The following is a 144,179-nucleotide window of genomic DNA, read 5'->3' as shown; positions in this document are numbered from 1 at the left end:
GACAGGTACCTGTTGTGGTTCCTGCCCACTGAAGGCAATGTGCCCCCAACACTCTTCTCCAGCCCAGGGAAGCCAGACGCTCACCAGCTCCCAGGTAAAGCTGCCCTCATTGTTATGAGCAGGTCTTGATGGGGAGGCTCTGGCCAAGGAGCCTGTTGTGCCAGTCCAAACAGGCTGAGCCTGATGCCGGACTGCACAGGTGGGGAGTGTGAACCAAGGGCTCCCATGTCTGGCTGTGCTGGGGCCTCAGTGGGCCCTAATCCAGGGCCTCCTGGCTGACTTCCCAGGAGAACCTCTTGCTCCAGCAGCAGCTGCCTGTGCACCTCTGACCCTCCTCAATCTCTCTGGCCTATCGGCTTCCCAGGGAAGCTGCATGCAGGTCCCTTCCTGCAGATGCTGGCCCATCCCAAATCTGCTGGCATGTGCAAACCAGGCCGAACCTCTACCTATAATTCACACATGTGAACAGTTACCCCAGAGAGTGGCAGGGAGAAAGGGAGTGGCAGGGAGGAGACGCTGCCCAGGTGGCGGCAGTGATCAGTGACCCTGAAATGTTGCTGATCCTGTGGAGGACTTGGAGGTGAGGCGGATTCACATCCTCTCAGATGCACAATTCAGCTGCCAAGTGGTTTTTTTAATGCCTGTTTTTTTTTTTTTTTTTTTTTTTTTTTTTTGCCTATTTTAACATTTTGGGTCTTTTTACTTTTTTCTTTTAGAAATTGTATCTATAATATAAATTAAATATAATAAGTATATTTTATATATATATATATTTTGAGATGGAGTCTCACTCTGTCGCCTAGCCTGGAGTGCGATGGCACGATCTTGGCTCACTGCAACCTCAGTCTCCCAGGTTCAAGCAATTCTCCCACCTCAGCCTCCTGAGTAGCTGAGATTACAGGCATGTGCCACCACCCTCAGCTAATTTTTGTATTTTTAGTAGAGACAGGGTTTCACCATGTTGGCCAGGCTGGTCTTGAACTCCTGACCTCAACTGATCTGCCCGCCTCGGCCTCCTGAAGTGCTGGGATTATAGGTGTGAGCCAGTGAGCCACTGCGCCCTGGCCTTTTTTTTTTTTTTTCTGAGACAGGATCTAGCTTGGTCACCTTGATCTAGTTTGGCTGAATGAAGTGCAGTACAATGTCGACCTCCTGAGCTCAAGCGATCCTTCTACTTCAGCATCCCAAGTAGCTGATACTATAGGCATGCTGCACCCCCACACCCAGCTTTTACTTTTTGTAAGATGTGTCTAGTTAAGTTGCCCAGGCTGGTCTAGAACTGATGTGCTCAAGTGATCCTCCTGCCTCAGCCTCCCAAAATGCAGGGGTTACGGGCATGAGCCACCACACTCAGCCATTATGTTTGTTTTTTGGTATATTTTGGAGACAGGGTCTCGCTCTCTTTCCCAGGCTGGAGTGCAGGGGCAAAATCTCAGCTCACTGCAACCTCCGCCTCAGGTTCAAGTGATTCTCCTGGCTCAGCCTCCTGAGTAGCTGGGACTACAGGCACCTGTCACCACCCCCAGCTAATTTTTGTATTTTTAATGGAGATGGGGTTTCACCATGTTGGCCAGGCTGGTCTTGAACTCCTGACCTCAAGTGATCTGCCCACTTCAGCCTCCCAAAGTGCTGGAATTATAGGCTTGAGCCACTGCGCCTGGCCTAGCCATTAATTTTTTTAAAGACAGGATCTTACTTTGTCACACACAACAGGAGTGCAGTGGCACAATCATCACTGAAGCCATTCTCTCACCTCAGTGACAACGGGCTATCACCACAGCCAGCTAACTTAAAAAAAAATTTTTTTTTTTTCTGTAGAGATGTAGGAGGGGGCCTCACTGTGTTGCCTAAGCTGGTCTTGAACTCCTGGCCTCAGCAATTCTCCTGCCTCAGCTTCCCAAGTAGCTGGGATTACAGGTGCAAGCCACCACACCTAGCTAACTTTTTATTTTGAAATAATTTCAGGCTTACAGAAAAGTTTCCACAGATAATAAAAAGAAATTTCAGATGAAGCATGATGGCTCATGCCTGTAATCTCAACACTTTGGGAGGCCAAGGCGGGAAGATTGCTTGAGACCAAGAATTCGAGATCAGCATGGGCAACATAGGGAGACCTTGTTCCTACAAAAAATAAAATTAGCCAAGCGTGGTGATGCACAATTATGCTCCCAGCTACTCAGGAGACTGAGGTGGGAGGATCACTTGTGCCCAGGAGTTCAAGGTTACAGTGAGCTATGACTGTGCCACTGTACTCTAGCCTGCGTTAACAGAATAAGACCTTGTCTCAGGGAAAAAACAAAAAACAAAAAACACTTTCATAGACCCTTCACCCAGATTTCCAAATTGCTAACACTTTGCTGCATCTGTTTTATCCCATCTCTATTGTATGTGTTTTTCTTCCCTAAGCCAATATGAGTAAGCTACAGGATATGACACCCCTTGACCTCTTAATATTTCAGTGTATTTCCTAGAAGTGAATGCATTATCCTATATATTCACAGTGCTTATAACCACACCAGGAAGTTAGTATTGCTGCTACGCCACACCTAGTCATCAGAGCCCACTCCGGGTTCATTATCAGCTACCCGATTCATGCCCATTACCCAGCTAGGGTCCAACACAGCCTCACCAACTGTGTGCAGTGATGTTTCTAGTCCCCTTCAGTCAGAATGGTCCCTCGGCCTTTCTGTCTTCCCTGATCTTGATCCCTCCAAAGCATGTGGCTGCCCTTTGGGCTGTCTGATATTTGCTGGGGCTGGCCTGGGGCCGCCCCTTGGGCTGTCTGATATCAGCTTGGGCTTTGTTGGCAGTAGCACTGCAGTGGGACATCTGGTCCTTGCCAAGTATCTCATCAAGAGGGCTGCAGTGCCCCTTTGCCCCATGCTGGTGATGTTAGCTTTATCACTGGGCAGAAAGGGTGTCGGGCAAGGTTTGCCCCCTATAGAATAAGTACTTTGTGCCCAGATTAAATAGTAATGAAGCCAGGCATGATGGCTTATGCCTGTAATCCCAGCACTTTGGGAGGCCAAGGTAGGGGATCACTGGAGTTCAGGAGTCAGAGACCAGCCCGGACAACATAGCAAAACCCCATCTCTACCCAAAATTTACATCAGGCATGGTGGCATGCACCCATAATCCCAGTTACTTGGAAGGCTGAGGTGGGAGGATCACTTTCACCCTGGAGGCAAAGGTGGCAGTGAGTCAAGATCGTGCCACCGTACTCCAGCCTGGGCTACAGAGCAAGACCTTATCTCAAAAAAAAAAAAAAATTAGTAATGAGTGTCTGGACAACATAACAAGGCTTTGTTTCTATTAAAAAGAAAAACATTAGTCAGGCATGGTGGTGTGCACCTGTGGTCCCAGCTACTTGGGAGGCCTAAGTCTAGGCAGTTGAGGTTGCAGTGAGCTGTGATTGCATCATTGCACTCCAGCCTGGGCAGCAGAATGAGGCCCTGTCTCAAAAAAAAAAAAAAAAAAAAAAAAACATTTTATTTTGAGACAGGGTCTCATTCTCTCACCCAGGCTGGTCTCAAATGCCTGGTCTCAAGAAATCCTCCTGCCTTGGTCTCCCAAAGTGCTGAGATTACAGGTGTGAGCCCCCATGCCTGACCTCAGTGTTGATTCTGGACCAAATCAGCTCTTAATAGGGCGGTTGCCAAATGGTGGTTCTCTAACTTCATACCTCCTACATTGATTAGTGGATCTGTGGTCACTCTGTGGTAAGGAAGACTTCTCTCTTTGCTATTTATTTATTCAGGGATATCAGTGTGGATCATGGGGTTGGGGGGAGCATTGTGCTACTGAACAAATTGTAATGGGTCCCTACTGCCATTGATTTTGATGTCCAGATTGCCCCTAGCTAGGCCAGTGGGAGCCTGCAACTTGGACCTGTTTCTGTGTCTCCCTCAGGACACCAGCCATGCCCTTTGCTTCCTACAGCCTCCACCACACTAGCCTCCTGCAGCAAAACATCTCTCATCAGACCTCTGTGAATGCAGACCCCACCTCTCACGAGATCTGGAGGTCAGAAAGTCTGCTCCAGGTGAGAGCTGAGCTGGTCTCAGCTTCTGTTTCAAAAGAAACTGTTCAGCCAGTGGGCGCAGTGGCTCACACCTGTAATCCCAGCACTTTGGGAGGCTGAGGCGGGTGGATCAGCTGAGGTCAGGAGTTTGAGACCAGCCTGTCCAACATGGGAAAACCCTATCTCTACTAAAAATACAAAAATTAGCCAGGTTTGCTGGCAGCCGCCTGTAGTCCCAGCTACTCAGGAGGCTGAGACAGGAGAATTGCTTGAACCGGGAGACAGAGGCTGCAGTGAGCTGAGATTGCACCACTGCACTCTAGCTTGGGTGACAGAGCTAGACTCCATCTCAAAAAAAAAAAAAAAAGAAAAAAAAAAAAAGAAAAGAAACTGTTCAGCCACTTTCTGCTATGTGCAGGAGCATCTGAGGCGGCCTCTCAGCCCGGGGCTGATTCTAAATTGGTGGTATTTTCCTGCTATGACATTTAGAAAACATGAAAATAAATCTGCCCACCCATCTAGCCCCACCCGTCTAGCTTATATGTCACTGGCGTTTTTCATCCCAGGATCCCCTGTCCATAGGAGTTGTTTCATCTTGCCCGTGGTGGATGTAATTGTTGCAGAGTGTTTTGGTTTCCATCTCCCTTGTTGCTGATGTTTCCTGTGATTACCACCATGTGGGTATTAAGCCCTGTCCCACTAGCATTTTTATGACACTGCATGGTGAGTGTCTGTGCAGCCTCCACAAGCCTTCAACTGATTCAGAGGATGCGAGTAGTGGGTGACAGAGTCCCCTGTCTGCCCAGAGGGGCTCCAGCCTCTCAGGATGGTATGGGCTGGCTTGCTTCCTGAGTGCTGGCCGTCTCTCAGGTCCTGGCTGTGTCTTCTCGGCACACCTCAGAGATTCAGCAGGTGCTGCTTCTGACACTGGATCCTAGGGCTGACCTGGTAGTCTCAGCCTCACTGTTCACAGCCTGGCATGTAGATAACATAGGATTCTTTCTCCCACCTTGTACATAACTCCTAGTATGTGGGGTGCTGTGTTTTTTGAAGCCTCCATGCCGTTTCACAGCTTCCTCCAGGGGTGGAATGGTAGGAACCATCACTCCTGTTCAGAGGGGACCATGGTGCCCAGATGGCTCTTGGGTGTGTGGACTGTGGGCTGTGCTGGCCGTGAAGTGGGCAGGAGACCATGACACAAGCTTACAGGACAGAACTGGAGGGTTCTGTTGTTTTCCAGACCAAAGCATTATTATTATTATTATTTTAGATGGAGTCTCTGTCACCCAGGCTGGAGTGCAATGGTGAGATCTTGGCTCACTGCAACCTCCACCTGGGTTCAAGTAATTCTCCTGCCTCAGCCTCCTGAGTAGCTGGGATTATAGGCACCCGCTGCTGTTGTGGGAAGTCAGCGACCCCGAACGGAGGGACCGGCTGAAGACATGGCAGAAAAACATAAATTGTGAAGATTTCATGGACATTTATTAGTTCCCCAAATTAATACTTTTATAATTTCTTACGCCTGTCTTTACTGCAGTCTCTGAACACAAATTGTGAAGATATCATGGACATTTATCACTTCCCCAATCAATACTCTTATAATTTCCTATGCCTGTCTTTAATCTGTTAATCCTATCATCTTCGTAAGCTGAGGATGTATGTCGCCGCAGGATCCTGCGATGATTGCATTATCTGCACAAATTGTTTGTAGAGCATGTGTGTTTGAACAATATGAAATCTGGGCATCTAAAATGAACAGGATGGCTGTGATTTTCAGGGAACAAGGGAGATAACCATTGGGCATGACTGCCTGAGGGGCCGGACAGAACAGTCATATTTCTCTTCTTACAAAAGCAAATAGGAGAAATATCGCTGGATGCTTTTTCTCAGCAAGCAACAGCCCTGAGAAAGAGAATGCATTCCTAGGCGGAGGTCGCTAAAATGGCCGCTCTGGGAGTGTCTATCTTATACTGTTGTAGATAAGGGATGAAATAGGCCCCAGTCTCCTGTAGCGCCCCCAGGCTTATTAGGATTAGGAAATTCCTGCCTAGTAAATTTTAGTCAGACCGGTTGTCTGCTCTCAAACCCTGTCTCCTGATAAGATGTTATCAATGACAATGCGTGCCCAGTGGGACATGAAACTTCATCAGCAATTCTAATTTCACTCTGGTCCTGTGATCTCACTCTGCCCCCATCTGCCTTGTGATATTTTATTGCCCTTGAAGCATGTGATCTCTGTGACCCACACCCTATTTGTACACTCCCTCCCCTTTTGAAATCCGTAATAAAAACTTGCTGGTTTTGCAGCTGAGGGGGCACTTCATGGAACCTGCTGACATATGATGTCTCCCCCAGACACCCAGCTTTAAAATTTCTCTTTTGTACTCTTTCCCTTTATTTCTCAGACCGTCCAACACTTAGGGAAAATAGAAAAGAACCTATGTTGAAATATTGGGGGCTGTTTCCCCCAATACGCTGCCATGCCCAGCTAATTTTTGCATTTTTAGTAGAGATAGGGTTTCACCATGTTGCTCCAGGCTGATCTCGAACTCCTAACCTCAGGCAATCCACCTGCCTCAGCCTCTCAAAGTGCTGGGATTATAGGTGTGAGCCACCACACCTGGTTTTTTTTGCTTTTTAAGAAAAAAATTTAATTTTAAAATATACATAACATAAAATGTACTGTCTTACCCATTTCCAAGTGTACAGTCAGTAGTGTTAAGTATATTCACGTTGCTGTGCAACCCATCTCCAGAATGCTTTTCACCTTGCAAAACTGAAACTGAATCGGCCCGGCCATGGGGACCTCACATCTGTAATCCTAGCACTTTGGGAGGCCAAGGAGGGAAGGATTGCTCAAGGCCAGAAGTTTGAGTCCAGCCTGGCCAACATAGTGAGACCCCATCTCTTTTAACAACAAAAAAGAAACCGAACCATTAAACTATTCCCCACCCAGCCCCTGGCAACCACTATTCTGCTTTCTGTTTCTATGGATTTGACTCCTAGATCTCATATCTAGAGTATTTACGTACAGCAACACAGTACTTATTTGTGTGACTAGCATGCTTCACTCAGCGTAATGGACTCAAGATTAATCCATGTTACAGATTATGTCAGAATGTCCTTCCTTTTTAAGGTGGAATAGTGTTCCATTGTGTGGATGTACCACTTTACGTGTATCCATTCATCTCCCAGTGGACACTTGACTTGCTTCTGTTTTTCTTTTTTTGTTTGAGACAGGGTCTCACTCTGTTGCCCAGGCCAGGGTGCAGTGGCACAATCTCAGCTCAAACTACTGGGAACAAGTGATCCTCCCACCTCAGACTCCCAAGTAGCTGGGACAATAGGTGTGTCCTACCACACCCAGTTCAGTTTTGTGTTTTTTGTAGAGACAGGTTTTCACTATGTTGGCCACGCTGATCTTGAACTCCTGGCCTCAAGTGATCTACCTGCCGCAGCCTCTCAAAGTGCTGGGATGACAGGCGTCAGCCACCACATCTGCTGGTTGCCTTTCTACTCTATCAGTAGTATCTTTTGACACTCAAGAGTGATTTTGATGAAGCCTGCTTGTCTATTTTTCTTCTTTTGTTGCCTGTGCTTTGGGCATCATATCTAATTAATCATTGCCAAATCCAGTGTCATGAAGCTTTCTCCCATGTTTTCTTCTCAGAGTTTATGGTTTTAGTTCTTATCCTTGGGCTGCTTACTGACTTTTAGTTTTTGGTGATGGTGTGAAGGAAGGGCCCAGCTTTACTGTTCTGCATGTGGCTATTCTGTGCTCCCAGCTCTCTTGTTGGAGACACTGTCCTTTCCCCACTGAATGGTCTTGGCACCATTGTTGAGAATAATTTGACTAGTGAATGCTTTTTTGCAGGTTTTTGTTGAAATGTGGCTTCACCAGTATTCCTTGGGGATGTGACAAAAAATGCAGTCCCCTCACGACAAGGTATGTTTCCACTGTTTTTCTTCCCACCTCCTGCTTCTGACCCTGCTCAGCCTGCTGCTTCCTATCCTGAGTGAGATTGCACAGGCTGGATGGTGGGAATAGAGACTCACCACCCACCCCTCACTCAGAAGCCAAACAAGAGGTGGGCATAGTTCTCTCATACCTGGTGGGGGGCAGGGGGCGTTGCACCCTGACGTGTAGACACTTGAGGCCTGGACTCTCCAGAGCCCCCTCCCTGGCAGGGGAACAGATAAGGCTGTGGTGCTCTTGTTCTGGGTGTGGGGGAGCTGTGATGTCTCTGGGAGCCATGTTCTCATCTGCCTCCTTGACCATCAGCAGTGACTTTGTGTTTTCCCATGAAGTGGTTGCCTGGGGCATATGCCTGACCACCATGGTGACCTGGAGCCTCCTTTTCCTGTTCCCCCCTACTCCCCCACCTCCTCCAGAGCATGAACAAGCAGTCTTTCTCATGGTGGGTGGGGCCTGGCACCTGCCTGCATGCGGCCTGGCCTGCCTTCTCTCCCTCTGCCTCACCTCTCCCTCTTCCCTCTCTGGGGAGCATGCTACTCACAGATGCATGGAGGTGGCGGAGGCCCTGGGTCGCTCCTGCTGTGGCTGTCCATGGAGCTAACATCCCCCTGGACTGGTCAGAGTGAGAATGCGGTAGATCCCCAGTCGGTCACCCTCCATGGAGCAGCTTGACTCATGCACATCTGCGACCCTGCCTGAGGTGGCATCAGCCACATAGTCTGGTGCCCACAGTGTCTGCATCAGTGTGCTTTGGAGACTTTGGCTTTGTCACTGACAAAATTCTTGAGGGCTTCCTCCAGAATAAAGGCTCTGTGGGTGACAGAGTTAAACTTCAGAACAGCATCCTGTGACTTTTCCTCTGGGAAAGCTCAGGGAAGAGCTGTGGATCTGCTTCTGCCACGGTCTCTGCAGCCAGTTCTACGGCCCCAGGCTTTGCAGTGTGGAGGCTGTCTCAGAGCATAGGGTCCCCCAAATCCTCACCCTCAGCATCACATGGGAGAATGGAGAAAAGCTGAGGACCCCATCTTGGGCCTCCTGAGTCACAAAGAGCCTACAGTGCCCTTTGTGCTTCCAGAGTCAACTAGCTGCATGTGCCTGGCCAGTGCCTGGTGGCCTGGTTGCTCCCACGGCCCGTTCCTCCCATGGGGCTCTGGGATGCTCACTTAGTGCTCCTGCATGTGGTTCTGGCCTAGCAGAGGCAGGAGCTGCTACATTGCATTGTGTTCCTGTTGCTCCTTCTGCCTTCTGAGTGAGTGGAAACACACCTACTTTCAAAGGCCAGCCAGAAAGGCTCCTCTGGGCTGTCACCTGTGAAGATTGTGTCCTCACGGGCCAGAGGGAAAAGCAAGTGCCTTTCCCTTCTTCCCCACATTCACTTACTCTTGGCCAGACCTTGGGATGGGTGTGCCCTGCTCAGAATGACTTGCAGTGGCGGGACCAAGTACTCAGAGATGATCCACTCTTTGCCTCTTCCAATTGAGGTGAAAAAACATGAGAAAACTCAGTGGGTGGGAGCCAGAGAAAGGCAACTATGGACGTCTGTGTCCTCTAAGTCCCCTTGCCACTTGCCCAGGCCTGTGCTGCACCTGCCATACAGAAATCCCTGCCCATCCCTACTAGCCCTTATTTCCAGATGCAGGAAGTGAGGCTCCTGGGGTCATTCTCCTCACCCTGGTTGTGTCCAGGGTGTGTGCTTACTCCCCGGTGGTCCCGTGGGCAGTAAGGATGGCCACAGTGCTGCAGGCCACTGTGTTCCTGCAAGCAAGGAGACACCACACTGGGGAACTGTATGTCAGATTCCTGCCCAAGCCCCAGGTGTGGCACAGAGGAAGACTGTGGAGAGCAACACCTCCCTGCCCTGCTCTTTCCCACCCTGCTCTGCATGTCTTGATGTCTAGCAGGTGTGTTCTGATCTCTCCTGATGTGGACCCCAGTGGAGGCACTGCTTCGACAGGAAGCATGGTGCTGCCAGGGCAGGATGTGCGCCAGGCTGCCTCTGGCTGCGCTAGGCTGAAAGGGTGCTTTGGAAGGCCACGGTGCTGCGGGGCGTGTAGGTTGGAGGGTCCTGGCTGGGAGCCAGCTAAGCCTCAGGTTCCTGCTACCTCTGGGTTTGTGTGGTTCTGGCCAGATCCTCGGGGGCTCCTGCCCTTGGAAACCCACCATTATCTGGAGAGTGAGAGTTCCTGGTGCTGTAGGAGAGGATGCTTCTAGAGTCAGAACTGATGTGCACACCACCTCAGCTGACCTCCAGACTGTAAGGGTGGAGGGCAGAGCCTGGTGCCCTGAGGGACATGTGCTCGTCCTTAGTTCTCAGAGAGCCACTCACGGAGGGGACATTGGGTTTTAGACACATAGGAATTGATCATGTCTTATACCAGTTTGGTAAATTTCTCAAGACAACCCAGGGAAATCGTCAATTACACGTGTCTTTTCTGGGCAGAGTCCACCTCCTGGACATGCTCCACTGGTTCTTTTCTGAGCCTCAGGATCTTGAGGTCTTGGTGGCTGGCAGCATGTCCCACTGAGGGCCCTAGGCTCTTGAGGAGCTCTGATGTGCACGTGACACGGTGTGGCCTGAGTCACAGGGGAGAGTGGTCCCATCTGGAAGGGCAGTGAGTTGGGCCCTTCCAATGAGCTGGAGAGGTCTTTAGGCCCCAGCAACATTGAGTGGCCACCCAGGTGACCTGGAGGGTCTGTCTGCCCAGGCCTCCAAGGCTGATGAGTGTGTGGCCACAGCCCTGGCCTGACTGTGGAGGGTGGGTGCTGCAACTGACCCGTGGCTGCTGGGACTGTTTGGATTGTCACTGACTGTGGTGTTTTCTCCTCCTCACTTCTGGCCTCATTCTCATTGTGCTCTCTCTCCACTTTGCCCTCCCATGTCTGGTCCCATCTCTCCCCTTCCCCACCCCAACCTCTTGTTCTCTGCTGTTCTGTCTCTTCCAGCTTCTGTTGGTTGTCTCAGCTGGAGATTCTGCACTACTGTCTCCAGCACCCTCCACAGCCCCACCCAACTTAGCCTCCAGGCTCTTCACAGCCTACCAAGTACTGGCTGTGGTCCTTAGTTCCTTTCCCCCACCCAGAGTGCATGTCCACATCTGGCAAAGCAAGGGGTCAGCCGCAGGTGACTGAAGAGTTTAGTTCCAGGCAGAATGAAACCCCTGTTGTTGGTGAGGTGGGGGTCAGCCTCCAGCCTGGCCTGGCCCCTGGCGTTGCAGAGTAGCCTGGTGTGGGCGGGGGTGTGACTATGAGGCAGAATGAGGTGTATGGCCCGGCTGGCCAGGCTCCCAGCCAGTGGAAGTGTCACAAGCTCTCTGGTGTTGGGGGCCCCGTGCCTGGCCCTGGTTTGAAGAGCTGGAGTTGTCAGGCCTCTGCAGTGACCAGGTTCACCCCCACTCTGCAGGGTTTGGCACTTGGGAAGATACAGAGGCCTGGGACTCCCGGGTGGTGTGGTTTCTGTCTTCTTCAGAAGTGTCTTGTCACGCAGCCTGGAGGTGCTGTGACCCAGAGCCTGTGAGGCAGGGGGATAGGAAGAACCTGGGGCTTGACCCTATAGCCCACAGAAGCTGTCAGTCCTTGACAGCCCAGCCATGGCCCGGCCTTCACCTGGGGAGCTCTGGCCACTCATACAACCTCCAGAGATGGATGAGTGTAAGCGGTGACCTCATAGAGGTTGTGGCTGTCTAGACAGAAATGACAAGTGTGTGGAGGGATTTGGGGTCAGTGGAGTTCAGACCTGTAGGGGACTTCAAGGATGGCAGAGTTAATGAATCTGTGACAGTGGGGGGAGATGAGCTGTGCTCGCAGCCAGGGGTCTGTCCCGTTCACCTGGAAAGGAGCACATGAGTGAACGGGAATTTGAGCACAAGATGAGAAAACGTGTTGGGCCCCGAGTGCTGGTGGGCTGGGATGGCAGTCACAGCACATGGGGGTGCCCCATTCTGCAGGAGCCACTGCAGAGCAGGGACTAGAGGGCTTGGGCCAGGTGGGGAGGGCAGTGTCCAGGAACCATCTGGCAAACCCTATGATGAGAGGGGAGACTAGTGAGGCCCACACGGAGTGAGGTGAGGTACTATAAGGCTGGGCCCAGTGGGAAACATGTGGCTTTGAGGACACATCCTTAAGAAGCAAGCAGGTGCAACTGTCACCAGGGACTCCATGTGGGAACATGGCCCAGGAGGGCTGCAAAGCTGGGGGAGAAGTTTGGCTCAGCAAACCTGTTGGAAAATAGTGAGAGGGTTCCATGTGACTGCTGGGGGCAGGGGCAGTGAGCCCTCCAGACTCTTTGGAAGGGCCAGGTGAGATGGGGTGAGTGCACCAGTGGGGGAAGGTGGGTTTCCAGTTCCCATGTGGAGGTCATCCGCTCCCCTGAGCCGTAAGGAGGATGTCATGACTCAGGATCCCAGGTCAGGATCAGAGGGAGGGCTGGGGCTGAGACTGGAGGAGAAGGACCCTGGACCCCCCCTGCTGGTGCCCTTCTAGTCGGGCAGTATAGGTACAGGTATTATATCTCATACTTTTCTCCTTTCTTGTTTTTTGAGATGGAGTCACCCTCTGTTGTCCAGGCTGGAGTGCAGTGACATGATCTTGGCTTACTGCAGCCTCCACCTCCTGGGTTCAAGCAGTTAACCTGCCTTAGCCTCCTTAGTAGCTGGGATCACATGTGCATGCCAGCATGCCTGGCTAATTTTTGTATTTTTAGTAGAGATGGGGTTTCACCATGTTGGCCAGACTGGTCTCAAACTCCTGACCTCAAGTGATCTGCCTGCCTCAGCCTCCAAAAGTGCTGGGATTACAGGCATGAGCCACCATGCCTAGGCCTTCCTTCCAAAACAACTCAAATTTATTGCCCAAAGGCCTAACAGTACAGATAAATACAAGTAAATAGCTGGGCACGGTGGCCCACGCCTGTAATCCCAGCACTTTGGGAGGGGGAGGCAGGCAGATTGCTTGAGCTCAGGAGTTTGAGACCAGCCTGGGCAACATGACAAGACCCCCGTGTCTCCAAAAAATAATACAAAAATTAACCAGGTGTGGTGGTGTGTACCTGTGGTCCCAGGTACTCAGAAGGCTGAGGTGGAAGGATCCCTTGAGCCCAGGAGGCAGAGGCTATGGTGAGCTGAGATCACGCTACTGCGTTCCAGCCTGGGAGACAGAGTGAGAGCTTGTCTCAAGAAAGAAAAAAATAGCCCTCACCCCATAACTCGATCCTCAGACTCAGCCACTATCTGTGGGGTGTCACCTGGACCTGTGGGACATTTTCCTGATGGATACTTGAGTGGATTTTGATATGGGCAGTGGCCCCTGTGGGGTCTGCAGCATCCCAGGATATACCTGGAGGCCATGCCCTGCACCAACCTCAGCAGCACAGATGTGTGGAGGCCCAAAGGGCTGGGGGGCAAGCATGGAGAGGCGAGCATGTCCACTCAGACTCGGGGTCCTGCCCTCAGTGCCCCCATTCCCATGCCCTCATCCACTTGATGCTTCGACCTGTCCTCCCAATGCTGAGCAACCAGAGGAAGCCCACAGCCAGCAGAAAGACTTTCCTCTCAGGTTAGGTCTCCAGGATCCTGCTTGTGTTGCAAATCAAAAGTCTGGCTTAACTTGACCGTGCTCTTGTCTTGGGGGCCTTCCTGACCACAGGTCCATGGGCAACAGAGGAAGTGATGCCTGGAGCTTCTCCTGGGCTGAGCCCTCATCTGGCTGTGTCCAGGATGTAGAGGAGGTGGAAGGAATTAGGGAGGAAAGCAAAGCCATGGGGTTCTTACTTTCTGAACAGGGTTTTACTGTGTCACCCAGGCTGGAGTGCAGTGACATGATCCCAGCTTACCACACCCTTGAACTCCTGGGCTCAAGTGATCCTCCCACCCCTGCCTCCCGAGTCACTACGGCTATAGGTGTGCACCACCACACCCAGCTGACTTTTAAAAATCTTTCATGGAGACGGGGTCTCCCTGTGTTGCCCAGGCTAATCTCAAACTCCCGGCCTTAGGGATCTTCCTGCCTCAGCCTCCCAAAGTGCTGGAATTCCAGGTCTGAGGCACCACACCTGGGTTCCATGTGCTTTCTGTACACACTTGGGAGGCCGGTGGGAGACTCTAGATCCAGAGTTTGGGGGTGACACGGGCCTTCTCCTGCCCTGAGGATCAAGCAGTGCCCAAGGGCACAGTCTGGTAAGCCCTATCCTGCGCCACTCACTGTGGGTGCACAGCAGTAGGCAGGTGAGGGGTCAGGGCTGGGAGTCCCCCTGCAGATGTGTCTGTCCTAGAGAGCCCTGCCCAGCGTGGGCTGTGTGGTTGCTGGGCCAAGTGCTTCCCTACCACGAGCTGGTTGCAGTTTAGACCAAGCAGTGCAAGGTAGATGTGCTGGGTGCCAGGCACAGTGGTGTCCCAGGACACAGTGGCCCCACTCCCGGCCTGGCTCGTGCCTCTGGTGGGGAAGTAAAGCAAATGGCCCAGGGCAGGATGTGGTCAGACCTGGAGGCCAAGTGCTGTGGTTGCCACAGCCCTTCCCATCCCTGACCCTTCCTCCTCCACCTAGCAGTGGTTCAGGCCCACTGGGGAGCACGTGCTGGTGGTATGCCTGCTGCGGAAGCACCTGCAGGCATTTGCCAACAGCCTGAAGCCTGAAGCCAGAGCAGGCCTCGCTCTCCTCCCACTCCCACTCCACCAGCCGCCTGGAGGAGTTGAAATGGTGGCCCTTGCAGCTTCCGCAGCTGCTGTCTCCTTCTCTTACCCCTCCTCAGGTGTCGCCCACAGGGACCTCACCCCAGGGCATGGTGGGGGGCAGGGTTAGGGGAGTCCCTTCCTGCTCACAGAGCATGTGAGGCCTCTGGAGAGCTAGACAGGTGCTTTTACACCCTGTCCAGGTGGCCCAGCGAGGCTGCCAGCTGATCTCTGGCTCCCAGAGCCTGTCTCCAGACTGGCCAGAGAGGCCCCACCGTGCTGCCATCTCTTGTTCCCCGCCCACCCCTGTCTGGAGAAGGGCTGGGACGACCCTGACTCCCAGGCCCACCAGGGCCAGCAGAGTGGGCTATTTGCGTGGGACTGAGGTGAGGTGTGTGCAGGAGATGCACTGGCTCGCCCGCCTGCGTGCTGTGTGTTCTTGGGATGTTCCCTGACCTCTCTGAACCTTGGTTTCTTCCTCTGAGGAATTGGGCTAAGGCCAGCTCTTACCTCTCGGAGGTGCATGGTGCTCTCCCCCAGCAGATCCAACCCTTGTTGATGAGCTCTGGACTCATCTATGAGCAGGGCCTCCTTACCGGGTAAGCAGCAGGTGACCCACCCTATTCCCTGCAGGGCCGCTGTCCCAAGATTCGTCCAGCAGAAACTCTACCTCTTCCTGCAGCATTGCTTTGGCCACTGCCCACTGGCTGCATCATTCAGAGCTGTACTGGCTCCGTCACACGTGTGCCTGTGTCTTGTGTACCCTAATGAGGGAGGTCCGCTGGGGTGGATGAGGAGGAGAACAAGTGTAGTCGTGAGGCCTTGGAGAGGAGGGGGCCCTTGGAGAGGAGGGAGCTCGTGGAAAGGAGGGGACCCTTGGAGGGCCACATGGTTCTGTTTAAGTTTCCAAAGCCAACCCTCAGGTACAGGAAAGCCCTGCCCTGTCCCACCTGTGTGGTGCAGCCCTGCCCTGTCCCACCTGTGTGGTGCCAGGCAGGTTCCTACCCTTACCCGACCAGGGAGCACTGGGCCCCCTGGGCTGGGAAAGCCCACCCATGGCCCTGGCTTCTGAAGGGCCAGCAAGAGAGCCAAACCTCACAGGGCTGTGTGAGTCTCTCTTGCGCCCTCTGGGGGACGTGGGAAGAGCCACTCCCACCCAGCTGCTGCCTGGGACCTGGACTCCAGAGTAATGAAGGATTTGGCCCCCAGCCACTGGGCCCTCAGCTCACATCTCCTCCCACAGGTCCTGGAAATGTGGCTGAGCTACCTGCAGCCATGGCGGTATGTGCCTGACAAGCAGGCTCCAGGCAGCGACTCCCAGTCCCGGTGTGCACTGGAGAAATGGTGAGCCTCGGCCCCTCTCCTCACAGCCATGCCACTGGCTCCCCAAAATTGATGTTGCTCCAGTGGTTGGAGGCCAAGCCAGCGGCCTGTGCTGGAGTCAGCCTGGCCCTGGCCCCGGTGGCCTCCTGGGTTCCTCTCCCAGGCCCTGCTTTGTGGAGCACAGACCAGCCCTTCCTAGGCTCCACTTTGCCAGACCTAGAATTGGTATCTTATGGAAGCAGTGGGTGACCCATCCTGCCCTGTCCCCTCTCCCTTCTGGCCCAGACATATGTTCAGTGACTCCCAAACTATCCCTTGAGCCTCACCAGCACAGAGCAGAGCAGTGGCTGCCTTCCCCTCATCCCCTGCTTGATCCTTATGTCCATCTCAGACCAGTGTGTGGAGAGCCCCCTGGCTGCTCCTTCCTGTTGTGGCTGGGCTTTGGCCCCCACGAACACCAACGGCTCCTACCCAGCCAACGACCTGGACAAGATGGGGCGGGACAGTGTCCAGAAGACAGACAAGTACCTGGAGGCGGCCCTGGAGTACCTGCACCAGATATTCCCGGTACAAACTATGGGGCCTGCCCCACAGCCATCAGCGTCCCCTTCTTCAAAGGATCCACTCCCCCTCACTCAGCCTGTGGTCAGCCCAAGTACCAGTTCCAGGCCCCATGAGATGGAGCCAGTGTTGTGGGAGGCAGGCCCAGACTGAGTGTCAAGTCTGTGTCCCCTTGTTGCCACTGTTAAGAGGCCGGCGGGGTGAAGACCAGTCCCCACCCTTCTCCTTGATGCTGAGGGCAGAGGCGCTTCTTTCTGGCAACTCAGTGAAGCACAGCTCACAAAATTCACACTTGCCTTGGGCACCACCCAGGATGAGAATGAAAAGCAGCAGCTCCTCGACTGCACCGTGGGTGAGGATGGACTCATCCTCATGCCGCTGGGTCAGTACCAGGTGAGAGGCCCCTGTCCCAGAGGTGCGTGGGCTGGGTCCTGACCTATCCCCAGCTCCTTCCTCCCCCATGAGCATATGCAGCTCCGCTCCTCTGAGTTGTGTACAGGCCATTTTCTGACCTGTCCCTGCGGCCTGGGTTTCTAGATCATCAATGCACTGTGAAGGTTTGACATTGAGTACCAGGGGACCCAGAGCTGCAGTCCATCTGGAGCTACAAGATTACCAGCTTGATCTGTGTGCTCTTCCAGTGGTCGTCTGCCATCAACCACAGAGTGAGTGGGCAGGAGGGTCAAAGGGGGGTCAACCTGGCCTCTTCAGAGAGGGTTCTCCATGCTCCTGCCCAAGGTGGCCTGTGGGGGTGGGGCGCTGCTGTCCTGAGGCCTGTGGTGCCACCACCCCATGCCGCCCTACCTCTGTCTGTGCATCATTTTGCAGGCCAGATGGCAGTCAGCTCTGTGTTCCTGGGACGACTTCCTTGGCAGCTTCTGTCTCTTATCATTTCATGAGCCTGTGCTGGCCAGCAGGCACCTGCTAAGCCTCATGGGCAGAGGCAGGCAGCCGGCCATGCCCATGGCCCCAGGCTCAGCCTGTGCCTCCTGGGTAGCTACCAGATTCCGCTTTGGCTGCTGCTGGCCTTCTTTGAGGCCTCTCTGTTCTGAGTTGGGCCCTCCCTGCCACTGCTGCTTGCCCTGGTCTATGTCCTCTATGCTTCAGCTGTGAGGCTGCTGAGTGGAGAAGCTGCAGCAGCCCTGATGGTGTTGGCCACTGTCTTCAGAGAAGGCTGGGGGGATCTGCTATACAGCCCCACCCTTGGGCTTGGGAGGTGATGGGAGCACACCCCCCAATGACCCTGCCCCCACACCTGCAAAAGCCCACCACACTTCAGCACTGTGTGCTCATCTGCCAGCTGTGAAATGTCAGAGTGAAATGTCAACATCTTGCAGGCCCAAGAGGTGAGGCCCTGGGTGGTGGGGATGGCCCTGGGCAGCCTGGCGCTGCCATGGGCCCCACCATGCTGATGTCCCTGTCTTTCAGCTGCAGTAACTCAAGTCCCTCCTGCAAAAGGGCCAGAGGCCCCGGTGGCCCCAGAGGTGGCTGGGTCTAGCTCTCCCAGGTGAGTGTCTGGTCACCCCCACCTCATCCCTGGGGCGTGTTTGGGGCTCACTGCTGACTATTCCTTCACCGAGGGACCAGGAAACCATGCAGTTCCCCAAGGTCTCCACCAAGAGTCTCTCCAAGAAATGGCGAGTCCCACTGGCATGGGGACAGGGGCAGCCCTGCAGCCTGGGCCCCAGGGAGGGAGTGGGGAAGGAGGGGTGGCAGCGCAGAAGCAGAGCAGGCCGTGGCCTCACTGGGTCCCGGTGAGGGCCATACAGGCCCTACTCCCAGCACACTCCAGTCCTGGGGATGCTCAAGGTGACAGTCCCTCTACCCGCCTCCAGCCTACTTCTGAGCCCCACGCCTGTGGCAGCACGTGCCACCCTGCCTGCACTGAAGCGGACCCTGAAGAACAACTTTGCCAAGCAGCAGAAGAGGCTGCAGGCACTGCAGAACTGGCACCTGCCCCGCTCGGTGCTTTGAGCCACCTGCATCTGTGTCTGCAACCGGTCAGTGCCAAGCACACGTACCTGCAGCTGGAGACTGGCTCTCTACAGCATTTCCTAATAATTACACTACTTTTCAACCCAGCTAAATTCCAAGATAAATGACACTCAATATAGAAAAAGTACTTGATCTCCAAACTGACAAACTATTTATGTTCTAGTATTTTGCTATTTGGTATTTACACAAAAGCACATGATGAAGTTAAGTATTGCCCTACCTTTTGAAGACTGAAAATAAAGCTTTTCCTTTCCTAGTCGTGTGCCTTGTTCCTCACTGGCTATCAGGCGTTTCTTCCCAGCCCCTGGCCCCTAGCCCAGCCCCTGCTGCCTTCAGGGACAGGGGAGGGCTTTCCTGGTCCCCTAGCTGGGCTGGAGCTGCCGTCCAAACACACGATCACCCTGGGTCTCCTGCTCAGACTGCATGCTCCTGGCCGCAAGACGCTGTCCTCTCCCGCCGTGACACAATACCGCTGACAGGCCTCAGAAGTCCATCTCCAGAGTGCCATGGCCACACCTGCACCACCCCTCCCACCACAGCACAGCTGTGTCCATTGTCTGGAAGTGGCCAGCTCAGTGCCACCCTCACCCGGCAGCACAGTCCTCCCAGGCCCATAGCCCCACTTCCTTGGCATTAATCTCAGCCTCTTCCTGCTTCAGGAAGCAGGAAGTTTGCCAGGAAGCTGGAGAAGGAACCAGGCCAAGGAATGGGACATTATGTCAGAAAAGGAGAGCTGAGGTCAGGGCTGACCAGGGCCAGACTGCACAGTGCTGGCCCCAAGACTGATAGCATCCTGACAGGACGGCAGGCCCAGGTTCATGGAGAAGGGTACACAGTGACAACTCCTGATGAACACAGGAATAATGAAGTTATGATAACAATCACAAATGATGGGGTAGTGCACATAAAAAGGGGGGGACCGCTTATCACCAGAGGGCTGCAGGCCGTTGCCCAAGAGTGGCAGGCAGCATAGGGAGGCGCTCACTGCATGGCCCCGCCAGCCCTCAGGTCCCCTCTCAATGGGTGGTGCCGTGCATGGTATTCTGAGGATGCAGGTCCTGAGGGCCTTGCTCTTCATCTTTCACAATGCGAACATGGTCCTCATGCAAGCAGTACAGGTGTGCCTGCAGTAGGATCCTTGATGCCCCTGTGCCCTGGGTGCCCCACAGTGCTCAGCAGGAATGCTGCGAGGGCTGAGGCCCAGCTGGTGGTGGGAAGCCGGCAGCGCCCACAAGCCAGCCCTCCCTCTGACGCAGCCTGTGTCCTGGACTGGGGCTTCCCTGGGGGGTGCCCCACTTGGCCAAAGCAGCTCAGCTTGAACCCAAAACTGTGACTAGAGAATCACATGTGTTTTAAGGGTTTCCTATCCTCTGTGTTCTCCTATAGAAATGAGTAGGGGTGTGTCGAGCACACACACGACACTCTAACACCCCCCTGAGTGCACCCTCACGCAGCTGAGATGGACTGGGACCATGGATAGGCTGCAGCAAGAGCAGCCCAAGGATCTGGATTCCTGGAAGAAGTCACAGGGAGGGCCTTGTCTAAGAAGATGGCCAATGCCCCCCAGACAGCCTGTCCCGCTGCTTCTGTCCCAGTTCCGTACAAGTGTGGGATTTTGTTAATCAGGAACTGGGCAGCCTCAGCAGTGCCCCCTACTCAAGGAAATCATGCTGTCCTGACCTGGCCATCAAGGAAGGACAGACCTGTCATCCATCACTTTTACTGGTTCCATTAAAAATATGTATGTAATAGGTTGGCTGAGATACAATTCACCCATTTAAAGCATGCCATTCAGTGGTTGTTGGTACTACATTGAGTTGTGCAGAGTTATCAAAATCAATTTCAGAACAATTTCTTTTCTTTTTCTTTTTTTATTTTTGAGATGGAGTCTCCCTCTGTCACCCAGGCTAGAGGGCAGTGGCATATCTCAGCTCACTGCAAACTCTGCCTCCCAGGTTCAAGCGATTCTCCTGCCTCAGCCTCCTGAGTAGCTGGACTACAGATGTGCACCATGACACCTAATTTTTATACTTTTAGTAGAGGTGGAGTTTCACTACATTGTCCAGACTGGTCTCAAACTCCTGACCTCAAGCAATCCACCCGCCTAGGCCTCCCAAAGTGCTGGGATTACAGACGTGAGCCACCATGCTGAGTCCGATTTTAGAACATTTTCATCACTCCAAATGAAAACTCCATTTCCCCCCACAGCACCCTTGGCCCTTGACAATCACTCATCAACTTTCTATCAGTAGTAGGCTAAATAACAGTCCATAAAGACATCAGGTCCTATTCCCTGAAACCTGTAAATGTTACCTTATTTGGGAAAAGGTTCTTTGCAGATGTGAAGTTACAGATCTTGAGATGGAGGATTATCCTGGGTAATGCAGGTGGGCCCTAAGTGCAGTTGCATGTATCCTCATAAGAGGGAGGCAGAAATTCACACACACAGAGAAGACGATGTGAAGATGGAACACAGAGAGAATTTATTTACTCTGTGATGCTGGCCTTGAAGACTGGAGTGATACAGCCACAAGCCAAGGAGTACCAGCAGTGACCAGAAGCTGAAAGATGTGAGGAACAGGTTCCTCTCCTATAGCCTCCCTGCTGCCACTGTGATTTTTGCCCATGGTACTGACTTTGACCTTCTGGTCTTCAGAATTGTGAGAAATTAAATTTCTGTTCTTTTAACTACCACCAAGTTTGTAGTAACTTGTTATAGCAGTCACAGGAAACATATAAATTTTGTTACCAGGAGTGGGGTGCCTAAAAACGTGGCAGTGGTTTTGCAATTGGATGATGAGGGCAAAGGTAGAATTGTGAGAAGATGATAGAAAAGGCGTTGCCTTCAACAGGCTGTTAGTAGAAATGTGGATGTTTAAGACTCTGTCACCCCAGACTCTGCTTTAAGGAAATGAGGAACTTGATGCAGAAAGTCTGTGTTATCTTCAAGAATACATACACTATCATAAACAGAATGCTGGTAAACACATGAACATTAAAGGTGATGCTAAGGGCACAGAGCAAACATGGAATACGTTACTGGAAACTAGACCAAAGATGATTTTTTTAATATAACGGCAAAAATTTAGTTAGAATGTGTCCTATAGCTGTTTGGAAGGCAGAATCATAAGCAATGAGCTTGCACATTTAGCTGAGCAGACTTCCAGTCAAAGCATTCAAGATTCAGCTTGGTTTCTTTTTCCTGCTTACAGTAAATGCAAGAGGAAAGAGATAAATTGAGGGTATAATAAAAAATATAAAGAATTTAAAAGTACAAAAAATAGATAAACTGAGGGAAGAACTGTTGTGCTAAAAGGAACCTAGACTTGATGATTTGGGAAATTCTCAGACTATTTAGATTGGAAAAAATCAAAATGCTAAAACCAGGAGATTCACTTTTAGGAAAGCGTGTTCTGTAGAGAATGCCAAGGGTGTGGCATGTCTTGCAAATTTCCCTACTGCCAAAGAGATTACACATGGGACTCATGAATCTCCTCAATCATCTCACAGAAGTGAGGAAGAGAGAAGAAATTACCTAGGAAAGATCTGTGGAGAAACCTCATCTAATGCCATGAATTGCATCATACATGCAGAAATTCCACAAAGATTTTAGAATGTTCCACCAGCATAAACACTGCCAGCTTGGACTAGAAAGTTTAGGGACTAGAAAAAATCAAAGGCCTCCCAAAATTTTAGAACCAGGAAATAGGCTGATAAAACTACTCAACCTCAAACATGTGCTGCCCTTTAAGAAAAGGAAAGATGACTATGAGGGCAGAACCATGGGATCAGAAGCCAAAGCCATGGATCCAGAGATAGAGCCTCCAACTTTATGATTTTATGGCAGCCATGGGAAACTAATACTCTCTCTCTACAGATCTACCTATTCTTTGGACTTTTTTTGTTTTTGTTTTTAGATGGAGTCTTGCTCTGTTTCCAGGCAAGTGATCTCAGTGCAGTGGTGTGATCTTAACTCACTGCAACCTCTGCCTCCGGAGTTCCAGTGATTATTTTGCCTCAGCCTGCCGAGTAGCTGGGACTACAGCCACGTGCCAACACGCTGGGCTAATTTTTGTATTTTTAGTAGAGATGGAGTTTCACCACATGGCCAGTCTGGTCTCGAACTCCTGACCTTGTGATCTGCCCACCTCAGCCTCCCAAAGTGCTGGGATTACAGGTATGAGCCACTGCACCTGGCCACTTTGGACATTTTATAAAAAGGCAACATGTGGTCTTTTGTGACTGCTTCATTTCATTTATGTAATGCTTTTAAGCTTCATCCATGTTGTATCATTTATCAGCCCTTCATTCCTTCGTGTGGCCATATATTCCATTGCATATTCCACGTTCAGTTCATCCATTCATCAGCTGGTAGACATTTGGGTTGTTTCCACTTTTGGCTATTATGAATGTTATGATGCTACAACAATCTGTGTATATGTTTTTGTGTGGACATGTTTTCTTTTCTTTAGAGTATATACCTATGAGTGGAACTTCTGGGTCATATGGTAACTCAACATTTAATTTTTTGAAGAATTGTCAGACTGTTTTCCACAGCAGCTGTACCATTTCACATTCTCTCCAGCAATGTATGAGAATTCCAGCTTCTCTGCCAGATGTGGTGGTTCACACCTGTACTCTCAACACTTTGGATCACCCAAGGTCAGGAGTTCCAAACCAGCCTGGTCAACGCGATGAGACCCCAGTCTCTATGAAAAATACAAAATTAGCCAGGCATGGTGCTGTGTGCCTGTAGTCCCAGGTACTCGGGAGGCTGAGGCAGGAGGAATCACTTGAAGCTGGGAGGTGGAGGCTGCAGTGAGCCAAGATTGTGCCACTGCACTCCAGCCTGGGCAACACAGGAGGCTCCACTGCAAGCAAAAAAAGAATTCCAATTTCTCTACATCTTTGTCAACACTTATTTTTTTCTATCTTCTTTTTAATCACAGCCATTATAATAGGTATGAAGTGGCATCTCATTGTGGTTATTGGCAATCCCCTAAAGACTAGTGATGCTGAGCATCTTTTCATGTGCTTCTCGGTCATTTGTATCTCTTCTTTGGAGATGTTTATTCAAGTACTTTGCCCATTTTGGTGTTGCATTTTTTTTTTTGGTGTTGTTGAATTGTAGTTCTTTATGTATTTTGGATTTTAAACCCTTATCTGATATGTAATTTGCAAATATATTCTTGTTTCTCCCTCTTTTGACAATGTCCTATGATGTACAAGTTTTTAATTTTGATGAAGTCAAAGTTATCTATGTTTTTGTTGCTTGTGCTTTTTTGACATCATATCTAAGAAACTGTTGTTGCTTAATCCAAGGTAATGAAGATGTACGCCTCTGCTTTCTTCTAACATATTTATAGTTTTAGTTTGTAAATTTAGATTTTGACCCATTTTGAGTTAATTTTACAAAAAAAAAGTTAAAAATAATTAACATGCAGTTTATGGATTTTCCATATACAAGCCTAGTGAGAACTCATGATGTCAACAGAAGATCAGAGTGGTTCACTTAGAAAGCTGTCAGGCTATAAAATATAACTTAATGTCAGGGCGTGGTGGCTCATGCCTGTAATCCCAGCACTTTGGGAAGCTGAGGCGGGCGGATCATGAGATCAGGAGTTTGAGACCAGTCTGGCCAACATGGCGAAACCCCATCTCTATTAAAAATACAAAAATTAGCCGGCTGTGGTGGCGCATGCCTGTAATCCCAGCTACTCGGGAGCTTGAGGCAGGAGAATCACCTGAACCCAGGAGACGGAGTTTGCAGTGAGCCGATATCGAGATGATGCCACTGCACTCCAGCCTGAGTGACAGAGTGAGATTCCGTCTTGAGAAGAAAAACAAATAGCCCAGATAGATGAAAATTCATTTTTAAATGGTTTAGATTAGAAAAGTAAGTAACAATAAATCTGTCTGGTATTTGCTTTGAATGCCTATGCTAAAAAGCTTCATTTTTTTAAAGCTGCAAGCCCCAAGAAGTATATTCTTCATTCAGGACATAAATCCAAGAGGATAAATTTCCACTGGTAAGAAACCCAAAAAGGGGAATAACTGAAAAATCAGGAATTTGTCAGCAAAACATTTTCACCAAGCTGTTTTTAACAGATGTACTCTTATTAACATGGTAGTACATAGTAATTTATAATGGAATAAAAAATAACAGACCTCCTGAATGTTCACCTAATTTTCAAAACTTTACTCAGTTCATAACTGGTGAATTTCAATGTAGTGACATCACGTTAAATGAATACACAGAGAATGCATATAAAAGTACAATCCTTACTTGGGCCCTGGAGTTCAGGACCAGCCTGGGTAACATAGCAAGACCTGGTCTCTCAAAAACAAAACAAAACAAAACAAAAAACAAAAAAACACTGAAATCACATGTTTAAAATATGCAAACCAACTTCTACCAAGTTCTAAATATACCTTTGCCTTCTGAAGGCTTTTTAAAATACTGCACACATTTTCAACAAGCATTCCTTTAGTATTTCCATTGTTTAGGGTAAGATTTAGTTTTCTCCCATGGGACAAGCCCAGATCAAGCCCTCAACTTGTCATGACAATGTTTATTCAGGTAAAACAAACAAATTGCCCTCTAAAAAGTATTTTCTACAGCTCGAATTATCCACTTACACAAGTTATAACAACTATTAACAATTTTATCATTTATATTTGAAGTCACTTGCTTTGGGGGTTTTCACTGAGTGGGAGTAGATAACTGAGATATCCTCAAAGTCAGAGAAATTCTGTGATTCAACTGCTAGAGGTCATTTGATATTAATAATAGTTGAAGTTAGTGAAGCATGATAATCTCCACATTCCATTTATTTACATCATGCTCCTGAATATATTTCTTTTCCTTTCTTTTGGAGACAGGGTCTCACTGTGTGGCCCAGGATAGAGTGAAGTGACACAATCATGGCTCATTGCAACCTCAAGCGCTCAGGCGATCCTCCTGCCTCAGGCTCCTTAGGAGCTGGGACTACAGGCATGCACCACCATGCCAGTCTAATTTTTAAAAATCTTTTTGTAGAGACAGGGTCTCACTATGCTGCCCAGGCTGGCCTAAATATATTTCTATAAACTACATTTTATAACAAGTAGTTATCTAATTCCATGCTTAGTTAATAAAATATCATTTTGAGAGCTAAGCACAGGTAGTTATACTTTGCTCTGTGACCTTAGTCATTTCAATCCATTAGTCTTCCCTGAGTCTTAGGTACCAGGATACCTATTTTGTAGATTAAACTCAGCTGATTGTTGTATGACCGATGACATAATGGAGGAATACAGATGGCATTCCAAGGAGTTTTTTAATGTTTAGGGTTTTTTTTTTCCTAATGATAAAACTATGGTTACTCTTGAAAATCTGGGGCAATAAAACTATAAATACTAAAAAGCCATCATCTTTTTTTTTTTTTGAGACAGTCTTGCTCTGTCGCCCAGGTTGGAGTGCAGTGGCACGATCTCGGCTCACTGCAAGCTCCGCCTCCCGGGTTCACGCCATTCTCCTGCCTCAGCCTCCCGAGTAGCTGGGACTACAGGCACCTGCCAACACGCCCGGCTAATTTTTTTTGTATTTTTAGTAGAGACGGGGTTTCACCGTGTTAGCCAGGATGGTCTCGATCTCCTGACCTTGTGATCCGCCTGCCTCAGCCTCCCAAACTGCTGGGATTACAGGCGTAAGCCACCGTGCCTGGCCGTCATTCCATCTTTTTAAAAGAGATAATCAGTTAACATTTTAAGTTACAGCATTTAAATAAATTAGGTCAGGCATGGTGGCTCCCGCCTGCAATCCCAGCACTTTGGGAGGCTGAGGCGGGTAGATCACTTGAGCTCAGGAGTCTGAGACCAAACTGGACAATATGGTGAAACCCCAACTCTACCAAAAAAAAAAAAAAAAAATTAGCCCAGCAAGGTGGTGTGTGCCTGCAGTCCCAGCTGCTCAGCAGGCTGAGGTGGGATCACTTGAGCCCAGGAGGTCGAGGCTATAGTGACCCGTGATCACGCCACTGCACTCCAGCCTGAATGACAGAGTGAGACCTGGTCTCAAAAAAGTCAATCAATCAATCATAGGCTGGGCATTACAGGCTCACGCCTATAATCCTAGCTTTGGGAGGCTGAGGCAGGAGGACTGCTTGAGCCCAGGAGTTCAAGACTAGCCTGAGCAACATGGCGAGACCCCAACTCCAGAAAAAAACATTTTAAATTAACCAGGCATGGTGGCCAGTGCCTGTGATCCCAGCTACTAGGGAGGCAGAGGTGTGAGGATCACTTGAGCCTGGGAAGTTTCAGGCTGCAGTGAGCTGTGATCACACCACTCCACTCCAGCCTGGGTGAAAGAACAATACCCCATCTCAAAAAAAAATAATAATAAAATATAATTTAAAAAATCACAGATAGTTTTGGATGCTGCATGTTACCACTGGGGTTAATAAAAGGATGTGTCACCAATTTTTGCAATATATCCTGAATCTGCTCACTTAGGCCATGCTAATCTTTTCGGTATCATTCCAATTTTGAAATCTGTGCTGCTGAAGCAAGCACTTATCAGTATGCCTAAGTACTGGAGTGAAATCATAATTCCCAACGAATGAAATCCTTTCCAATAATTATTATTAACCACATCTATGTAACAAGTATCTGTACTACTTAGAAATCAGCATTAATCATCACTCAGTAGAGAATTTCAGGGGTAGAAGTCCATTAATCATTTCATCTAAAGCATTATTTCATACAGTTTTTTGCCTGGTTTGGCCCAGGCAATTCACAAGAGGTCTATGGCTAAGGCCTTATAATTTCTGAATTTGGAAATATGTGATTTTATTATCTACTCCTTAACTTTAATTTTAAAAAATAAAATTAAAATATTTCAATGTCCCCACAGTCCACTCCATCAGGCCCCTCCAATTCCTCTCCTGCTTTCGCATCAAACCCCTGGAGAGAAAGATCTGTTCTTCATCTTATCCTGCCCACCTTACCCTCAGCTAACTTCATCTGGCTGCCACTCCTATTACTCTCCCAAAACAGCTCTTGTTAACGCTGCAGTGGCCTCCATATTACACGTTAAACATACATCTTTCGGTCTGAAACTTGACTTCCCCAGCTGAATTCAATGCTGTTAAACAAGTTCTCCTCTCCTTTTCATAAAAAATTACTTTTTTAAAAGTTAATTTTTCTAAAAATCCCGTTATTAAAGATTAATGGTGGAAAGTAAGTCTTGCCCCAACCAGTTCCCTTCCCCAGGGGAACCAATGCTTCTGGTTTCTTGTGATGTTTCATTCATTCCTTTATTTAGCAAATATTCACTAAGCACCTACTGTGCACTGGGTACTGTTCTAGCATTGGCAGGGCACGGTGGCTCACATCTATAATCCCAGATCTTTGGGAAGCCAATGCAGGAGACTACTTGAGCCCAGGATTTCGAGGTTAGCCTGGACAACACGGCAACATCTCATCTCAAATTAAAAAAAAAGAAAAAAAAAAGAAAGAGAAAGAGACAAAAATCCCTGTCCTGCTGCAGCTGACATTCTAAGCAGGGGATACAGTCAATAAGTAAGCAAATAAATGGGTAGTAAGAAGAAAGCTAAAGCAGAGCAAAGAGGATAAGGAGGAACAGGATTTTATTTTATAAAAAATATTTTATATAGAATGGTCAGAAAAGTCTTTCTTGTAAGGTGATTTTTCTTTTTTTAAGAGACAGAGTCTTGCTCTGTTGCCCAGGCCGGAATGCAGTGGTGCAATCCTAGCTTACCAGCCTTGGACTCCTGGACTGAAGTAACCCTTCTACCTTAGCATCTGGCTAATTTTAATTTTTTTTTTAGTAGAGATAGGGTTTCCCTTTGTCACCTAGGCTGGTCTTGAACTCCTGGCTTCAAGTGATCCTCCTGCTTCGGCCTCCTGAAGTACTGGTATTACAGGCATGAACCACTGTACCTGACCCTTTTTTTCTCGTTTTTGAGACAGGGTCTGTCTCACTCTGTTGCCCAGGCTGGAGTACAAGTGGTGTGATTGCAGTTCACTGCAGCCTTAAACTCCTGGGCTCAAGCAATCCTCCCATCTTACCCCCCCAAATATCTGGGACTACAGATGTGCACCACTATGCGTGGCTAATTTTTTTAAAACAAATTTTGTAGCAGTAGGGTCTCACTATGTTGCCCAGGCAGGCCTCAAACCCTTGGCCTCAAGCTATCCTCCCACCTTGTCCTCCCAAAGTGCTGGGATTACAGTGTGAGCCATTGCACCTGGCCTGATAAGGTGATATTTGAGCAGAGATATTTAAAAAGTGAGAGAGACAGCCATGTGGTTATCTACAGTCCAATATACTCCAGCATAAGGGACTAAGGGGGAACATGCCTGGTGTGTGTAACATGGAGGAAGCCAGCTGTGGCTAAGTGGCATGAACAAGAAGGTGTGGTAGGTGCAGAGGGTGTAGGTGCAGCAGGTAGTAGGTGCAGATGATGTAGGTGCAGCGGATGTAGGTTCAGAGGGTGTAGATGCGGAGGATATAGGTGCGGAGGGTGTAGGTGCAGATGGTGCAGGTGCAGCAGGTAGTAGGCGCAGATAGTGTAGGTGCAGACAGTGTAGGTGCAGCAGATGTAGATGCAGAAAGTATAGGTGCAGGGGGTGTAGGTGCAGTGGATGTAAGTAGTGCAGAGGGTGCAGGTACAGAGGGTGTAGGTGCAGAGGGTGTAGGTGCAGTGGATGTAAGTAGTGCAGAGGGTGCAGGTGTAAAGGGTGTAGGTGCAGAGGGTGTAGGTGCAGTGGATGTAAGTAGTGCAGAGGGTGTAGGTGCAGTGGATATAAGTAGTGCAGAGGGTGCAGGTACAAAGGGTGTAGGTGCAGAGGGTGTAGGCACAGAGGGTGTAGGTGCGGTGGGGACCCAATCATTCAGCACCTTTACAGAAGTAATGGGACATGGGATACATTTGGAAGATAGAGCAGACAGCATTTGCTGAGTAAATACGGAATTCAGCAGGCAGGGGTAGGGGGAGAAGGCAGAGCCCAAAGTGACGCCAAAAGCCTCTAGACAGCACTGGAAAGACATAGATGCCATTACCTGAAATGGGAAAGATTTTGGAAGGAGCAAATCGGAGATAACCTCAGGAGTTTGGTCGGGGGCATATTTAGCTTGAAGTGACCATCTGTTTTCCAACTGGAAAAGTCTAATATTCTCTGCACATACAAGCAAACAGTCACATCAATAAAAAAAAAATCCGACCCCCTGGCTTATGATTATCAATATTTTTTTAACCTATTTGCCTCTAAACAAATGCATAACACAAGACAACTAGGTATTAGTAGAGAGAGGAAGTTGGGAAAAGCAAGACTATAATGGACACTTCGTGGATAATATTAACTTCGTGTAAAAGTAATTGCAGTTTTTGCCATCGAACACAATAGCAAAAAACACAATTACTTTTGCACCAACCTGTAGTTCTGTCCAGGTCATATACTATAAAACAATAAAAGGGTACTAGGTACCAAGAGAAGTAAGGCAGTTGAAGGGTAGAAATGGAGATCTGAAGAAACAACAAGGTATTTTTGGTGGCTGCCAGGGGTTGGGAATGGGAAGAACAAAAAATAATGCTAACAACAGACTTCTGCCTAGCTCCAGTATTAACACAATTCAATACAGTGGTACCTGGACCTGAAAAAAATGATTTGTTTGTTCATTTGGTTTACAAAAGTTAGTTACTCTGTATTGAGAAAATAATCACAAACTTGAAAATGTGAGGTTATTTTAATGATGCTAATAAGGTCATAGCCCACCTTAATGTTTGCACAGAGAATTTAAATAGTAAGCCAATAAGGTGGACAGCTTTCACAAAAATCCAAATGGGGAAAATGTAATGTGTACGAGCTTCTCATAGAAATCCAACATACAGTGCATCAAGAAAGTACTGTTGCTCTCCAAGCACACTGCAGTAGTGGATAGCCACCCTACACAGTGGAGCAGTTTAGACACAGAGTTCATGGATCCACCCAAGGCTGTCTCTCTGCAATAAGAAACCATAACATTCAGATACAGAGTAGCAAAAGTGTTCACAATTTCCAAGCTAAAGCTGAATATAAAGGAAAAAGTTGGTGAAGGTTATAAAACTATCAGTGCTCCAATGTATAATTCACTTTTTAAAAAATCACAGTGATTAATCATAAAACGACATTTATCCTTCCAGGGAACCATTAAAATGAATTCATAGAACATTCTAACCAACCAGACTCTACTAGTAAATACCAGATAAATAAAGTATTAAGCTCCAAGCAGATATGAAAATTCTCAAGTGAGAGATATAAAAACCACTAGAAAAATAGGTATTCCATTAACAGTTAAGGGGGGAAAAAGTTCACATAAAAGTGACATGAAAATTTCAGGACCCGGCACAGTGCCTCACACCGGTAATTCCAGCACTTAGGGAGGCCAAGGCAGGCAGATCTCTCGAATCCAGGAGTTTGGGACCAGCCTGGGCAACATGGAAAAAGCTCATCTTCACCAAAAATACAAAAATTAGCTGGCGTGGTGGCGCATGCCTGTAGTTCCAGCTACTCAAGAGGCTGAGGTGGGAGGATCGCTTGAGCCCGGGAGGCAAAGGTTGCAGTGAGTGAGATTGCACCACCTCATTCTAGACTGAGTGACAGAGCAAGACTGTTTCAAAAAAAAAAAAAAAAATTCAGGCCAGGTGCAGTGGCTCACACCGGTTAATTCCAGCACTTTGGGAGGCCGAGGTGGGCAGATCACTTGAAGTCAGGAGTTTGAGACCAGCCTGGCCTACATGGTGAAATCCCGTCTCTACTAAAAATACAAAAATTAGCCAGGTGTGGTGGTGGGTACCTGTAATCCCAGCTACTCGGGAGGCTGAGGCAGGAGAATCGCTTCAGGAGGTGGAGGCTGCAGTGAGCCAAGATCATGCCACTGCACTCCAGCCTGGGCAATATAAGCAATACCCTGTCTCAAAAAAAATTAAAAATAAAATGTGAAAATGGACAAAATGGTACAGTAAAATAGAAAAAAAAAAGAGAACTAATTTATCCCAACCAAATCAAAAGTGGTTTAAAGGAATAAATGTTAAAATGACTTTAGGAATCATTTCCTATACTGTCAGTAACACCACAACAAAGAAGGAAATCTACAGTACACAAATCAAAACTCAGTTTTGCCTGAATTCCTGAGCTAAAATGCTGTTAAACGTATTTTCCCTTGAATTTGGCCAGGCACAGCGGCGCACGCCTGTAATCCCAGCACTTTGGGAGGCTGAGGCAGGCAGATCACCTGAGGTCGGGAGTTTAAGACCAGCCTGGACAACATGGTGAAAACCCATCTCTACTAAAAATAAAAAAATTAGCCAGGCATGGTGGTGCACGCCTGTAACCCCAGCTACTTGAGAGACTGAGGCAGGAGAATCCCTTGAACTCGGGAGGCAGAGATTGCAGTGAGCCAAGATTATCCCACAGCACTCCAGCCTGGCCTGGGTGACAGAATGAGACTCCGTCTCAAAAAAAAAAAAAAAATATATATATATATATATACATGTATTATAAAAGTAAATATATTTATATAATATGTAAATATATATTATATATAATATATTATGTAAACATAAGTATAAAACAGATATATTCATGTATTATATAAATTTATGAATATATATCTATATATATAATTTTTCACTTCAATTCAATCCTAAAAGGGAATTAGCAAAATTTTGGGCTTCATTCTTCTAGTAAAAAACAGATCTGGCTATCCAGCTATTTGGTATTCTCCCCAGATCAATGGATGGAGTCTCTTAGAGTACATATCGGTATTAGTTCAATCCATCCATCTACTCACCCGTCCTTCAATCCAATGATAAATGGATTAGGAAAAGACTTACAAATTTGAATTCATAGCTTTACCCTCCTATCTAGGTACTCAACAATGGTTATGCACAAGGAAAAGAACATGTATAATCTTAAGAGTTTCAGAGATGACTCTACTACTGCCCACCACCATGATAGTTCAGTGCCAGGGCAATCAAGGAACAATCAGGAGACCATTCATATAGGCGAGCATCTATACATATCCAGCTATTTGCAAAACTGTATCTTTTTTTTTTTTTTGAGATGGAGTCTCACTCTGTCACCCAGGCTAGAGTACAGTGGCACAATCTCAACTCATTGCAACCTCCTTCTCCTGGGTTCAAGCAATTCTCATGCCTCAGGCTCCTGAGTAGCTGGGACTACAGGCATGCGCTACCACACCCAGCTAATTTTTGTATTTTTACTAGAGACAAGGTTTCACCATGTTGGCCAGGCTGGTCTCAAGCTCCAGACCTCAAGTGATCTGCTGGCCTCGGCGTCCCAAAGTGCTGGGATTACAGGTGTAACTGTATCTTAACTTTTTGGCAGCATTTCACAACTTCGTCTGAAACAATTTGAAACAATGACGATTGCTCAGAGCAGCCTCTTTGGCATTTGGATGAAACAATTCAGTGTTCAGGACTGCCTCTTATTACCCACCCACTGGAGCATATTGAACAACCCCATCTCCCACATACTAAACGATGGTTGCGACCTCTTCCTAGTCACTGTGACACCAGAAATGCCCCCCCTTCGAGAACCACTGTGGAGAAGTTTTCTACCCTTCTCTTCTTATGATATATAACTACATGGCATATGGTCACATGATAGAAATACGGCATTACACCTATATTTATTAAATAAAAAGAATTAGTGAAAACTTGAGCTATACTATATAATGCCAAGTATTGATATGACGAGCAAAATTATCCACGTGTCCATTTATTTAAGAATTTTAGAAAGCAGAATTCCTTTCTAAATTGTCTCCCTTAACTTATGACACTAATACAAATGGAATCCTAAGATTTTTGGAAAGAGAATACAGAAATTGTAAGGCAGCTATTTCAGGGGTACCAGAGACTTACATTGCAAGTTGGCCGAAGACTGTAGATGCAAACATACTATTTTGTTAAATCTCTTGCTCATCTGGGGAATAGAGAATGAATAAATACGCGTCCAGGCTCAGCAGCCCACAGAGGGGAATGCAGGTTAGGGAGAACCACAAGTCAAAGAGAGGAATTTCGGGCTGGATGTGGTGGCTCACGCCTGTGATCCCAATACTTTGGGAGGCCAAGGCAGGATAGCTTGAGCCGAGGAGTTCAAGACCAATCTGGACAACACAGTGAGACCCTGTCTCTACAAAAATAAAAAAATTAGCCAGGTGTGGTGGTGCACGCTTGTGGTCACAGCTACTCAGGGGCTGAGGTGGGAGGATCGCTTGAGCCTAGGTGGTCGAGGCTGCAGTGAGCTAAGACTGCATTGCTGTACTCCTGGGAGACAGAGAAAGACCCTGTCTCCAAAAAAGCAGGGGTTGGGGGTAATTTCAAACCCACAATTCTTGATGTAATTTAGGCAGAAGAGATTAAACACTTGAGTTTCTTTATAACAGTGGTTCTCGAACTTCAGCTTGCACCAGAATTATGGTAGTGTTAAAACAGATTACTGAGCCCCAACTCCAGAGTTTAATTCAGTAGGTCTGGAGCAAGACCTGAGATTTGCGTCTCTAACAAGTTTCCAGGTTATGCTGATGATCCAAGGACCCTATTTTGGGAAGCACAGCTTTACAAGATGTTTACTACCCACTAACGCTCCATTTCCTTCTAAAAGTGATCAGCTGTATATGGAAACAGTGTAATAATGAATATGAAGAATTAAAAACAATTTTCGGGCCTTAAGAAGCTTCTGTTCTCTATTCTCCTACCAACGCAGGAGATTGCTATAGGGATAAGAAAATATAGAAAAATGAGTCTGGCCTCATCTTTTAATTAAGCTAACCACCAGCTATTTATAACTGAAGCTAAGGGGAATTTGAACATTGGTTAGATATTTGAAGATATTAAGAACTACTGGCTGGCACGGTGGCTCACGCCTGTAATCCCAGCACTTTGAGAGGCCAAGGTGGGTGGATCATTGGAGGTCACGAGTTCAAGACCAGCCTGGCCAACATGGTGAAACCCTGTCTCTAATAAAAACACAAAAATTAGCTGGGCGTGGAGGCATGTGCCTGTAGTCCCAGCTACTCAGAAGCCTGAGACAGAAGAATTGTTTGAACCCGTGAGGTAAAGGTTGCAGTGAACTATTATCACTCCACTGCATTCCAGCCTGGGCAAGGGTGAGACTCTGCTTTTTTTTTTTTTTTTATAAAAAAGTACCATTAATTTTTTAGTTGTCATAATGGTATCATTTTTTGCAGTTGAAATGGGAGCTGAGTTTTGCTTAAAAATAATCGGAAAAAAAGGTGAAAGGTCTTATAGATGAAAAAAGGTTAACAAAAATTAGCCGGGTGTGGTGGTGCGCACCTGTAATCCCAGGCTCCTCCTGCTGAGGCAGGAGAATCACTGGAACCCGGGAGGTGGAGGTTGCAGTGAGTTGAGACGGCACCGCTACACTCCAACCCGGGTGACGGAGTGAGACTCTATCTCAAAAAAAAAAAAAAAAAAGAAGAAGAAAGAAAAAAATCTTCCCCAGGCACAGTGGCTCATGCCTGTAATCCCAGCACTTTGCAAGGATGAGGTGGGCAGATCCCTTGAATCCAGAAGTTTGGGACCAACTTGGGCTACATGGCGAAACCCTGTCTCTACTAAAAATAACAAAATTAGCCAAGCATAGTGGCACATGCCTGTTGTCCCAGCTACCCAGAAGGCTAAGCTGGGAGGATCCCTTGAGCTCAGAAACCAGAGGTTGCAGTGAGCCCAGACCATACCACTGCACACTAGCCTCAGCAATGGAATGAGATCCCATCTAAAAAAAAAAAAATCTTTAATTCCCACCTACCTTACCCTTATCGCCATATTAAAGAAATGTATGAGGGGCTGGGCACGGTGGCTTATGCTTGTGATACCAGCAGTTTGAGAGGCCTAGGCAGGCTAATCACTTGAGGCCAGGAGTTCGAGGCCAGCCTGGCCAACATGGTGAAACCCCCGTCTCTACTAAAAATACAAAAATTAGCCAGGTGTGGTGGCAGACACCTGTAATCCCAGCTACTTGGGAGGCTGACGCGGAAGAATCGCTGAACCCAGGAGGCAGAGGTTGCAGTTAGCGGAGATTGTGCCATTGCATTCCAGCTGGGCGACGAGCAAAACTTTGTCTCAAAAAAAGAAAGGTATGAGGTTTTAATATTCACGACCATAAGGGGACATAGGATTTTACTTTTTTTTTTTCTTTTTTAGACACGATCTCGCTCCGTCACCCAAACTGGGTTGCAGTGGCATGATCTCAGCTCACTGCAACCTCTGCCTCTCGGGCTCAAGCAAGTCTCTGGCCTCAGCCTCCCGAGTAGCTGAGATTACAGGTGTGTGCTACTACCGCCTGGCTAATTTTTCTATTTTTATTAGACATGTGGTTTCACCATGTTGGCCAGGCTGGTCTCAAACTCCTGATCTCAAATGATCCACCCACCTTGGCCTCCCAAAGTGCTGGGATTACAGATGTGAGCCATCATGCCCAGCTGGTTTGCATGCATTACCAGCTTTATCAATATAGTTCTCAAATACCAAAAAAACTTCATCAATTGGAAAGAAGGTTAAAAGTTACAGAATTTTTAAAATAAAATTTATTATCTTGGGGTACATGCAGTAATTTGAACAGTCAAAATGTGTACAATGTTATGTAATAGGGCTAGAATTTCATTAGGGCATTAGGCCAAATCCCAACTCTGAGCAGCTCCATCTTTAGAGGCTCAAATGTCTAGGTTGCTTATATTTCCACCAGAGTGAAGATCTGGGGCTTCCCTTTTTTCCTTTATCACCCAAGCCTTATATAGTGACATGCACCAGGACTCTGTCCTAAGACCTGCTTTCATGATATGAATCCTCTGGACAATCTCATCCACATCATAGCTAAAACCACCCACATCATAGCTAAAACCACCGCTTTTAACATGAGGGATCCTAAATCTTTATCTCTAGCCCAAATCTCATTCTTGAGCTTTACACTCATTATTTTACTGCGTACTGGGTATGACCGCTTTGATGTCCCATAGGCATCTCTTAAGTGAAACATCTTTCCTTCCAAGCCTGCTCCTCCTGTATTTCTTTTCTCAGTGAATGCCATCCATCTTCCCAAGTAGGAAACATAAACGTCAACCTAAATTGTTATCCTCACTACCATCGTCTGCACCCAAGCTTCCAATTAAATGGTTTCACACAAAATCCCTAAAACTTGGGCTGAGTGTGGTGGCTCACGCCTGTAATCTCGGCACTTTTGGGAGGCCAAGGCAGAAGGAATGCTGAAGCCCAGGAGTATGAGACCAGCCTGGGCAACATGGTAAACCCCAAGTTTTACAAAAAAAAAAAAGAAAAAAAAAAACAGACAAAAAAGACTAGCCAGGAGTGGTGGTGCACACCTGTAGTCCTAGCTACTAGATTGATGGGGGAGATCAATTGAGCCCAGGTGGTCAACGCTGCAGTAAGCCATGATTGTGCCAGTGCACTCCAGCCTGGGCAACAGAGCGAGACCTTGTCTCAGAAAAAAAAAAAAAAAAAGGAATTACTCCACAAACATTTATCAATCAAATTGAACATCTATACATGAAGAGGAGTTAGATATGGTTTCTGCCTGCTGGGAGCTCATCATGTGTGCAGAAATGGATGCTAGAAGTGTCACAATAGAGGTAAGCACAGGGAGCCATGGGATCACATAGAACAAGGAGCTAACCCACACTGGGCAGTAAGTGAAGGCTTCTTGATGGTACTGATACCTAAGCTGCAGCTTAAAATACAACTCGGGGTTACCCAGACCAATCAGTCCATTGGCTGGAATATATCTGATGCTCAAATAATGTTTGTTGATTATAAGCACAAAAGTAGTAACCCTATGAAATTTACATTACTGGCTAATCCAATTAACTGAATACATTTAATTACATCTTCAGTTTGTTCTCTTAAATTACAGGCTTTTCTCTTTTATTTGCATAACGTAACATATTCTTCAAATCCAACAGTGCTCTATTTCAAGTCCAACTCAACTCTCCCCAACTCTATTTATAATGAGTTTCAAATTCAACAAATATTATTTACAAAAGGTGTCAGGTACTAAAAAAAATGTTTTTTTCTTTGTTTTTGAGACAGGATCTCACTGTCACCCAGGCTGCAGTGCAGTGGCACAATTACAGGTCACTGTACCCTCGACCTCCTGAGCTCAAGTGATCCTACCTCATCCTCCTGAGTAACTGGGACTACATATGCATGCCACCATGCCTGGCTAATTTTTGTATTCCTTGTAGAGATGGGGTTTTGCTATGTTGCCCAAGCTGGTCTTCAACTCCTGGGCTCAAGCCATCCACCCGCCTTGGCCTCCAAAGTGCTGAGATTACAGGTGTGAACTACCACACCTGGCCAAGAAAAAGGTTTTCAATGGATATCTAAATAAATGTTAGTAAAGAGTGGTGAAGTGCGGAAGCAGCAAGTGAAATCTTACTTGTAAGAAGGACTCTGCCCTGATGACAGTATCCAGAAAGTTGGTAAATTCTTTTCCATGTTCATAATTATTCACCTTGTACCAAATACATTCTAGAGCAGAAACAGTAAATACAAGCATCCAGCTGTACCAGAATAAAAAAGTGCACAGAATATAATTATCACTAAGTGACAAATAAGTGAGAAAGTAAAAAAGCCATTAGTCTCATACATCCTAGCTAACTCATGAGGTAGACTACAACAGGTATGTTCAACAACTTGGTAATATAGGGAAAAGCTTATAGTCAAAACATAAATGGAGAGAATTCACATATAATGAATAAGGCAAGCTTCATATCACATAGTAATCCAAGAAAGTATAAACATCTGAATTGAAAGTTTTAGAATACCCTAAACTTCAATTAGGGTAGGCTGGGTATAATGTAAGAATGACAGAAACTTAGTAAGTGGAAATCTAATAACCTATCATATTCTGTTTAAAAGATTCAGAGTAGAAGGAGGAGAATTGGCCTGGAACCAACTAAAATAAACTTTAATCACTAGAAGAATCAGGAGTAGCTTATCCAGTAATGAAACACTCAGTTTGGTCAAAAGAAATATGATCTCCCCACCGCCCCCCACCAGTGGAGGAATGAAATGCTCAGGCTTTACTATGGCCTGGATGAAAGGCTTCTCACTGCCCTTTCCTTTAATTCTATAAGTGAGAAATCTTCTAACGACAAATTTGGTTCCCATATTTGTTGATAGCAGAGAGGGGATATTCTAGTTGGCAGAGATGAGCATTTTGCTTACCAGAAATAATTAATTTTATAATTAGCTGACAATCTGGCTTTTACATTAGTCTCCTCTGAGTTTCATTACCATTAACGGGATGACTCTGGGGGCCTAATACCAAGTTTCTGGACATACAAAGATGAAGAATCCTTGGATTGTGATAGTCGTCAAAGTAGAGGCACCCAGTGAGTCTTGGTGGCATCCAGCAGTGTTTCCATCCATCAGTGTTTCCATCCAGCAGCATTTCCTCAACAAAATCCCCCTCCCTTCCTACTGCCTTGAAATTACAGCAGAAACATTCATGCTCTAAATATATGATTACCACAGACATAATCACAGCATATGAAGGCTCTTCTTCTCTAGAATTTGGCACCCTTACAAAAGAAACCCATTTGTAAACTATCTTGTCTCAGCCTCACTCAATTCTTACCTTCTTGTAATGTTTGACTCAACCACTAATAAGACCTTAGCAAGACTGGCTCATCTCTGACACAGTTAATGTAGTGAAGCAGCAGAGAGTTGTTGAGCACGGAGCCCATCTGAGAAGGCAGCTGCCAACAGCAGAACAACTGATCAACAGTTAAGCATCTGAAAAGTGGATAAGGGAATCATCATAAATAAAATATGTAACAAAAATAGGCTGGGCATAGTGGCTCATGCCTATACTTCCAACACTTTGGGAGGGTGAGGCAGGAGGATCACTTGAGCCCAGAAGTGTGAGACCAGCCTGGGTTGGTAACACACACGTTACGTATTTTTAACATGTATACACACACACACACACATATATATACACACACACATATATATATATACACATATACATATATATATATTTATTTTTGAGAGAGAGTCTCACTCTGTCAACCATGCTGGAGAGCACTGGCTAGATCTTGGCTCACTGCAACCTCTGCCTCCAAGGTTCAGGCAATTCTCGTGCCTCAGTCTCCTGAGTAGCTGGGACTACACGCATGCACCACCATGCCTGCCTAATTTTTGTATTTTTGGGTAGAGATGTGATTTCATCATGTTGACCAGGCTGGTCTCAAACCTCTGATCTCAAGTGATCCACCTGCCTTGGCCTCCCAAAGTGTTGGGATTATCAGTGTGAGCCACCGTGCCCAGCCTGATATAAATTTTTAAAAAAATTAGCCAGGCGTGCTGGTGCACATCTATAGTCCCAGCTACTTGGAAGGCTGAGGTGGAAGGATCACATAAGCCCAGGAGTTCACGGCAGCAGTGAGCCATGAATGTGCCATGGCCTGGGTGACAGAGTTAAGACCCTGTCTCGAAAAAACAAAAACAAAAAGGCCATGAAGGAAGTTCAAATAGAAAATGCAAAGAAGCACATGGTCCAGTCACATACCTCTAAGCAATGGATGTTCTGTAAAAGTTGGGGGAAGCTTTGAAGCTGTTCTAGTGGAAATGATCCACTTCTATTCAATCAGAAAGACTCATCTCTTTTATTCCACATTCTTTAGTGTAGCTACTGGAATCAAGCACTAGCATAACTGAGAGAGAATTCCACTTCTAAAAAAAGATAATAAAACAATCTATTGATGGACTAAACAGACTTACACACCATAAATATAAAAGCAGCTATTAAGATGTTTCAATTAAAGGGATCTGAATATGGTTTACATAGAATCCTGGGTAACTGACATGTATTTAAATATCTATAATCTCCTCTAAGATCTGAATGGTTATTAATTGGATTTAACAAAAGAAAGCCACGCAAGTTGTTTGGGCTTTAGATACTTACTCTTTTTAGAGGACAAACACTAGCTGGACCTAACATCAACTTCAGAGGTTCTGGAGAAGGTCCCTGGTTTCTTTGCTTCACAGCAAGCTGAGCCATCTTCCATAGATTCTCTGAATTCTTCAAATAGATCTACAAATTTGGATATAAAGTACAAGAGAGTAGGTATCCATAAATTGGAGCAACATAAAGTCTGAAACTCCTCTTTAATTGAAAATATAGTATGAAATCTTGGACATTTTATTGAGTGAATGGAGAGATCTAATCCATCTGGCAAGTCAGTTGAGAGAGCTTCTGCCATTTTTGTTGACATGTAATACTGTAATAAACTGACATGTAATACTGTAAAGCTCTGTAAAAAAATTTTAACCTAGCCTATTTGTTTAAAGGAGATGTTAACAATTCATGCTCCCTTGAACCTCTTCATTTTTGCTTTTAGGACAGGAGGGTTCATTAACACAATCAATTACTAAACACACACAGTCAGTTACTAAAATAAATATTAAGCAGTAACCAAAAAATGCAACTTAAGGCTATCATACCCAAACTGAAATCCAGAAGCCAATTTAAGTAGTCCATGCCTCCTTGGCAAGACTGTACGGATAATATCTTTTCCTTGTGATGGTAAAACGCATCCATTTTCTTACCTCACCCAGTATCAGCTTTTAGGCTTTACAGATAAAGCAGACAATGAACGTACTGTACAGAAATCTTGAATTCTTAACTAAAACGTACACGCAGAGTTATATCTAAATCATTGGCTACAATGATCTAAAATGCAGTTTTATGTAAATCATTTGCTATGATGATCTAAAACCATTTTATTTACCTCTTAATTTAATCACAGGACAAAAACTCTTACATTACCTTTATTTTTAGAACTACAGCCAGTATTGCTATCTGGCGCAGGCAACATGTCTTCATAACCCCATGATATTATGATATTTGGAGGCTAAGGTAGGAGAATCGCTTGAGTCCGGGAGGTGCAGGTTGCAGTGAGCTGAGATCACGCCACTGCACTCCAGCCTGGGTGACAGAACAAGACTCTGTGTCATATTTAAAAAAAAAGGGAAGTTCTTGGCTGGGCACGATGGTTCATGCCTGTAATCCCAGCACTTTGGGAGGCTGAGGTGGATGGATCTTTTGAGGCCAGGAGTTCGAGACCAGCCTGGACAACATGGTGAAACCCTGTCTCGACTAAAAATACAAAAATTAGCCAGACATGGTGGTGGGCGCCTGTAATCCCAGCTCCTTGGGAGGCTGAGGCAAAACAATCACTTGACCCCAGGAGGTAGGGGTTGCAGTGAGCCGAGATAGCACCACTGCACTCCAGCCTGGGCAACAGAGTGAGACTCTGTATCAAAAAAAAAAAGGAAGGAAAAGAGCAGTTCTCACTTTCCTGCTGGACTCCACCTGCGGTGTTTCCATGAAGTAAGGCCCTGGACAGGGAAGAGATGGTCCGAAAAGGCAACAGCAGCAGCTTCCACTGGCGGGGCAGTCACTACATACCACCACCAGGCTGGCTCTCAACACATGCCATGTCCTTCCTCTGCATAAGAGATCATGACAAGGGAGCCCCCCAGCAGACCTGAGGACATGCAGAGATACACAGGGAGGTGTGGCAGACAGGCTCCAATCTTGTCACACAATGAGGTGAGCCTCCCCCAGCTGTAAGTGAACGTGAGTTCTATTGTGTGTTTCACACAAGACTCCACCTAAGTAAGGTGATGGCCAGGTGCGGTGGCTCACACCTGTAATCCCAGCACTTTGGGAGGCAAAGGAGAGTGAATCACCTGAGGTCAGGAGTTCAAGACCAGCCTGGCAAACATGGTGAAACCCCGTCTCTACTATACTTTTACTGATAAAGCAGACAATGAACATACTGTATAGAAATCCTGGCTCTTAATTAAAAGGAACACAGAGTTCCATCTACATCATTTGCTACAATGATCTAAAACACACAGAGTTACAACTAAATCATTTGTTACAGTGATCTAAAACCAATTTATTTACATCTTAGTATTAATCAGAGGGCAAAAACTCTTACATTCCCTTGATTTTCAGAACTGGAGCCAGTGTTGCTATCTGGGGCAGGCAACAAGTTTTCATAACCCCATGATACTATGTTTGTCCCCAAGCAAACAGGAGGGAGATCCAGGCCCCCCTTCTGAAAGCAATAGCCAAGGGGAGAGAAGGAAAATCAAAGATACTGAGACAATTCATTTTAGCAAGAAGTGTACCTGCCACCCCAAAGAGTAGAAACCACAATCTTAAAAGTAAGATGTATGATTTTTTTTTTTTTTTTTTTTTTTTTGAGACAGGGTCTTGCTCTGTCACCCAGTCTGGAGTGCAGTGGCACGATCTCGGCTCACTGCAACCTCCACCTCCCAGGTTCAAGCGATTCTCCTGCCTCAGCCTCCTGAGTAGCTGGGACTACAGGTGTGTGCCACCATGCCAGGCTAATTTTTTGTATTTTTTTTTAGTGGAGATGGCGTTTTACCGTGTTAGCCAGGATGGTCTCAATCTCCTGACCTCATGATCCGCCCACCTTGGGCTCCCAAAGTGCTGGGATTACAGGCATGAGCCACCGCGCCCGGCCTATGATGTATAATATTTTGTATGAATATAATTCACAAAAGATATTCACAATATTTTTAAATAAAAAAATTACAAAGCCGTTTTTCTTAAAATGCTACAATAAAATTATATCTGTGTGTAAAATGTATCTATTGTATGTGTGCATTTGTGTGTATGTGACAGAGGGGGTTATGAATTAGGAAGCATATGTACCAAAACATTAGGAGTAGTTGTCTTTGGGTAATGAGATTATGAATGATTTTCACTTTATTCTTTATACCTTATCAATCACCATCTCAAAATTTACAATCAGAATTCAATATAAGCTATTGCTTTATTTATTTATTTATTTATTTATTTATTTATTTAGTGTGGTGAGGTCTCACCCTGTCACTCACCCAGGCTGGAGTGTGCAGTGGTGCAATCTCAACTCACTGCAACCTCAGCCTCCCAGGGTCAAGCAATCCTCCCACCTGAGCCTCCTGAGTAGCTGAGACCAATCAAAGTTAAGTTTTCTTCAGTTTAAAATAACTGATTATAATTATGTGGTTTAGCCTCATGGTAACCAGAAAACAAAAATCAATAATAGACACCCTAAAAATTAAAAGCAAGGAATTAAAACATACTACCTGAAAAAATTACCTCACTACAAATAAATACAGGAAGGAAGGGAAAGAGGAAAGAAAAGAAAGGAAGAAAAAAAGCAAGATCAGAGAGAAGAGAAAGAGGAAGGAAGCGAGAAAGAAAAGCAAAAAGAGTAGCAAAACAACCCGAAAACAAGCAAAAAATGGCAGTAGTATGTTTTTACCTGTTAGCAATAACCTTGAATATAAATGAATTAAATTCTCCAATTAAGACTGAGTGGCTGAATGGATTAAAAAACAAGACCCAATTATATACTGCCTACAAGAAACTCAGTTCACCTACAAAGACATACATAGACTGAAAGTGAAGGGATGGAAACAAAAAAGCAGAAATAGCTATACTTAGATAAAATAGGCTGTCAGTCAAAAAAGGAAAAAAATGAAGATAATTACATCATGAGAAAGAAGTAAACAGCAGCATAACAATTATAAGCGCATATGCAACCAGCACTCAAGCAACTGAACACAGAAGCAAATATTAACAGACCTTAAAGGGCAGATGGACTGCAATACAGTAATAGAGTACCTCAACGCTCCACTATAATCAACACTCCACTATCATCAATGGATAGATCATCCAGGCAACAAGACATCATCAGTTAAACTGTAATCTATACCGAATGGACCTAACATTTACACAGCTTTCCACTCTGCAACTGCACAATGCACATTCCACTGAGTAGTACATGGATTATTCTCCAGGAAAGACTATGTGTTAGGCCAAAAAACAAGTCACAGCACATTTTTAAAAACCGAAATCATATCAAGCATCTTTTCTGACCACAGTGGAATAGTACTAGAAATCAGTAACAGGAGGAACTTTAAAAACTATACAAATATATGGAAATTAAAATACATGTTCATGAACAACAGATAAATAAATGAAAAAAATAAAAAGAAAATTAAAAATTTATTGAAACAAATAAGAACAGAAACACAACATAACAAATCCCGTGGGATGCGGCAAAGGCAGATGTAAGAGGAAAAGTGCATAGCTATAAATGCCTACATCAGAAAAGTAGAAAGATCTCAAACAGTCAACCTGACAGTACACCTCAAGCAATGAGAAAAACAAGAAAAATAAAATGCTAAAATTAGTAGAAAAAGTATCATAAAGATTAGAAAACAAATTTTAAAAATAGAAACAAAAAAATACCAAAAACCAATGGCATAAAGAGCTGGGATTTTTTTTTTTTAAATCAAAATTGACAAGCTTTAACTGGAAAGAAAAAGAAAATAAAATCATAGATGAAAAAGGAGACATTACAACTGATAACACAGACATATGAAGGATTGTAAGAGATTATTGAAAACACCTATATAAAAACAAATAGAAAAATCTAGGAGAAATGAACAAATTTCTGGACATACAACAAATTCACAAGATAGAATGATGAAGAAATAAAAAACCTGAACAGACCAATAATGAGTAATGTAATTAAAGCAGGAATAAAAAGTCTTCTGTCAAAGAAAAACACAAGAATCATGGTTTTACTGCTGAATTCTACCAAAAATTTCTAAAAGAGCTAATATCAATTTTACTCAAAATATTCCCCAAAAAATGAAGAGGAAGGAAGGCTTTGAAACTTGTTCTATGAGGACAGCATGACCCTGGTTCAAAAACCAGACCAGGACACAACACAAAAAGAAAACCACAGGCAAATATCCTTGATGAATACAGATGCAAAAAAATCCTCAATAAAATACTTGAAAATTGCATTTGACGACACAATAAAAAGATGATCTGCCATGATCAAGTGAGATTCATCCCAGGAATGTGAGGAGGATGCAATAAACACAAATAAATAGATGTGCGACATCACATTCAGCAAATCAAGAATAAAAACCATATAATCTTTTCAGTAGATGCTGAAAAAATAAAAATCAACATTCCTTCATGATAAAAACTGAACAACATGAGTACAAAACAACGTATCTCAGCGCAATAAAGGCCATATGGGACAAACCCACAGCTAACATCATAATCAATGGGGAAAAGTTAAAAGCTCTTCCTCTAAGACCTGGAACAAGTGTGGCTACTTTTACACCACTTTTACTCACCACAGTACTGGAAGTCCTAGGTAGGGCAATTAGGAGAATGCAATAAAAGACATCCAAATTAGAATAACGGAAGTCAAACTGCCTTTGTTTGCAGGGGACATGATCATATATATACATACACATATACACATACATATATACACATATATACATACGCACATACATATATACATATATACATACACATGTATATATACATACATACATATTATACACATATATATGTAGAGAACCCTAAAGATTCCACAAAAAAACCGACTAGAAATTATAAATTTAGTCAAGTTGCAAGATACAATATCAGTATATAAAAACCGGCACGCACCCATGCACCAATAGTGAAATACCTAAGAAAAAAATCAAGAAATCTATTTCATTACCAAAAAAATGATATCTAGGGATAAACGTCACCAAAAAGACAAAAGATCCCACAATGAAAACTATAAAGCATAGATGAAAGATATTAAAGCAGACACAAGTAAATGGAAAAATATTCCATGTCCACGCACCCGAAGAATATTGTTAAAATATCTATATCACCCAACGTGGTCTACAGAATCATTGCAATCCGTGTTAAATTACAAAAGACATTCTTCATAGAACTAGAAAAAAAAATCCTGAAATTCACATGGAAATGAAAAATACCTCACATAGACAAAATAATCTGGAATAAAAAGAAAAGCTGGATTCATCACACTACCTGATTTCAAAATCTACTACAAACCTAAAGTAAGCCAGGTACTATCAAAACAGCATGGGACTATCAAAAAAATGGGCGGGGGAGAGACAGAGAAATGAAGGAATGACAGAGACATAGACTAATGAAACAGAATAGAGAAATCAGAAATAAATTCACGCATTTACAGTCAACTCATTTTTAACAAAGGCACCAAGAACACACATTCAGGAAGGAAAATCTCTTCAATAAACTGTGCTAGGAAAACCCAACAGCCACATGTACAAGAATCCATCGAGGCCGTTATCTTACCATATACAAAAATCTACTCAAAATAAAAATTTAAATGTAGGACCTGAAACTATGAAAGTACTAGAGAAGAAAACAGGATAAACGCTTCATGAAATTGGTTAGGACAAGGGATTTTCAAATAGATACCAAAAGCACAAGCAACAAAAGCAAAAGTTTAATTACATTAAACTTGTCAAAAGCACAAGCAACAAAACCAAAGATGTAATTACATTAAACTTAAAAGCTTCTGCAAAGCAGAGGAAGCAATCAGTAGAATGAGGAAGCAACCCAGAGAATGGAAGAAAGCATTTGCAAACTATGCATCAGCCAAGGGGTTAAGACACAAAATATATAAAGAACTCAAACTACTCAAACGCAAAAATACAAATAATCTGATTTTTAAAAAATCTACCCAAAACCTTTGTCTCCCACCTTTATTTCCCCACCTTCTTTTCCCAACCGCCTTTGGCCCCCTCCCCCCTCGCTACCCTTTTTCTTTCTCCATCCAGCCCAAAACTTTTTCCCCACCATTTTTTCCCCGCCGTCATTTCGCAAACCCTTCTCTACTCTCCCGCTCACCACCCTTTCCCCAACTGTCTACCTAAACACTTTCCCCACTGATTTTTCCCACTTTCTTTTCCCCTTCTCTCTGGCCACCTTCTTTTTCCCCATCCCACTCTCATCACCCTCTTTTGCTCCTTCATCTAAGCAAAAACATTTCCCCCTGTCTTTTCCCAAAGCCTTCTCCCCACTCTTGCTGCTCACCATCCTCTTTTACCCCTTCATCTACCCAAAACTGTTCTCCTCACCGTCTTTCCCTCCGCTCCTGCTTGCCACCCTCTTTCCCTTCTCCAATCTACCCAAAAACATTTCCCCACCGTCTTTTCGCAAAGCCTTCTCCCCACTCCTGCTCACCTCCCTCTTTTCCCCCTCCATCTACCCCCCAAAATTTTCCCCACCGTATTTTCGTAAAGCCTTCTCCCCGGCTCCTGCTCACCTCGCTCTTTTCCCCCTCCATCTATCCCCCCAAATTTTCCCCACCGTCGTTTCACAGTCATCCCCTCTTCCCACTCGTTCTCTTCTTTGACCTGTCCTGCTTGCCACTCTCTTTTTTGCCCTCCATCTACTCCAAACTATCTTCCCTTTTTTCCCAACCCTCTTTCCCCGCTCCATCTACCCACTTTTTACCCACCGTCTTTTCTTTCTCCACCTTCTTTCTTTTCTGGCTGCTATCTTTTTGCAAAACCTTGTCTTCCTCCTGCTAGCTACCCTCTTTTTCCTTCCCCCACTTGTTACCCTCTTTTCTCCCGTCTAACCAAAACCTTTCTCCCCATTTTTTTTCACAAAACCTTCTCTCCCTACTGCTGACCCCCGCTTTCCCCCCTTTATCACCCTCTCTTTCCTCCTCCCACTTGCAACCCTCTTTTCCCCCTCCATCTACCCATAAACTTTTTAACTGCCGTCTTTCTGCAAAACCTTCCCTCCCTCCCACTCCCCACCCTGTTTTTCCCCCTCCATCTACCCCAAAATTTTTTTCCCACCATCTTTTTCCTATCGTCTTTTTGCAATGCCTTCTCCTGCTCGCTATCCTCTTTTCCCTTTGGCACTAACCACCCACTTTACTCCTAACCACCCCCTTTAACCCCCTCCATCTATCCCAAAACTATTTTCCTTCTCCTATCACTGCAGCCGCGCTGCCGTCTCCGTTGCTGCCACCACCAACCGCAGCCAGGCGAGCCACGTTGTCGTGGCCCCACCATCCAGTGCACAGCCGCTGATAACCCATTCCTGGTTCTCTAAGCCGGGCAGTAAGCAGCTCTACATGAAGACACGTGAACTTGCAAGGGCCTGACTTCCCTTCAGCAGCATTCATATACTGAGGTTATATATACAAGAGGATTCCTGGACTGCACGTTCTGATTGGATGAGAAGGAACCTCCAGGGTTACTCGGATTGGACTTTATTATCATGTTCTGATTGGATAAGAGCAAGCCTTAAGACAACCAATCACAGCATGAAAATAAAGTCCAATCAGAGTAGACCTAAAGGTTTTTCTCTCATCCAATCAGAACATGTAGTCCAGGAACTGCGTGTGCCTTAACCTCGGCATATAAAGCATGCTGAGGCGGCGTCCACTCATTTCAGGCTCTTCAGTGTCAGTGCTCGGTGTCTGCTTTAGAGAACTACGAGAAGGGGCTGCTAGCAGCCGCCTCCCGGGGCACTGACTCGCTGCGGTTGGTGGTGGCGACGGAACGGTAGGAGGGCGGCCGGCAGCGGGAGCTTCTCCTGTCGGGCAGGAGGACGAGTAGAAGGGAGAGGCACCACCACATGTTGGAGGCTGGAGCTTGCGCCGCCGCAGCTCGCCTTACTGCAGTTGGGGGTGATGTCGGACACTACAGCTTGGCCAGAGTGGTAGAAATGTTGTTGCATAGGTGAGTTATCCGGGGCTGTGCTGCCTGTCTCTGGGGGCAGGGGTTGGGTGTCCTATTGTGGCTCACTGCCCAAGGCTGCCCTGCCTGTGGTAGGGGGCTGGTTGGGGGCACTCTCCAGGGTTGCATTGCTGGTGGTGGGGTGGGTTGGCTGCCTACCAGGGGGCTACATTGCCGGCGGTGGTGGGGGTGTTTGGGGGAGGCAAGTTGTGTGTGCTAACGTGTGCTGTCGGTGGCGGTGGACGGGTTAGGGGCACTAGTTTCTGCTGCACTGGCTGCGGCAGGGGGTGGGTGGGGTGGTTATCCGGAGCTCCAATGCTGGTAGTGGGGGGTGGTTTAGGGGCATTGTTGGGTGTTGCACTACCCTTGGGGCGTGCTATCAGGAGCTGCGCTGACCTTGGTGGGGTGCGTGTGAGGGACGGGTTTGGGGCACTATCTAGTGCAACAACACCCATGGCTGGGTCAGGTCGTGGGCACTATCCAGTGCTACACTGCCTGGGTGGGGGTGGTTTGGGGGAATACTGGGGTTACACTGCCTGCAAACTGGCATGGGGTGTGTTGGGTGTGCTATCCAGGGGATACACCTCCAGCAGCAGGGGGCAGGTTAGGGGTGCTGTCGGGGGTACACTGTTAGCAGTGTTGGTGGGCTGCAGGGGTGGCAGTGACAGTGACAGCAGTGGCCTCCTTCCGGTGACCATTCCCCTCTTCCCAACTCCAGACTCTAGTGGATAACCTCCTCCTGTTCGTGCACTCTTGAACATGGCAGGGCCCCCACACCAACAGCGGTTTCTTGGCCCATGCCCCCATGCTCCGTGTTGCAGAGACCACCTGGGACTACCGGGCAGGGAGTAGTGGGCATCACGGGGGACAGTGGGGACAGGGCACTGAGGGTGGAGGTGTCAGGAACGGGAACCAGCACTTGTGTGGGGATGGCTGGCTGGGTCTGAGTTTCTCCTACTCCTGCTCTGTCAGCCCTGGTGGGCCCAGCAATTTGTGGCCAGCTGCACTTGGCTCGGGGTGGTTTCAGCGAAGGCACTTACACTCACCCCAAGTCCCAGTTTCTGGCCAGCTTTTGCCAGAAGGAGAGGCTGGACTTTGGCGGGTGGGTGTGAGTGCCTTTACTAAAACTGGTCCCTGCCACCCAGTGGCCAGCGTGACAAGGTGAGACACTAACGCCACCACTCCCTGCATCCCATTCTAGGCTATTCTGGCTTTGCCTGCCTAGCTGCTCCAAGCCAGGCTGGAGGAGGAGGAGAAGGAGGAGTCACCTGTGGTACACTGGAGCCTGCGTATGTAGTGGCTCTGCAGTTTATCTCATGCTATTGTTGACAGTGTTGGAGACTGCAGCTCGACCAGAGTGCTAGGAGGGTGCCCACAGGGGCAAGGTGGTAGGAACCTTGTAGGGTGGGCTGCTGTGTTGAAGGTGACAGTGGTTGTATTGGCATCGGTGCTAGTCGTGGTAGCAGCAGCAAGTCTGGGGGCCGGGAAGGGAGAGTAGAAGTGCTGCAGGGCCCAGCCAACCTGGGGTGGGGAGGAACCTGCGGGTGCTGTACTGTGGGCCTCAGTAACAGTGGTGGAGGCACACCTAGGGAAAGTAGGAGTCCTCCCACTTCTTCAGCAATCTCTGGAGGGTGCCCTCCTCCTGCTGGTGACTGCGGTGTGAGTGGCAGCATTGTCTCATTCTTAACAAAATTAGGGGGTTGACTATTTGTGTAACTTTTTTGCTTCTTTTTTGTCATGATAGTCTTGGATTTTTTCAAATTTCATGAATTGGGGAGGGGATAAAAGGTATCATAATAGGCCTTCTAATTCCCATGCCTGTTCTTTTTTCTTTCTTCCAGTTTGTGTTTTTTTCTTTTCATCATCTTGTTCATTTTTTTTTTTTTGCTGCCGCCTTTATTTCATGTTTCTATTCTTGTTTCTCCTTCTCTTTTTGTTTTCTTTATGCCCAGACAACAAATCAAAACTGAGTTAAAAAGAAACTACTTTCACTGTGTTGTATTTTTAAAACAACAGGTACCTTACTATGTTTTAGAGATGAGGAAAAAAATCGGTCGTGTAGTTACTTGAATAGCTATGCTTTCATGATCGTGTTAACCCACTTATGCTTAGCGTTCCATTATTGGAATGCTAAGCATGAGAGAGTTACTTATATCCTACTACTCAGGGTCATCGACAAGGTCTGATTTTTCACTCATGCAAAAATTCAAAAAATTGCAGCCTCTGGCATAAATGGGTTAATGTGTTTTAAGTAGTTATTCAAGGAATCAAAAAATGAAGCATCACATAGAGTATTGGTAGCAAACAGCCATTTCATCTGTTCCACATATTTGTCTGGAGCTATGCAAGAGTCACAGGGGTAATACGTTCTAATTTGTGAGATTATTAAGTGAACTGTATTCCCTTCATTTTATGTCTCTGTCATCATTTTCTTGCCCAGGCTGGAATGCAATGGGGCGATCTTGGCTCACTGCAACCTCCACCTTCCAGGTTCAAGAGATTCTCCTGCCTCAGCCTCCTGAGTAGCTGGGATTACAGGCATGTGCCAGCATGCCCAGCTAATTTTGTACTTTTAGTAGGGAGGGGGTTTCTCCATGTTGGTCAGGCTGGCCTTGAACTACCGACCTCAGGTGATCCACCCGCCTCAGCCTCCCAAAGTGCTGGGATTACAGGTGTGAGCCACTGCGCCCAGCTCTCTGCCACCATTTTCAACAGTGTTGTCATCTGCATGAGCAAACCTGGTTCATCACCACCTCTTTGCAAGAGAAAAAGGAAGTGGGGAGAATCTGTGGGTAATTTTTTTCTTTTTGAAAACGAGGTCTCGCTCTTGTACCCCAGACTGGAGTATGATGGCACGAACTCGGCTCACTGCGACCCCCCAACTCCCGGGTTCAAGCAGTTCTCCTGCCTTGGCCCCCTGAGTAGCTGGGATTACAGGTGCCTGCTGCCACGCCCAGTTAATTTTTGTATTTTCAGTAGAGATGGAGTTTCACTGTGTTGGCCAGGCTGGTCTAGAACACCTGACCTCAGGTGATCCACCTGCCTCAGCCTCCCAAAGTGCTGCTGGGGTTACAGGTGTGAGCCACGGCGTCCGGCCGTATATAATGTTTTAAGGCAAAGAATCACAAACAAAACAAGGTTTTAATAACTTTTGCTTCAAAGAACCTGCGGTGTTGAGCCCTCTCTTATTCTTAGTATTACTACCTTTGATGTGAACTCTTTTATTATTATTATTATTATGTTTTTGGTGATAAGTCCTCTAGTTTATGCATTTTCTTGACTGCTATAAGACAATCTATATTGTATTGTTTTTCAGAAATGTGTAAGGCCTATAATTTGGACACTTTTTAGTTATTTTTAACATGAGCGTGTAAGATACTGTTGATATATGGAAGAATATGTGTAAATACCACTAGATAGCTTGTATTGAAGAGATACCTAAATTTTTGTTCAGAGTTGATTGGGTGCATTTTTGTAGGTGTGTTTCTCAATACATTGTGTCCACGTTTTAAGGCATATAGAAATTTGAATACTGTTTAACCTTATAGAGTCCTCTGTTTATAGGTTTAATATTTTTAAAGACTAAAGACATCATAGCTCCCTTTAAGATTGAGTAATATTAATAAAATTTGAGATATACAGGGTTAGAATCCGACAGATTCAGAGGTGCCTCTGCCACCCAGGCTAGAGGGCAGTGGTGCAATCATGGCTCACTACAGCCTCGATCTCCTGAGCTCAAGTGATCCTCCCACTGCAGCCTCCCAGGTGGCTGGGACTACAAGCATGCGCCACCATGCTCAGCTAATTTTTTGTACTTCTTAGAGAGTTTTGCCATGTTGTCCAGGCTGATCTCAAACTCCTGGGGTCAAGTGACTCGCCCACCTTGGCCTTCCAAAGTGCTGAGATGGCAGATGTGAGCCACAGTGTCAGGGTGCTCTCTTGGCTCTTGTTTATTAAAAGTCTGTTGCCGGGCACGGTGGCTCACGCCTGTAAATCCCAGCACTTTGGGAGGCCGAGGCAAGTGATCACGAGGTCAGGAGATCAAGACCATCCTGGCTAACACGGTGAAACCCCGTCTCTACTAGGTGTAGTATAGATTGAAGTCAGGTAATGTAATGCCTCCAGATTTGTTCTTTCTGCTTAGTCTTGCTTTGGCTATGTGGGCTCTTTTTTGGTTCTATATGAATTTTAGGATTACCAGGAGACACCAGGTGCTGCAGCAGCTTCGGGATAACTTGAGGATGCCTCCTGGGGAAGAGACACCTCTTGTCCATGGCGCTGACTACTGAGGACAGCTTCGGTGTGGCTTTTCTGTGGCCGGCTTCTTTGAGGCCTTTTTCTTTCATGGTGAGTACAGAAGCTTTCATTTTCTGGAGCGTTCTGTGTATTTCTGCTAGATTCTCACTCCTTTTCTTTTTTCTGTCTTGCTATCTTACCATTAATTTTACAGTAGTACTCACTCCCTGAGGGCTTTTGAGGTTGGAAAGCATAGGAGGCTTTAGGGCTGTTTCTGAGGGAAACTCCCCGAGAAGATGGAGAGAGAAGGCAGCTCTGGCTGTGGGAGGAAGAGGAAGCCCAGTGCAGGTGGGGTGTTGGGGCCAGGCCCCAGTTTGCATGTTGGAAGAAGTGAGCTCAAACTCCATAAAGGAGTTACCTGCCTTCCATCATCATGGAGGTACGGAAACTTGTCTTCTTGTTGGAAGCAAGTAAAACTCCAAAAAAAAAGAGGGAGACATACAGCAAAATAAACTTCAGATCTTGACCAAATTTTTGGAGATCAGCGATGTCTTTTTTTATGGAGTTAGAGCTCACTTCTTCCAGCAGGCAAATCCATTTTTTCTTTTTCTGCTTCTAGGATGGTAGAGAGCAGTCTACAGCCTGAGACCCATCACAAGGTAAGAAACTGGGTTTGGATTCTGTCTTGCAAATTCCTTTTAAAGAATAAAGTCGACGTTTAACAACCAGCTGGTGTTAATTTCCGCTTACACTTAGAGTGCTCAGAAATCATATAATTTGTGTGACCATTGTTAATTTAGCAGAATTTTGTTCTAGCTGAAATATGGTAGTAAGATTAAAAGAGTTTTGTTTAAAGGAGCACAATTGTGTAAAAATCAGCTTAAAAGGTAACATCCAAGATTGTGTGTGTATGTATGCATGTTTCTATTTGAAAGGCCTTCGTGTTTTTGTTTTTTTTGTTTTACTCTCCTAAGACCTTGTCTTTTTTTCTTTCTTTTTTTTCTTCTACTCAGTTGACTGAGTTCTGTGTTCACTTGATTTTTTTTTTTTGACTAAAATAGTTATTGCAATAGAGGCTACACTTGGGTTTTTAAGAAAGAGTGCAGTTTAATTATGTGTAATTTGGCTTAAAGAAAAATATTAGTGTCTCCCTCTTGCACCACCAGACTTTTTTTTTCCTGTAGTTTATGATGTAAGTTTTGGTATTTGATTTTCAACTGAGTTGTTTCCTTTAATGTTCAAATTTAAGGCTATTTAGGTGACAGCTGTCTAGGGTTGTGAACCAGGTTATCAAGAATCTGAAAGTCTAAGATGGGAAATAAAGGGGGATCTTTAAAGCTGTAAAACGTACGGTAACAGCTCATTGGGTTCACCTTGCGCACTGTCTAGACAAAACCAATTTATCAAGATAGAGGAATTGCAGTGGAGAAAGAGTAATTCACGTAGAGCCGGCTGTGTGGCAAACCAAAGTTTATTACTCAAATCAGTCTCCTCTTGAGCATTTGGGGATAGAGGGTTTTTGTTTGTTTTGTTTTTGTTTGTTTGTTTTTTGAGATGGAGCCTCACTGTGTCACCCAGGCTGGAGTGCAGTGGTGAAATCTCTGCTCATGGCAACCTCTACCTCCCGGATTCATGCCGTTCTCCTGCCTCAGCCTCCTGAGTAGCTGGGATTACAGGCACCTACCACCATGTCTGGCTAATTTTTTGTATTTTTAGTAGAGATGAGGTTTCATCATGTTGGCCAGGATGGCATTGAACTCCTGACCTCGTGATCTGCCCGCCTCAGCCTCACAAAGTGCTGGGAATTACAGGCATGAGCCACCGCATGTGGCCAGGGATCAGAGTTTTTAAAGATATTTGGTGGGTAGGGGCTTGGAAAGTAAGGAGTGCTGATTGGTCAGGTTGGAGATGGAATCATAGGGGGTTGAAGTTAGGTTTTTTTGCTGTCTTCCATTTATGGGAGTGATGGCACATCTGGTTGGGCCAGATTATTGGCCTGGGCAGGGTCTGCAACATGTATCAAGTACTGATGTTAGGCTTTACAGTAGTGATGTCACCCGCAGGAGCAGTTTGGGGAGGTTCAGAATTTTGAAGCCGGAGACTGCGTAACCCCTAAACTGTAATTTCTAATCTTGTAGCTAATATGTTAGTCCTGCAAAGGCAGACTGCTCCCCAGGCAAGAAGGGTTTTTTTTTTTTTTTTTTTTTTTCGGGAAAGGGCTGTTATCAATTTGCTTTCAGAGTCAAACAGTGAACTAAATTCCTTCCCAAAGTTAGTTCAGCTTATGCCCAGGAATGAGGAAGGACAGCTTAAGGGTTAGAAGCAAGATAGGGTCGGTTAGGTCTTTCACTGTCATAATTTCCTCAGTTATAATGCTGCAAAGGCGGTTTCAGTACTTCATCGGCATGCGTGATAGATTTTTATATGTATTTGTGTGTGGTGTATAGAATGTTCCACTACTAAAAATATTTAAAATACCTCTAATTAATTGGCTTAAAGAAAAATAAAAGTGCTTAAGTTTGATACTAAAAAAGACTAGTCAAATGCTTTTTCAAGTTTATGTAACTAAAGTAAAATCTTTAATAAATAAACTAGCTTTAAAATTATTGGTAAAGTAATATTAGAAATGTCGTAAGAATTGACAGCATACATTTTCTTTTACATTTAGTAATCAAGTAATTTTATACATATTCCTGCCAAATACTATAAGGTGTTGAAATTTGGCATTGGGTCTTCAAAACTATAAACCCAGCCCAAAACAGAATGATCTTTACTTGAGTAATTTTTAATAAGTAAGACATTGATAGGGCTTAATGAAAATAGCTGCGTGGTGAATGTAGTAAGATGACTAGCACTTCTAATCCTGTGGCTGTGGCTTTTGGCAGTATAGTCCACAGACAGTAAGGAAAGGACTGTTACTGCTTTTGTTTCAAAGCTATCTTTTATGTGTATAACTTCACATATTAAATATACAAAAAGGATCTTGCAGGACATCTACAAAGTGTCTGATGGTGGCGGTTGTCAGAGAAGGTGGAGAAAAACAGTTATTTACATTTTGTATGTAATAATTAATATCTATATAAATGATGTTTGAAAAAAGTCAACATTTATTAACTTGGGGTAATTGATAGTCTATGATTTGTTAATTTTTTTCTCTACCCTCTTCTAAATTAAAAAAAAAATTAGCAAAACTGTGATGCTTTTTCTGTGACCAAAGAAAGTTAAGTTTAAGCATGATAAAATTGTCATACTATTGGATCTAAATTTGGACCCTATATAAATGTTTTAAACACTTGCAGTTAAAATTGTAACATAATTTTTTGATAATAACAAGAAATGCCCCCCGAGGCCCATTAAAAGCCAGAGCTATCAATGGCTACCATCTAACCCCAGAATCTCTGAATTGTGGACACAGATATATATTCCTATAAGAAAAATTTCAATGATTGGTTTTAGGTATAAATATGTCTTTAAGAGAAAGGAGTCCTGAAAGCAGAACCTTGCCTTGTTTTGCTACTTATTTCCTACCAAATCTGGATGTGTTAACAAGGAAAATGGGAGGGGAACATATTTGCAGTATAAAATAAATGATGCTTAATATAAAATGATCTTGCAATTTATTATATAAAGCACAACACATTTGACAGCAAAAGGAAGTGCTTAGAAGCAAGAAGTCAGAAAGGAGGCATAGGTGAAAAACCTAGTTATAAGTTTTATTTTTTTACTTATAACATTTTCTAAATAAAGCTGCTCAATGATATTAAAAAAGAATAATTTATGTTTTTATCAAAGACAGGCATGCCAGGAATTTTTTCAATTAAAACAATATAAATTATTGTTATATAAGTACTTATGGTTAATTTATTTTAGAAATTATTGACAATAGGAGTTAGAGTCACCGCAGAAAGGATAATCTAACCATCTGTATTCCATAATACTTACCTTGTTGATTTACACTCTTACTGTTGGTAAAATTGGCACTTAACTGGAACAAGAGAGCTTTTATTTGTGCTTGATTGTTGAACCATTATTTATGTATGGGGGACCCAATTTTAAGAATTCGAAGCCAATTAAATTAACACTACACACACACATGCCCACACACACGCATATATTTATATACACACAGGCATTTACATATATAGTATATACACCCACATACATGCATACATAAATACACACATGCACACATACACACACACAATTTTACACTTTAAGCATATGGGAAAAGTAAATGTGAAATAAGGGTTAGAATCAGGGAGGCAGGGCATCACAGGTTTAGGTTATAAATCTGATGGTATTTTTATATTTGGATTCTGAATTTTCTTTGAGCTCCCTAGCAACAAAATGTAAAAAAATACAAGGAAGCCATGATCAGGTTTGTGTAGCCCTGAAGAAAAACAATATGCATATACATATATGTATATATGTATGTGCCTGTAAAGATATAAGTAGGCATTTTTTTTCTTCAGGGTTACATTTCGCTTTGTATTATTTTGCTGTAATAAATCATAGCTATGAATATAACCGTATGCTGAGTCCTGTGAGTCCTTCTAGAGAACACTGAACCTGTGGATGATCTTGGGGATTTCCAACATACTGTACTGTATATTTAACATTCTGAATGTTCTTTTCTGTTCTTATGCTCTCAATTTTAATTCATTTTTATTTTATTTTATTTTATTTTATATTTTTAAGACGGGGTCTCACTCTGTCACTCAGGCTGGAGTGCAGTGGCACAATCTCGGCTCTCTGAAATCTCCACCTCCTGGGTTCAAGCGATTCTTCTGCCTCAGTTTCCTGAGTAGTTGTGGTTACAGGTACCCGCCACCATGCCTGGCTAATTTTTGTATTTTTAGTAGAGACGAAATTTCACTATGCTGGCCAGGCTGGTCTCAAACTCCTGACTTCAGGTGATCCACCCACCTGGGCCTCCCAAAGTGCTGAGATTACGGGTGTGAGCCACCACACCTGGTCTGCTGTCTTTATTTTAAAAATAGCATTCTTTAAATTTGTAAGTATTTTTTAGATATTAATAATTTACCGTTTTTTGAAGTTTTCTTCTCATTCCTTATCTTTTTTCTCAAAATTAATTGTTTTTCTTTCATGTTAATAAGGTTTCCTTATACCTGGTGATTCTGAGCTGTTTTCACTTTAAATATCTAATAAGTTTTGTTTGTTTGTTTTTTGAGAGCGTCTCATTCTCTTGCCCAAGCTAGAATGCAGTGGCACAATCTCAGCTCACTGCAACCTCCACCTCCTGGGTTCATGAGATTCCTGTGCCTCAGCCTCCCAAGTAGCTGAGATTACAGGCATGTGCCACCATGCCTGGCTAAATTTTGTATTTTTAGTAGAGATGAGATTTCACCATGTTGGCCAGGCTGGTCTCAAACTCCTGTCCTCAAGTGATCTGCCTGTCTCGGCCTCTCAAACTGCTGGGATTACATCATGAGTCATCGTGCCTGGCCAACTTGTAGATCTTAAATATTTTACACGCACGCACACACAGTAACTGTGAAGATGGATGTGTCAATTGTAATCATTTCAGAATGTATACATATATTAAATCATCATGTACACATTAAATTATATAAATTTTGTCAATTATACCTTAAGCTGGAAAAAAAAATGTAAATCCACTCCTAAATGTGAGACAATTGGAAGTTCATGTCCATGGGCTAGGGTAAGTTGGTGGAGAGCTAACTTCATTGTTGGAGGCTTTCTAAATGTATGTCTTTCGTTTGCACATACATGTATTTCTTTTTCTTGAACATTTAGTTTGTTCAGGAAAATATTGCGTGGTTGGTTGCCTGGAAAGATACATGTCTGATTGTCAGACTTGGAAGCAAGATAAAGGAAAGAGCCTGCTGGTTTATGGTATATTTTCACTCGTTAAGGAAGTAGGATTATTGTAGAAATACTATTTGACAGTTCAAGTTTGTAAAACACAGGTGAAGGTAATCGTTGATGGATCCCTTCCTCTGAGATCACCAAACTATTTGTAGACTGGTTGGTAGACTCACAGAGACCACTTGTTCTTGGACAACAGTTAGAAGGATACTGCCCTAGGCAATAAAAAGGTGGTTGTTGAGGGCAGCAAGAGGCGCTGTAACATACCAGTTCATTTTTCTTGCCTTAGCAAGCACTTACTGATTGCCTTTTAAAACTCCCAATCACAGGGGATAAAACAATTGCAAGAAAGATACCTTCCCAGCTCCCATGGAATTAACATTCTAGTACAACAGTGGATATTAAACAATATATCATCTGGTCATGTAATTACAGTTGTTATAAGAACCATATAGGAGAGGCTTACTGCTGTGGGGTTCAGGATGGTGTCTATGGAAGTATGAATAAGGAAAGTGGCGGGAGAATAAAAGGAGAGTGGCAGAGACTTAGACTGAGAGACTAATTGGGATAATGAGAACTGTGGGATTCAATGAGGTGTATAACGTGTTTAGTGCCTGGTACTTGTGCTCAGTAAGTGCTAATTAGTAATTGCTTATAGCAATACTGTTATCTTGGGTGATCAAATAGAAGATCCCTAGCAAGTAATTTATAAAGAAACAAATTTTGTGTCAACTCTATAATAAAACAATATATCCTTAGAATCATTTATCACTTAAAAATCCCTTATTTTATAGAAATTTTTGTGTTTCAAAAGTATAGCTAGGGCAGTCCCTCTTCAGGGCGGATACTTGAAGGAGATGAAATCGCCTCATAAAGGTGTCTGCACTCCCATGTTCTTTGCAGTGTTATTCAGAAGGTAGCCAAGATATGGAAACAACCTAAATGTCTGTTGATGGCAAATCAATAAAGGAAATGTGTGTGTTTATACAACAGAATAGTATTCAGCCTTTAAAAAGAAGGATATTCTGTCATTTGCCACAATATGGATGGACATGGAGGACATTATGCTAAGTGAAATAGACCACACACACACACACACACACACACACAAATATTATATAATCTCACTTATATGTGGAATATTTTTAAAAAGTTAAATATACAGAGATGGAGAATAAAACACTGGTTACCTTGGGCAGGAGGAGGAAGGAAATGGGATTATATAGATAACAAAGTGGCAGATAATGTAGAATGAAAAAGTCTGGAGAGCTTATGTATAACAGGAAGACTATAGTTCATAAAATTGCATTAGGGATTTTTATTAAATAAGTAATTTAGCTGCTCATCACACACACACACACACACACAGTAACTATGGTAGATATGTTGCTTCACTATAGTAACCATTTTACTATCTATATACATCCCATGATAGCATTTTGTAAATCTCATATACACAGTGAAATTTTTTCTTAAGGTATTGTTGGGGCAGAGATCAGGCTTAACTTTGTGGTTGTATCTGTAGCACCCAGCATAGTGCCAGACACATAGAAGGTGTTCAGTCTTTTTTTTAAGTATCTGAAATATTTACCAGAAATTCTAGTCTCTTAGCTGAGAGACATCTAGGAAGGATACGTCATTTTAGATATTAATAAAAGAAGTATTCTGCCTTTTTTTCTTACTACAGTGTTGGTATTGGTGCTGTTTCTTTCGGAATATTATTGATGGCCCTTTAGTTAGAATTTATATATTATCCTTTCTGTAGCCAGCAGGGATCTGTTGGGATGAAGTCTTACTTTTCTTTTCTTGGGGGAAATTGGTGCTTTCTAACTTTCCAGCACTTAGACTCACAGTGTATTAGTTATCTATTGCTGCAAAACACATTACTTCAAAACTTCGCAGTTTAAAACAACAGACATTTATTATCCCACAATTTGTATGGGTCAGGAAGATAGGAGGGGCTCAGCTGGGTGCCTCTGGTGCAGGGTCTCCTGGGGTTGCAGTCAAGCGGTTGGGTTGGCTGGGACTGTATCATCATCTGAAAGCTTTACTGGGGCAGGGGATGATGTGCTTCCAAGTTCACTTCCCTGATTGTTGGGAGGAGGACTTGCTTTTGTGTTGTATGGGCGTCTTCCTGGTTTATATTTGTTACCTGGTGTCTGGAGCTGATGTACTGGGCGCTTTCCCCCAGCATGGTTATTTTGTTTCTTCTCTCATTTAGATAAAAGTTTATGTGAATTTTAGTGTAAACCCCACCCCCATTATGGTCTAAGGGGCCTTTTAGAAAATGAGTAGAATGTACACAGAAGCAAAATTTTTAGCCTGTGATCTTTTGAAGTATTTTCTGAGTGAAAGGAGAGACAAATTAACCGTTGTTCACTGAGTGCTTTGCTTAATGTTGTGCCTTCTTTTGCTAAATCCTCTTTTTTGCTGAAATCTTATATCTTAAGTTGCTGATAGTTTGTTAATAGAGATCATTAAAAGGTGATTATATTTCTTCATGCAGCTTAGCTTTACATTGTTTCCATTATATCCCAAGATCTGTAATATAGCATGAAATGTTTTAAAAAGGGGTTTTTCCCAATTGTGTAAAAGTAATGTATCTAATTGAAAAGAGAAACTCATAAAAGTAAAAAGTTTTAAAAATCATCTTATTCTTACCTCTCAAATACAATGACCTCATAGTTATAATTTTGCTCAAGGTTTTTTCCTCCTCATTCTAGGCATAATTATTTTCTTACATGTGTTCCAATATTACTTCTTTGTGAAAAATGTAGTTACAAATGTGGTCTAATTTTATTTTACACTTTAAAAATTATTAACGAGATGGTCATATTTTTATATATTTACTGATCACTTATCTTTGAATTGTCCCGTATTTCTTGAACAGTTTTTCCAATAAATATTGTTAGTAGTAGGCAAGACAACCTTATCTGTTACGTAAACTTTTTGGTAGCTGATTGTATGTCCATTCTTTTACCTCCTGTTTGTTTCTTTATTAGCAGTGTCTTTTTGTTACAGAATTCATTCATTTTCTTGTAGGCAAATATCAGTGTTGTTATTGGTGCTGTGTGTTTGTCTTGCTTAGGAAAATCTTTCTCACTCCAGTAATATTCTTTAGTATTTTTCCTAATAGCTTTATGGCTTTGTTTTTTTCTTAATCTCTCTGTCTCTTGCGCGCATGCACACACACACACACGCTCTTTGAGACGGGTCTCATTCTATCACCCAGGCTGGAGTGTTGCGGCGCAATTATGGCTCACTTGCATCCTCAACCTCCCGCGCTCAAGAGATTCCCCCACCTCAGCCTACCAAGTAGCTGGGACTACAGGTGCATGCCACCACCTCCAGCTAATTTTAAATTTTTTTTTGTAGAAACACAGTCTCACTTTGTTCCCCAGGTTGGTCTGAAACTCCTGGGCTCAAGTGATCTGCCTGCCTCAGCCTCCCCAAAGTGCTGGTTTTATAGGGATGAGCCACCACATCTGGCAACACCCATATATTTTAAAATTTGGTATGAATTAGTCTTTTCTTTTTGATGTGGCATCATTTTATTGACTAATCCATTGATTTGAAATACCACCTTTATTATATTAAATTTCTGTGTAAATATGAAGATCTTTTCTGTGACTGCAATTAATTTTATGCTTATAATGCACAGGTTGTGTTACAAGAGCTTAACAGTATATTTCAATGCTTGGTCATGTCTCGTTCTTGTTTTTCAAAAATTTCTTTGGTATTCTCACAAGTTTATTCTTCCAAATTAGCTTCAGAATCAGCTTACCATTTTAAATAAGCATCCCCCTTCTAAATCTATTATAATACCTCCTGACTTTCTCCTCTGTTCTTACTAACTTAATTTAAGCTACCGTTCTCTGTTGACTAAGACTGTTTTCTAACATACAGCAACAGGAGGGTTCTTTTTAAAACATAAATCAGATTATGTCATTCCTTTGCTTACATTCCTTTGGTGCCTTCCTCCCCTGTCTTTTGGTTATCTGTTGCTGTATAATAAGGTATTCCAAAGCCTTGTAGCCTAAAAACTGTTTTATTGTGCTAACAATTTTGGGGGATCAGTAATTCATGACAGGTTCAGGTGGGCAGTTCTACTGTTCCATATGGTGTTGCTGAGGCTGGAGAATCCCTTCCATTATGGCTTCTTCAGTCACATGTCTGGCTCCTCAGTGCTTCTCGGCGTCTCTCTGCACAAGGGCATCTCATTCTTCAGAATCTCTGCATGCGGCCTCGGCTTCTCACAGCATGCTGGTCTCAGAGTAGTCCCATTTTTTTACCTGGCAGCAGGAAGAGGGAAATAAAAATTGTCAGACCAATTAAGGGCTATGGCCTGGACCTACACAGTGTGCCTTTAGCCGTATTTTATTGGTCAGAATAGTCACTGGACCTGCTAGATGAAAGGAGGTGGGAAAAGAAATTTCTCTTTCTAATGAGGGAGTGGCAAAATCTTTTTTTTTTTTTTTTTTTGAGACAGTCTCGCTCTGTCACGCATGCTGGAGTGCAGTGGCGCAATCTCGGCTCACTGCAAGCTCCGCCTCCCGGGTTCACGCCATTCTCCTGCCTCAGCTTCCTGAGTAGCTGGGACTACAGGTGCCCGCCACCACGCCCGACTAATTTTTTGGGTATTTTTTTGTATTTTTAGTAGAGACAGGGTTTCACCGTGTTAGCCAGGATGGTCTTGATTTCCTGACCTTGTGATCCACCTGCCTCGGCCTCCCAAAGTGCTGGGATTACAGGCGTGAGCCACTGCGCCCAGCTGGGAGTGGCAAAATCTTATTGCAGGAAGGCATGTGGGCTGAGAGATACTTTTGACAGTTGGGAAATATAATCTGCGATATCATCAAATTCAAAATAAATTCAAAGTTCTTAAAATGGCCCATAAGGCTTTTCATGATCTGACTCCTGCTTCTCGAATCTCTTGACCGCATCCCCTAGATTTTCCTCTTTTGTTCCCTTTGGGTGAACCACATTGGCCTTCTTGCTAGGCTTTGAACATGCCTCACCCAACATGCCAACATCAGATCCATTTTACTTGCAACTACTGCCTTGAATGCTCTTCTTTAGATCTTTGCGTGGGTCTTCCCATTCTTATCTATTTATTTATTTACTTAGAGACAGCGTCTCACTCTGTTGCCCAGGCTGGAGTGCAGTGGCAAGATCTTGGCTCACTGCAACCTCTGCCTCCCGGGTTCAAGCAATTCTCCCACCTCAGCCTCCTGAGTAGCTGGGACTACAGGCATGTACCACCATGCCTGACTAATTTTGTATTTTTTGGTTTCATGAGGTTTCCCCATGTTGGCCAGGCTGGTCTCAAACCCCTGATGTCAAGTGATCCACCTGCCTCGGCCTCCCAAAGTGCTGGGATTAGAGGTGTGAACCACGCTGGTCTTCCCATTCTTTTAGTTCATTTAGGTCTCTGCTCAAATGTCACATCTTCAGAGACCTTCCCCTGACCATCTTGTCTGATAAATTCTTGATTACTTGGAGCTTCTTAATCTTGATTTTTTTTTCTTTTTCATAGAATTCAGTGCTGTTAGTAGGAGTCTGGGGGACCTGAGTACCATTTTTCTTCCTTCCCTGCCTGGCTTCTGAGCAAGTTGAGAAATGAGTAAAGGTGGAGGCCAAAATATATTTTTAAAATTCCCCTAACTAAAGGGAGATGAAGCAAAGGGAACAAAGGAAGTATGGTGAAGATTCTCAGATGTCCCACATGGGAAACTGGGTAGATTGTGGTACTACCTACTATGATAGGAAACATGGGAGGAAGATTATGGATTAAGCTTTGGAAATGTTGAATTTGAAGTGTCTACAAGTTATCCACATGGAGAAACCAGATGGACATTTGGATAACACATCTGAAGCTCAGGAGGGAAGTTTACATTACAGATGCAGGTTTGGTGGTAGTTTTAGTTTTCTACTGCTGTGTAACCAACTACCACAAACAGTAGCCTAAAACACACAGAATGACTATCTTACAGTTTCTGTGGGTCAGGAGTCAGGGCATTGCTTAGTCAGGGCATTGCTTAGCTGGGTTCTCTGCCCAGGTTCTCATCAGGCTGAAATCAAGGTTTTGGTTAGGGCCTCAATCTTACCTGAGGCTTGGGGTTCTCTTCCAGGCTCACTAGTTGTTGGCACAAGGTTCAGGAATCTGGGGAGACAAGACTTTTGGGAGCACCAACCCAGAAATTGCCATTCCATGTGTCAGAGTCTTGTTCTTTCCCAGCCAGGCCCCTGATCTGGGCATGGCAGACCTGCTGCCTTTGGGAGTTCAACCTTTGAAGCCCAACACATACAGATTTAGATATCTAATCTGTTCGTCCGTCCATCCATCCAATCTATATAGCTCTAAGATACATAAGTATAAATGAATGAGTGACAATTAAGTGCTGGTTCTGGTCCTTAGGTTTCTCTACCCTCCTGCTGCAGGAGAGGAGAGTCTCTCTGTGTTTTGAGAGAGGTTCTCTAGCTTTCAAACTTAGTTTTCAATTGGAAGTTAATCAGCTTTTTTTGGTTGTTGTTGTTTTCTTTTTTTCTTTGAAATCAACATATGGGAGTGAGGAGCACTAGGCAAATACGGTGCAGGCCCAGCACCAGCTTTGGCCAACCTCCATGGGGAACCTGGAGTGAGAATGGGGAGCCTGGGGCAAGAACGGCTCTTCTGGGTTGCCCAGAATTGCAGTTGAGGTGTCCAGGCCTTTATATTGCCATATCAGTTAGTCATTGGATGTGGGTTACCGTGGGAAGGGTATGACCTTGAACAGGGTTGTTCCCTGTAGGTGAGGCAATCCATGAAGGGGCTGATTGACAGCACTTTCAGCACTTACAGCAAGTCCTTTTTTGAAGGAGGAACTGGGTAGCACCTCAGTGTCTACCATGATTTCTCTGTATCCGCCAAATGGCCAATTTGTTGTTGGCTTTTATTATCATCATGCATTCATGGATTTAAGCATATATTTAGCAAACTTAGTTAAATTATGTGTATAGAAAAGTGCACAAATTGTAAATATACAGTTCAGTTACCAAGTAAACACACCAGTATAACCAGTATCCAGATCAAGAAATAAAACAATACTGTGAATCTCGAAGTCCTCCTTGTGTTTCCTTTCAGTCACTGACTTCCAGGGATCTATCCAGACTTATAAAATCATGGGATGAATTTAGCCTGGTTTCGAAATTTATGCAACATCATACAGAATGTCTTGTTCTGACTTCTGTCAGTGTTGCATTTGCAAAATTAAGCTCACAGTTGTAAGTCATTTTCTTGCCGTATATTTTTTCATGGTAGGTGTATACCAGTTTTTAAAAACCACTTCTTAATCCAGTCTATCATTGTTGGACATTTGGCTTGGTTGTGCACATGTACCCTAAAACTTAAAGTATAATAATGAAAAAAAAAAACACTTCTGTTGACATTTGGATTGTTCCAGTTTTTGGAAATTATAAAACATGCTGCCATAAAACATTGTTGTACATGTCTTTTGGTGAACATTTATACATTTCTGTCGGGTATATAGTAAAATTGCTGAGTGTGTGTGTGTTCAGTTTTAGCAGATAATGCCAGTTTTCAAGTTAACTACTAAGTTACACCCCCTACTAATAGCCCATAAGGTTGCCAGTTGCTGTAATTTGCTCCTGTTTGTAGAAGACACAGCCTTCCAGGGCTTATCACTGAGAACTGTATTTACTAAGGTCTCCATTAGCAGATTCTGAACTCTTACTGTCTTGGAGCTGCAAGGCTTTCACATTCTGCTTTGCTTTTCAGAAGTTTTTGGTTTAGCCTTTTTACCCTGTTCCACTCACTGAGGCATTTGCGATTCCCTCAGTTCTTCAGTTTTGCCAGTCTATCCCTCAGTGAACACCAGAATCTCTGATGGTTTCTTCTTCCAGTAGAGGTACATTGCCTGGGGAAAAAAAAGCCTTATTTCTCAAAATCTCTTTTTCTGACCAGAATCTGCAAATGCCCCAGAGGAAAGGCAGCTGCAGAAGATCGCGTTACCTCACTATAGCTCACTATTTTTGAAATCTTAGTCTTACTAATCCCTGTTCCTTCAGTAGCTCTCTGAATTCTACAAACAGATGAGTTTTATATTTCATCTTTTGTTAGAAATTAAGTTTGTGGTAGGAGCTATTGTTTTGCAGTAAACTATTCTATCCTACATGGAAACAGTAGTATGGATTTAAATATATTTAATATGTTTCATTAAATTGCCATCCTTAACCACGTCCAAGTTATTACACTTTTGGTCAGTGGGGGCCTCTTTAAAATTCTTTCCTAACCATTTTTGACAGAACCCTTATTAGTCAGTGTTGCTGTCTGGTATGACAACATGTTCCAGGGTCATTATGTCCTTTTTTTTTTTTTTTTTTTTTTTTTGCTTCAGACATAGAAGCAGTCATTTCCCAAAGGAGTCAGGATTCTTTTTACTGGGAAATGGTGGTTGAAGATTACAAATGGGTGGGGATTACTATGGGATTGGTCATTGTTTCTAGGTGTTTTCAGTGGACAGAAGTAGAAATATGTTTTTTTAATACAAAATAAAATATCTTGACTTCATTTCATGTAGATACTTCTATTTCAAATTCAAGACTACAGGTTCTTTACCATTACTTTGCTCTCCCATGCTGAAAGTCTTGGGTTTTTAGAGACACTAGGAGTGATAGAATTAAAATACCACAGAAGTGTTTGTTTCCTTGATTCTACAATACATACAGGATCAAGATTTATTTTCTGTTTGTCACTAGAGTATATTCTACTAGGAATATACAGTCAGTATCACTTGAGATCACTTAGAATAGTTTCTCTCTTTATGATTATACCATTAAAGAATTAGATACAGATTTCAGTTCATTTGTTTATATTTTATTTCTAGACTTCTTAAAATTTTAATTTTATGTTTAAGTTACATAGTTCTAAAATGAAATCTACAAAAACAATATATATTTCATACAGAATATGGATTCTGTCCTTGTCACTTCTGCTTCTTTTCATTTCCTAAAGGCAACTACTAATTTTTTTTAACATTTCATTCTTCTAGTGTTTTGTTTCTTAATATGAGAAACATGTATTTCTATCTCTTCCCTCTTCTTAGATGAATAGAGTATACTGTGTATATTTTATCCATCTTGTTTTTTTTTAACTTAAGATATATTCTGGAGATTATTCCGTTGTTTAATAAATTTGGAATCTTTTTTGTTTTATGTTACATTTAATTTTAGACATGTCTTTTATTTAAGTGTCATTTTGTTGTCCACGTTATTTGCTCTTTCAGCATATATAAATATATGTACACACACACGGGTACACACACACACACACACACACACACACACACATATATATATATATATATATTTTTTTTTTTTTTTGAGACAGTCTTGCTCTGTTGCCCAGGCTGGAGTGCAGTGGGACTTAGCTCACTGCAACGTCTGCCCCCTGGGTTGAAACAATTCTCATGACTCAGCCTCCCAAGTAGCTGGAAATATAGGCCTGCGCCATCACAGTTGGCTAATTTTTGTATTTTAGTAAAGACAGAGTTTCACCATGTTAGCCACGCTGGTCTCAATTGCCTGGCTTGGCCTCAGCATATATTTTTGTATTTAGAAAGATTTACCTTTCAGACCGGCATTCAGACTATGTAATGCTAAGGAATTTATTGTAGAAAGTAGACTGTATACAATTTTGAGGGGACTAAGTGAGTTGTGTATCTGGAACAGGGAATTGGAGGATCAGAGGAGTCCACTAACCAGATCATTCAAATCAATGACAATGGGTAGGCAAGTTGGAGCTGTTTGGGAAATCTGAGAAGTCAAGTATATCCAGCCCCTGAAGTGAGATTCTGAAGGAGGAGCTTGAGGAGGGCACTGTGGGAAGCTCTTGCCTGTAAGGTTTGTCTTAGAATCCTCTGTAGGTTTGCACCCAAGCATCTGGTGGTGGGATTCATGTGCCCAGGGAGCTTACTTCCCAGGAAGGTACTGATGCATACAGCTGAGCATGTGTCTCTGGGCAGAGTCAGGCAAATTACACCTTAGTGTCTCAGCATTTCTGTCTTTTTTTTTTTTTTTCTTGAGATGCAGTCTCGCTGTGTTGCAAGGCTGGAGTGCAATGGCGCGATCTCGGCTCACTGCAATCTCTGCCTCCCGGGTTAAAGCGATTCTCCTGCCTCAGTCTCCCAAGTAGCTGGGACTACAGGCATGCGCCACCACACCCAGCTAATTTTTATATTTTTAGTAGAGATGGAGTTTCACCATGTTGACCAGGATGGTCTCGATCTCTTGACCTTGTGATCTGCCCGCCTGGGCCTCCTCCCAAAGTCCTGGGATTACAGGCGTGAGCCACTGCGCCTGGCCTCTATCAAGTTTTAAAAAACCTTAAAAAGAGTGCCTGGCCATGGGACGTGGTGAGGGAGGGGCATCCCCGTAAGGCTGGAACCTACCCTTAGGCCTGTGTAGCACTGCAGTCACCTTGCTGCTGAGCGCCTTTTCACGTGCTCCTTACATTTGTGGGTTCTTCCGGCCTCCCTTTTGAGAACAGCATTGGGAAGTATCTCATAGCCAAGATTGGAGGATTTTTAAAGAACTCTCTTCTCTGATCTCCCTTAAATTTCCAAATCCCTCCTCCTCCCCAGGAGAGCGTCTTGGTCTGACACCTCTCCTCCTCTGGACACCCTGGGGGCACCCTGATGGGCAGGGGTCCTCAGGTCAACATGGGACATTGGGGGCACCTCTGCCAGCTCAGCTGGCCATCAGAACAAAATGAACAGGCTGGCCGACTTCGTTTTGTTCTTGCTGGATGGTCTCCAGCTTGGATGGTGGCTGGCAGGCCTGTCCCTGCAGCTCCTCAGGCCCCTTGGGGGGAGGCCTGCCATCTGCCTGGTGACACCCCAGGGGTGGGGCTTGAGAAGTCCAGATGCCTCTAAGGGGAGACAGGAAAACCCGATTCACGCCAGGCACGCAGCACACTGTAGACGTGTTATTTTGACAAGTGAGCATCAGGCTTAGCATTTAATCGTGATTCACTCCAAGCCAGTGAAGGGGGCCGTGCTGCGGGAACCCTGCCGCTGCGCTCATCACCAGGACCTTGGCTCCCATCCTACCAGAGGATGGCAGTCCAGAGGGACGTTGGATGTTTGTCCGGCAGTCAGTCCATGGGGCCCCGGGGGGCTGGATGTAACCTTCTGTAAGTGGCAGTTCTGAGAAGACAAAGCTGCCAACCGCCATCAGAAGCGGGTTGTGCCCATGATAGTCCTGGCCTCTAAACTACGCTTGACCTGTCACCTGCTAAGAGCAGGCATGGTGCAGATATTGTCATCTCACCCCCCTCCCAAGAGGTTGTTCACGAGTGTCAGTGCAGGGGTTCACTCTGGCAGGCCCCACTGAGGAGGGGCGTCCACGGGGTCCTGGGCTGGGATGAGGCCGTACTTTGACCATTTTTCCTCAGTCTCCATCCCAGGCTGCTGGCACAGGGCAGGCAGGGCAGAGCTCACGTGGAGGCCCTTGTTTCTTTACAATTTCATTTTAATCATCTCCAGCTCATACAGGAATGCATTTTCCTAAGAAGCTCATCACCTCATCCTGTAAGCCCCTCCCTTCCTGTTGGCCTGTCCCTGCTGCCCGCACCGTTACGGACTTCCCACCAAGCCCCACCTTTTGACGTGGCTAGTATGTCGGTGTGTGCCCTTGGAAGCAGTGTTGTTTTGTATTGTGCGTGCCTCTCAGACATGATGTCATTTATTGCACTGTTGCTCGGGAGCCTGTTTGTTGTGTCCAGGGGCAGTGTTAGGCAGGGATTAGGTGGCACTGGCCTGGCTGGAGTCGCTATGCCCACTGGGAGGGTGCCCTGCCACCACGCTGTGGGCTGCCCTCCCCTCTCTCATTTCCCACAGGCCAGCTCCTGTTGCTCCAGCAAGCCCAAGAAGTGGGGCCTCATTGGGATCTAGGCAGGGGGTTCCTGACAAATTCCAAATGATGATGGCAGAGGTGGTGCGAGGAGAATGGGGTGCATGGAGGTTGGAAACAGTGATTTTAGAAAACGAGCAAAAGAGCATGCCACACTCACACTGCCTGAATGCCAGTGTTTCAAAAGCAGGAACAAACGCTGGTGAAGCAGCTCATGGGGGACCGGCCTCTCAGCGGAGATATTTGGTGGTTGCCTGTGAATTTCAACTTTCCTGGACTTCAGCTATATCATAGCGTGCTACCACGAGGGCTGATGTGGTACAGCACCTCTTTTCACACGTGAGCTGCTTGCAGCAAGGGGGATCCAGTGGGGTCAGGTGTATACAGGACACCCAGCCACGCTCCCAGTTCCTTTGATCTAAAACTTGTCTGACTGGGTGTCCTGTGGTTTTGTTTGCTGAGTCTGGCCACCCAGGTGCAGACCAACCAACCCCTTGTCTTTATCCAGGAAGATGTTGAGGCCAAGAAAGATAGGATGACCATGGGCCTCATGCTGCCCAGGAATAGCCCCGATTACCCTGGCCCCCAGCTCCATGCAGCCTGCATGGCCAGGTGAGAGGAGGTGCCTTGCCTGCTGTGCTTGTGGGTGGTGTGTGGTGTGTGGTGTGTGTGTGTGTGGTGTGTTTGTGTCTGTAATGTGTTTGTGTCTGTGTGGTCTGTGTGTGTGTAGTATGTGTGTGGCATGTGAATTATGTGTGCGAATGTGTGTGCGGTTTGTGTAGTGTGTGTCTGTAGCACATGTGCATGTGTGTGTGGTGTGTGGTGTTGTGGTGGCTGGGGGATGTGTGCAGTCCGATGCCTGTCCTTACCTTTGGGGACCCACATTACCTTAGCCACACTGCTCTGAGGGGGCAAGGTTCAACATGGGACGGTGTTGCAGTGTGGGACAGCTTTGCAAGCTCTTGCAGCTTGGAACAGCTTTGCAGTTCAGACCTGTTCAGCCACCTCAGGTGTGACCAGAGTGAGTCCCTCACCTCTCTGACTCTTCCTGATCACCTGTAAAATGCAAATTGACAGGGCTATCTCGCAGGTTGTGGGATGGTGGCCCTGGTGTGTGTGAGGGCTGGGTAAATGGCGACACAAGCTCCATGCTGCGGCAGGAAGCAACTGGCACTGGAGGAGGGGAGCTCAACCCAAGCAGCTGCACCCAGACCCTGCCCCGAAGGGGACTGCTGCTCTGCTGCTCTACGGGGAGGCCAGCCTCCCATTGAAAGTCTGACTAGGCCTGACCCTGCTTAGCTTCCGAGACTGGACCAGATCTGGTGTGTTCAGTGTGGGGCGGCCATAGATGAGCTAAGCCACCAAATGCAGGTGTTTGTCCACCACATTCGATGAACAGTTAAGTTTTAATTTTGTATTTCTGGATTTATAAATGTCAAGAGTGACTTCAGAGAATGAGAAATTCTCCTGCAATAGCTGAATAGCCTTCTGATGTGCTATTGTGGTGTAAGGGTTTCTTTCTGCAGTTTTTATTAGCACAAATGACTTTGTCCCGTGAGTACTTACATGCCCTAGGAGAAAAAAAGGCAAATTATCCTTACTTCCCCTGGCTGTTTGTGTTCAAGTGTGTTTCTACTGAAACCATGCAGACTGGCCGAGACCCACCCAGCTTTGGCTGTCTACACATACGCAGCCAGGGACCCCAGCCCAGGGTGGAAGCATCTTGAGGGCCCCCTGTGGCAGTTGTGTCAGAAAGGGACATTATAAGTAGCATAACTTTGTAAAATAGTTAAGGTTGGTTCGGGCTTGAGAGGGAAAATATCAGACACTGCAGTAGTGCTAAGTTTGCAAATAGGCTGTGACAGGTGGAAAACACACCTAAGAGGGCCTAGCCTTTTTTTCCCTTCGATGTCTTTATTTGATAAATAGCGGAGGAATTAGCCAGTGGTGGACTTAGGCCAACGTTTTGGATTGGCATTTTGGGCGGGCTCAGTGTGTGCTGGGCAGGATGATTGGCACCCCCAAGCTGGCCCATTGCTGCGAGGGTGTCTCCATGGTCTCAGGGATGGCCAGGAGGCAGCTCAGTGTGCAGGGAGGGCCTCAGCAAGGTCTTGGGAAGGTGTGTGCAGAGCCCCTCTGAATCTCGTGGATTCCGCGTTGGTGCTGAGGGCTTGTGCTCAGGCACCCCTGTCCCTGAAGGAATCAGTGGCTCATTAGTTTCCTGGAGCTCTCGGGGGCAGAGCAGCCAGGGTCGCTGATGAGGGTGACAAGCAATGGGAGGAGGCTTTGTGGCCTGTGGAAATGGAAGGGAGCCCGGTGAGCGTGCAAGTTTTCTCATGGGGAGCTCACACCCAAGGATGGGGTGTGTTTATGGGGGCGGTGGGGGTGGCCAGCTTTTTGTCAGTTCCACACCATCACACGGCCATCTGTCCTCCTCCTCTGGAGCTCTTTTTCACCTGTCCTCCTCCTTCCATCCCGGCGGCTCCTAACTGGGCTTTCTCACCGTCTACCTGCTTCTCTGTGTCCCAGCCTCTGGGTCATTTCTTCAGATCTCTCTTCCAGTTCACCAGTTCTCTGAAGATGGTGGAACTATCAAGCAAAAGTGTTCAATTTGCTGTTTAAATTGTTCATTGAGTTTTAAATTTTAAAGTCACTTTTCATTCTTAGAAATTCTTTTTTCTTGTTTTTTTTTTTTTGTTGTTGTTGTTGTATGTTTGTTTATTTTGTTTTGTTTTTTGAGACAAGAGTCCTGCTCTTGTCACCCAGACTGGAGTGCAATGGTGTGATCTCGGCTCATTGCAACCTCCGCCTCCCAGGTTCAAGCAATTCTCCTGTCTCAGCCTCCTGAGTAGCTGGGATTACAGGTGCACGCCACCACGCCTGGCTCATTTTTTGTATTTTAGTAGAGACAGGGTTTTACTGTGTTGACCAGGCTGGTCTTGAACTCCTGAGCTCAGGCAATCTACCTGCCTTGGCTTCCCAAAGTGCTGGAATTACAGACCTGAGCCACCATGCCCAGCCTCCTGGAGGTTTTTATCAACTTTGATCATTTTTTTTCTAGTGTGTGTGAATCTTCAGTTCCCTGTTTTGAATGTTTTTTTTTTTTCTCTCTCTCAGCAAGCTCATGGTTATGCTTGGGTCCTAGCTGGGTGGATGTCTGTGCCACCTGGGACCCTGGGTGTATGAGAAATGCCAGAAGCATCTTTTTAGATTCTTTGGACACACTCTTGGGGGCAGATTGCCAGGAGGTGAGGTTATTTGGTCAAAGGATTGTAGTCAAGTTTTATGGTTCATTCATTGTGATGTTGCCCCTCAAAGGGTCACTTAGGTGTGTTCTAGCCTCTGGACAGTCCGGTGAGGCCAGCATGAAGAATGGAACCTTCTAGCTCTCCCAGAGCCTGAGGCTGGGAGCCCTACCCAGGGGTCTCAGGGTGCACCAGGGCAGAGGTGAGTGCTGTGAAGCAAGGAAACTGCTGAGTTGCTTGGACTGGGGCGGGGGCGGGGAGGGGGGTGCAGAGGTGGGGGCTGAGAAATGGAGTGGATGTCCAGGTCTGCCCTTTCCTCTCAGGGCCCCAGGGCTTCAGAGGTGGCTGGGCTGGATGATCACTTTCATGCCGTGAATCTCGTGCATTCCATGTTGGTGCCGAGGGCTGGGTTCTGCCTCAGTAGGCCATGTGGACAGGAGGAACAAAGGCCAACCTTGCTTTCTGTGATCCCAGTCTGAGAAAAGGTCCCAGGGTCAGAGGCACTCTGATGGCCCAGGAGAGGCCAGTGGGCTGCACACCGCCCCCGGCCCTGACTCAGCTGTGAGTGTCTATGGCAGGGAAGGCTGGCGTTTCCAGCGACAGAGTGCAGGGCGTTGACAAGCAGTGGACACGGTCTGTGTTGTGGTTATTTTTGAGAAGCTCATGGGTTTCCCAAAGTACTGCTGGCTCTGGACTCCCACAGGCCACACTGCTGGGGTCACCGTTCCCCACTGGGCCAGCCGTCGCCTCGGTACCCACAGTTGCTGATCTCTGCCGCTAGCCTCTCCCTGCTTAAGTCCAGTTGTGGAACATTTCACCCACAGTGCAGACCTCATGGGGCCTGGGATACCCTCATCATCTGCAGATTCAAGGGGGATGTGACTTCAACCTGCTGTCAGGACTTGTTGGGTGCTACCCTACATCACTGCCAGAGCCACCTCAAGGTGCACATTCACCTTTCTTTGCCTGGTAGCACCCCTCACCTGCACAGCTAACCTGCCTGGGGAAGCCTCATTCATCTGTCAGGACCAGCCCCAGCATGGCCTCCCCCCAGAGGCATTCCTGTTTCCCATGGCATGCCCATAGGGTGCTGTGTGCCCTGATACAGTGCATTCACCTTAAATGCTCACCTTCAGTCTGAGCCCCGGGGGCTGGCTCTGCTTGGCCACCTCTGGATCCCCCAGCCTGAAGCCTTGTTCTGGCCCCAGCAGCCTATGGCTGGAGTCAGGAGTGGGCAGTCTGTGTTCACTGGCCTCTCCTGGACTGTCACAGTGAACATCTCTGCTGAGTTGGGCAGAGTCCCAGTTTTTAACCCTGGAAACAGATGGGGAAACGCAGGGAGGCACAGAGGGGATTCCAAGAAGGGGACGCTCCTCCGAGATGGGAAAGAGAGGTTGGCATGTGGTAGGGAAGGGGCCTGTGGGGCTGATGTCTGGCCAGGGGTGGCACAGTGCAGGTGCCAGGGACCAAGTGGGTGAGTTGGCTCTCCACTTCTGGGTGCCAAGGAGTCTTGGAGGAGGAATGGACTCTGGCAGGGGCAGGAGGCCTTGCCGTTAAATTTAGCGAGACTTCGTTACATTTGTAGAGGATTCTGAGATTCGATAGCAGCATGGATCATGATCTCCTTACCCAATAAACAGAATTTCTTATATTCTAGTCCTCCTCCATTTGCATGCTCATTCTTATTTTAAGTAGCACCTGAGAGAGAATCATTGAATTCTGAGCCTTTCTTTAGCATTTCCTTCATGAGATTTTCTATCTTGGTAGTTCCCCACTTTATGTCTTAGCATTTCCACCCATGTCCACTGACGACCCCCCATTTCCCCCAGATCTTTAGGAAGCTTGTAGATACACACACAGAACTACTTCTATGTGATTTTTTAATAGACTTAATTTTTAGAACAATTTTAGATTTACAGTAAGACTAAGTGAAAAGATCGAGTTCCCACATAACTCCTCCCCCCATTTCCCCATTCATAACATCTTGCATGAATGCACTGTATTTATTGTGATTGATGAGCCACTTTCGATACAGTCATTAACAAAGTCTGTAATTTACACTAGGATTTACTCCTTGTATTGTATGTTTATTTTACTTTATACATTTTTTGAAACAGGGTCTCACTCTGTTGCCCTGCCTGGAGTGCAGTGGTGTGATTATAGCTCACTGTCACCTCTAACTGCTGGACTCAAGCAATCCTCCCACCTCGGTCTCCAAAAATGCTGGGATTACAGGCATGAGCCGGGGCAACTGGGCTTTTATGGGTTTTTACTGTAATGTCGAACCATTAGAATGTCATATCCATCATTGCAATGGATCCACCATTGCAATGTAATACGGAATAGTTTCATCTAAAGTCCTCTGTGCTCTGCCAGTTCATCCCTCCCCCCACTCCCAACCTCTTAACAACCACTGATCTTTTTGCTGTCTCCATAGCTTTGCCTTTTGCAGAATGTCATGGAGTTGAAATTACACAGTATGTAGACTTTTCAGATGGGCTTCTTTCACTTAGTCATATACATTTAAGATTCTTCACGTCTTTTCATGACCTGATAGTTGTTTTTAGCACTGAGTAGTATTTCATCGTTTGGATGTACCACAGTTTATTTATCCATTCACCTACTGAAGGGCATCTTGGTTGCTTCCAAGTTTTGGCAATTATGAATAAAGCTGCCATAAACATCCTTGTGCAGGTTTTTCCGTGTAGACATGTTTTCAGCTCCTTTGGGTATATACCAAGGAGTGTGGTGATTGTTGGATCATTTGGTAAGAGTATGTTTAAGTTTCTGGGTTTTTGTTTGTTTGTTTGTTTTTGAGACAGGGTCTGGCTCTGTCACCCAGGCAGTAGTGCAGTGGCATGATCTCAGCTCACTGCAGCCTCCACCTCCTGGGCTCAAGCCATCTTCCCACCTCAGCCTCCAGCTCATGCCACCATGCTCAGCTAATTTTTTTATTGTTTGTAGAGGTGGGGTTTTACCATGTTGCCCAGGCTGGTCTTGAACCCCTGAGCTCAAGCAATCCACCTGCCTCAGCTTCGCAAAGTGCTGGGATTACAGGCTGGGCGCCACCATGCCCAGCCTGTTTAGTTTTATAAGAAATCATCAAACTGTCTTCCATAGTAGCTGTACCATTTTGCATCCCCACCAGGAATAAATGAGAGTTCCTGTTCTTCTACATCGTTGCCAGCATTTGGTGGTGTCTGTGTTCGGATTTTGGCCTTACGTAATAGGTGTGTAATGGGAGCTCGTTGTTTTAATTTGCATTTCCCTGATGAGCTATAATGTGGAACATCTTTTCATGTACTTATTTGCTATTCGTGTATCTTCTTTAGTGAGGTGTTTGTTTATTTGGCCCTATTTGTGATTGGGTTGTTTTCTTATTGTTGAGTTCTTTGCATACTTTGGATAACAGTCCTTTAACAGAACATATTTTGAAAATATTGTCTCCCAGTCTGTGGCTTGTCTTTTTTATCCTCTTAACAGTGTGTTTTGCACAGCAGAAATTTTCAGTTTTAATGAAGTCCAGCTTACCAATTTTTTCTTTCATGGATTGTGTGTTTGGTGTTGCATGTGAAAGTTCATTACCAAACCCAAGGCCATCTAGATTTTCTCCTGTAATCTTCTAGGAGATTCATGATTTTGCATTTTACATTTAGGTCTATGATTTAAAAGTTATTTTTTATGAAATGAGTAAGATCTGTGTTGATTCATTTTTTTTTTTTTTTGGCATTTGGATGTCTGTTAGAGCACCATTTATTGATAAGACTATCTTGTCTCCATTGTATTGCTTTTGTTCCTTTTTCTAAGGTTGGTTGACTGTATTTGTGTGGGCCTGTTTCTGGCTCTGTATTCTGTCCCATTAATCTGTCCCATTAAAGTCTATTTTTTTAAAATTATACTTTAAGTTTTAGGGTACATGTGCACAATGTGCAGATTAGTTACATATGTATACATGGGGGGAGGGATAGCATTAGGAGATATACCTAATGTTAAAGTCTATTGTTTCACCAGCACCATAGTGTCTTGATTACTGTACCTTTATAGGAGGCCTCAGAGTCATGTAGTGTCAGTCCTCTGACTTTATTTTTCTCTTTCACTGTTGGCTATTATGAGTCCTTTCCTTCTCCATGTAAGATTCAGAATCAATGTGTCAGTATCCAAAAAATAACTTGCTAGGTTATTTTTGTTGTTGGTGTTGTTTTTTGTTTTTTTGAGACAGGGTTTCTCTCTGTCGTCCAGGCTGGAGTGCAGTGGTGTGACCTGGCTTACTGCAACCTTTACCTCCTGGGCTCAAGTGATCCTCCCACTTCAGCCTCCCAAGTAGCTGGGACTACAGGCATGCACCAACAGGCCTGGCAATTTTTTTTTTTCTTTTTGGTAGTGAGAGGGTTTCACCGTGTTGTCCAGGCTGATCTAGAACTCCTGAACTCAAGTGATCTGCCCACCTTGGCCTCTCAAAGTGCTGGCATTTACAAGTGTGAGCCACTCTGCCTGGTCTTGGATTTTGATTAGGATTGTGTTAAATTTATAGATGAAATTGAGAAGAACTGGCATCCTGGCAATACTGAGCCTGCCTATCCATGAACATGGAATATCATCTCTCCATTTATTTAGTTCTTTGACTTCTTTCATTAGGGTTTTTTGGTTTCCCTCATAAAGATCTACATATTTTGTTACATTTATATCTAATTATTTCATTTGCAATGTAAATGATACCATGTTTTTAATTTCAAATTCCAAGTATTCATTTCTGGTAAATAAGAAAGCAGTTGACTTTTGTATATCAACCTTGTATTCCTACATCCTTGCTATATAATTGCTTATTAATCAGACCATAGCAGCATGTAATGTAGAGAGAGAAAGAGATGAGAGAGAGAGAGAGAAGAAAGAAGGAAAGAAAGGAAAGGAAGAAGGGAAGGAAGGAAGATGGATTATTAGTTCAGGAGTTCTTTACTTGTCTTGTGTTACCTTATTGTGTTAGCTAGGACTTCCAGGACAGTGTTGGAAAGCAGTGGTGAGAGGGACATCCTTGCCTTTTTCCTGATTTCAGTGGGAAAGCTTCAAGTAACCCTGTAATCCTAGCTACTAAGGAGGCTGAGGTGAGAGGATTGCTTGAGCCCAGGAGTTTGAGGTTGCAGTGGGCTATGATTGCACCGCTATACTCTAGCCTGGGCAATAGATTGAGACACTGTCTCATAATAATAATGATGATAATAATAATAATTCTTATTTGTATACATTGTTGGCTTTGATTTGCTGGTTTTGGGGGGCTTTTTGTGTGAGAAATAACTAACGTGTGTTTTTTTTTCTTGTGATGTGTTTGGTTTTGGTATTAGGGTAATGCTGGCCTATGCTTCTATCATCTGAAAGAGACAGAAAGTTGATATACTTTATCCCTTTAATGTTGGTGGAATTCATCAGTGGGTTCTATCTGAGCCTGCTGCTGTTTTGGAAGGTGATTATTTATTCAGTTTCTTTAATAGATACAGACCTATTAAGATTTCTGTTTCTTCATGTGTGAGTTTTGACAGAGCATATCTTTTGAGGAATTGGTCTGTTTCATCTAAGTTACTGAATTTGTGGGCATAGAGTTGTTTTATCCTGTTACTTTTAGTCTGTCTGTGTCTTTATATTTTAAGTGGATTTCTGTTAGACACCATAGTTGAACCTTGAGTTGGACCTTGTTTTTTTTTTTTAATCCACTCTAACAGTGTCTGCTTTTTAGTTGTTATATTTAGGACCATTGATATTTAAAGTGGTTATTTGTGTAGGTGGATTAATATATACCATATTTGTTAACTTTTCTGTTAATTGTCCCTGTTATTTGTTTTGGTTTTTGCTTTTTGTCTTCTTTTTTATGCCTTCTCTGGTTTTACTTGAGCATTTTATATGATCTCATTTTTTCTCCTTTCAGCATATCAATAATGCTTTCTTAAAAACCTTTATTCAATGGTTGTTTTTAAATATGCAGTATAGGTTTATGATTAATCCAAGTCCTGTTTCAAATAATATAGCACTCTATGGGTAGAGCAAGAAACAGTATTTCTAATTGTTCCCTCCCATGCCTTAGAATATTATTGTTATTCACTTATTCATAAACTCTAGTCATGAAGTACATTGTTGCTATTATTATTGTGAACAAACTTGTCTGCTAGATCAAGAATAAGAAAAAAGTTTTTATTTTATCCTCACTTGTTACTTCCCTAATACTCTTTTTTTCTTTCTGCAGATTCTAGTTTCTGACCTATATCATTTTCCTTTCCTCTGAAGTTCTTTTAATATTTCTTGCAAGGCAGATTTACTGGTGACAGATTTTCTGAATTGTTTTTTGTCTGATAAAGACTATTTCTCCTTCACTTCTGAAGGATAATTTTGCTGGATACAGAATTCTAGGTTGGTGGGTTGGTTTTTTTTCTTTCAACACTTTAAATGTTTTACTGCACACTCTTCTTGCTTGCATGACGTCTGAGGAGTTCAGTGCAATTCTGTCCTTCTCTGTGGATAAGGTGTTTTAAGCCCATTCCCTGACGTTTTTCTTTTTTTTTTTCTTTCTTTTTTTTTTTTTGAGAGAGTCTTCTCTTTCACCCAATGTAGAGTGCAGTGGCGCGATCTTAGCTCACTGCAATGTCTGCCTCCTGGGTTCAGGCAATTCTGCCTTAGCCTCCCAAGTAGCTGGGATTACAGGCAAATGCCACAACGGCCAGCTAATTCTTGTATTTTTTGTAGAGACAGGGTTTGACCATGTTGGCCAGGCTGGTCTTGAACTCCTGACCTCGTGATCTGCCTGCGTTGGCCTCCCAATGTGCTGGGATTACAGGCATGAGCCACCATGCCTGTGACCTCCCTGACTTTTTTTAATATATTCTTTTTGTGTTTGATTTTTTGTGTGTGGTTTGGATGTGGTATGTCTAGGTGTAGATTTTTTTTTTTTTTTGGGGGGCTTATATGCTGCTTGGTATTTTTTGAACTTCCTGGATCTGTGGTTTGCTTCCTGTTATTAATTTTTGAAAATCCTCAGCTGTTATTATTTCAGTCATATTCTCTGTTCCTTCCTGTTTTTCTTCTCCTTCTGGTATTCCTATTACATGTTATTACACCTTTTGTAATTAACCCATAGTTCTTGAATATTGTTTTGTCACTGTTCCTTTTTGTCTTTAGGTTTCAGTTTGGGAAGTTTCTTTTGGCATATCTTCAGGCTCTCTGATTCTTTCCTTGGCCGTGCCCAGTCTATTGACGAGCCCATCAAAGGCATTCTTCAGTTCTATTACAGTGTTTTTGATTTCTAGCAATTCCTTTTGATTCTTTCTTAGTGTCTCAATCTCTCAGCTTACGTCGGCTATGTATTTTTGCAGGCTGTGTATTTTCTTTATTAGAGACTTTAGCATATTAATAAAAAATTCCTGTTCTGATCATTGCACCATCCCTGCCATCTCTGGGTCTGATTCTCATGTTTGCTTTGTCTTTTCAGACTGTGTGGTTTTTTTTTTTTTTTTTTTTTGTTTGCTTTTATTATACTTTATAATGTTCTTTTAGTATAAAAGTTGGAAAACAAGAAGACTGTTCTCTTATACACTACCATCCAGAGGAGGTCACCTGGAATATCTGTATACACTTGCCTCCCTGCTTCCTATTTGGATAAATGTGATTTCTGGGGCCGCTTTTGTTTTAGTCCCTGGGACTACATTTCCCTGGGATGGTCTTAGAGAAGACTACTCCCTGTGTATTGAGTCTCCTGCAGCAGTGCCAGGCAGTGATTGTTGAAGGATTGAAAGTGCTGTGGCAAGCTCAGTCTCCATTCCTGGCTTTCCTGTCCTTGTTTCACAGATCAGAAGATTGGGCAGGATGGGTTTCTATTCAGTCTTCTTGTGGATACTGTGACAGCCTCAAGTTCTTGCCTGCTTCTAGCAATTTTCTCTGGAGGTTCTGTATATACCATCCCTTTTTTTGACTTGCCTTCTATCCAGATTTATTTTTCAGAGTCAGAAGAGTATTCTTGGCTGGGCGTGGTGGCTCACACCTGTAATCACACCACTTTGGGAAGCTGAGGTGGGTGGATCACCTGAGGTCAGGAGTTCGAGACCAGCGTGACTGACATGGTGAAACCCCATCTCTACTAAAAATACAAAATTAGCTGGGCGTGGTGGTGCGTGCCTGTAATCCCAGCTACTCAGGAGGCTGAGGGAGGAGAATCACTTGAATCCAGTAGGTGGAGGTTGCAATGAGCCGAGATTGTGCCATTGCACTCCAGCCTGGGCAACAAGAGCAAAATTCTGTTTCAAAAAAAAAAAAAAAAGTATTCTTTTTAAAGTCAGGTATAAAATTTTAAACTACAATAACTCTGATTTGAATCAAAGCAGTTTGTGGGATTAAAAATACTCCTTTTATTTTTTAATATAGGGTCTTGCTCTGTCACCCAGGATGGAGTGCAGTGGTGTGGTCATAGCTTAATGTAGCTTTGAACACCTGGGCTCAAGTAAACCTCCCACCTCAGCCTCCAGAGTAGCTAGGACTGCAGGCGTATGCTACCATGCCTGGCTGTTTTTTGTTTTTATTTTTTGAAGAGATGGAGTCTTGCATTGTTGCCCAGGCTGATCCTGAACTCCTGGACTCAAGCCGTCTTCCAGCCTCAGCTTCCCAAAGTGCTGGGATTACAGGCATGAGCGGCTGTGCCTCACCAGGATTAAAAATATTCTTTACAGTTCTTGATGGGTAGCAATATATATACATAGGAAAATATTCAGTAGTCAAAAATTTGTCTCCAGTGAGAAGCCTGCCCTCTGTCCCTGCCGAGCACAGCCACCAAAGTGTGGCCTCTCCAGAGATGGCCACTGGAATCGGGGACCTTGTGTGTCTTTCCAGAACATTCTGATTACAGACGGGACATGTTTATGGATTTCCTTCAGTCTTCGACACACACAAAAAGATGTGTTCTCTATACTCTTCTGCAAGTTGTGCTCTTTGCTGAACAATATACATCCTGGAAATTGTTCCAGATCAGCAAATACAGGATTTGTCCTTGTTGGCACGCCAGAATATTCCTCTCAGTCTCTCAAGAATGGACACTTAGCTTGACTTGAATCTATTGGCTGCTGTAGTGAATACACATCACCTATGTATCTGTGGGGAGAGGACGTGTAACAGGTGTCTGTGTCTAAAATACCAACAGCTCCTACCCAAGAAGTTTTTACTAATGTGTGTTTTTGCCAAGAATATGAGAAAATGCTTGTTGGTCTATATCAGCAGGAACATGTGAGGCATGCCCCAGACTTTTGACCTTCGCCAGCCGGATAGGTGAGAAATCTTATTGCAGTTGTAGGTTCTGTTTCTTACTACAAGTGACATTGCACAGCTTCTCATGTGGTAAAAAGCAGTTTGTGTGGCCTTTTATATAAACTGTTCACTTAAAGTTAATCACTAGTCAGACAGATACATTTTCATCTTGTGATTTGGAAAATGAATTTTCATATTGTTTACTACATCCTTCACATGCATTTCAGAAGTAGATGGAGGTTTCCCTTAGGTAGGTATGACTCATTTGCAAGCAAGCATTTATTTTGGATCTTGATGTTTTTCAGAATAACGGGCAGCTATGGTATTGTCCTGAATTGTTTTGATGTTTGTACCTACAACGTTGGCTGCAGCACACTCTTGCAGGGCACCGGGAGGGGTGTCCCCCACCCACCAGTGTCTCTGTGGGCTTGTGAGAAAGGCCAGTTCTCCTCTGAGGCCCATGCCATAGCCAGCCCTGACATGCTCTTGTTTGCTCACAGATGGGGGACTTTAATTGCACCCTTCACATGGAATGATGGTGCTGATAGGAGCTCCAGGGCTTCCCCACTTCCTCTATAAGCAGGCACAGCTGGTGCCAGGCCCTTAGGCTTCCTGGTTATAGAACTTTAGCTGTCTGGGGCTATTGAGATGTGCCTGGCAAAGCACTTTGCCTGAGAGCTGAGTAACCAGGGCTCGTGAAGGATAAGTGACTTACCTCCACAGTTCAGGTGGCTCTGATCCATACGTGATTCCCATCGCTCAGGCTTGGCGTTTTCTTTGAGCAAATATAATCTAGAAATGTAGAAGAAGTGAATTCCTAGAGAAGCGAGTCAAAGCCAGCACCTCAGCACAGACTCCGTGGCCGCATGCAAAGATGCCTGCAGGAAGGCAGCTCTGGGACTTGAGCCACGCATTTGGGCTGCTCCTCTAGATGGGATTCTGTGGCCCCTGTAACAGAAGTTATAGCCCTGATGGGTCATGGGGAACCCTGGGTAATTAGTGACAGAGCACTTAGGGTTGGCCAAGGGCCCTAAACAGGCTGTGCTGCAGTGGCACCCAGGCCTGGCTTGTCTTTAGGAACAGATTCTGACTCAGTAGGTGCCGGTGGGGATTGAGGTTCTGATTTTCTTTTTTTTTTTTTTAACTTGAGACAGGGTCTCACCCTGTCTCCCAGACTGGAGTGCAGTAGAGCAATCATAGTTACTGCAGCCTCGAACACCTAGGCTTAAGCAAGGAACTCCTCGAACCTCCTGCCTAAGCCTCCTGAGTAGCTGGGATTACAGTCACATGCTACCATTCCTGGCTAATTTTTGTACTTTTTATAGAGACAGAGTCTTACTGTGTTGCCCAGGCTGGCTTCAAACTCCTAGGCTCAAATACCAAGGATACCACCTCAGCATCCCAAAGCACTAAGATTACAGGCATGAGCCACCACACCTGGCCCACATTTTCAGACCAGAAGTCTCTATGGGTTGTCAGCTCCTGGGCTGGTCCCTCTCCTCCTGACTGCTGGGTGGACCTGGTGCTTTTGCCTCTACACATCCCTTTCTTGCTGTTTCATCCTCAACGAGTTCCTGTGGAGTAGGTGGTGCATTGTCCCCTTTCTGGATGTAGGAAGGCACTGAGTTACCTGCCCCGAGGCCGCTGAGGGGAGAGGCACATGGTGTCAGGGCTTGCCCTCTACCTCAGAGCATGGCCACATCCCTCTAGAGTGAGTGACATTGGCTTACAGGCTCATTACCCACTTGTTTTGTGGATTGTGACAAATCGAGAAGTTAAAGCAGCACAGGCTCTTTAAGCAGCACAGGGTGGACCTCACTTCCTTTCCCAGCAGCAGGGCATTTTCCAGATTACTGGAGCCAGTGTCCCCGGGGCAGACGTGGAGGGTGGTGAGGCTCCCCTCCTTCCTACTGGCCTGACTTCATTTCTCCCTTGGCTTCTATATCCTAGTGACTTCTGTTTCCCTTGTGGCTTTTGCTCCCAGCTAGCTTCTGTTCCCTCTGGCTGCCCCTCCTGCTGAAGAGAAGCACAGAGAAGGTGCAAATGAAGGCATCATGGCTAGGGAGGAAGAAACTTTGGGTGACATGGGGGCACAGCCCAGCCGGACAGAGGCTGCCCAGCCCCTCCAACCTCTCTTTAAAGACAGGAAGGGGCTGAGCTGGGGTCCATTCAGCTCATGGTCCTGGAGGAGTGGACATGGCACACTTGGGAAGAGAGAAGTCAATATTCTTTCCACGCAGATTCTCTGTTTTCTGTGGAGTTTTGTGCTTTCTCAGCTACTCCCCGCCAGAAATGAAAGCTAGGGTCATGGTCCACCTGCCCAGCAGAGAAAAGTGATGATGGTGAGGATGATGGTGGTAATGATAGTGATGGTGATGGTAATGATGATGGTGGTGATGGTGATAGTGTTGATGATGGTGATGATGACAGTGATAATGGTGATGGTGATAGCAATGATTATAGTGGTGATGGTGATAGTGATGATGATGATGGTGATACAAATGGTTATGGTGATGATGGTGATAGAAATGGCGATGGTGATGATGACAGTGATAATGGTGATGGTGATAGCAATGATTATAGTGGTGATGGTGATAGTGATGATGATGGTGATACAAATGGTTATGGTGATGATGGTGATAGAAATGGCGATGGTGATGATGGCGATGATCGTAATGATGGTGATGATGATAGCGATTATGATGGTGATAGTGATGATGGTAATGGTGATGATGATAGTGATGATGATGATGGCGATTATGATGGTGATAGTGATTGATGGCAATGGTGATGATAGTGATGATGGTGATGACGATGGTGGCAGTGATGGTGATGACGATGGTGATGGTGATGATAACTATGACAAGCAGTGAACTATCCTTACAGGCACCAGCTATGTGCCAGGCACAGTAGTAGGCATGGTACATACAAACCCTCCAGTATTTTAGTCATTGAACTTCTACTGGATATGATGATCCACTCTCTGCAGAGAAGGAGTCTGAGACTCACTGAAGTTGTGTACGTCTTGTAGTCACACAGTTGTTGTTGGCAATCACAGCCCAGGGTTTCTGCATGCACTGGGTGTCACAGGCTTCAGATGATGCCCCATGTGCTGTGCTGGGAGGCCTTTTTTGCCATCCTGTTAGCCCCTTAACACTTGACCTCTTCCCCTCTCTCCACAGGTTCCTTGTGAGACACCTGGGGGACTCCAAACAGCCGGAATCCATCTGCCCACTGGTCCGGAGACAGGGATCCTCAGCCTCCTTCCAGGGTTGATGGCCCAGGAGGCCTTCTCTGCAGGGGACCAGGACACAGGAAAGCCAGGAAGAGATGAGCTGGGAAGGGAGCTGTTGGGGGCCATTCTGGTTTTAAAAATAAAGCAGGACTTTCGTTGCTTGTTATAAAAGGAACACATGCTCATTTTCTGTGATTTAGGAAAGCACAGAAAAGTATAAGGGAAAGAAGAATGTGGCCGTTGCCTAGCATCAGGGAAAAAAGGGCTGTAGTTTTTAGTGTCTGCCTAGACTGTAAAGTTCTAAACTCTGAAACTTGTACAACCCATTGTTTAATGGTTGTCTAATACTCCATCACATGAGCACATCATGCCCTGGTTACCTGACCCTTACTGGCTGGAGAGGTGTGGTGTTCCTAATTTTTGCTATTTTAAATAACCATGGGATGAACCACATTAACATGAATCTTTGGGTGCATTTGTGCTTTCTGCCTAAAATAGATTTGTCCATGTGGAATTACTGGCCTGAAGGGTGCAAATCTTTTTAAAGCTTTTGATACATACTGCTGGGGTTTAGCAACACCTTCCCAAGTTAGTCTCCTGACTAGAAGGGAAAGAGTGCCTGCCCTGCGGCCCCACCTGCATGATGAATTTGTATTATTAAAAGATAAGCCTTGCCAGAGGGACATTTCTAGCTTGAATGTGTGCCTGACACCGATGTGAGCTCCGACAGTGTGCTTTGACCCCTGTGCCAGATGCTGCAGAGGGCTACAAAGTAAGGCGAAGGCTCTGCCTGTCTGCCTCACCTCTGGTAATGAAAGAGGCCACTTCCTTTTTTGTTATTTCTCCTATAATTTTTTTTTTTGGAGATGGAGTTTCACTCTTGTCACCCAGGCTGGAATGCAATGGCTCAATCTCAACTCACTACAATCTCTGCCTCCTGGGTTGAAGCGATTCTCCTGCCTCGGCCTCCCAAGTAGCTGGGATTGCAGGCATGTGCCACCACGCCTGGCTGATTTTGTATTTTTAATAGAGATGGGGTTTCGCCATGTTGGCCAGGCTGGTCTCGAACTCCTGACTTCAGGTGATCAGCCCACCTCGGCCTCTCAAAGTGCTGGGATTATGGGTGTGAGCCACCGCACCAAGCCAATTTTTTTTTTTTAATGTCAAAATCAGGTTCAAAAATTATGGTTTACATTAAACAGATGTTCTTAACAACAATAGAAGAAACCAGGAATGCAATCCAGTTGTGATCAGGAGATCATTTCTAGACTTGCCCTGGTCTGGAGGGTGGCATGGTCAGAGGGTTTCTGAGCCAGGGGCCAGGGCCAGGTGTCAGTCATCCCTGGCTGGGCTTCTGTGCTGGACCCTCTAGACCCTCTGAAGGCAGCACCTAGCCCACTCAAGGTCCCATGGGGGGCAGTGCCCTGTGGCCCGCAGCAGGGCTACAGCTCCATGAGCAGGGCTGTCACTGGCGTGCTTGGGCTCAGAATTCCATGTCACTCATGAGAAAGTCACTGTGTCCTGTCTGCAGAGCAGGGATCCCTGTGGGAAGAGCTCAGGAGAGCCACTTCCCCTCTGGGGCTGCCCTTGCCTGAGGATCTTAGGCAGCCAGACCAGCACCTGGGAGGCAGTGCAGGTTTGGCGGGGAGCGGGCTGACTTCCTAGACAGCAGACAGGCTTCTTAGAGATCCTCAGAGACAATTGTGGGGCCTCTGGAAGTGTCTGAATTCTACACTCCCCACCCCCGACCGCTTTCAATTTTCTTTTTCTTGGCCATTTCCTTTGGTGTCTGTAGTTAGGGTTCTCTAGAGAGACAGAACAAATAGAAGACATATATATATATATGAGTTTATTAAGTATTAAATCACATGATCATAAAGTCCCACAATAGGCCATCTGCCAGCTGAGATGCAAGGAAAGCCACCCACAGCCCTCAAGCATGTGGACATCTGGGAATTGGCCACTCTGCATTAGTAAGGAGGTGAGGTTGGTTTTGTGTTAATGGGAAGTGTGTGCCTGTTTTTGTCTCTGAAATAAGAACTCATCCACTAACATGGCCTTGGGATGCCGTAACTGGTTTGGTGTTAGCTAGTCTCCTTCAGATTCTCAGTGTCTTATGCTCCTCCTAGCTTTAGTGCAAGGAAAATGTTTTCCATTTTTCTGTAGCTATTATTCGCTTATTTTTTCATTTTGCCAATTTTCCAAGTAATTTCTTAGGGGGCATTAAGAGAGTCTTAATTCTGGTACAATAAAATACATGCCCAGTGTCAGCAAACAACCTCTCCTGTGAGGACAGGATGGCCCTGATGGAGCTCAGTGTGCTGGAGCGTGCACAGTTGGGGCCCTGGATCCCAGCAGCGGCCCCGGGAGTTAGGTGCTGTCTCCTCAGCATATAACCACAGCTAGTGACAGAACCAAGATGAAAGCCCCAAGACTTAGTTTCACCTGCCAAGTGGCCACTGTCACAGCTGGTGGCACAGGCAGTGGGGGTTGGAGCAGCAATGCAGATGTAGGATCAGTGCCAGCAGGGGATCTGGCCTGGATCCCTGTGGAGGGTCCACTTCCTTCAGCCTTGGGGGGGGAGGAGGGGCAGCCCGGTGGTCACCCCCCAGTGTGCAGGCCCTGGATGCAGCTCCTGCCTCTGGCCCAGGCACCCAGGTGGTGAGAGGGGGTGCTGCGGCCTTTGGTTCTCTGAGCTTCTTTTGGGCAGCAGAAGGACCCTTCCACTGTGACCACTTCTCTTTTCTCTCAGTCTTTTGGGGTCTCCTGTACAAAGCAGCAAATGATGACTGAGACAGCTGTCCTGGTCAAGGTGAAGCCTGTCACCTGTGCCACCCAGTTCATCCTCCCAGCAGGTGGCCCAGGGGTGGGTGGTGTGGAGGGAGGAAGCCCGCAAGGGGCTTGTGTAAGTGGACTGGCTGTGCCAGGGCAGAGCATCCTGCAACAGACACTGGTCCAGAGCCTGGAGCCACACAAGTGGGCACTGCATGGAGGGCGGGGCCAGGTGTGAGGACCAGATCCCCACCTGACCTTCCTGTGCTGAGTCACTGGCTCACCATGGCTGTTGGCACCTTGTTCTTGCTACATCACAGGGAGGGGTGAGGCCTGGGATGCCAGAGGGATGGAGTTTGAGGAGACGAGGACTTCCTTACACTCACAGGCACAGCTGGGGCCTCATGCAGTTTGGGCCTGGGGTCCAGACAGGGCACAGCCAGGCTGTCCATATGCTGAGCCTGAGGTCACCCTGAGGTGTGTTCCTTAGCTCGGTTGGCAGAATAACAGCCCCTGAAGGCACCCATGTCCTAATCCTGCAACTTTAAGTTACATGGTAAGAGAGGAGGAAGGGAGGCTGTGGATAGAGTTGGGGCTGTTCACCCAGCTGTGGGTGGGGAGGCTGCCCTGCATGACTCCGCAGCTGCAGTGTCCTCACAGTGGTCCTTAGGAGGGGAGGAGAGCAGGAGGAGGGTTGAGTCAGGGCGATGTCTGTGAGAGCTTGGCTGGCCATCACTGGCTTTGAACATGGAAGGGGCCAGGAGCCAGGGGGTGTAGGTGGTCTCTAGGAACTGGAGGAGGTGGAAACAGATTCTCCCTAGAGCTTCCAGAGGGAGCTGCCCTTGCCCACACCTTGATTTTAGCCCATTGAGACCCATTTGGACTTCTGACCTCCAGCCTGGAGAGCGAGTCCTTCAGCAGGGCTCCTGTCCAAAGGCCCTGTGAGGATCCTGGCGTCTCCAGCCCCTCACCCCAAGTCTTGCCCCAAGAACAGGCATGTTTCAGGGAGTGCTGGCCCTGCTAACTGAGCACTGAGTCTGTCTGTTCTACTCTGAGTTTGGTGGTCTGACCTCTGACCTTCTGCCTGAGGGTCAGCACCAACCCATAAAGGCCCGGCAGGTAGGGGTGTGTGATGGTCCATGTGCGTGCAAGGCCCTGCTGGGATGGTGCAGAACCAGGTCAGGGTGGTATAGGTCATCCTGTGGCTTCATCTGCTCCAGATGCTGCAGTGAGAGCACAGCCTGGGTGGGGGCCAGGTGAGGGTGTGGACGTGGGGCATGGGTGTGACTATGGATGTGGGCATGGACATGGAGCATGGATGTGGCTGTGGATGTGGATTTGGGGTCTTAACATGGCTGTGGGGTCTGACATACGGTGTGGATTCTAGGTCTAATTTCTGGGCTGCAAGAGCTCAACTGGCTCCCCTCCAGGGCAATGTATTATAACATGTGTCTTTGAAATGAATAATGATGGTAATGAAGGGACTGTCCTCAGCTCCCAGCTCATCCGGTCCCACAAGTCTTTGCATGAGACTGAAAGTTGGTGTCACTGATGAGAACCTGAGGTATACATGACACTGTGGTCAGTGCACGTGACATTTTGCAGCCCTGTCCTGCCCTCCTCTGTGCTGAGCTCTTCTTCACGTGCCATAGTGCTATGCCCTGGTACAGTTCCTGGCTTTGGGCCTTTACTTCTATTAGGAAGACACCTTTAGTATAAACTGCATGAAGGAAGAATATCAACACTTTGCCATATTTGATGTAAATATTTTTCATAGCATGCATTTTAAAGTTTGTTTTGGTGTTTTGGAGCATGATTTTCATCCATCAATGTTCTTGCTGAGTTTCCTTTCCAATTTTTGTTTGTTTCTTTATAAAGAAAGTCACTTTGCACCCTGAGAGCAGAGCAGACAAGTATTCCCTCACGTTGTGCTTTCGGTGGCTTTTTTTTTTATTTTTTATTTTTTGGCGGAATCTCACTCTGTCGCCTAGGCTGGAGTGCAGTGGTGCGATCTCAGCTCACTGCAACTTCCGCCTCCTGGGTTCAAGCAGTTCTCCTGCCTCAGCCTCCTGAGTAGCTGGGATTACAGGCATGTGTCACCACGCCTGGCTAATTTTTTGTACTTTTAGTAGAGACGGGGTTTCAGCGTGTTAGCCAGGATGGTCTCGATCTCCTGACCTCATGATCCACCCGCCTCAGCCTCCCAAAGTGCTGGGATTACAGGCATGAGTCACTGTGCCCAGCCAATGGCCTTTCTTTTACACTCGACTCTTTGAACTGTGTGGACTTTATTTTAGCTTGTATTCTAAGATACAGTGAATTTTACATTTTCAAAAACAATTTGCCAAGATCTTTTCCTGGGCTTCTTGCTCTGTTCTCAGAACTCAGGACTCTGGTGGCTGTGGAAGAGAACACTTGTCTGGGGCCCAAGACGCTGGTGGCCTGGCAGGGTTAGTCTGATACATTGGGCACCAGTAGGAACAGCTCACCCTGTCTAACAAGTGTTTTCTCTGGGCCAGGCCCACCCATCTCTTTGCCTGGATTCATTTGCATGTGTAAATGCCCCAAGGGCAAGGGCAGTGCTATCCCCAGTGAATAAGGAGACTATTCTGTGTATGGGCAGGCACTTCTCATACCTCAATTTCCATATTCTGATAAATAAGGCTAATAATAAGAATTCCCATTATTTCAGGGTTGTTGGAAAACAATGCTGTTAGAGTTCTTGGCATGCCTCCTGTCTCACAGTGAGTGCTCAGCCAGAGTTAGTGATGATGGAGTTTGTAATGGTGGTGATGGTGGTGGTGATGATAGTGAGGAGGATGATGGTGATGGTTCAGGTGATGATAATGATGGTGATGGGGGTGATGACAATGATGGTGTGGTGATGTTGGTGATGATAATGGTGCCGGTGGTGATGATAGTGGTAGAGATGATGATAATGCTGGCATTGTGGTGTTGGTGATGGTGGTGGAGATGACTGGTTGAGATGATGATGACAGTGATGGTGTGGTGATGGTGATGATAGTGGTTGAGATGATAATGATAATGATGGTGTGGCAGTGTTGGCAATGGTGTTGATGGTGATGGTGGTGATGGTGGTGGGTGATGATGATAGTGGTTGAGATGATGATGGTGTAGTAATTGTTGGTGTTGGTGGTGATGGTGATGATGGTGGTGGTGGTGATAGTGGTTGAGATGATGATAATGATGGTGTAGCAATGTTGGTGATGGTGATGATGATGATGGTGGTGGTGAAGGTGATAGTAGTTGAGATGATAATGGTGTGATGTTGGTGATGATAGTGGTTGAGATGATGATGATGGTGTGGTGGTGTTGGTGGTGATGGTGGTGGTGATGATAGTGGTTGAGATGATGGTGTAACAATGTTGGTGATGGTGCTGGTGGTGGTGATAATAGTGGTTGAGATGGTGATGGTGTGGTGATTGTTGGTGTTGGTGGTGATGGTGATGGTGGTGGTGGTGATGATAGTGGTTGACATGATGGTGTAGCAATGTTGGTGATGGTGCTGGTGGTGATGGTGATGATGGTGGTGGTGGTGATGATAGTGGTTGAGATGATGATGGTGTGATTGTTGGTGTTGGTGACAGTGATGATGATGGTGATGGTGGTAATGATGATAGTGGTTGAGATGATGATGATAATGATGGTGTAGCAATGTTGGTGATGGTGCAGTCTCCACCTCCTGGGTGCAAGCACTTCTTCTGTCTCACCTCACCTGGTGATGGTGATCATGGTGATGATGATGGTGGAGGTGATGATGATGATGGTGTGATGTTGGTGATGGTGGCGGTAGTGATGTGGTTGAGGTGATGATGATGGTGTGGCATTGTGTTGGTGATGATAATGATGGTGGTGGTGGTGATGATAGTGGTTGAGGAGTTGATAATGATGGTGTGGCAATGTTGGTGATGGTGATGGTGGTGAAGGCCATGGTGATGATGTCACTTTCACAAGGGCAAGTTCTTTTTTTTCCTCTTTTATTGAGTTAAAATTTACATACCATAATATTAATCATTTTAAAGTTAACAATTCAGTGGTGCTTAGTAAATTCATAATGCTATGCAACTGTCGCCTCTATCTAGCTTCAAAATATTTCAATTTCCAAAGGAAACTCTGTGCCCACTAAACTGTAACTCCTTATTGCTCTTTTCTCCCACTCTCTGGCACCACTAGTCAGCTTTCTGTCTCTGTGGATAGACCTATTATAAACATATTATCATTTCACATGAGTGGAATCATACAGCATTAGTCCTTATGTGTCATGCTTCTCTCATTTAGCATAATGCCTTCAAGATTCATCCACATTGTAGGATGTATCAGGACCTCATTCCTTTTGAAGGCTGAATAATATTCTATTGTATATACAGACTATCTTTTGTTTATTCATTCACCTGACAGTGGACATTTGGGCTATTTCCACTTTTTGGTTATTGTGAATAATACCGTTAGAAACATTTGTGTACAAGGATTTGTTTGAGTACCTATTCTTTCTTTTTTCTTTTTCTTTCTTTTTTTTTTTTTGAGACAGAGTCTTGCTCTATTGACCAGCTTGAGTGCACTGGTGCAATCTCAGCTCACTGCAACCTCTGCTTTCTAGGTTGAAGTGATTCTTGTGCCTCACCCTCCTGAGTAGCTAGGACCACAGGTATGTGCCACCACACCCAGCTAATTTTTGTATTTTTGGTAGAGACGGGGTTTTGCCATGTTGGTCAGGCTGGTCTCAAGCTCCTGATTTCAAGTGATCTGCCCACCTTGGCCTCCCAAAGTGCTGGAATTAAAGGCATGAGCCACAATACCCAGTGTGAGTACCTATTCTTAATTCTTTTGGGTATGTACGTGTCAGTGGAATTGCTGGGTCACATTGTAATTCTATGTTTAATTTTCTGAGGAAACATCAAATTTTTCTCCACAGTGCCTGCACCATTTTACATTTCTGCCATTGATATAAGAGGGTTATGATTTCTGCACATCCTTTCCAACGTTTACTTAAAAAAAAATTGGCCAGATGCGGTGGCTAACGCCTGTAATCCCAGAACTTTGGGAGGCCGAGGTGGGTGGATCACCTGAGGTAAGGAGTTCAAGACCAGCCTGACCAACAAGGTGAAACCCCATCTCTACTAAAAATGCAAAAATTAGCCAGGTGTGGTGGCAGGCGCCTATAGTCCCAGTTACTCGGGAGGCTGAGACAGGAGAACTGCTTGAACCCCGGAGGCGGAGGTTGCGGTGAGCCAAGATTGCACCACTGCACTCCAGCCTGGGAGATGGAACAAGTCTCCATCTCAAAAAAAAAAAAAAAGAAAAATTGTAGCTATCCTAGTGGGTGTGAAGTGGTATCTTACTGTAGTTTTGATTTTAGTTTCCTTAATGACTGAGAATATTGAGCATCTTTTCATGTACTTCTTGGCCATTGGCATATTTCTTTGAAGAAATATCTGTTCGAGTCCTTTACCTGTTTATTAATTGGATTGTTTGTTTTTTTATTGTTGAACTGTAATAGTTCTTTATATGTTGTGAATGCCATACCCTTGTGATATTTATGGTTTGCAAATATTTTGTCCTGTTCTGTTACTCACTTGCTTTCTTACTCTGTTGATAGTGTCCTTTAATGCAAAAAAGTTTTTAATTTTGATGGAATCCAAATAAGCAGTTTTTTCTTTTATTGGACATGCTTTTGGTGACATACATATCTAGGAATCTATTGTCAATTCCAGGGTCATGAAGATTGATTGCAATGTTTTCTTCTACGAGTTTCATAATTTTAGCTCATATTTGGGCTGTCAATCCATTTCTAGTTAATTTTTGTTTGTGGTGTGAGGTAGGCATCCAGCTTTATTCCTTTGCATGTGGATGTCCACTTCCTTAGCATCATTTGATGAAGAGATTATTATTTCTCCATTGCATGGTCTAGGAACCCTGGTCAAAAATCAATTGGATGTTGATGTGTGGGTTTATTTCTGATGCCTTAGTTCTATTCCATTGATCTATATATCTGTCCTTATGCCAGTGCCACATTGTTTTATCATAGCCTTGTAGTAAGTTCTGAATCAGGAAATGTAAGTTTTCTTAGCTGCTTTTCCATTTCTGTAAACAAAGTTGTTAGGATTTTGATATGGATTGCATTGAATCTGTAGATTCTTTTAGGTAGTATTGCTGTCTTAACACTATTAAGTCTTCCAGTTCATCAACATGGAATGTATTTCCATTTATTTGCAGCCTTTAAGAGCTCTTTCAGCAGTGTACAAATCTTGCTAGGTTAAATTTATTCTTACATATTAATATTTTGTTATTTTTGATGCTATTGTAATGGTAATTGCTTTCTTGGTTTTATTTTCAGATTATTCATTGCTAGTGTATAGGAATCCAACTGGTTTTGTGTGTTGTTTTTGCACCTACAACTTCTGAATTTTTTTTTTTTTGAGGTGGAGTCTCTGTCGCCCAAGATGGAGTGCAGTGGCATGATCTCTGCTCACTGCAAGCTCCACTTCCCAGTTTCACACCATTCTCCTGGCTCAGCCTCCCAAGTAGCTGGGATTGCAGGTGCCCACCACCACACCCAGGTAATGTTTTGTAGTTTTAGTAGAGACGGGGTTTCAGCATGTTAGCCAGGATGGTCTTGATCTCCTGACCTTGTGTTCCACCCTCCTGGGTCTCCCAAAGTGCTGGGATTACAGGTGTGAGCTGCTGCACCCAGCCCTTCTGAATTTATTAGCTGTAGAAAGTTTTTCTATGTATGAATTCCTTAGAGTATTTATATATATAGGATTATGTCGTATGCAAATAAAGATAAATTTATATCTTCCTTTGCAATTGAGACTCCTTTACTTGAGGATTTATTTTTATTTTATTTTATTTGCCTAATTGCTCTGGCTAGAGCTTCCAGTACTGTGTTAAATAGAAGTGGCAAGAATAGGCATCCTATTTTGTTCCTCATCTTATGGGAAAAGCTTTCAGCCTTTCACCATTGTATACAATGTTTGCTGTGAATTTTTCATCCATGGCTTTCATCATGTTGAAGAAGTTCCCCTCTATTGCTAGTTTGTGGCATGTTTTTATCATGAAAGGATGTTGTTAAGTGCTTTTTCTGTATCAATTGTGAGATGATCGTGTAGGATTTTTCATCATTGTGTTAATATGGTGTAATGTGTCTTGGGAAGGATGGCGAATTGCGGAAGGATCGGGAGAGATGGGAACATAGGAATGAGGCAGAGGGCTGTGCCGGCTGAGGAGAAAGAGCCGGGTGAGCCCTGCTGCTTCTTGTATTTTACCCACTTGATGAGATCTGTTCTCCTGGGTGAAGGAAAGAGAAGCACAACTTCTGCTTTCCCAGCCTCCAGGACAGAGCCCCAGGGTTGCATTCTTTTCTTCTTGCAGTCAGATGTGATGCTTCAGGGGTTGAAGCACTGATTTATTTTCATGTGCTGAACCGTCCTTGCATTCCTGTGATAAATCCCACTTGGTCACGGTGCGTTATCCCCTTAATGTGCTCCTGGACTTCATTTGCTGGTATTTTGTTGAGGATTTTGACATAAATATTCATTAGAGATATTGGTCTGTGGTTTTTTTTTTTCTTACAGTGTCTCTGTCTGGCTTTGGACTCGGGGTAATGCTAACCTCATAGAATGAGTTAGGAAACGTTCCCTCCTGTTCTATTTTCTGGAAAAGTTTGAGAAGGATTGATGTTGTTCTTCTTTAAATGTTTGATAGAATTCACTAGTGGTGGCTCTGGGGTTTTCTTTTTGGGGGAGGTTTTTTGATTACGGATTTAATCTCTTGTTATAGGTCTGTTCAAATGTTCTATTTGTTTTTGAGTCAGTTGTAGCAGTTTTTGTGCTTCTGAGCATTTCTCTATTTCATCCAGGTTACATAATTTATTGACCTATAATTTTTTCATAGTATTCTGTTATAATCCTTTTTTATTTCCTTAAGGTCAGCAGTGTTTTTATGTTCATTTTTTTTTTGTTTGCCCTGAGTGAAAACAGTCTGCTTCATGCACATCTGTATCTTCCATTCCAGGTAGCTTGCTGCCCTGACCCCCTCCCATAGCTACATTTTGGGGCTTCCTGGGGGAAATGTCCATCTTTTAATTTACTGGTCAGTTTTATTTGGCCACTCTCGTGTCACTCTTTTTTTTTTTTTTTTGAGATGGAGTCTCACTCTGTTGCCCTGGCTGGTGTGCAGTGGTGCAGTCTTGGCTCACTGCAAGCTCTGCTTCCCAGGTTCAAACAATTCTCCCACCTCAGCCTCCCAAGTAGCTGGGATTACAGGTATGCACCACTATGCCCTGGCCAATTTGTTTTTTGTATTTTTATTAGAGACAGGGTTTCACCATGTTGGCCATGCTGCTCTGGAACTCCTGACCTCAAGTGATCCGCCCACCTTGTCCTATCAAAGTTCTGGGAATACAGACATGAGCCACGGGCCTGGCCTCATGTCACTTTTAACTAAAACAAAAGTAGAAGGTATCAAAATAAAACAAAGCATTTCCATATTGCTGGGTTTGCTTCTGGAGAAGTTTATTGATGTCTTAGGTTGTGTTCTTTGATACTCTTCGTCTTCATTCCTCAGATGACTTAAGGCCTGTAGCCCTGCCATCTGCACAGGGGGAGCTCTCTCTTGTTCTAAATCTCCAAGCAGGTTTACAAGGGATCTGGAGGAACTCCAGGGAGGGAATGAGGAAAGAGTGGTCATGGTGTCTGGAGTCTTGGGCATGTCCCAAGACCAGGCTGCTAGGCCTGTGTCTGGGCCTCTTCATGGCCCCCATGAGGATAAGCTGGATTGGTGGCTATGGTGTGGCCTGCAGGAGGGGGCTTCAAGCTGCCTCTGGTGTTTTCTGCCCCCTCAGGCTACCCCTGGTGAAGTGATGGGGACAGCCTAGCTCTGAGACTCTCTCTTCCTTCCCTGTCCTCTGGGTGACAGGGCATTGGTGACCCTCACCCTGGCAGGCCTGCCGGATGGCCCATTCATTGGGTTCTCATAGTGGGGCATATCCAGATGCTGCATCTGGGTCCAGGCTGCAGATGCCTTTCCAGGGTGACATCTCTCTAGCTGTTTTCCTCCGCCCTGCTTTCCCGGTGGACCACATTCCCTACACAGCTGTGCTCCATCTGGCCTAGGTTCCCAGATGTTGAGCAGGGATTCTCCCTAGAGCTTGGCAGATGGAAAGTGTTTGAGGGGGTGCTGAGTGCCTAGGTAATGGTCTGTTTCATCTTGTTTCAGCTGTGTTGGGAGTGGAAGAGGAAGAGGCCCCCGACATCGGCATATACCACTGCCCAAACTATGAGAAAACCCATGTGAAGTCCACCTGTAAGTACCGCAGCCCAAGCGGCCACTTCTTGCTGAAGAGAGCAGCATCCACCCTGCCTGGGCTGCATAGAGGGTGAGGTCTCTGCTGGGCCTGGGCCCTGGGTTGCTGGGGGCAAAACGCCCTGAGTAGTGTCTAGGCCTGGGGGCCCTTCCAGCCTAGCTTACTGTCCCCTGTAGCCTCACTAAGCCCACTGTAGCCCCTCCTGATCAGCTCCCGCTGGCAGAGGCAGCTGCGCCAAGACCCAAAGGGCCTTCCTTCTGAGGCCAGGGGAGAGGCCAAGCCAGCCTGAGTTAGGGGGACACAGACTTGGGGACCTGGATAAATGGTGATGTGGGGGTTTTCTAGGGGTCCACAGGCTAGCCCGGCCCAGCCAGCCACTGCCACACTGGGGGCCCAGCCTGTCTGTGTTTTTTGGGCACGTGCATTGTGGGTGGGCTCTGTCCTTTCCTCCCTTTCAGCCCCGCCTCATCTCACCCACCTCCTCCTCTGCAGAGAAGCTTGGAGGGCCTGTGTCTTTCCCACACAACCTGCTGTTTGCATATCCTAAGGGCTGAAGCTCCGTATTCTTCTCGGTCCTCTCAGGTGTGGTGGGTTCTGGGGTGTAGGCTTGCCTCACACTATGCAGGTTCATCCAAGTGAGCTGGAGGTTACGTGAGCCTTGAGCTCCAAACCTCAGCCCTGGTTGTGGAGGGGGAGTTGTGTGGTGGTCTTCAAGGACTTGGGAGGGGTGTGGGCTGTAGACAGGACAGATGACATGGTTGTGGGTGTGTGTGTGTGTTAATGTGGCCTCTGGGTTCCCCTTCGTTGGAGGGTCTTGGGTGCTCACAGAAGCTGCAGGCTGGACGTGGGCTGTGGCTGGGTCAGCTGATCACATTCCTGCTGACCTGAGCCCTGGACAAAGTGGGGCAGGGAATGCATCTGGCTCCAGATCACAGCCAGTCTGAGTCACTCTCCTTCAAAGGGAGCCCCCTCCCAGTGCTAAGTTGCAAGCTGAAGCACCAGACTCCTGGATCCCTGTGGGATGGGTCTTGTGGAACCAGTGGGGATGGAGGGAGGATGCAGGCAATGGGTGGAAGGGGCCCCAGCACCCCTGTTCTGTGGGCTGAGGCTGGGTCGAGGGAGCCTTGGAGGCCTAGCCTGGCAGCTGGTGGTGCTGGGGTCTGGGGCAGGTTGGGGTCCCACTACTCTGGAGACCTGGCTGCTCTTTCTTGGCCTCTCCCAAGGCCTGAACGCTTCGTGCCGGTCCATTGCTGGACAATGGTGGGGGCTTCATGTGTTGAGAACAGATCTCGACCTGATCCCCAGCACAGCCTCAACATGCGGGCAGACACCATGAAATATGCAAGAGGGTGATGAGGAGAAGCTAGTAGCTCTTCCTGAACTTACAGGCTGATGGCTTGCCTGTGGGGAGATTCAGGGATTCCTAAATTGCCTTCTTACCCCTGGTCCCCAGTAGTTGGCTGCATTTATGCTCAGAAAGCATCTGCCTGTGGCAAGCTCATTAACCCATCATCTGGTTACTGCTTGAAAACAGATGATCCTTCCTTTTGGTAGGAAGGATCAGCCCAGCAGGGGGGGGCATCCTCGTGCTGCTGCCACCTTACTGAGCCTACCCAAAAAGCTCAGGGCTGCGCTGTCTTTATGACAGGAATGACATAAGCAGGGCTGAGCTTCCAGTGGGGACCTGGGGCTGCCCCTGTTGGCTTGGGGGTGGGTGTCAGGGCAGAGCAGGGTCGGAGCCAGGACACCTCAGGAGGTGCTTTCCTGGGGGGCAGGTCCCGCTCAGGGCCCCCGAGTGGGGTCTTGGGAGGATGCTGGGGTGGCGCTGCTCTTGTGTGGTTCACGCAGCAGCTACACGTGCGCGTCACTTGGGAAGAGGCTTTCACACTGATAGGGAAGAAAGTGTAGGAAACTCCTGGGCCAGGGGCCTCTTCTCATAGTCAGCATAGGTTTCAAGGGCTCCTTGCTTGGCGTCTCTTGCATGAGCTGGGAATGGGGTAGAGCAGTGGTGTAGTGCTGGGGTCGGGCAGGTTTTGCACCTTGGTGAGCACTCAGTTTCGAGTTGTCTAATGTCTCCAGGCATCCCCAGAAACAGCCCACCTACCATGGGAGTCCTGTGTGCCCGCCTCACCCAGTCCCTGCCCCTGGGCCTGTGGGGAGTTTAGGCAGGGGTGGTGGTGTCCCAGCCTGCCCTCGAATGCAGCTAAAACCCCAGTGCGGGCTCCCCTTTCTGTCTTCTATAGCCAACCGCCCAGGGAGGGAGAGACATTCTAGACCAGCAGACAGTGCTGAGGTTGCAGGCGGTGGGACCCCCAGCCCCTGCCTGGCTGTACACATGTGCGTGTGCTTACATATTTGTGCATGTGTATGTGCGTGCGTATGTCGTACTCTGTTCAGGCTGCCGTAACAAAATACTACAGACTGGAGGGCTTAAGTAATAGAAAATTTATTGCTCACAGTTCTGGAGGCTGGAAGTCCAAGATCAAGGTGCTGGCTGATTCAGTGTGTGGTGAGGGCCTGCTTCTGGTTCATAGACAATGCCTTCTTGCCGTGTCCTCACAATGGTGGAAGGAGGCAGCTCTTTGGGGTCTCTTTTATAAGGACACTAATTCCATTCATGAAGACTTCACCTTCAGGACCTCATTACCTCCCAAACGCCCCACCTCCTAAAACCGTCACCTTAGGGGTCATGATTTCAACAGATAAATTTTGGCGGGACAGATATTCAGTTCTCAGCTGTGTGCGTGTGTATGTGTGTATGTGTGTGCATGCACGTGTATCTGCATGCACATGTCTACGTGCTGAGTGTGTTATATAAATTCCGTGAGGCAGATTTTTAGTCGTTATTGAGGGCTATGTGCTCCATCGGGGACAAAGGTACACGGTTCTAGCACCTTCCACCAGTGTGCATGTTGAGATTTGAAGTGAATGTGCACTGTGCCCAGAGCCTGTCTGCGATGCCCCATTTGGTGTTTGCATTGACTGCAGCCACGCCTTGCACACCAAGGCACCCTGGGGACAAGAGGGCCTCTCCGTGTCCCTGGAGAAGCTCTGAGCCAGCACTGGGAACCTCTGGAGGCCTTGAGCCTGCCTCCACCTGTCCTGCCTCTGCCACCCTGGCCTGCGGGTGGGGATGGGGGCTGCTCAGGGTTCCCAGAGTTAGCTGTGCCTGAGGCCTGGTTCTCAAGCTTCACCCCTCTTTTTGAAAGCCACGGTGGTGAGGATTGCAGGGTCCCTCCCTGTGCTGTTCCAACATGTCCCTTGAGCTGATTTTGGCCATGGCCTGTGGCAGGGGCCATAGGCCCATAGGTTTACCTGACTGACACTGATTTGGTACAGGGTGGCCCAGGGTACCTGGCCAGGAACTCGGGAAGGCGTCCCCATCTGATGAGGAAGCCTCATAGCAGTTAGAAGCAGCCCTGAGCTGCAGCTTCTGACGTATACACAGTCACTCATCTTATTGAACTGACTTTTCTCATCCCGTCCCGCTCTGTGGAGTTGGGGTGACTGCTCAGCGGCCATCTCCGTGGGTATGCCATCACAGGGACGCTGTCATCATGCTCCCCATGTGGCTCTGGGACAGGGCGCCCTGTGCCAGTGTAGCAGGAAGGGCATTCGGCCTCCTTGCTCCTGTGTACCTTTGCTGGCGACCTTGGCACAGCCCCACGTTTCTGGCCTCAGTTGCTTCATCCGTGAAGTGAGGACCCCGCCCCACGAGAGAGGAGGAACACAGGTGTAGCCGGGGGACCCTGGCCTCAGTGAGCGTCCTCGGACAGGAGTGCGATTGATGACATAGTAACCATGCAGACAGGTGACGGGGAGGACGCCCCCACCCTGCCGGCCGTGCTGGGCCCCTGCGGGCTCCCCTCCGTGGCACCCTGTGCCTGTGGGCTGCCTCCTTTTCCTTGGTCTCTTCAGCCAGCCCTGAGGCCTCTCCCAGCTGCAGTGTCACTTCTGCTGCATGACCTCAGGGCTGCCTCACGCCCCTGCCTGAGTTGCCACCGTCCTGGGCCTTCATTGCAGCCCCTCCTTGGAGCCCTGCCCACACTTGGTGCTCCTCGCCGGTGATGACCTGAGGGCAGGCAGGGAGCTCTGCTTGGTGCAGAAAGCTCAGCTCTGGAAGTTTCCTCCCTGGGTCCTACTTGGCTCACCCATGGAGTGCACGTAACTGCCTCCATTTCCACGAGGCCCTCCGAGGCAGAGAAGGCACTTTGTGAACTCTGAAGCCTCTCGCTCCCTGGATATCCACTCCCCCGGGTAGCAGCAGGCCCAGCAGGAGGGTGATGGTATTCACAGTCACCAAGGCTTAGGATTGTTGCGGGGGTCAGGAGGGTCTGGGCTGTCATTGGGGGTGTCTTTTTTCCAACTCCTTTTACCCTCTGGGCCGAACATCTCAACACACACACTTCTAGGGCCTGCCTTGGTTCCCTGCCCATCTCAGCTCCTAAGAAGCAGGGACTCCCAAGCATCTGTCACTTAGGTGACACCTGCTCCAGCGTCCCCAGCCTTGCACGGAGCCAAGCTATTCAATGAGTGCTTGCAAAACTGCAACAGGAGGGCAGCTTGGAGTTACCTGTGGCCCTGGCATTGCCTGGCTCAGGCCAGCAGCAAGAGGGCAGGAGCATGGGCTGAACTGGGCCTTCCCTGTTGATAGTTACGAAGGCAGATGCATCCACTTCTCCTTCCAAGATGCTCTGAAGCCAAGCAGCCAGTGTGACAAGGATGGGAGACTTCATCTGCCTGCGGACACTCCCCCTGTGTGCCCATTGCGTGCTGGGCCCAGTACTGGGTGCGGGGGGCACACAGGGATGAGCCCAGGGTCTGTTAGGAGCACCAAGCCAGCTTGTGAGCATGTTCGGCCCATGAACAAGCACCTGCCACACCAGGTGGCTTTGCCCTGAGGAAAGGCCCAGAGGAGTCTGGCGCAGACAGTGTGCATGTGCCAACTTACATACCACAGCCACCCCACAAGGCCATGCGAGCGTTTCTAGTAAAGATGAGTTACAGAGATGTCAGGTAATTTGCTCAAGGTCACACAGCTAGAAGAGGATTGGGAAAGACAGATTTGAACTCCTTTTATTGCTCATCTGTGGTGCCCCATGCTTCCCTCAGAAGTCCTGGTTTCTGGCCTTGACTCTGTCGGATTTTGCCAAATTTCCATAACGTCCACTTGAATTGCGGGCAGGAAGATTGAACACAATGCGAAGATTCTTTGCAAATAAAAGGTCCCAGCTCCACCCAGCCCTGCTCCTTCGTGTTGGTAGCAGATCCTGCTCAGAGACAGGCATTGTCACTAGGTGATTGTCAGCTCCCTTTGTCCCCACAGCCACTGAGACTCAGGAGGATGACATGGTCTTCTGAGGCCCCTGTCCTCTGCACTCCCCGACCCCGCCTTCGTCTGTGAAGGATGGGCACCATACGGGCCCTGCCTGGCTCTGCTCTTGAATTCAGTCCCTTTATGCTCAAGGGTCAGCCTGTGTCAGACTCAGCGAAGCAGCCCCCAAGGAGGCATCTGCGTGCCCCAGTGGCCTCCCTTATCCCAGCTGCTCTTTGCCTGGTCGAATACAAGGCTGGGAGCTAGGGACGTAGCAGTGTGGAGAGGAAATTGCTTCCCTCCACCAGGTACCTGAAGTCCAGTAGGGGTGTGTGCACGTGTATGTACATATATGTGTGCATGCATGTGTGTGCATGCATTGTTGCATGGGCACATAGTCCACTAGAGATGTGTGCACATGTGCTCACATGCACATGTAAAAAGTCCAAGATGTCCTTACCTGGTGCCCTGGGAGAAGGTGTGACCTGGGCAGTGTGAGGAAGTAGGTGGGGTGGACAGGCTCAGCGTCTCCATCTGACACATGGGGTTCTGGATTCAGCACTGCATCTGCCCTGGCTGCCCTATGGTCCCAGATGTGGCACCGCAGCCAGGCCTCCTCCTGTGATGGTGGAGGTGGGTGGCCAGACCCAGGCTCGCCTCTCCAGCACTGAGGCCCTGTCCACACTTGTTCTGGTGCAGGAGGCCTCAGTCCTGACGTGGTCTCTGACCTGTGTTTCCCTGCAGTGCTAAAGACATAGTGGCCCATGTGCCGGACAGTCAGCTCACGCTGGGCCACATGGAGGAGCACAGCTTCACCGAGCCCATCCTCATACCTAAGAAAGACGGGTTGGGCTTGGCTGTCGCGGCCCCCACATTCCATGTAAGCAATGTTGAGAAATACGTGGGTAAGCGCCATCCCCTTCACAGTGCTCTGGGGCTTGAACTGGGAGTGCTGGGGCACCCACCATTGTGCGTGCTGTTTCCCTGGCCCTGGCTGTGTCCCATGTGTGCCATGAGCAGGGGAGGCTCAATGCTCACTGTACTCTGTTCCCAGTGCTTTTAGATCAGACCCTGTGTCCCACTGAGATGACATGTGACCTGGCAGGTCCCTTGCCCTCCCAGATACTCTGGCTGCAAAGTGGGGGCTGGTCTGGGAGACCCTTTGATTCTGGCAGCTATGAATTGCATTCCTGTGGGTGCTACATGACACCACCACGCCCAGGAGTCCTTGGTGTTGGGGCACATGTCCCCATCCTGGCTTCCTGGCCAGGCACTTGGCCGGATGCCTGGCCTTCCTCATCTGTACTGACCTGCCCCCATGGCACCAGAAGTCTCCTCCTCGTCTGGATTCCATCTGGGTTCTAGCCAGTGCCATCGCCATCAGCAGTGCCCATTGTATGTCCCCTTGCAGCTCCAGATCTACTGGGCTCAGGTGGGCACTTGTGGGTGCAAGAAGCACCAGTGGGGATGGTATTTGAGAGCCAGTGGCAGGGAGAGGCCAGCACATCTAGCAGTGACCATGATAGGCCAGTGGCCACACGCCCAAGCATGGAGGCCGTGCATGGGTTGCAGGGCTTCAAGGTGCTCATGGGGGATGCATGGATGGCCGGCACGGGGAGGGAAAACACTGAACAGGGAAATGCCCAGGACAGGAGCTGGGCAAGCAGGCACACTGGCTTCTTGGTGCCTGGGGCTCCGAGATGACTACCCCCACCACGCTGAGCCTCACTCTCTTCCTCTGGGCACCGCTCGTGAGGTGTGTGCTGGAGATGAAATGAGGTCATCTGTACAAGCCTTTGGGCACATATGGGCACGCATCAGGAGGCCAACAAGTTCAATTTCAGCAGGGGCCTGGGACCACGTCTCTTCTCTCGAGCCACACGGCCACCCTGGGGCCACTGAGACTGGGCTCCCAGACTTGTGGTGAGGAGGAAGAGCGAGCACTGTGGGAGCTGTCAGGCATTTCAGGAAGAGGGGCTAGAAAGGGCTCATCCCGGTACCTGGGGTGGAGGTGTTGGGGGTCCATGCAAAGGGGCTGATTCTATGGGATTCTCACTGAGGAGGAGGGCAGGCTGGGCATGGTTTGAGCTGTGGCAATAGCTCTGTGGCTGACCCTGCCCTGAGCCAGGATCCAGCCCCTTGTCTTGCCTGTGCTCGGCTTTGCCGCAGGTTTGCCTGAGTAGAGAGAGGGCCATGGCCATCTGGTGGGATTACTGCACGATGCTGGTCTGGCAGCCTTGTGTACCACAGCCGTAATGTTCACACTCGCTGGACCAGTGCTTTTTGTCACCTTCCCAGACCCAGGCATGGTGCACGCAGGATAACAGCTAATACAGGTGAGGGCCTGCTCAGTGTGAGGCATTTTTCTCAGCTCTTCTGATGTGGGAGCTAATTTCCTCCCTCCCACATCTCTGAGAGGTGGGGCCAGCTCTGCCACCAAGGCCCTGAGGTCATCTAATTATGCGGACAGGGCCTGGTTTGTCCCCTGGCCCTGTTCCCTCCGCAACTGTTCCTGAAGAAGCAGGGAGATGGTTCACAGTTTGTATTGCTTCTATGTCTTTCTTTTTCCTCTTAACTTTTTTTTTGTGATGGAACTTTTTAAACACACACAAAATTAAAGGAACGGTAAGCCCTCATACACCCAACACTGGAAATAAAAACCACCAGCTTTCAGCCGATTTTCTGCCTCCCTACGTTTGTTCTCTTGTAGTATTTTAAAAGAAATTCTGGCCAGGCATGGTAGCTCATGCCTTTAATTCCAGCACTTTAGAAGGCTGAGGTGGGTGGATATCTTGAGGCCAGGAGTTCAAGACCAGCCTGGCCAACATGGCAAGACACTGTCTCTTCTCAACATACAGAAATTAACCGGGTGTAGTGGTGGCACCTGTAGTCCTGACTCCTCGGGAGGCTGAGGCAGGGAGAATCACTTGAACCTGGGAGGTGGAGGTTGCAGTGAGCCGAGATCGCAGCACTGCACTCCAGCCTGGGTGACAGAACAAGAGTGCATCTCAAAAAACAACAACAAAAAATCTTTTTACATACATCATTTCACCCATAAAAATTCCATTACATAGCTCTAGCAGACAATCTAAAAAACATGTAATCACAGTTCCATCATCGCACTTGATAATATTAACAATAATTCCTCGGTGGCGTGTAAGACACAGTTTGGTTCTTCTCAATTGCCTCAAAAATGCCTTTCTACATTTGGCTGTGGAATCCAAATGAGACCTCCAATTGCATTTGGTTTTTATGTCTCTGAAGTATCTTTTTTTCTGACAGTGCCATTTCCTTCCATCCTGTTAGTTTGTTGGGGAGAAGGCCATGTTGGCCCTGCAGAATGTCCCACATCCAGGATTTGGTTGCCAGCATCCCCAGTGGTGTCATTGAGCAGGTCCCTCTGTCCCGGGACCTGCTCTAAACTCGTGGTTAGAGGCTTACTTGACTTGCCTTCAGGTTTGTGGCAGGACTCCCTCTGGGTGGGTGTGCTTCCACCCGTGGGGAGGCCTGTCATACCTGGCCACACACTTGCAGTGATGCAGACAATGGCAGTGGCCCTGGCACCCACCTCATCTGTTCACACTAATCCCATGACCTTGCGCTTTGTGGTCAGCGCAGCCGTGGAGAACTATTGCAAAGGGTGATTGGCAGTTCTGTCCTTCCTTCTCCCTCTATCAGTCATGAGTCTTTATAAAGAAATTTTCCTCCTCAGCTCATGTGGTTATCCTGAACTTTTCTTTGTCAACTACAGAAAAGGATTTTCCCTTTATTTATCAGTTTGCCAATTATCAGAGTAATGAATTGGTGCCCTACAAATGAAGGGGTTTTGATAGCTTAATTTTTAAAATGTAGGTAGGTCTCATGAACTACTTGGAACATACACTAAAATGTATCTGTTGTTCATCTGAAATTCAGGCAGGCCAGGCGTCCTGTGTTTTCATTTGCTAATCTGGCCACCCTCGCTGAGGCCTGTCACCTGGCCACCTCGCAGCATCACCAGGTCAGAGGAAGAGTGGTCGGGGCACTTCATTGAGCCAAGAGAAAAGCAGGTGGGTGAAGCTGGACGTGGGCACCCAGAGCCTCAGCATGCAGCCCCTGGCAGCCTCTGCCGTGTGTGAGGGCAGCCAAGGGTGTGTGCCCACTGGCAGCTCCTGCCGTGTGTGAGGGCAGCCAAGGGTGTGTGCCCACTGGCAGCTCCTGCCGTGTGTGAGGGCAGCCAAGGGTGTGTGCCCATTGTACACATCCCGGCCTCCGGGAGGCTGTGCCACCTTCCCAGGGTGCTCAGGCTCCGCCCGCCACTGCCCCATGGCTGGAGCGCAGTGTGGCTGGGACAGATGTCACCAAGCAGAAGGACTGCAAGAGGAAGCTGCAGGAGTTTGTGGACTGTGACTACATCACCAACCGCAAGCGGGTCCTCAACATCACCAACCTTGAGTTCTTCGACACCCAGTGAGCGCCGACACCATGGGGGTGTGGGGGATGGGGTTGGGGCAGGGGCTCTGTGCTGTCCTTGGCAGTCGCCTGAGAAGCACAGGACGAAGGTCTCATAGTCTGGAATACTGCACACGGCACACACTGATTTTTCCTGTTTCTCTCTCTCTCTTAAATTTTTTTCCTGTTTTCTTCCTTTTTCTTAAAGACTGGCCCACAGCTGTTTTTCTTTTAATGTATAAAGGTGACACATTGTGAACAATTCAAACAAAAATAAGGAGCAAAAAGGCAAAGCTGCCTCTGACCTTGGCCACCCCCATCCCACTCCTCGGAGAGAACCATTGGTAATGGTGTGTGGTTTTTCCCAGAATGCACACACTCATGATGCAGACACATCTATCACACACCCACTTAGGACACAATATCCACGCTTACTCATGAACACACTCCACTCATGACACCAACTTGTAGACACGCTCATGACACACTGACTCATCTACACTCCAACACATGACACATTCATGACACTCACATTCAATCATGGACACACATGACATGCTCACTCATAGATACATCACACACAGTCATGACACACTCATACCTACTCAGACACATGGTGCACTCACACTCATGGACACACTCACCAGGACATGACACATTCACAACACTCACCCATGGACACACTCATGCCACATTCATAGACACGACACAGTAGCAGACACATGAACACACACACGACACACAGCACTCACCAACACGGTACACTGACATTCATGGAAACACTCGCCAACACACTTGTGACAACACACTGACACACTCGCTCACATGACATGGACATGTGATACACTCATGGACATTCACGGATACACCTGTGGACACACTCTTGATACATAGGACTGACCTACTGAGACTCATGACATGCTTATGACACACATCCTTGACGCACTGAGACACTCACTGGCACACTCACACTCCCAACACCCTCATCCCTGGCACAGTTACCGACACTTGCACACACCCATGTAGACGCCTACACTCACACACGAAATCCTGTATGGGTGGCTGTTGTGAATCGCAGGCTGCCTTTGCATTTCCTTATCTTCCCTGGATATGAGTTGGCTGGATTTGACAGTGACCTCAGGGGTCGCGGGTGCCCTGTTGTCAGCTCTGAAGAGCAGTGGCTGTTACCCAGGTGACACCAGAGGCACCTGGGCTGAATGTGAGAAATAATATCTATGCTCCAGCCCCGCACGTTACAGTCACATGCACGTGGCCAATCTGGAAAGACTTTCCAGTTCCCGGGAAAGGAGTTTCCCTCTCGGGTGGATGATTTTGGGGCCTTCTCATTGTCTTCTGGGGGTGGAGGCCAGCATCAGACCCAGTCTCCCGCCAGGGCCACAGCCAGCGCCTGGGCTCGTTTTGCCCTCTGTGATCCTGTGTGCTCCTCTGTGAAATGGGAGCTGTGACCTGTGGCCCGCAGGTGGTGAGAGAGTGTGGGACATGCCTCACAGAGCATGTTTCCCGCTCCAGGGGACATCAAAAAGGGAGTCCCAGGTTCCCTCACCACCTTCCTGTCCCACCCCCAGAATGTCCAGCTTCGTGGAGCCACCTGACACCATGAAGAAACTGTTCCGGGTAGAAAACTGGCCAGATGATGCATTGTTGGCCAAGCCCAAAGTGAGCAAGTCCTGCCTGATCTGCGTGAAGGACAGCTACACCGACTTCCACGTCGACTGTGGGGGCGCCTCCGCCTGGTACCACGTGCTCAAGGTGAGCCACACCCCTTGGGGGACTTCGGCTTTGACATGGCCATGACCCATCTGCAAGATGGCCTGCAGTCCCTGGGAGCCCTGACTGTGGCCAAGATGCCACTCCCCAGTGGGCCCCAGACCATCCATCCCTGGAACAGAAGGCCATGGAGACATCGCTAGGTGGAGGGGCAGGGGTGCATGTGGGATCAGAGAACCGCACGAGTGTCTCCTTTTTCTAATGGGATTCAGCCTCAATAACATTTGGGTGAGGGTGCTGGGTGACCGTGCACTTAAGAGGAGAAAGGTGGGTGTTGCGAAGACATCCTGGAAGAGGGGCCAGCCGTAGCCAAGGCCTTGCACAGGAGCCAGTGGGCAGGATGGGGGCATCTGAGTGGACAGGGAAGGCTAGGATCCTCATCATCAAGGCCAAGAGAGGGAAGCCAGAAGAAAAATAAGATGTAAATAGCAACAGAAACAAAGGAAACCCTAAGCTTGGGCTTCCCTAGCTGCTAACTGAGCTTCTCCAGACCCGCTGGAGCTGGAGCTGGGGGCGGGTACGCGTGCTGATCCCACCTCTGGGAGACCTTGAGCAAGTCACTGGGGCATTCTCGGAACCTGCCTTGGCTTTGCTGCAGTAGGACAGGGGTCTCGCTGCTCCCAGTGCAGAACCCCTCCTGGGGCCTGGCATAAGACTGCTTGGGACACAGTGGCATCATTTGACCCAGCCTGGGATCCAAGTGGCTCTCAAGAGTGGAGCTACCTGGAATGCTTCTGACAGCCAGTTACAGCTTTATTTGGAACCTGGGCACCCACACCATTTGTAGTGCCTCAAAACTATGTAATGTGGGATTATGGGCTTTAGCTCTTGACTATGCTGGGGGCCCAGATACCCAAAACCTTCCTAACACGCACACTTCTGAATTGCAAAGCACCTGTGCCCTCAGTGGTGCAGGCAGGAGTCATGGACCTGGGTAGGGTACTTTTCACATTAGGGCCTATCACTTGCACTCCCACCCTATGTCCTGGCATGGGTGGCTCTGCCAACAGGCTCTCTTGGCAGGGGGAGCAGACCTTCTATCTCATCAGGCTGGCCTCGGTCGACATCTCCTGTATGAGTGCTGGCGGTCTGCCTTTAACCACAGCGAGATGTTCTTTGCTGACCAGGTTCACAAATGCTACAATTGCATCGTGAAGCAGGGCCAGACCCTCTTCATCCCCTCAGGTGAGTGCAGGCAGCTTTGGGGACCGTGTCCTAGGGCTTGCGGGCCCTCGTCAAGGTTACTCCCCTGTCCCTCGGGCCGTGTCCCCACCACGGGATCTGTCTGCATCCCTGGCATGCCTGCTCCCTTGTCCGGAGCTTAACGCCACCCCGGCCCAGTCCCTGCAGAGGGGCCCGCAGTGGAGCTGTCTGGTCAGCATGGGCACTCCTCACCACCGAGGCCACCTTGGAGCTGCACAGTCAGTCAGCCTCTTTCACAGACTGGCTGGGCTCACTGTGACTGAGCCCATGGCTGGAGACCCAGCTCAGAGAGCCTTGTGTGGGGACAGCAGCCACGGCATCAGAGCCAGTGAGGGAGGAGGGCACTAGCTGCTAATTAAGGCAATATTAGGGGACATTTTGAGTCTGTGCTGGAGGAGAAAGCCCATCATGAGCCTCTGTGTGCCCCTAGATGATGTTAGAACAAATCCTAGATATCCCGCTGTTTCATTAAATATTCCACTATTTCTGAAGGGCTTCCTTTCCTTCTAAAGTAACACAGCTACAATACTGTTCTCGCACCTCAAAAAATGAACAATTTAACAGCAATTCGCTAGTATCGTCAAATAGCCTATTGGTGTTTAGATTTTCACATTGTTTTATAGGGTTTTTTCCCTTCATTTTAAATAAGTATCAAACAGAGGCCTTCACGTTTTAATGATTTATAAGCTTCAGAATCTTCTGTAATCTCTGGGTCCCTCCTCTCTCCGTCGGCTTCCTCACAGTCACAGCTATTTAGGAAAGAGCTGCGGATTTCCCAGGATCTGGCCCAGGCTCCGTCTCCGAGGATAACCCGGGGTCCAGTCCCAGCTCTGGGGGCGATGCAGCTGCCCCGGCCTTGTCTCCTGCCCCTGAGTGTGGTTGGGAGGCCGGGTGGCTGGACACAGGCTGGGGCTTCTTCTCTCTGAGTACTGCGCTCATGTGGCTCGAGAGAGTCTCCTCAGCTCTGGGCCTCGGTTTCCCTGTCTGTGTGGTGCAGGGCTGGACTGACTAGTCTGTGCCGCCTCAGACACAGCCTTTCCGCCAACCCCCTTCCTTGGAGCCTGGGGTGGGGCCAGGGCCAGAGAGGCCCAGGCTGCTGGTGAAGCTGCAGAGGTGGACAGGACACCAAGGCACAGGCGGGCAGGAGCTGGAGCCTGGGCTGGGCTGGGGAAGGCCTGTGCTGGTCTCTGCCACTCTCTGATCTGGAGCCATGAGAAGCCCGTTCATGGGAGCCAGGTCGGTTGCCAGCCACTCCTGCCTCTCTCTGAGACTGGATCTGTGCCATGCTCACTCCTGTGGACTGCCTGGCCCTCGTGGGACATCTCCACAGCCTGAGCATGCAGATGCAGAGGAGATGCAGAGGAGCATGCAGATCCTGAGCATGCAGATGCAGAGGAGATGCAGAGGAGCATGCAGATCCTGAGCATGCAGATGCAGAGGAGATGCAGAGGAGCATGCAGATGCAGTGCCTGCCTTGCTGTCTGCCCTCAGGTTCTGTGGGGCAGCGTCCTCCCTCTAGTGGGGTCGGAGCTGGACACCTTGGGCCGAGCACTGACTCAGCCTGCCTGTGGGTGACCTGGACATGACCGTCAGTCTTGGTGGGCCTCTTCGTGATGTGGAGGGAAGGAGGAGATGGGCTCTGGGGTCGTGCAGGCTGGCCCCTCTAGAGGCCTGGCTGCTGGACAGTCATAGTCACCCTTGGTGGGGTTGGGGTTGCTTAAAATCCTGCTTTCTTCTCTTCTCAGGCACTGACAGAGCTCTCGTGGGCCCTGAGCCCTACAGCCTCCCAGGGCGGTTGTCCCCTGGTCCACCTCAGCTATGCAGAGCCCAGTGGGGAAGCCTGAGCTGGTGTGTCTGGGGCCTGGACCCACCCCCATCGTCGCCTGCTTGATGGTCAGTGCACTGAGAATGGCTCTTTGGTGGCTTCCAGAGCATATGAAGTTGAAAAGAGGTTGAAACTAGGCAGGCTGACTCAGTTTCCCAACTTCAAAACTGCCTGCTGGTACATGGGGAAGCACCTGCAGAGGCGTTCAAAGGTACTGGTTGCTGCAGGGTGGGCGTCCAAGCCTGGGGCTCTTGGTTATGGGGGAGGCCAGACTTGGCTCAGGGCTGGCTGACTGGGTGTGAGTGCCACCTTCCTGTGGCCTGAACAATTCCTCTTGGGACTCAGCCTCCTGGCCCTGAGTTTCCCCATCTGTATAACGTAGGGCTGGATTGAACAGGCTGAGCCTCTCTTTCTGATTGGACTGTCCCTTGTTGTAGAATGAACAGTGGGCTGCGGGTTGAGAGGGGTGAGTGTGCGCGGCCTCGGTGCAGGTATCAGTCACACCTGTTCCACTCTTCACACTTGCCTCCATTGTGAATGTGGGGCCCTGGCTCTGTCACCAGCTGAGGAATGGGTGTGAGTGGGCTCTGGGTCCACCTAGGACCCCTCAGGGCCGTGACAGCTGGACCATGAGGCAGGCTTGTGGCTCGGTCCTGGCCTTCTGTGGAGGCACTGTGGCATCCCTGGGCCGCCCCTTCTGTCCCAGGTCCTGCCTGGCCACACCCTCAGACATGAGAGCAGGTGGCTTCCTGCAGCCACCACCCTGTTCAGGTCTCCAGACTCTGCCCAGCAGCATGAGGAAACTTGCAGGAGGGTTTGCATTTATGTGTGATTTTCTTTCTCACTGTGCCCTTCATCAGATGTTGCTCTTTTTTGGTTCTGATAGCGGCCAAGAGCTCTTTCATCCATAACCCTTTGCATTCTGGCCCTAGTTTGAGAAGGAGAAATGGTCCTTAGTCATGGCTGGCCAGGTTTCAGTAAGATTCTCCCATTGCTGCCTAAATGTGGAGCCCTGCAAATAAGTTTTAATCTTTATTATTTAGGGAGTATATTACTTTGGAGACAGACTAAGCTCTTGTAGCAACAAGACACCAAAATACAATGTCTTAATAAAAGCACTTTATTTCTCTCTTCAGTAACAGTGTGCAGCTGAGGGATCCAGGCCGGTGGGAAGCTCTGCTCCATGTCTTCTCCCAGACACCCATATTCAGTGGCTCTTACTCCCATACATGCTCAACATATGGCCTCTGTACCTGGTTCCATGGGAACTACAATGATGTTATTTTCCAGGCAACTTCAAAGAGGCGAGGAAGTGCCGGCAAGTCTGATCTTTAAAATGGTGACTAAATAGTAGTGTGGCTATAGAATTTATTGTCTAAACCCGAGCAACTTTGAGGGGAAAAGGGGAGTGCTAAACATACTTATATACTTTTTGAAATATTTATTTATTAATAGCTGATAATTTATTTTTATTGTATCGGTAGATCTAAATTGTTCTAAAGCAAATTATAAAATAGTTTTAAAGCAAATTATAAAATAGTTTTAAAAATAGCTTATATTTGTATGCCTACTGCCACAGAAAGGAAACTGTTGGCTGTGTTGTGTGCATCCAGAGAGGATTAAGAATAGAGAGATTGGTTATGTTACTGGACGTCGTTCAGATACAAGCTTCTGTTACAGTGAGAACCCTTCTTGCTGTGCCCACACAGATGTCTCATGTGCTATGAGAGGAAATCAAGGGAGAGTCTGGAAGTGCGGAAACCATCAAGGCCTACCTTAATGCAACCATTAATAACGTGGTTAAAAGTGAAAAATTCTGGGAAAAATCCTAAACTAGATAGGATGATAGACTGATAGGAAACCCAGTTTTTTTTAGTTGGATAATTATATATCCCGATAAATCTCAAGGAACAATTCCAAAAGAACAAGAAAGTGAGAGCTAAACTTGTATCATGGGAATTCATTGTAAGTATTAAAGACATACGCGAACTTTGAAACTTTAACAGTTTTGAGATAGAGAAGAATATAATCATGACATTGTTATACAGAATATGTTCTTTATAATAAAATGTCTTTAATATTCAGGAAATTTATTTCTGTGTATTATGTGAAATAAGTAGAACTTTTTTAAAGGTAAAAATTTCAAGCCTCAAGCTCTGTTATTTAAGCCAGGATGATGAGAATGATTCAACACAAACACTGAGTAACTATCCAAATTGAATATGAAGAATTGTGTGGCAGTTATAAGCATAACTAAATCATGAAACTGGATTTAAGAAATATCGGTGTGCAGCAAAGGGTAAACATTCAAATAGTAGAGAAATTTGGGAAACTTCAAATTTTGGGTGGAGGCAAGGACGATAAGTAGGACAAGAATAATTATCTAGGGAGGCTGGAGGAAAACTAAGAGAATATGGTGTCTGAAGAAAAGAAAAAATTTCTTCACATTAAATGAAATAACTTTATTTTCTTGTTTTTTGATGTGAAGAAACTGGTAGAGGAATTAAGAAATTTCAGATGCAGAAAAAGAAGAGCATTGCTGGAATGATAGGCATGAGTAGATAACAGGTGTGATGGTTAATATTGTCACCTTGATTAGATTGAAGGATGCAAAGTATTGTTCCAGGATGTGTCTGTGAGCGTGTCACCAAAGGAGGTTAACAGTTGAGTCAGTGAACTGGGAGATGCAGACCCACCCTCAGTCTGGGCGGGCACCCTCTAATCAGCTGCCAGCACAGCTAGGATAAAAGCAGGCAGAGGAACATGAAAGGGCTAGACTGGCTAAGTCTTTTGACCTTCATCCTTCTCCCATGCTGGATATTTCCTGCCCTCAAGCATCAAACTCCAAGTTCTTCAGCTCTTGGACTCTTGGACCTACACCAGAGGTTTGCGAGGGGCTCTCGGACCTTGGGCCACAGACTGAAGGCTGCACTGTTGGCTTCCCTACTTTTGAGGTTTTGAGACTTGGACTGGCTTCCTTTCTCCTCAGTTTGCAGACGGCCTGTCGTGGGACTTCACCTTGTGATTGTGTGAGTTAATACTCTTTAATAACTCCTTTTATATATACATTGCCTATTAGTCCTGTTCCTCTAGAGAATCCTGACTAATAAAACAAGAGGCAGGCCTTAGTCATAGTAAGAGGGGTGGACGTTATTTAGAAGCAAAGACAGTTCACCCATATGGAAAAGAGAGAGAACAGAATGTAGGTATGGATTTATGAAGGTGAGCAGATGTAGTGACTGGAGACTTTGAGGTTCTTGTCAAATTACCACTTTTTTTTACAAGTGAAATAGAAAACAAAGTCATCAGCAAAGAGTGAAAATGGGAAGGAGAGAAAATAAACATGAAGTATTACTCTGGGAAAGGATGAGAGTGAATGGAGCAGGGAATATTATCTTTTTCTAGGAAATATAAAGACATGAGCTTTGTGATCATGAATTTCAGTTGAAACAAATCAACCTGATTCCCTCTTACTCTATTTTAAATTTTAGTTTTATTTATTAAAAAATCTGAACATAGTAACCATAATTACAGTATTATACAGAAGAGTTTCACTGCCCTAGAATTCCTTTGTGCTCCACCTGCTTATCCCTCTGTCCCCAGTTACTCCTGGCAACCACTGATTTTTTTTAACTGTCTTCATACTTTTGCCTTTCCCAGAATGTCATGTAGCTGGAGTCATACAGTATGTAGCATTTTCTGATTGGCTTCACTCAGATAGAAACACGTAATTGAGATTCCTTTATTTCTTTTTATGGCTTGACAGGTCATTACTTTTTAATGCTGAATAATATTTTATTATTTGGATATATTAGTTTATCCATTTACCTAATTAAGGATACCTGGGTTACTCCCAAGTTTGGCAATTATTAAGCTACTATAAACATTCTTGTGCAGGTTTTTGTGTGGACATGCTGTCACCTTCTTTGTGTAAATACTAAGGAGCATGATTGCTAGATTATATGAGAAGAGTTTGCTTCGTTTTGTAAAAAGCTGACAAATTGTCTTCCTAAGCGGCGTAGCATTTGCATTCCTACCAGCATCACCAGCATTTGGTGCTGTCTGCCTTTCCTATTCATCAGGCTCCATCTTCATAATTTTTCTGCACTTAAACTTTTAAAATAAAAGTCGTCATTTCATCCCCTGCTTCATTTCTTAAACATCCTTTAATGAGTACCTTAAAGTCAGAAATCTCCAGAAAATGAAAGTGTTAACCATATATTGAGAGCTAAAGACTGCAGAGCAAAGGGGTGATACTAAATTGGTGATGATTTAAAACCTCAGTTGAAAAATTCTTATAGCTAAAGAAGAGGTATGATATTTTCATATATATTTCCTTCTCTTTCACATGTGTAAACTTAAGATAGTCTGGAGTATTGTATTCTTGGGAAAATCAGAGCTGTTCAAAAAATTGTTGTTTATAATGTTTAGAAATTTAGACCTAACATTTTCATGGTAATTAGACTAGAGTAGACTTAGCTAAACAGAGCCATTTTTTAGCCTGTTGTACATACTGCTTTTGACAGATATATTAGATAATAAAATACTGAAGGAAAATAAAATAGTGTAAAACTACTTTGAGGAAGTATCCAAGAAAATAAGATAATTGTGGCATTTCTACTATCTACACTCAATTTAGAATAATAATAGGGTAATAAACATCACTGGTAGGTAAACCCACTGTGATAAGAAGCATGAAAGTATAGGTAGCAAATTTCAGTGAAGAATATTAACATTCATTAATGAGCTCATACAATCAAATGCTTAAAACCAAAGTACTTCAGTATCTCAGAGATTTAAAGGATTTTTGTGTGTGTGTTTTGTTTTGCTTTGCTTCTTGCCAGCAGCCTTCTTCTTATTAATATAACAGTAAGAGGCCAGTGAAAATTCATATGAATAATTTTGTAAACAGACATTTGATAGAGCTAAATATCAATGTTCATAATTTATTATTGTAAATTATTCACCAAAATGAAAATCTAAAAAAGGGTGATTTGAAAGGAAGGAAATATTAAGGGAAGTAGAATAAGTATTTACCTAAGTCATAAATTAGATGAAAAATATTTGCAACGAGTAGGAGTTCCTCAGACATTTCCCAACAGGAACAAAATGGGTATACAGTGTGGATGGTAAGAATGGTTACCGCCTGCTTGTGTACCTTTTGGAAAGCACAATACGGGGAATGTAGTAGCTCGGTTTAGAGCATATGAATGTCTGTCTCTTTCTAAAAGTGCATAGAGGAGTTTGGGAACTGATTTTCCAAGACAATCAAGCACAAAGCAAAAAGTATGTATGTAGAAGTCATAGTACTGGATTTTAGTTCTTATTTCATCATTTAACTGTACAAGACTCCAGCAGCTAACTGAACTTGTGCAACTTCATCCTCTCATCTGCAAGTATGAATATTAATAACTATTTCACCAAGGTGTAAGAATCAGTGTATTAGCATACATAATGGGACTTGGGCAATGTTTGAAATATAGAAAATGCTCAATAAATGAGACATACTATCTTATTAAACTCTGACCATCGGCCATAGATAAGTGGATGTTCTCTCAAGGGTTAGAGAGAGAAATTCTGCATCATTGTGGGCTTTTAAAAATTATTAACTTACTTAATAAGTTATTTTAAATTTTATTTTAATAAACTATATACTTATGTATATATGCACACATATACATAAGTGTGTGTGTATATATACACATATACACACACATATACACACACATATGTATACATACATATATATGTATACATACATATATTATTCAGGGCTCTCCAGAGAAATAGAATCAATAGGACACACAGAAATATATAAGGAGAGACGCATGATGGGAATCAGCTCACATTTATTATTGTGGAGGCCCACAAGTCCAATATTCTGCTGTCTGTGAGCTGGAGAACCCATCCTCTGCTTTTTGTTCTATTGGAGCAGCCCCTAATGAATTGAATGATGCCCACAAACAATGGTGAGAGTGGACCTCTTTTGCTCCTGATTGCTTACTACAGGTTCAAATGCTAATACGGAAACATCTTCACAGACACTCTCAGAAAGATTGTTTCCCCAGCTATCTGGGCACTCCTTAACCCAGTCAAGGTGACACATGAAATTAACCCTCAGGCCAGCACAGAGGCTCACACCTGTAATTCCAACACTTTGAAAGGCTAAAGTAGAAGACTTACTTGTGGCCAGGAGCAAAGAATAGCCAGGGCAACATGATGAGATGCTGTCTCTACCAAAAAGAAAAAACAAACACACACACAACTGGGCATGGTGGTACACAACTGTAGCCCCATCTACTCAGGAGGCTGAAGTGGGAGGATATCTTGAGTTCAGGAGTTTGAGGTGACAGTGAGCTGTGATGACACCACTGCACTCCAGCCTGGGTGACAGAGAGACTCTCTGAATTTAAAAAAATTAACCATGATATAATTCAACATAATGTGTTGAATGATGTATATTCAACATTGTACCATTTAAACTAATATAATGCTTGTTGTGCATGTATCACCTCAGGAACTTTCCATGTAATTCCTTAATTTTAAATTATTTCTGATTATTTTATTCCCTAGCTGTAAGATCCTCCTTATAAGATTATGAGAGATTTGGATAGAAATTTGGTTTCATCTCCAACAATTTATAGCACAGATTTGTCTTGTAAATAAAATCCAACCAGTAAAGACATAAAACAAGTTAAAATATTAGCTTTATTGTAAACTGAAAATGAAAATTTAATCAGTAATATTTTGAATCATGTGCATTTTATTTTCTTTTAGTAACAATCCCTGGAATTAAAAAGAATCATGCATGGCTCAGTTGTTTAAATGACAAGAGAAGCGACATTTGTTAAAACCCTTTTTACATTTAATAATGTTTGTTACTATGATATAAAAAATTATGTTTGCAGTTACTTATTAGTTTCTTTAATTGTATCCTGGCAGAAATCCGACAATTCTTTAATCATGAATTGAAAAACATAGCACTTACAGAAGGTGATAATATTTAGACATTGAAAGATACATGGAATAAAAAAGCAAAAAAAATACATCTTCATTAGACTCATTGCAATGTAATTCTTTTGCTTTTTAATACTATATTAAATATTAAACTTTTCAGTTTGTGTTATAATGTTTAGAGCTGTATCAGAATCTACTTGTATGGTTTGAAATACTCAATTTTGTAAAACAACAACAAAATAACTCATTGAATAAATCCCAGTTTGATGCTAGGTTAGACAGAGAAAAAATATGTATCTGTATACTTCATTCTTCTGGCATTCAGTATAGACTTTTGGCTGCTTCAACTATAAAGGACATCCAAAGAATGGCTTTCATGACAGCAGATTTGGCCTTTTCACATTTGACTCACGTTTTGGAATAATGCACTTGCAAGATTAAAGCTGTCTGTGACTTAAAAAAAATCTAATATGTCTTTGGTGGTTAAAATCATTTGGATGTAATAAAAGGTTTTATCAAATAATTTGACAAATAATTGTCAAAATCTAACAGTAAATATAAGTATTTTAATTTCTGAGTATATTTTCAAAGTTCTTTGGGGGATAATTTTTGCAATATGTAATTTAGAAAAGTCATTTAAAAAACATTTTAATGGACACATGTTTTAATTTTTATAAAGTGCTACCTAGCATAATTTATCTTTTTTATTTTTGAAATTAATTCTTAGAGCTCTCTATAAAGTAAAACCATGACTAAACATTGAGGAATAATTTCGATGACTATTGCTGCAAAATGTACTTCCGATATTAATCAAATAGGTTTAAAAACTAATTTCTAGCATCAGTTTCTCTGTGAACATACGAGCTTCTGTGTATGTTCTTGTGTATGTGTGTGTATGTTTCTGGAGATTTAGAACTGCATAGACCAAAACTGCATCTTAATCATCTACATGATTTTTTTAGATTTTTAAAACTGATTCAGAAGTTTGGATGTTTGCATATGCAGGAGGTAGATTTGGTATGATCATGCAAATCAAAAGGATTTTATTTTTCAGGTGTTTAGCAGAGTATCATTAGTACTTCAGTTTTGAGTGCAAAAGTTGGTTTGTTTATTTAGAGAATGTTCAATTGTGTTGTTGCAAGTCACTCTTCCAGGTTGCAGGCAGCCCGTTATGAATAGAAAGATTCTGTTCCTTACAACAAGGGACTTCTTATTTTCTCTGTAACTTTCCCCAATGCCCTCTTCCCCAGGAAGGACTTACTCAAAATTTGGCAATGAAAACCAGTACCAATGGGAGATTACTTAAAGATACTATTTTTCATAGAAGCTATTTTTACTTCCGTTGAAATATAAAAAGATCAGTCAGTTCTATTCATTTGTGAATTTTCACTAAATATTTTCACTCAAACCTATGTAGTTGACAATGCTGGATTCAAATTGATACTATTTTATTTTTTGGTAGAAACACTAGCCCCCATTGTTGAAAGCTCCTCACCACTGGCTGAAGTGAGTTTTATGGAATTAAAAGGGCCAGTGCCCCACCCCTCTTATTTTTCTCTTTTTTTAGCTTTCAGAAGCCAGGTAATATAAAGGCTAGCATTTCGAAAGTTACCATGCATGCCCAGGAGAAGTCACAGGTTCAGAAGTGACTTCAGAAAACATTAAGTTTACACCTCTGACTAATCCACTAAAAGATAAAAGAATAAAAAAATAATAAAAATGAAAACAGAATCAGTAAGCCCTGAGGAAGCAGGGGAATCAATTTCCAGAGTTTCCTATTGTTACTTTCAAGTGTTCAATGTTCAAGAAAGATCTCAAGGGATGCAAAGAAACAAATAAATGGCCTATTCAAAAGTACAAATAAACTGTTCTTGAAAACGTTTTGGTAGGAGATTCATTAGACAAAGATTTTAAAACAATTGTTTTAAAGATGCTCAGAGAAGTAAAGACATGGAGAAAATCAAGAAAGCAATGTATAAACAAAATAAAATAAAATGATAGAATCCTAAAAATACAAAAAAAAGTATTTTGAAGCTAAAAAGTACAGTAACTGGAATAAAAATATTAGAAGATTTTAAAAGCAGACTTGAGTAGACAGAATAAAGAATCAGGAAACTAGAAGAGAGGACAATGAAAATTATTGAGTCTGAGGAATAGAAAGAAGAAAGATGGAGGATAAGTGAACAAAATTTGATCGATTTGTGGGAAACCATAAAGCAGAGCAATATATGCATTGTGAGAGTCGCAGATGAGATGATAGAAGAGGACAGAAAGAATATTTAAAGAAATAATGACCCCAGATTTTCAAATTTATTGAAAATTATGAATATAAAGATCCAAGGAGCTCAGTAGCTCCAAGTATGATAAACTAAAATATTCTCACATCAAGACATATTCTAACAAAACTTTTGAAAGACAGAATATTCAAAGCCAGAAGACAAGTGACTCTTCATATACAAAGAACTCCTGACCTAAGGTGATCCTCCCGCCTCAGCCTCCCAAATTGCTGGGACTACAGGCATGAGCAGAAAGTGATATCTTTAACACATGGAATGATCCAAACTTGTTTCATGATAATTTTTCCAACCATGTACTGAGATATCATTACAAGAAAGTTCAGTGTTGATCTTTTAGCATGCAGTGATAAATCTTTCTCCATATTGCATGGACCCTCTTTGTACTGATCTCAAAGGGCAGAATGTAAAGTCCTATTTAACTGGGAGAAGGAATATATCAATATTTAAATGTTCTTCCTATATACGTGTTACCTTATTTATTTATTTATTTATTTTGAAACAGAGTTTCTCTCTGTTGCCCAGGCTAGAGTGCAGTGGCGTGATCTTGGCTCACTGCAACATTCATCTCCCTGGTTCAAGCGATTCTCCTGCCTCAGCCTCTTGAGTAGTTGGGACTACAGGTGCGTGCTGCCACGCCTGGCTCATTTTTATATTTTTAGTACACATGGGGTTTCACCATGTTGGCCAGGCTGGTTTCAAACTCCTAACCTCAAGTGATCCGCTCGGCCTCCCAAAGTGCTGGGATTACAGGCATGGGGCCCCGTGCCTGGCATACATGCAAACCTTGTTCTATACAAATGTGTTTGTGTACATATAATAGTTTAAAAACTAACATTGTATCTATAAATAACTCTTTATAAAATGTTTAGCTTTCATTGTAAAAAACAAAAGGCATGATATTACTGATGCCAAATAATCCCTAAAGAGAATCTAGCAAAGATGACTCACTCTAAACCACAGAAGTTGCCCCCGTCTTCTTCAGTTTTTCAAGAACTGCAAGACCCAGTTAGTGTTAACTGATGGGGAGGTGGTAATCAAAGAGTCTTTATGAAATATAAATAGTATTTTACATTTCATTGGTCTTGCTAATTCTGAATGATACCTAGGGGAAATGCTCATTTAAAATAACTAACTAACTGGGTCACTGGACATTGAATTGCAATGAATTAAAATCTATAATAAAATTCACACCTGTTCCCATGCTAATTATGTTCTCATGCTAAATATATTAAAATGTTTTATGAAGTACTCTCTTTACATAATATCATAAAATAGATAAAATTATGTTTTACAAAGATAAAACAGTTCAAAATTATAACTATTTTCAAAATTGATTTTTATGTATAAATAATTTTAAAAAGCCCTTTCTCCTCCATCTGCTATTGCATTCGGGTTAAACTAAAGTTCTTTAATTTTATTATCACATATACATGTTAAAATATCATTAATTTTAATCATCAACCCTAGAATAAAAATTAGACAAAAAAGTACATACAACATGAAAAAAATGAATTCAAACATCAACAAATGTTTCTACCTAAAAAATAATATCAATTTTGATTCAGTATTGTCAACTACATATAGCGAAAACATTTGGTGAAAATTCACGAATGAATAGAACTGACTGATCTTATTATATTTCAACAGAAGTAAAACTAGCTTCTATGAAAAATGACATCTTTAAGTAAACTCCCATTGGTACTGGTTTTCATTGCCAAATTTTGAGTAAGTCATTGTGGGGGAGAAGGGGATTGGAGAAAGTTACAGAGGAAATAAGAATCCCTTACTGAAAGGAATAGAATCTTTCTATTGATGAAGGGCTGCCTGCAACCTGGAAGAGTGACTTGCAAAAACAGAATTGAACATTCTCTAAATAAAGCAATTTGTGCGCTCAAAACTGAAATACTAAAGGGACTCTGCTAAACACAGGAAAAGGATAAAAATCCTTTTGATTTGCATGATCGGACCAAATCTACCTCCTGTATATGCAAATATCCAAACTTCTGAATCGTTTTTAAAAATCTTAAAAATCCATGTAAGGGATTAAGATACAGTTTTGGTTTATGTACTTCTAAATCTACAGAAACATACACGTGAACACACATGTAAGCTCGTGTTCACGTAGAAAGTGATGCTAGAAAGTTCTTAAACCTATTTGATTAATATCAGAAGTACATTTTTCAGCAATAGTCATGATATTTTTCTATGTTTAGTCACAGTTTTACTTTATAGAGAACTCTGTGGATTAATTCCAAGAATATAGGAGATGGCCGGTCACAGTGGCTCACACCTGTAATCCCAGCATTTTGGGAGAGGCCAAGGCGGGCCGATCAGCTGAGGTCGGGAGTTTGAGACCAGCCTGACGAACATGTAGAAACCCTGTCACTACTAAAAATAGAAAATTAGCTGGGCATGGTGGCCCATGCCTGTGATCCCAGCTACTCGGGAGGCTGAGGCAGGAGAATCACTTGAACCTGGAAGGCGGAGGTTGCGGCCTTTCTAGTAGCTGGGACTGCAGATGTGTGCCACCACACTCAGCTAATTTTTGTATTTTTGCTAAAGATAGGGTTTCACAATGTTGGCGAGGCTTGTCTTAAACTCCTGAGCTCAAGTGATCTGTCTGCCTTGGCTTCCCAAATTGCTGGGATTGCAGCTGAGAGCCACCACACCTGACCAGCTCTCTACTTAAAAAAAAAAAAAGCCTATCATATGCATAATTACAGTGAAATATTGAGTACTGATTATGTAGTTTTGTATTTTTATATTACTATCATGGTAGTTACACAATTTATATTTTTATGGGTAAGTAGCTGGAAATAGTATTTATTATAAAAAGTATCAGGCGGCCAGGCGTGGTGGCTCACGCTTGTAATCCCAGCACTTTGCGAGGCCAAGGCAGGCAGATCACGAGGTCAGGAGATTGAGACCATCCTGGCTAACATGGTGAAACCCCGTCTTTACTAAAAATAAAAAAAATTAGCCTGGTGTGGTGGTGGGTGCCTGTAGTCCCAGCTACTCAGTAGGCTAAGGCAGGAGAATGGCATGAACTCAGAAGTTGGAGCTTGCAGTGAGCCCAGATTGCACCACTGCACTCCAACCTGGGTGACAGAGCAAGACTCCATCTCAAAAAAAGTATCAAGCTTAGGTATTTTCTTTTTTTTTTTAACCTTTTTTATTTTGAGAAGGGGTCTTACTCAGTTGTCCAGATTAGAATGCAGTGGTGTAATCATGGCTCACTGCAGCCTGGACATCCTGGGTTCAAGTGGTCTTCCTGCCTCAACCTCAGAGTAGCTGGGACTGTAGCCATGTGCTACCACATCTGGCTACTTTGTTTCGCTTTTTAGTGGAGATGAGGTCTTAATATATTGCCCAGGCTGGTCTCTAATTCTTGAGCTTAATCAGTTCTGTCTCTGCCTTTCAAAGTCCTGAGATTACAGGCGTGAGCCACTGTTCCTGGCCTAGCTAATTTTTAAGCTTTTTTGTAGAGACAGGGTTTCTTTATGTTGCCCAGGTTTGTCTCCAACTCCTGGGCTCAAGCAATTGTCCTGCCTTGGCTTCCCAAAGTGTTGGAATTACAAGTATGAGCCACCATGCATGGCCTTAGGTGTTTTCTGACATATGAAATTTAAATATTTTAAGCAGGAAGAGCTATGCATTTTCCTCCCCTTAAGTGGTTGAAAAGTATTAGGTAGTGCTTAACCTCACAGAACTCTGTGTGACATAGTTTGTGAATTTTTTTTTTTTTTTTTTTTTTGAGACAGGATCTGACTCTTTTAGGATGGAGGGCAGTGGCATGATCATAGCTCAGTGCACCCTTGACCTCTTGGTTTCAAGTGACCTTCCTGCCTCAGCCTCCCAAAGTGCTCAGATTATAGGCTTGAGCAACTGTGCTTAGCCATCTTTTTTGTTTTCTTATTAGGGCATTTAAAAAAATGTTTTAAGAACTTTATAAAATGATCTCCTTAAAGATATTTTAGAATGGTTGGTGGTTATATATTGTTATTTTATGAATGACTTGTTTCTGCCTTGTGATCATAAAACCAGCCAAAATTTGGGACTGTTAATGTTAAATAAAAATTTAGAGATGAAATGCCGTTCTGTTTATAATAAAATTTTTTTTTAAATATTGATCTCTGCAAAGAATACCATAAGGCCACGTAAGACCCATTCACTTCCTTAGAGTTTCTTTACAGTTCCCTCATCTTTGGCATAGTCATTTCACTATTCTCAGCCTTTATGTCTTCCTCCCCAGCATTGGTAAGACCATTTCTCCTCCTATTCCTAGTTGTATATGACACTGTAGGATTAAAGTTATAGAAACTGCTGAGTTCTTCACTGGCTTGTCAGAGTGCTAAGCAGATCCAGGCTGACTTTATCCATTCCTTGGCTGGTAGACTTCTTTTATCTAATGTATGGTTAGTACATGAATCTTGCTTACTCTTTCATAAACATTGCCTTTGTTGACAGGATTGTCTTAGCGTGTGGATAGTGAAGCAAAAATGTACCCTCGTTTACCGCAAGGTAAGTAAATAATAGTTCCTGACAGGAGAGTAGCCACAGCACATGTCATGTAAGTGCACTGGAAGGAAATTACCGAGGCCCATCATTCTTCACGCTGGGGCAGCTGTCGGCCCACCTCCAGCTCAGAAGTTCTCTACCATGGCTTTATTATAGCTCAAAAGATTTCTGATCACCTCACTAGCTGCTAAATTAGTTACTGAAGATAACATTTTAAAGCAATATTATGCAGAAATAATCTCCATTTAAGAAATTAGAGGGCATTTATTGTACAAATCAAAAACAAATACTGGAAAGCTTACAGTTTTCAACAAATGATACTGAGAAAATAGGCTATTCGGTAAAAAGTAAAAATTTTGGTAAAAACAAGCTTCAACGTATAGTCTTCATCATGTGATGAGTTAAATTCTAGATGAGCAAAGATAGTTATACTAAGACAAATTTTAAAACCAAAATAAAATATATGTAATTATTATATAATTATTCAATTCCATAAATGGCTTTTCTATGCCTAAAATAAGTGATGTACTTTTATGGGTTAGTCGGAGATACACTAACACATTTGATAAATAGACAAAGGATATGGTAAAGCACGGAGAATTATGCTATGATACTCTTTAATTTAAACACCAATCAGTGGAGTATGTTTATGACACTAAGATACCCTTTTTCAAGGTTTCTGGAAAAGTCACATGGTAACATTTGCTAGGATGTTATGAACCTTATTAGAAAGCAAATTTTAGTAGATTTTGAGTATTTGGAGTATTGACTCTTAATGGTTGTTTTTCTTGACTCTCATGTCTTTTTTGAGAAAGTCATTGAAGATGTACATAAATATTTGCTTCCCAGGTTATTACAGTAGTGTTATTTTTAGGAGGGAAAATTGGAATCACTGACCTTTGAAATGATGTTAGCACTAAATGAATTATGGTGTATCCATAAAATGGAATACTATGTACTCTATAACGTTTTTAAAGAATTTGACTCTCATAGAAATATTCTTAGTGAAAGTCAGTAAGTAATCACCTAAATGTGATTCTGGCTATGTGTAGATGGGGTAATACTTCTGGAGGAGGGGATTATGTACTGAATACTGTAGTGTGGGTTTCAGTCCCTTCTTTCAATTCTGATGGCACTAATTTCCCCAGCTGCTGCGAGTGTTCGAGTCACCTTGTCCACCTTTTCCCTGGGGAGGGCCACACTGGCTTCTGAGCTCTTGGTGCAGCTGCATCCCTGTTCAGCACTTTGCCTGTTCAGCCATGCCTGCCTCCCACCTCCTGGGTGCAGTTATTGACAGTGCTCCCCAGCAAGCCTGTGTGAAATATCAGTCTCTTTCTTGGAGAATCTGACCTATAATAGATTACAAGGGATTTCTGCATTTTTTTCTTATAAATTTTGTGTTGTCTTTTGCTTAAAATCAGGCAAAAATCTATTTAGAAAGAGTAGTAACTTTAAAAAATGGTGTTAGTTTCTTTCTTTTTTTTTTTGAGACAGAGTCTTGCACTGTTGCCCAGTCTGGAGTGCATTGGCATGATCTCGACTCACTGCAACCTCTGCCTCCCAGGTTCAAGCGATTCTCCTGCCTCAGCCTCCCAAGTAGCTGGGATTACAGGCGTGAGCCACCACACCCAGCCTTTTATTTATTTATTATCATTATTATGATTATTAGTTGCATTTTTAGTAGAGACGGGGTTTCACTATGTTGGCCAGCCTGGTCTCAAACTCCTGACCTCGTGATCCGCCCGCCTCAGCCTCCCAAAGTGCTGGAACTACAGGCATGAGGTGCTGTGCCCAGCCTTGTGTTAGATTTTTTAATTCATCTAGCAGAAATGGTGCTTTTAAATGTCTGCGTTTAACATAATATTTGCTTTTCTTATTATAGTTTAAAGAACTGGCCAAGTTTAAGGCCAAAGTGGCCTGCATCACAGAGTATAAAGCAGATCTCTTTGCCTTCAGAACTGAAGGACAGAGGACACAGTTTTTTCAGTACCAGAAAGGATTTTCAAACAGATTTTGTAAAATATTGTAAGCATCGTATTATCATTTTTATTTCATTGATTTTAAACCTAAATATTTATAGATAAAACTAGTCATATTTTCTTCTAAAGCAGAATGAGGTTTAAAGTATAAAAAAAAATTTTCGTTTTTGAGTTGGAGTCTCATTCTGTTGTCTAGGCTGGAGTGCAGTGGTGAGGTCTCGGCTCACTGCCACCTCTGCTTCCCGAGTTCAAGCAAATCCCCTGCCTCAGCCTCTTGAGTATCTGGGATTACAGGCACGTGGCACCACACCTAGCTAATTTTTTTTTTTTTGTATTTTTTAGTAGAGCTGGGGTTTCACCATGTTGGTCAAGCTGGTGTTGAACTCCTGACTTCAAATGATCCACTCACCTCGGCCTCCCAAAGTGCTAGGATTACAGGTGTGAGCCACTGTGCATGGCCTAAACTACGAATGATTTTCTGAAATGTTTATGAAGACATTTCAAAATGTTCAAAAGGAATCACTGAAGTGATAATATGTCGGGGTAGATACTGAAGAGTTAAGAAAAATGGCAAGTGTTTATTGCACGGAGCTCCTTGCTTGCCTTCACTCTGGATTAATGAGACACATTAGAGATAAGGTAATGGAGAGAAATTTTGAATAGATGAAAAGTTCTTACTCAGATAAGGAGTTCTAGATAAAGATGTTGAACTGAAAAGAAGAAAGGAGTTTGTTTAAGCATGATGCAGAATTAAACAGTTCTCAACTCGCTCAGTGGTATCAGCTTATCTGAATCTTCAGTGGGTTTTGCAATCCTCATTTAGAGCAGTGAGGTTACTTGACATTGGAACACAGTATTAAAATTTACTATAGGATGTTAATACTTATGGCCTTTCACAGTATGGCAATTTTCATATCTGTGTGTAACCTAACACTATCGATAGGTTTCATGTTAACTGAGTGAAACACTGAAAGGGAACAAAAAAAGGCAGGGCGTCTATAGGCACAGAATACATACAGGCATAACTCATTTTTATGAACCCTGCAGATACTGCAGTTTTTACAAATGGAAGATCTGTGGCAATCTTGTGTCAGGCAAGTCTGTTGTGCCATTTTTCCAACAGCATGTGCTCTCTTTGGTTCTCTGTGTCACATTTGATTACTCTTAGAATATTTCAAACTTTTTCATGATTGTTGTATGTGCTGTGGTGACCTGAGATCAGTGAGCTTTGATGTTACTGCTGTAATTGTTTTGAACTCCATGAACGCACCAGTATAAGATGGCAAACCTTATTGGGAAATGCTGTGTGCTCTGACTGATCCACCAATCAGGTGGTTTCCCATCGCTTCCTCTCCTAAGGCCTCCCTAGTCCCTGAGACACAATAGTGAAATGAGGCCAGTTAATAGTCCTACAGTGGCCTCTAAGTGTTCATGTAAAAGAAAGAGTTGCAGCCTGCTCACTTTAAATCAAAAGTTAAAAATGATGAAGCTTAGTGAGGAAGACATGTTGGCAGCTGAAAGCTAGGCCAAACAGTTTGCCAGGTGGTGAATGCACAGGAAAAGTTATCGAAGGAAATGAGAAGTGCTGCTCCAGTGAACCCACAAATGATAAAAAAGCAAAACAGCCTTATTTCTGATATGGAGAAACTTTGAGTGGTCTGGATAGAAGATCAAACCAGCCACAACATTCCTGTAAATCAAAGCTTAATCCACAACAAGGCCCTAACTCTCTTCAATTCTGTGATGGCTGAGAGGAGGTGAGTAAGCTGCAAAAGAAAAGTTGAAAGATAGCAGAGGTTGGCTCATGAGGTTTAAAGAAAGACACAGTCTGTATAATACAAAAGTGCAAGGTGAAGCAGCAAATGCTGGATGTAAGTACTGCGAGTTCTTCAGAAGATCTCGCTGAGATAATTCATGAAGATGGCTACGTTCAAAAAACAGATTTTTAATGTAGACAAAACAGCCTTATATTGGAAAATGCCATCTAGGACTTTGCTAGCTACAGAGAATTCCATTACTGGCTTCAAAGGACAGACTGAGACTCTTGTTAGGGGCTAAGGCAGCTGATGACTTTAACTGAAGCCAGTGCCCATTTACCATTCCAAAAATTCTAGGGCCCTGAAGAGCTATGCTAAATCTGCTCTACATGTGCTCTTATCAATGGAACAATAAAGCCTGGATCACAGCACATCTCTTTATAGCATTGTTCACTGAATATTTTAAGCCTACTTTTGAGACCAACTGCCCAGAAAAAAAAGTTCCATTCAAAATATTACTGCTCATTAACACTGCACCCAGTCCCTCTGAGAGCCCTGATGGAGGTGCCCAAGGAGATGAATGTTGTTTTCATGCCTGCTAATGCAACATCCATTCTGCAGCCCATGGATCTAGGAGTAATTTCAAGTCTTATGATTATTATTTTTTTCTCTTTTGAGAAGGTCATCTCACTGTTGCTCAGGTTTGAGTGTAATGGCACAATCACAGCTCACTGCAGCCTCAGTCTTCTTAGGCTCAGGTGATCCTCCCACTTCAGCCTGCTGAATAGCTGGGACCACAGGTGGTGCACCAGCATGCCCGGCTAATTTTTGTGGGGTTTTTTATAGAGGTGTTTTGTTTCCATGTTGCCTAGGCTGGTTTCAAAGTTCTGGGCTCAAGCAATCTGCCCACCTCGGTCTTCTTCAGTGCTTGGGATTACAGGTGTGAGCCACTGCACTCAGCCTTCAAGTTTTATTCTTTAAGAAATATATTTTGTAGGCCAGGCGCGGTGTCTTTTGACCTGTAATCCCAGCAATTTAGGAGGCTGAGGCAGGCAGATCACGAGGTCAGGAGATCGAGACTGGCCTGGTAAACATGGTGAAACCCTGTCTCTACTAAAGACACAAAAATTAGCTGGGCATGGTGGTGTGTGCCTGTAATCCCAGCTACTTGGGTGTCTGAGGCAGGAGAATCTCTTGAACCAGGGAGTCGGAGGTTCCAGTGAGCTGAGATCGCACCACTGCACTTCAGCCTGGCAACAGAGCAAGACTCCATCTCAAAAAAGAAAGAAATAACATTTTGTAAGGCCATAGCTGCCAGAGATAGTGATTCCTCTGATGGATCTGGGCAAAGTAAATTAAAAACCTTCTGGAAAAGATTTACTGTTGTAGGTGCCATTAACATTTGTGATTAATGGGAAGAGAAGAAAATATTTACAGGACTGTGGAAGAAGTTGATTACATTTCTCATAGGTAACTTTAAGGGGTTCAAGATTTTAGTGGAGGAATGAACTGCAGATGTAGTGGAAATAGCAAGTGAACTTGAATTAGAAGTGGAGCCTGCTGGCTGGGCACAGCAGCTCTCATTCCTATCCCGAGTAGTATTTTTAGTTTCTTAAAAAAACTACCCTCGTCACTGTATGCCTATGATCCCAGCACTTTGAGAGGCCAAGGCAGGTGGATCACCTGAGGTTGGGAGTTTGATACCAGCCTGACCAACATGGAGAAAGCCCATCTCTACTAAAAATACAAAATTAGCCGGGCATGGTGGTGCATGCCTGTAATTCCAGCTACTTGTGAGGCTGGGGCAGGAGAATCGCTTGAACCCAGGGGGCGGAGGTTGCAGTGAGCCAAGATCCTGTCATTGCACTCCAGCCTGGGCAACAACAGTGAAACTCTGTCTCAAACAAACAAAAAAAAGAAGTGGAGCCTGCAGATGGGACTGAACTGGAATTTCATGATCAAACGTGAACGGATAAGGAGTTGCTTCTTACAATAAGCGAAGAAAGGGGTCTCTGAAATGGAATCTACTCCTGGTGAAGATGTCGTGAATATTGTTGAAATGACAAAAGATTTAGAATATTCCATAAATTTACTTCATAAAGCAATGGCAGGCTTTCGGAGGATTGATTCCGATTTAGAAAGAAGTTCCACTGTGTGTAAAATGCTATCCAATGGCATCATACCTCCCAGAGATCTTTTGTGAAAGAAAGATTCAACATAACTTTTAAAAGCATTGGGAAAGGAAGATATTTGTGTAACTTCACTTTATGCTTCCATGATTATGGTGGTCTGGAATTGAACCTACAGTATCTCCCACAGATGTCTGTATGCCACTAAGGTTTAAACTTAAATTTCTGTTGTCAGGTTAGATTCAATTCATCATAAATCGAGCAGATTACTAGTGTGTTAAAAATTTTGCTAATTCACTAATTCGTATTCCAAGTAGTATTTCTAGTTTCTTTAAAAAACTATCCTCGCCACTGTATCCCTCCCCTCACCGCCTGTGTTATAATCTTCCAAGCTTTATGGTAGTAACCTATTTTTTAAATTTTGCCAATATTATAATTTTGAGAAATATTAAGTCCTTGATTGTATGTTTCTTTATACTAATAATGCTGTTTTGATTGTGTGTGTATCACCTGCCCTCTGACCCACAAATACCACAATCTCGCGGGCAGCTATGTTTATTCTCCCCTTCCTGTGTTCCATGGCTTACGTGGTTCTCCAGTGATTCGAACTAAGCATTAGGGGAGTTGTCCTCAGTGGCAAGTTGTAGTCCCTGCCTATTGGTATTTGTAGTTTGTTTACATTGCTACTAATTTGATACCATGGAGAATGGTTTTTGTACCTAATTCTCAAGTACCTTTTATTTGTTTGCAGTAGTGTTCTTCTGAAACATAATCAATAGTTTCATGAGGAAGTTGTAGAATTTCTTCAGGAGAATTCTGAGCCCTTTTCTGGGATTTAGTGAAGTGCTATTAAATAGAACTAAATACAATGCGAGTCATTCACATGATTTAAAACTTTCTAGTTATAACATTAAAAAATACAGGGAAACAAGTGAAAATCATTTTAGTGGCAATACTTTAAAATATTTCAATGTGTGATCAATGTAGGAATTATTAATGGGATATTTGGAATACTTTTTGTGCTGGGTTTTCAAAAGTCAATGTGTATTGTTCACCTACAGCACATCTGAATTTGGACTGGCCACATTGCAAGTGTCACGTATGCCTAGTTGTTATTGCGCTGGACTTTGTAAGCCTAGAATTTGTTTCCTGATGATAATCTTCCCATATTTAAGTTTATAGCCAATAAATTCTTATTTTAGGTTTTTATTTTAAAAGCTCCCTTTAAAAATTCTTCCTCCACTTTTTTTTTTTTTTAAGAGACAGGATCACTTTCTGTGACCCAGACTGGAGTGTAGTAGTATAATTATAGCTCATCGTAACCTTAAATTCCTGGACTCAAGCAATCCTCTTGCTTCAGCCTCCAGAGTAGCTAGGACTACAGATACGCACCACCACACCTAATTTTATTTACCTTTTTTTGTAGGGATGGGTTGATTCTATGTTGCTCAAGTTGGTCTTGAAATCCTGGGCTCAAGCAATTCTGCCTCAGCCTCCCAAAGTGGTGGGACTATAAGTGTCAGCCACCTCACTTGACCTTCTTTTGTTTGTATAACAAATCACAAATATTGGGATACAGGAAAAACTATTTTTACTAAAAGCCAAATAAATATTAAGATAATAGATATGCACGTTTTTATTATTTTTTTACAGGTGTTGAAGAAGAGAAAAGGTTGCAGAGATGCATAAAATGAAATCTACAACCCAGGTGAGTCAGATGAGTGTAGATGCTGTAGAAGTGGCAACACTCGGAAAAACAGTTGAGGACTATTTCTGCTTTTGCTATCTTAAAAGCAATACACTTAAATTTTATAAAAGATACAATGATACAAAGAGTTTTCTTAAGGGTAGACAATGTTATGCCATTGACTTAACAGCATTATAACACACATTTTCACAAGCTGAATGGATGAAGAATAACCTTACTTTCCACTTCCATTTAGAAGGAAACCAAGAAATACGTCAGGGTAGGACCATCTGAAAGACAATAATGCAAGAAATCAGACATTTCTCTGTCCTTTTGTGTAGTTTTTAAAGTCATATATTTAATATACTTTTCATTTTGGCCCTTTGGATCGGTGTCAGGTGTAGAACTTCTTATATGTGAATAAGATGCTGTAGTATTAAGTAATTTTAAAACCACATATTACAAAAGATCATGTATGCCTTTATTAAGCCACAATAAGGTGGTGATGATTTTGTTCTTTAGTCTTACAATTTAATGACATTTATCTGCTTTTCATCTCCCCCAGGGAAAGCTTTACAAAAACCCACAGAGGTACCTGTACCATATGAGAAGATGCTACAAGACCAGTCAGCTTTGATAGTACAGGGGCTTCCAGAAGATGTTGCCTTTAAACACCCTGAAAACTATGATCTTGCAACCCTGAAATGGATTTTGGAGAACACAGCTGGGATTTCATTTATTATTAAGAGGTGAGGTGCTTTCTCCCTTTGTGCCCATCAATGGGTTATTCATATAAATTTGAATATTCAGCTTATGTTAATATGTTTTAAAAATTCTTGGTTAACACAATTCATTTAAATTTATGCTGTCATTAATTTTATGTATTCATGTGTAGTTTTATTAGTTTTGTTTTATTGCAGATCTTTCTTAGAGCCAAAGAAGCATCTAGGTTAGTGATTGCTTTGCTTCCTTGATAGCTGGCTGGCTTCCTAATCCCGTTTTGCTAGATTTTAATACACTTTAATGGTTTCTCTTTTATTTTCTTTGAGAATATGATGTAAGACATTTTCCTATGGGCTGCTTAGATATTTATATAATCTCAGAAAAGTTGATTGAGCTGAAAAAGTAGAGACTTGTTTTTTTGTTTTCAGATCAGCTACTTGTTTTCTGTGTAAGATCATAGATCTGCCCCCACTTCCAAGCATCATGAGTAGGATTAATGACCTAATGTCACTGAATAGGCCTGGCATTTTTGGGCACAGCTTTGGGTGGGGAGGGGATGCACAACTGTGTATAAGCATTATGGCTTTGGAGGGCTCGGAATCTCGTGGAAGGGAGAAAAGTTTGTAAAATGGCCATGGCAAGAGCCTCACATCCCTGCTGTAAGACTGGTTCAGAGAAAGTGCTGCGAATGTTCATTAGGGGTTGGATTCCTTTATAGTTCAGGAAGAATTTCATGAGGGAGAGGGCATTTACATGAGCCCTTGGGGAATGAGAAGGATTTCAGCTTCCTTTAGGGAAGTTTAACCATTTCATTTGAAGAGAAAAAATGATAAAGAGTGGTACCCTTTGGAGCCAATTTTTTTTTTTAGACTTTAGAAAGGAAATAACCTATATCGTTGGAATACTCTTCACAATGTAGGGATAAAAGGGAAAATAATATGTACATGAACACACACGTTTTGTTTTCTGTTAACCTTTGTTTTATTCTCATTGTAGTGAAAAGATTAATTTTACCAGCTTTACTGAGGTATAATTGATGCACCATAAAATTCACCTGTCTGAAGTATTTAACTCACTGATAGTAAATTTACAGTCTTAAATTTTTAAAAATGATTTCATAACCATCATCACAATCTAATTTTAGGATGCTTTTATTACCCTTATCTCTGAATTATGATTTAGAAATTGAATATATAGTGTATTTCCTATTGAAATTAGTTTTTTTTCACTGAGCATAATTCACCTCAGGCTCAGTGGGCTTGTTGCGTGTATCAGTAGCTCCTTTTTATTGCTGAGCATTAAGTATTCTATGAACATACCGCCTGTTTAATCATCACTTGATGATTCTGTGGTTTTCATTTTTTGCTGTTACGAATAATGCTACAGTGACCATACTTGAGCAAGTTTTTGTCTGGACATACACCTTAATATCTCATACATTGTATATATACCTAGGAGTATAATTACTAGGAATAGGGTACATTTACACTGAACTTTTAGGAAACTGACCAGTTGTTTTCCCAAGTAGCTGTACCATTGTATATTCCAGCAGCACATTATGAGGGTTCAGATTCTCCACATTGCTGCCAACTTACTGTCTTCTTGATGTTAGCCATTGTAATAGGTGTGAAGTGGTTTTTTTTTTTTATATATTTCTCTAGTGACTTGTGTTAGCTTTTACTTTTTTTTTTTTTTTTTTTGAGACAGAGTCTTACTCTGTCACTCAGGTTAGAGTCCAGTGGCACGATCTGGGCTCAGTGCAACCTCAATCTTCCCGGCTCAGGTGATCCTCCTCCCTCAGGTCCTGAGTAGCTGGGACTACAGGTGTGTGCCATCATACCTGGCTAATTTTTGAATTTTTTTTTTTGTAGAGATGGGGTTTCCTCACATTGCCCAGGCTGGTGTCAAACTCCTGGGCTCAAGCAATCCACCTGCCTAGGCTTCCCAAAGAGCTTGGATTACAGGTTTGTGTTATCTTTCAATGTGCATATTGGTCATTTACATATTTACATATATTTTTTGGAGTAATGTCTATTTAGATCCTCTTCCCATTCTAAAATTGGGTTTGTCTTTTTATTATTGAGTCATAAGAGTTTTTTACATAGTCTCAATATAAGTCCCTAATGGATTGATGATTTAAAAAAATTTGCGTGAGAGAGAGGATGTCACACTTTCATGCAGGCTGTGGTGTAGGATTTGGAATTCTATTACAAACATTGCCATCTAGCTTCTGTTTCTGTCACTGCATAGAAACCACTCGTCAAATTTATCTACAACCTCAATCTTTCCAAAGCTGACATTTTATTCTTCCTCTTCTGTGGCAGCTTAGCAGCATCTGACATAGTTCCTTCCTTGAAAGTCTTCTCAGTCTGGGCTTCCAGTAGGGTTTCCTGCTACTTCTCTGCCCTCTTCTCCTCAGTCCTCTTTGTAGGCTTCTCCTAAACTGCCTGCATCAGAAAGGTTGGGGTGTCCCAGCCTTTGACTTGAGATCTCACTTCATCTCTATCTTCATTTATTCTTTAAATTGTTCCATTGCTGTGAAAATCTCCTGGATGCTACTAATTCCAGTCCTGACCACTGAACTGAATTTTGACTCATATGTCCAGCTACTTACTTGAAAACACCACTTGAGTGAACAAGCTTCTCAAAATTGATTTGTCCAAATGAAGTTCCTGGGTGCCATTTTCCTGAAGTGCCATTTGGGGTTCAAGTAGAGAGGTGACAAGTTACCATCTAAACATTTACAGAACACCCTTAACTTGATGTATTTACCTTACTTTGACCATCCGATTTATCTGAAAATGCAGTCGGGGCTTCATCTCCAACATAGATCACCTTTGCATTGGCTTTCTCCGTTTTTGTTATTGTAGACCAGATTGCCTTTTGCTTTTTTTTAATCTGGTGTGAGGCAATAGCTTCCTCAAGGGTGTCTCTGCTTCCTCTTTCACCCATTCCTGTCATTATTGCACTGGCAACTACAGTGACTTTTGAAGCTTTCATTTGCCTCCTAAATCCTATCAGGGGATTCTGACTGTCAGAATGAATAGGCTCCTTGCCATCTGTGGCCCTTCATTGGCTCCATCTCCTACCCTCGGCTTCCGCACTATGTTGTAGCCAGGCTCAGTGATTTTCTTTCTGTTTTCTAAACATGTGAGGCTCTTTTCCTTCTTTGGGACTAGAGGAGGATTATAGAGAAAATGTGGCACAAATTAATTAATTTTTACATGTATGATTCGTTATCTGAATCAGATTACAAGCTCCTTGAGAGCAGAGACCCAATTTAATGCTTTTTGTCTCCAACATTCCTGCCTTTGCCTCCAGCCTCCTCCTTTGCTGTGTCTGGGACAGTAACTTGTACTAATTCATTTGACACTTTCTTTTTTTCTCTTCTCCTTTACTCCCCTCCCCTCCCCTCCCCTCCTCTCCTCTCTTTCCCTCCTCCTTCCCCCTCCCTGCCCTCTCCTTTCCTCCCCTCCTTTTCTGTTTTCTTTTCTTTTGAGATGGAGTCTGCGTCGCCCAGGCTGGAGTTCAGTGGCATAATTTCAGTTCACTGCAGCCTCCACCTCCTGGTTTCAAGTGATTCTCCTGCTTCAGCCTCCTGAGTGGCTGAGGTTACAGGTGCACCTCACCATGCCTGGCTAATTTTTGTATTTTTAGTATAGACAAGCCTTCACCATGTTGGCTAGGTTGGTCTTGTACCAACCTAGTGATCCACCTGCCTTGGCCTCCCAAAGTGCTAGGATTACAGGCATGAACCACCGCACCTGGCCTGACATTTTGTTTTCTGAGCTTTCTATGTGTCAGGTTATGATTAAGTGCTCAGAATTTAGTAGATGTTAGATTTCGAGGTTGTTTCTCTCTTAGTTTAGAATACAAGCTATCACAGGATGATGATGGGAATAAGGGGACACCTGTGGTGATAAATGAGAGGTGTATCTGTGCAGATTTCAACTTGGGTAGAACTTCATTGTTCTGATGAATTTTGGAAACGATTATGAGCTAACATTATTGCTTTGGATTAGTAATTGACTAAATAGTGCCTTAGTTGCTTGCAAGAGTAAATTTAATTTCCCAAAGTGCTAAATTCAGTCCTAGGCTGTAGCTGAGAGAATCAAACTTAATGGAAACTAATGATATTCCTAATAGAGTAGACAGCAAGCAAGGTAAACCCCTGCTTATCTTCCTCTCCGTTGATAAACATCATCTACTAAGAGTTTTGTCTGAAATGCAGTAGAACAGTAAATCAAAGCACATTAAAGAGGGAAATATTACCCTTTTAGCAACAGACTACTTTCAGATTTAAACCCAACTACTGCAAAGTGTTAAGTGTGAGGTCATCTCTGTTCAGGTGTTAAACTTAGATGTGGAGAATATACTGTTTATCTTTGTTTCAAGGCTTTGTCCCCCCACCCCCCAAAACAAAACAAAACAAAAAACACCATTTAAAGCAAGTCTTGCTAGGTCATCACCAAAAGCTTCCTTGCTAATGTGAGTGGAATTAGCTACCAGATACAAACATTGCATAGAAGCTTGGCTGTCAGAGTTTAGTAAGCAAGCTTAAGCATTTCCTGTAAATTTTAAGTGATTAATTATAAAAGAGCAGAGCAACTTGGCATCTCAGATGGAGAGAAGATATTGTATTCTGGTTAAAAATTGTAAGGGGCTTATGGAAATGAGTGACACGGTGTTAGTTATTTTGAAAAGTAAAAGTATATGTTCTCATTTTCTGCGAAAAAATATAATCGGAGGAGAAAAATATTCAACAAACAGGAGTTTTGTTTTTGTTTTTTGTTTTTTTTTTTCCTGTTAGAAGAGTGAAGACTGTGTCCATTTTAATTGTGGTAAAAATAGATATAACATAAAATGTATTATCTTAGCCATTTTTAGTTTACCATTCAGTGGCAATAAATACATGTATAATGTTGCAAAGCCATCACCACCATCTATCTCCATATCTCTTTTCATTTTGCAAAACTGAAACTCTGTACCCATTCAACAATAACTTTCCATTCCCTTCTCCCCCAGCCCCTGGTAACCACGATTTTACTTTCTGTCTCTGATTTTGACTAATGTTTTAAGTATCTAATATAAATGGAATCATAAAGCATTTGTTTTTAGTGATTGGCTTCTTTTACTCAGCACAATGTCCTCAAGTTTCATCCATGTTGTAGATGTGATGGGGTTTTCTTTCTTTTTAGGACGGACAGTCCATTGTCTGTGTAGACCACATTTTGCTTATCCATTCATCTGTCCATGGACGCTTGGATTGCTTCCACATTTTAGATATTGGGAGTAATACAGCTGTAAATGAGGGTGTACAAATAATCTCTAGAAGACCCTGTTTTCAATTCTTTTGAGTATATACTGAGAAGTGCAATTGCTGGATCACATGGTAATTCTATTTTTAATTTGTTCAGGAAACAATGTACTGTTTTCTACAGTAGCTGTACCATTTTACATTCCCACTAACCATGCAGAAGCGTTCCAATTTCTCCACATCCTTGCCAACACTTGTTATTTTCTATTTTTATTTTATTTTGTAGATACCATCCTAATGGGTGTGGAGTGGTATCTCAATGCAGTTTTGATTTACATTTCCCTAATGACTAGTGATAATGAGTATCTTCTCGTCCTTATTGGCCATTTTCTATCTTCTCTGAAGAAATGTTCCTTTAAGACTTTTGCTTATTTTTGTATTAAATTGTTGTTTGTTGTTGAGTTTTAGAAGTTCTTTATATATTCTGGATATTAATCACTTTATTTGCAAATATTTTCTCCCATTCTGTGGGTTGCATTTTTACTTTGTTGATAATGTATTTAGATGCACAAAATTTGTAATTTTCATGAAGTCCAGTTTGTCTATTTTAAAAATTTTGTTGCCTGTGTTTTTGGTGTCATATTCAAGAAATCATTGCCAAATGCAATGTTGTGAAGTTTTTGCCTTATCTTTTCTTCTAGGAGTTTCATACTTATAGGTTTTACATTTAAGTCTTTGATCCATTTTAACTTTGTATGTGGTATTAGGTAAAGATCCAATTTTATTCTTTTTCATGTTGATATTTAGTTTTCCCAATGCCATATGTTGACAAATGACTTTTTCCCTATTATATGGTCTTGGCATTCTTGTTGAGAGTCATTTGACCATATATGTAAGTATACATTTCTGGGCTTTCTGTTCTATTTCATTGGTCTATATGTCTGTCTTTATGCCAGTATCACACTGTTTTGATTATTATAACTCTGTATTAAGTTTTGAAATCAGGAAATGTGAATCTTCCAGCTTTTTTTTTTTTTGCAAGATCGTTGTGGTTATTTGGGGTTCCTTGAGATCCCTTATGAATTTTAGAATAGATATTTCTATTTCTGCAAAAAATCATTGTGATTTTGATGGGAATTTTGTAAATCTGTAGATTGCTTTGGATAGTATTAACATCGTAACCATATTGTCTTCCAATCCGTGAACGTGGGTTATGTCTCCATTTACTCATGTCTTCTTTATAGTGTTCATTATACAAGTCTTTCACCTCCTTGGTCAAATTAATTCCTAAATATTTTATTCTTTTTTTGGGGGGGAAACACTGTGATGAGTAGCGAGCCAAGACTAGAGATCAGATTTCCCAACTATTCGTTCCCACACCTTGACTGTTGCTTAGCCCAGCTGATTCACTAGACTCCAGTCACTAACCCCAAGTTTCTATCAGGTGGGTCAATTTTAAATTATAGGGAAAAAACAGAAAAGAAAATTGGATAACTACTTTGTAGCAAGCTGGATTTTATTCATAGTTAGATTTATCTTTTCTTTGTATTTGCTTGGGTTTGTGAATTCTGTTTCGGTGGAAAGGACCTGTCTGTATTAAGTTTTGACCTAGTATCTTAGTAATTGACCTAATGAGATTTGGATTTGGCTGCTCCACTAAATATGGTGAACAAATAAAGGTAACTTTTCTCCTTCTGAAATTTCTAAAAACACTTTCCTCACTCAATAATTTTTTCAGTTTTCATGTTTCGTTCACCATGTGAAAGGCTGTGGCCCCAGTGTTATGAGGAGCCCCTTGTCTGAAGCAGCTGCTGCTCATGGAACAGGCAGATCTCTGTACAGAAGCACTCATTTCTAGAGAGCAGTCTTGTCATTGCTGTGAAGGAAAATGCCTAATGCTCAAATCAGGGGCTACTTAGGCCTTCCCAGAATTGCCCTTTCTTAGATTTTGTAATTAAATTGAAGAGGCAGTTACTCTGGGCTTAAACTAGGAAATCACATCCTCTGAATTCTGTCTAACTTAATTGAGTCCTGCTGTGTTACTAATCCACATTAATATGGTCTTTTTCCATTAACATAGTTTCCCTGGATGCTGAACATGGAGCCTTACAGTTTCTAGAATGGCTTGGCAGAATTTCTCTTTGGGAATTGGTGAAGATGGGTGAAGTATAGATCCAGGAAGGTGGAGGGTCCCCACAAAAAAAAAAAAAGTGTCCTCACGGAAGACTGTGCACTTAGTGTCATCATATACAATGGGCAGCACACACAGGCCCCTGCTATTCCTTTATGAAGGACAGGTTGGGAGGGTCTCTGGTGGTGCTCGCTCACTGGCTGCCAGTCTCTCCCCTGCTCTCTCTGCCTCCCTTATCATCCACACTCACCTTCATGGTGCAGGACATGTTGGCTTTGTTCTTTGACCTCATTTCATTCTGAATTTTTAAAGCTTGATGTAACTGGTTTTACCCCTTCAATTTGAAAAGTTATTTTAGAAATGGAAATAATTATTGCCACATTTTTCTTAGATGTTTAAGATTGTGGTCACTTGCTTTATTTGTAGACATTGCATAGAGATAAATGCTGGGGACGAGGGTGTTTGTTTTTAACCCTAATGTGTTTGTCTGATCTCTGAGTTCTAGGGGTTGTGGAAAAGGAAAGTGGTATAAAGTAAATGACACAATGACAGAAGAATTCAACCTAAATAATGAGATCCTGGAGTGTGAATGCTTTGGTGAAGAATATAGACCAAAAATTTATGATCAAGGTAAGGGTATACAAATGGATAGTTTCCATTAGTTTTGGTTTTTAATTTAGTTTTCTACAAAATTGGAAGTAGGATTCTTTAAATTAAAAATGGAATAGACTTTTTCTAGTGCTGCCGTAGCTATAGAACCATGAGTAGGTGGGGGAGGGGAGGTATACTGGAAGGGGATGAAATGAATATCAAAGAGACACTAATAAAGAAATCTAACCTTAAAAATAGTTTCAGTGGTTGTCCACTAAAATTTTCAAATGTCCTTTTCACTTATATAGGAGCATAATTAATTAGAGAACATATTTTTAGCACCTGTACTTTTAACACCATTTTCGTCCGTGTGGCAAAGCAGTCTTTACCTCCAATCCCCCCACTCCCAGGACAAAAAAAAAAATGTATCAGGGAAAGTACATCAAAAAACCCAACCACAGTTAGATATTTGAAAGCCGTTTTGCAGAGATCTTAGCATTTCTTAGCAAATAATTTTGAGATATT

At 44.6% G+C, this 144,179-nt stretch overlaps 1 protein-coding gene, 1 long non-coding RNA gene and 1 pseudogene across 5 annotated transcripts; 2 read left to right on the top strand and 1 right to left on the bottom strand.

Moving 5' to 3' along the window:
* LOC100612365 (sphingomyelin phosphodiesterase 4-like) overlaps nt 1-17,763 on the top strand; it is an 18,842-nt pseudogene extending 1,079 nt beyond the window's left edge.
* An 18,379-nt stretch (nt 17,764-36,142) lies between these two features.
* Nucleotides 36,143-41,727, bottom strand: LOC107968045 (uncharacterized). Its single transcript, XR_001708920.3, has 4 exons — nt 41,417-41,727; nt 40,553-40,681; nt 40,157-40,320; nt 36,143-39,378 (listed from the first exon to the last, which is right to left on the bottom strand). It is a non-coding gene; the product is annotated as an uncharacterized LOC107968045 (long non-coding RNA).
* Nucleotides 41,728-48,854: 7,127 nt separating this feature from the next.
* Nucleotides 48,855-115,717, top strand: LOC107967839 (lysine-specific demethylase PHF2-like). 4 transcript variants are annotated; one of them, XM_063791916.1, is made up of 11 exons: nt 48,855-49,227; nt 53,417-53,571; nt 54,080-54,119; nt 86,918-88,951; nt 98,980-99,066; nt 108,297-108,430; nt 110,399-110,582; nt 111,624-111,785; nt 113,549-113,839; nt 114,765-114,967; nt 115,338-115,717. In XM_063791916.1, the coding sequence occupies exons 7-8, from the start codon at nt 110,400-110,402 to the stop codon at nt 111,753-111,755; spliced, it is 315 nt and encodes a 104-aa protein (XP_063647986.1). In that variant the 5' UTR covers nt 48,855-49,227; nt 53,417-53,571; nt 54,080-54,119; nt 86,918-88,951; nt 98,980-99,066; nt 108,297-108,430; nt 110,399; the 3' UTR covers nt 111,756-111,785; nt 113,549-113,839; nt 114,765-114,967; nt 115,338-115,717. The 4 variants fall into 4 exon arrangements, with proteins under 4 accessions (XP_063647986.1, XP_063647985.1, XP_063647988.1 ...); XM_063791915.1 differs by having other exon boundaries at nt 114,765-115,717; XM_063791918.1 differs by lacking the exons at nt 48,855-49,227; nt 53,417-53,571; nt 54,080-54,119; nt 86,918-88,951 and adding exons at nt 95,233-96,320; nt 105,126-105,261 and having other exon boundaries at nt 108,297-108,830; nt 114,765-114,946.
* The last annotated feature ends 28,462 nt before the right edge of the window (nt 115,718-144,179 follow it).

Source organism: Pan troglodytes, chromosome 14 (genome assembly GCF_028858775.2).
Source record: "Pan troglodytes isolate AG18354 chromosome 14, NHGRI_mPanTro3-v2.0_pri, whole genome shotgun sequence".
Taxonomy (NCBI): Eukaryota; Metazoa; Chordata; class Mammalia; order Primates; family Hominidae; genus Pan; species Pan troglodytes.
The sequence above is the reverse complement of the archived record's forward strand: the minus strand, read 5'-3'. Positions and strand labels throughout refer to the sequence as shown.

Bases quoted from the DNA above. Each gene is read 5' to 3' on its own strand.
- LOC107967839 (XM_063791916.1), top strand. From the start codon at position 110,400: ATGTCCAGCTTCGTGGAGCCACCTGACACCATGAAGAAACTGTTCCGG. The intron at 110,583-111,623 runs GTGAGCCACACC...CTCTCTTGGCAG, and splicing joins CCTGGTACCACGTGCTCAAG to GGGGAGCAGACCTTCTATCT.